The 112566-nt window shown below is 54.2% G+C and overlaps 2 protein-coding genes across 2 annotated transcripts; one reads left to right on the top strand and one right to left on the bottom strand.

Moving 5' to 3' along the window:
* Positions 1 to 514: 514 nt before the first annotated feature.
* On the bottom strand, positions 515 to 49765 carry WNT3 (Wnt family member 3). Its single transcript, XM_032616971.1, has 5 exons — positions 49597 to 49765; positions 11006 to 11247; positions 7279 to 7544; positions 6198 to 6685; positions 515 to 2649 (listed from the first exon to the last, which is right to left on the bottom strand). Exons 1-4 carry the CDS (start codon positions 49674 to 49676, stop codon positions 6206 to 6208), a joined length of 1068 nt encoding a protein of 355 aa, XP_032472862.1. The 5' UTR covers positions 49677 to 49765; the 3' UTR covers positions 515 to 2649; positions 6198 to 6205.
* A 2659-nt stretch (positions 49766 to 52424) lies between these two features.
* Positions 52425 to 100247, top strand: WNT9B (Wnt family member 9B). The gene is made up of 8 exons (XM_032617492.1): positions 52425 to 52484; positions 52950 to 53219; positions 75279 to 75330; positions 75525 to 75683; positions 75892 to 76219; positions 92976 to 93232; positions 95282 to 95547; positions 96422 to 100247. Exons 1-8 carry the CDS (start codon positions 52425 to 52427, stop codon positions 96893 to 96895), a joined length of 1866 nt encoding a protein of 621 aa, XP_032473383.1. The 3' UTR covers positions 96896 to 100247.
* The last annotated feature ends 12319 nt before the right edge of the window (positions 100248 to 112566 follow it).

Below are 112566 nucleotides of genomic sequence, written 5' to 3'. Positions count from 1 at the left end.
TTCTTCTTTCCTGCCAACCTACCCTTTCCGAAGCTTAGCTCTCAAGTGGAACTAGCAGGGGAGAGCCATGTCCACTCAAGTTTCATTTTCAGTAAAGCAAATCCTATTTTCCCAATAAATGGAGTTGAAAACATGGGTTAGAAAGGGATTAAGTCGGTGGCCAACCCCATGGTCTGTGGGCCTCGAGCCGTATCTCAGTGTTTGTGACATTAATTTGTGCATTGGAAGTGCTGGGGTGTATGAGGTGAATTACTGCCCCAATTGCTGACTTCTAAAACTGGAAATTCTTTGTTAGAAGCTGATTTAGAACAAAGTAAGCCTGCAAGAAAGTCCTTTAGTAGATCAGACTTACTGTCCACGACATCTCAGATGATCTTGCTTAGAAAACAAAGGAAATTACCTTAATTTGGGCCACTATTTTCAGAGTGAAAGTGTAGGCAACCACATTCAGAGTCTCATTTCTTGACCTCCTAAGCATTAATCTGGAAACTCCACACATTGTACAATGTATCCGTTTTAAGTTTGTTTACCTTCTCTTTAATGACTTAACAGAAAAAAACTGCATGATGAAATATATTTTCTCCAAATATATATATATTTATATAATATATAATCTTAGTTAACTCAAAGGTATATACATTGTATAATAAATAATATTTATAAAAAGAGACTTTTTGAATATAAAATCAAAAAGATCAACAACTTCTACAACTTTTTACAAAACTTTGGATACAGCAGGTTGGTAGGAAATTTCTGTTGGATACTATTACCTGACTATGGCGAGAATAATTACAATGCACTCGATGTACTATTATTAAATAATTACTTGTCAGCTACTTGAATACGCCCCAGAAACATGACTTTATCACTTTTAATATAGAATACATAGATATGAAAAGACTGTTTTGAAAATTTGTATCCATTCTGCTGAAAGAATTCTCACATAAAGCAAGCATTATCTGGTTGACATGATTTAACTTCAGTCTGAGATGGGGAGGGGCATTTCAGACTCTCTAGAGGGGATGGGATGTGTATCTTTTTAGCAGGGCTCACTGCCAGCAGATTCAAGAGTGCAGGCACGGCTTCTAGACAATCGTCTTGGCGAACCTGCCTGAGCACATAGGAAGATGGCTTGACCCGGTACCTTAGGTCAGTGTTAGGCAAAGAGAGAAGGGGGAAGAGGAAGAAGTCACTGTGTTCTGTACTGTGCCCCTGCTGCATCTCTTCTTTCTGACTCTTAAGGCAGAGCCGTTGCACTGACTCGTACCATCAGACCCGTTTGCCTCCACTGTGCTCGCTTCCTCTAGGACACTCCAGAGGACCCGTGTGGATCGAGGAGAACTCAGCTGTGAGACGCTTTCCCCAAGGGAGCAAGTGACGGCTTGCCCCACTTTGAACACCTAATGCTGATCCTTGGTGTCTGCACGGATTGATGCTGTCAGCATACAGGTGAGGCCGGAAGACCTGTGTGAAGGGACTCTGCATTTCTGTTTCCTCACGCAGGCCAACGAAAGACAAGGATGCAGGACGATGTGTCCTTATAGGAGAGGAAACGAAGGAATCATCGGTATCCTCCCCATCTACTAGCCACAACATTGGAACTTCAGGAATATATTGCTACTCTCCCTCTGACCCTTTGTCTAATTTATACTAAGGTGACCTACAGTCCAACTGCTCAACCTGGAGTTTGTTTTTATGGAGAATCTGCAGGTGAGCAGGGCTGGGAGGGACAGAATGGCCCCTTTAAAGATACCACTTTCTTCAGGAAGCCATTGGAGCTAGAGGAGGCTTGCCCCACACACATAACCTATTTACAACGTTCACTACAGAAGAAAAAAAAAAAAAAGTACTGCGTTAATGGTGGAAACTGCAGAATGGTAGAAAAAGATTTTTGAGATCTGACTGCAGTTCCCAAGAGCCTCTCGTGCAGAACAGGGTTACAGAGAAAATGGGACTGAGAAGAACATACTGCTGCTCTTCAAACAGCTTTACCAGGCCGCCTGGAACTCCCGGTTCTTCAAACTCAAAACCTGACTCTAACGATTGCCTTGGGCCTCCCTACCACTTGATCCCAGCTAAACCTATGGCTTTTATCAGAATGTGAAAGTCTATCAGATTTGAATGGGAGTAGACAGAGAAAAGGAGACTGCAGGGCTTTGTCCTACTTCCTAACTCTCACCTCGCAGGCATCTTGGAATGTCACCAGAAGAAGCAGCTGGGAAACAGAATCTTGCCCACGTTGATGTCTTTACCACCAGGCAGAGCGCTCACATGGGCCCAGCCTGTTCTGTTGGAGTAGAAGTGGTTTTCTGTGGGGGTTTATTTTTTTCCATTTTTATTTTCTTTAACATGTGCAAAGATAAGCCTCGGGTCTGTTCCTATCAGACCCTAGAGAACTAAAAAGAAAGCCCCTTCTTTAAAAACCACACACCATCCAGAGTAGGGTGAGAAACTTAAGATGAGAGAGAAGGGAGGGAGGCCTCCCAGGCAGCGGGCGGGTTGGATCCAGGTAATTTACCACACGTGCATCTGGCAACAGTCCGGATTCCTTGCTGTCTGATGCTGAGGGCTGAGCCCGGCTCTGGGTCCCGCTTCCCATAGGACTTCGGTGAATCTGCCCAGCCACACACTTCACCCGTTCCCAGTGCCCTTTGGAAAGTAAAGAGGAAGAATTAGGAACATGATTATTTTCCCAGAGAGACCACCCACAGGGTGCAAAGCTCAGAGGCTGCTGATCAGGTGTCTCAGCATTTCTCTTGAACTTGGAGGTAACAGGAGACTCCAGTGGCTGTTCCATGCTCCCTCCGCTACCTGGGGTCTACCACTGAGGAAGGGCGTGTGAGCTACAGAACAGTAGAGCTTCAGCATCTACACGCTGGGATCCACATCCTACCTCCCCACCCTCTAGCTGGGGCTTGGGCAACAGGAAGCCCAGTAGCAGGTAACTAGAATGATATAGGAACCTGTCTTACATAGAGACTGGGAGAAACCTTGCAGATCTAGGGCCCAATTCCCAACTTCATAGACTTCTGTACACTGTGTTTCTGTATCAAGCTCTCCAAACAGAAGGCAGTCTATTACATTATGAATAATTCCTTCTCATAGGAGCACCGATGTGTACATTTTCTTCATTTGTATTTGTATTTATATGTCACAAAGGATTTAAGCCCAAAGGACTCTGACGGGTGTTCCCAATCAACCCCCAACTCCTTGGCCAGCAGACTTTTACATGGAGAGAAACAGACTCAGCAAGATTAAAAGGACACGTCCAAAGTCTCACAGCAAGACAGTGACAGACCCAGGACTTGGGGTCAGCCAGGCCACCTGACTCTCACGCAGAGCCCTTTCCAGCTTACTGTGCTCACAGAATCTGAATAACAAGGAATAAGCCTGGAACTCGTAAGGTAGGAAATCAGTGGTTAGCCTAAGACACTGGACAAAATCTACAAGCAATGGAAAGAGGTTTCCCCACAAGGAAAGCCCAGGACTCTGGCCTTCCTGTGGCATAAAGCATCTTGACTGGGGCTCCTCCCCGAGAGTGTGGAGGGTACACGTCCTGCTCTGGGGCGCCCTTCTCTCTCCCACCTGCCCTGGAGACAGTGCAGCCAAGAGAAAGGCTGCAGGCTCTGTTCCCTGAAGTCCCTGCCAGCCTGTCTCGAAAGTTCTCATCTTGCCTGCAGAGTGTCGGTGTGGATGAAAGGACAGGAAAGGTAACTGGTCTCAGCCTGTGGCTCCAGACCAGCAGAAGGCCTGGGGGAAAGTCGCCCTTGGAGGTCAGCTCCACTCAGCCTTGGAATCTTTTGCTGCTTCCTTGGACCCTGTGCCAGGGCTGTTTGTATGGATGACCTCTAGTCCACAGGTGAGGGAACTGGGGCTCGGAGGCAAAACAACTTGCCCCAAATCACTCACCAAACTGAGTGTTTGTCAGAAAGGCACTACATTGGGGGACAAGGACTCCAGAGTATCCATATATGAGGGCCCGGGGGGCCACCATCTACCTGGGTGTGGCACGTTGAAACCACATCCACGTAGTACTTTCCTAAGGCTGGGGGCAATGCCATTCTGTCTCAGAAACGGGAAACAGAAGGCTGATGGAGTGTTGACTCTTCTTACGATCAGTATCAGATCGCAGGCGGGGGATTTTTATGGACACTGAGGGCAAACCCAGCATCCCCTTCCCACTTGGCAGACGGCTTCTCTCGGCTGCTCACTGAGGGGAGGGGAGGGGAGGGGAGGGGAAGGGAGGTGCTGGAACAGAGCTGTGACACCCTGGAGCCCCGTAGAGCCACTGCCGGGGCCTGGGCTGCTGCCGCTGTGGCCTCTGCAGGACCCACATATGGGGCCTTTCTGGAGGCAGAGCCCCTGGGCTCAGTGTCCTTATCTGTGCAATGGGCAGGCTAGACAAACGGCCCTCTGTGCCCCCTCCAGGGCTAGTGTTCTGAAATTCCGATTTCCCCCCAGCCTCCTCTCAGAATGGCCAGAGAGCCGCGTCCTGCTTGACAGCGGGGACACTGTTGCCTCTGGCCAGAGTGGACATCAGAGGAAGGAAGCACTGCAGGTTTCAAACATTCCTTCCACCTAACAAGCCACAGGGAGCCTGGGCGTTCTCTCTTATTCACTGACTTCTCTTCCATCGTTTTGAAAAGCAGTAGATGAAAGTGCCCAAGTGATGACACCGTTTCCTTGCACGATGACTGCCCTCACGTCCTGGCTCTCATGGCATTTATCACTTTCTATTAGCACCCTATTCAGACGAGCATTCACATCTGCTGGCTTGCTTGAACCGCAGGAAAATTCTGCTAGGCCCACATCATCACCACTGCTGTACAGATGAGGAAACTGGACTTCCAGCTGGGAAGTGGTGGAGGTAGAACCGCCTCTGTCCTCTTTCCACTCCCCACACTGCTTTTATTCAGACACCAAGAAAAGTGGTGCCTCCTGCTGTCTTCCCAGACTCTGCCCCTGCCAGGACGGAACTTGAGCTACACAGAGGGGCTTCCCAGACTGGCTGAGCCACCCCTCCAGCAGAGCTCTCCCCAGCACATGAGGTCCCTCCATGCAGCACAGAAGTCCGACCCCTCCCCCAGTCCCGCCCTATGTGGGACCGCATCGCCCAGTGGGGTGCCCTCGCTGACACAGCCCCAGGCAGCGATGACCCAGGCAGGGGGGTCCTTCACAACAGTTCAAGCACTGTCTCCAGTGTCCTTCACTTTGTTCCTCACAGCACCTCTGGGGAGGATGACAGATGAGGAGATGGTCTTGTTTGGGTCACAAGGTGGGCGAGTGGTGGAAGCTGGACCAGGGCTCGGACCCCTGTAGATTAGGCCCCTTCTCAGGGCAGAGAAAGGGGAGAAACCCTCCCCCTTGGGCCTTAGAGACCCTCCAAGACCAGGACCACCACATGCCAATCTTGACCTGTCCTGGGGACCTATGGACCCGAGGGCTGGGCAAGAGTGTCTCCCACGCAGGCCACCTCTGGGAAGCGTGGGAGCCTAATCCACCAGCCTTTGATCCCTTGATTACTCACCACCATCACTCTGAGCTTGACTCCTTCCTCCTCCCCATCACCGTCCACCCAAGCTTCAGATCTGCCGGGATATGGGCTTATACACCGCTTCCTCCCGCCCACCTCCTTGAGGGTGGTAGGAGTTAACGCTTGCACAAAAACCTGCCCTCTAAGTTCAAGGTGGATGCAAAACGACTCTGCCTCAGGGGTACAAGAGACTTCTTGGCCTGCTATTTCAAGTATTTTAACCCCCTCACTTTACAGTAAGAAACCTGAGGCCCAAAGAAGTGAAAGAACAGGAAGTTAGGAGCACAGTCAAGACCAGAAGTCGGGCGTCCCAGCCTCCAGCCCCACAGTCCCTCCTCTGGCTCCACAGATGTTCAATAATGATAGCTAGTGGCTGTGTGAAAAATTGACCTGGCTCCTAATTTACTTACTAACTTGTACACAAATTTAATCAATTGCAGCCTCCTGTGTACACACTTGGTTATTATCTGTGCTTTGTGTAATCCACCAAGACACTGCCCAAGGACCGTTCCCACTGAAGCTTGGGAAATCCTGGCTTCCTACCTTGGCTTTGGAAATGTGTCCTGGACCGCCCAGAAACAGAACAGGGTTGCCAAGAAGAGGAGACAGCCAAACCCAGGGCCCTGCACCAAGGCACCCCAGCCTCCCCACCGGGCCACCCTACCTGGCTCCCTACTTGCAGGTGTGCACATCGTAGATGCGGATACACTCCTGGCAGCTCACGTAGCAGCACCAGTGGAAGATGCAGTGGCATTTCTCCTTCCGCTTCTCCGTCCTTGTGTTGTGGCCACGGCCGCAGCAGAGCAGGTCGCAGCCATCGATGCCGTGGGAGGTGACATTGCAAGTCCGGTCCCTGGTGCCGAAGGAGCCCGTCTCGGGGTTGGGCTCGCAAAAGTTGGGGGAGTTCTCGTAGTAGACCAGGTCCCTCTCAGTGGGCGGCTTGAAGAGCGCGTACTTGGCGCGGAGGGTCTCCACCCAGCCACGGGACTCCCGGTGCTTCTCCACCACCATCTCCGAGGCGCTGTCGTACTTGTCCTTGAGGAAGTCCCCGATGGCACGGAAGTCAGGCTGGGCCCACCAGCAGGTCTTCACCTCACAGCTGCCCGACAGCCCGTGGCACTTGCACTTGAGGTGCATGTGGTCCAGGATGGTCTAGAAAGGGTACGAGTAGCAGCTGGTCCCCAGACTGACCCCACCTGGGAGCACACCCAGGCCCTCCCACTCTGACCCACCCACCCCCATCGCTGAAGCCTTCTCTCTTCCTACACTATGCCAGGGTGAGAACTGACTGGGGACTGAGGCTCAGACCTAAAGAATGATGACCTTGTTTCCCTCCCCTTCACACCCCAAGCACTGGCAGAAATCACATCCACTTCTCAAAGCCCTAGGAAAGGATTGTTATTCCCGTGTAACAGATAGGGAAACTGGCTGGGAGCTTAAGTGACTAGCCCTAGGTCAAGCAACCATAAGAAAGGATGGAGGCTGAATTCAAAGCCAGGTCCATGGGTCTCACAGCCCTACACAGGCAGCTGAAGTGCACCGGATGGGCTGGCTGGTACCTGCGCTCGCGGGCTGCCGCATCCCCAGGGTGGGGTGGGGGTGGGGACCCGGAGCAGTCCGAGGAGAAAGGAGGGGGAAAGAGGAGAGCAGGGAGCCAGGAATGCACAAGGGCCACAGGGAGGGGCAGGGACAGGTCCGGAAAAGGGGTCTTGCGCAGGGCTGGGGTGAGGGCGGCCAGGGCTCACCGTGCGGCCAGCCTCGTTGTTGTGCTTGTTCATGGCCGAGCGCGCGTCCGGCCTGTTCTCACGTGCGTCCGCGAACTCCCGGGACACAAGCACCCCGAAGTCGGCGTCTTCGCTGCAGCCTCCCCACTTCCAGCCTTCCCCGGGCGGTCCTTTATGATGCGAGTCGCAGCCACAGATGGTGGAGGTGCCCTCAGCACAGGAGCGTGTGACGGCGAAGGCCACGCCGGCTGAGGCGATGGCGTGCACGAAGGCCGATTCGCGGGTGGCTGTGGGGAAGGCATTGGGAGGCGCTGCTCAGGCCGGGCCCTGGGACGCGGCTGCCCTGCCCTGACCTCCCCAGCTGCGAAAAGGGGCTCTGCAGCCCCAAGGAAGAAGAAGTGCCTTTTCCTCTTTGGTTGGCCTAGCCCTAGTGGGTGTCCCCAGTTTACAGATGAACTGAGGCCCAGAGCTGCTAACTGATTAACCCAGGGCTTTAAGAGCTGGCAGAGTGGAGCCTGTTAGAAACAGGGGTGCAAAGACAACTCTGGCAGGTGGGTACAACTTCCCTCTGCCACCAGAGTTCCTGACCAGGAGTGCAGTGGTCAGCATGTCAGCTTCCCCCTTCCATTCTCCTGTCCTCCACCCAGACAAAGCCAAGGTTTTGGACTGAGAAGGCCAAGCCCCTCCCGGGAGGATGGAGGGACACAGGGCACTTCCCTGCTTCTGCCCCAGGGTCCAGCAAAGAGAAAGAAGAGATTCTCGGGGTGCCCCCCACCCCGCCGACATCATTATAATGATAACTACCTTTGAGTGCTGGGTTTGCACCAGATTCTGCCCTTCGTGTGCTTTACCCCATTTAATCCTCTCACCCCTGTGAGGCAGAAAATCTTATTACAGGCCCATTTAGCAGATACAGACATTGACAACTAGGGAGGCAAAGACCTGAAACACCTGCAGTCCAACCATCTCTCTCCTTACTGGTGAGGAACCCAGAGCAGGGAGGTGACCTGCCCAAGGCCAGGCAGGTTGCAAAACGCCGGGCTGCTGGCCTGGATGCCTCCTTTCCTGGGCTGTGGCTCTGGTTGTGAGCTCTGAGGGCAGCTCGGCGGACGAGGGAGCCTGGTAACCCCTCGTAGCCACTGCCATCTCTTCAGAGGCCCCGGGGCCCTCGTGGGCCACCTGCAGAGGAGGGTGCGTCCCCCTTCCCGAGCAGGCCGGCGGGGAGTGGGAGCGGTCCCCGCCTGGGCAGTGGACCCGCGCAGCCAGCGCCGACTGCGACACGGCGCGGCCCCGGCCCCGGCTGCCCACCCCTCAGCGACCCGGGGGCCGGGGGCGCCGAGGGCGAGCGCCGCGCTTCCGGCCGGCCCGCGGCCTCTCGCGGCGGCGGCGGCGGCGGCGGCGCCCGGGCCCCGGGCCGCGCTCGGTTCCCAGCCCCGGGGACGCGGGGGCGGCGGGGGCGGGGCGGGGATTAGCCTGGGAGCGGCGCTGACAGCCCTGCTGTGCTGGTCCCCGTCCGGCGGGGCCCGCTGGGCCGCTCAATCCGCCTTTGTTCGCGCGGTGTCACACCGCATTACCCGCATAATGCGGCCGCCGGGCCCGGGCCGCCGGGCCGGCCGCCACCGCGTAGCAACGGGCGGCTCCCGCGGCCGGGCCGTGCCCCCGGCCCCGGCGCCGGCCCGCGAAATCCCCATTGAAGCGGCGCCCCCCGCCCCCGCGCCGCGCCGAATGGCCAGAGGGCGTGTGAATGGCTCGGCGGCCGCAGCGGGCGCGGGGATGGGCCGCGCGGTGGGGGGCGGCTCTCGGGCCCCTTTTCAAGCCGCTTAAGCCCCTCCGGGCCGCCCGCCCCGCCCGGGGACCGCGATCCCCCGCCGCCCGCACCCCGCCGTCGCAGCCTCGCGCCTTCCGGCCGCTGACCCCTGCGCCCCCCGCGCCCGGGTGCAGCCCCGCCCCGGCCTCCGCTCCGGGCGGGCCAGCCCCGGGGAGTCGGTCCCCGGCGTCCGCGGAAGATGCGCGCCCCGGAGCAGACCGCCTCCCTGCCACCCTGGGTCTCAAAGCCGTGGGCAGAGGTCTACCCTGGCGGCCCACACGGCAGGGGTGCGGGACTCGCCAGAAGCGGGGCCCGAGCGTGGAGCCTAGAGCTGCGTTCGAACCCGTTCCCGCCGGGCTCTGGGCGCTGGGGCGTGCGTGCATGCGGGGGCCTTCCTCCCGGAGACCGCAGAGCTTCCCTCAGACTCCCAGTGTCTCTGACACCTTCCCTCCCTCCCCCCACACAAAACTGCCCTCTTGCAATTTCGAGATGTAGGCAAGCCCTAGAACCTACAACGGTGATTTAAAACGTTAAACACAGACGTGAAGGGATAATAAGCTCAGAGACCCGGTTTTCACAGGCTAACGTCCCGCGCGGGGAAGAGCAATCAGAAGGTGAGTCTTGCTTTGGGGAGCGCGTCTAGACGCCAGTCTGTTTGATTAAGCACTGCCTGGCCCGAGGTGGGGCACCGGAAGGCGAGGAGACTGACACGCCGGCAAGATCAGGTTTGAAATGCAAACCACCGCCACTTGGCCCCAATCGGAGGCCAAACCTTTTATGTAAACAAGGAATAATTAGCTTTGGTAATAGAAGCGTAAGCAGAATCATCATCCATTGATTCGCTAATTGCCCTTCTGTCCCATGACAATAGCCTGTAGGTCGGACTTACAAGGTGCACCTGAGACACAGGTAAAGGGGGACGCCACTCTAAAAAGGGGGGTCGGCTTCGCCCCACTCATTCCCTGCCACTCCCCCGCAACCCTTCCCCAGGTCCAGCTGGTTCTCAGATCCCTTTTCTTTCTGGCTGTAAATGCAATTCTTCTAAAAGGAGGGAGGGCCCGGTTCACCTGTTTGGGTGCCAAAGCCCTGGTGGTGGCCGGAGGAGGGTTCAAGTTGCTGAGGAAAAGGAATGGTAGCTCCCGGGAGGCCAGCTGGGTCATTACATTCCTAGACACTGCGATTGCTCAAAGAGTAGCCCAACTTCAGCCCAGAACTCACCAGCCCCAAAATCCCCTTCTTGGGAGCAGTTGTGCCTCTCATGCCTCTCTCCCAGTGCCTTCATGTTCAAAGTCAAGTAATGTGAATCCCATTCATTTGCGACACAGCCAATGAGACTCCCAGGTTGCAAGATGCAAGTTACCCAAAAGCCAGCACACCCTCTAGCCCCACCACAATCCGTGGGCATATCCAGCTATCAGGGGCATGGGGACCAGCTGAAGCTTCCACGGAAGCACCTGGGGGCAATGCAGTGCCACCAGCACGAGGCAGCTTCCTCAACTCCAGAATTTTCTACATGGGAGGGACCTAAGGGGGACAATGCTCTCACCCCACCCCAAAACTAGATTTACATAGCACTTAACACAGCATTGGGAAAACGTCACAAAAGTCCACATCAAAGCCTGGGGCCACCCACTGTGCCGGCCAGGAGGAAAGGAAGGCTGCAGCCTCCTAGCCTACCCTAGGATCTCGGGATGGGATCTCAAGGCTGCCCAGCCCCCAGCAGCACCTGGGAAGGTGTGGCAACCACCGACAACAGCCTGGGTCAGGCCAGAGAGGGACCTGGCCCACTTTCTGTGGAGGCCGCGGGTCGTGACCAGCTTTATCGCCCTCCCCTGGTGACCCTGGGCTCAGAGCTGAGACGCCCTGATGTGGAAGAGTGACTGTGCCCTGATGCCCTCCCCCCACCTCCTCGCGTACCTCCTACCCACCCAGAGACGGTACCTTTGTCGAGGACGGGCCCGAAGATGGCCAGGCTGTCGTCGATGGTGGTGCAGTTCCAGCGGCGGCCCCGGAACTGGTGCTGGCACTCCTGGATGCCCAGCTTCACGCCCTCGGCCACGCTGGGCATGATTTCGATGTAATTGCGGCAGAAGCGCAGTTGCTTGGGGACCAGGCCTGGGATGGAGCCGCAGAGCAGGGGCTGTGAGCCCAGGGATGTGTACTGCTGGCCCAGGGCCAGGGACCTGCAGGCAGACAGAAGGCAGTGGCACTGCAGGCACAAAGCACGCGGCCCACTGTGGGCATCGTTTCTTCTCCGTGAGTACTCAGGGTAGGTGGAGCCATGGAGGGCCTGTGAGCCTGAAGCCATGGCCCTGAGAAACCTGGCATCTGAATGCACTACCTTCGACCTGGTGTGTATACTGTCCCTTGAAGAGCAGAGCTCTGATCCAGGGAGTCGGCCCTCTGCCATGGGCATTTCCAGTTTGCAGGGGCACCCGGGAGCAATGCAATTCTATGAAAAGAACCCTGGATGGAAAGATGGTATTAGAGGCCCAGGTCAAGTCCCTCCCAGGCTCTGGGCCAGTTTCCCTGATGGGGAGAGGTCAGGTTGGGAGTTTCAGTTTCTAGGGCCACATGGAGACTTTCAATGATCCATCAGAAGGAAACAAAATCTATGGAGACGAAGATGGCAGGAGCTGGCTTGACCCCCATCACATCTCAGAGAAAGCAGGAAGTAGAGAAGCCTCAGTCCTAGCAGGGAGCTTGCACGTGTGCAAGCTTGCACTCATACATACACATACACACATACCACCTGTGGCAATACCTCTCAGCCTCTTCCCTGGGACAATGCCTGCCCAGCCCAGAGCCTCCCAGTGTCTCTCCCCAGGTCTTTGTCCGCCAGGGCCTCTGTGACCATCTTTGCAGCTCCCTAGAAGTTTCTGGAGCACCATCTCTTTTCTGACCAGAGATTGGAGCTTGGCTTTGTTTCATGAAAGTCTAGCTCAGGGTCAGGAGGGAGAAGACCTCAGATCGTACTCCCCCCATCCATTTCAAGTGACCTTGATCAAATCACGTCACGTCACTCTAATGTCCCTCATTTTTCAGTCAGTAGTCTGTCAGTCTAGGTGGGGCTAACCACGGACCACCCTGCCTTCTGCGGTGCCTGCCTGGGTCCTGAGGGGTGGGAGTGACTGCAGGCCTGGCCCGTCTGCACCCTGGGCCTTAAGACTGGACCTGAGTGATACAGCAGGTCAGCCCAGAGCCCCCTGATGCACACCAAGACACACACAGCATCTGACAGGGCTTTGCAGGTTGCAGTTATAAACTGGTTATTGTGATAATAATGATAATCAAACACCTATCATTTATTGTGTGCTGGACCGGTTCTGAGTGCTCATGTCTTACCTGATGGAAACCTCACAGCAAGTCTGTGACGTAGGAACTTCCTTATCATCGTCAACACCCCATTTCATAGACAAGGAAACTGAGGCCAGGGAGCTTAGTAAACTGCCCAAGTCTGCAGGACTGTGCAGCGGCAGAGTTGAGCCTCCCGCCCCAGCTCAGGCTGCCTCTCCACGTGCTCTGAACCAGCACATCCAGGCCTGCCCTGCAGCTGCCCCAGTGGCACTGCAACCACCGGATAGAGAAACCGAGCCAGGGTTCAGCGCAGATGACTCAGCATTGGGCCATCATGGGAGGAAGGGAAGAAGGCCATGCCTTTCCCACTCCCTCCTCTGACGTTTAGGCCCCAAAGCCCTATATGCAGACAGCTGGAGAGGGGAGCTGGGGCCAGATGGAGGTCGCTGCTACCCCCATGGCCTCACCTGGGTTTGGTTCTGAGCGTGGGCCTTGAGGACCCCTCTAAAGGAATATGGCGATTCTTTGCCACCTCCTCATACCCGGCCTGGTCCCTGAGTGTCCCAGAGCATCATGGGGAGACCTGGCACCAACTGCCCAGCCTCCGTGTCCCTCCCCTTCGGCCAGAGCCCTCCCCGGTCTCCCCCCAAAAGGCAGCTCCATCCATGCCTGTCCCTAGAGGGATGGACTGGCCTTGAGGAGCCCACGCGCTCCTTCAACCTGGCCTCCTGGACCCACTGCAAACTCCAACCTGGTCAGGCCTGTGTCACGATCACCTCTGGCACCAGGGGGCTCTGTCCCATGTCGTCCCCCATTTACTGGTCTGCTTACCAACCACACCGGGGCCCCAGGGCTCCTTCCTTTACTCCTTCCACATCCTCTGTCCCTCTCCTCCTTCCTTGCCCTCTAGTGGCCTTTGCCCTACACCCGTTGGCACTTCAGCAGGCCTGGGCACCCTAAGCTGGATCAGAATAAGAACCTACAAGAGATGCCTTTAGAGAGCACAAAGCCCATTATACAGATGAGAAAGCAGAGGCCCACAGAGGGAAGCAGCTTGCTCAAGGCCACACAGCCAGATGCACGGAGCCAGGTGCGGCTGGTGCCGCTGCAGGGGTGGGGGGGGGGGGGGGGTGCTGGGCTGTGGGGAATCCCCGGCTGGCTCTTCATTTCCACTCAGTGAGGCTGCCCCTGATCCCAGCCCTCCAAGCGGCTCCCTGCTCCCTCATTTCACCAGCATCCCCACCCCAGTGGGTCCCAGGTGGGGCTACCCAGCCCAGCAAAATGCCCACGCCCTACACACTGGCCGGCAGGGCTTGGTTGGCTGCAAAGGCCAGAGCTGTCCCCCAAACATCTCCCAGTAGGGAGCTGCCACGGTCCCCTGCGCTCTCCTCCGGGGCACCAAGCCCTTGACTGTGAATCCTTCCTCCTGGACAGTTGCAATCTCTCCTCTGACCAAGCAGATTTCCTTTCCTCTGCAGTCGCATTCAACACTAGCAATCATCACGACAACCACTTATTTAGCACTTATATGCCAGGCACTTCACAGGTACCACGTCACTCAATCCTCAACAAGAGCTCTATGACGTGGGTACTGTCATCTCGGTTGTACAGATGAGGAAACTGAGGCAGAGAAGTTGGGCAACCATAGGTTTGTCTGACTCCAGGGATGCTATCCTCCAGGAATAACTCCCAGCCTCAGAGACGATGAGTTCTTTTCCCTCCTCCCAGCAAACCCTGTCTCCTTCCTGCTGTCCAGGTCCATCGTGCACCCGGAGCCAGGCTGCCTGCATTCAAATCCAGCTCTGCTGTTTCCGAGCTGCTGATCTCAAGCAGTTTACTTAACCCCTCGTGCCTCAGTTTCTTCACCTATTAAATAGACATAACGGGAGGGATAAAGGATAGAAAGCTCCTGGCACAGAGGAAGCCCTCAAGTCACGGTGGTCATGGTGGTTACCATGTGTTTAGGGGCTGTCCCCAGCACTTTGTCCCCTGCTACGTCATCAACCTCATTTCTCAGCCCTCCCATCCCTGACTTGACAGAACACATCAGAATTTTCAGAGCCCCTTCCCATCCATCACTGGGAAGGATGCAAAGCTGGCCCCTTTCCCGGAAGCTCAGTCCTAACCAGGGTGGCTGAAAAGACATCTGTGATCTGGCCGAGTGTTAAAGTTAACCCAAAGGGCAAGGGCATAGGGACCTTTCCAGGATGCTCCGTTCAAGGATTTCAGCTCAGATCTGGACATCCTGCCGGTGATGAGCAAGGGCCTCTAGGGATGGGGGTTTAGCTCTGAGGGCTGGTGCTGGGGCTAACGGGGCTGTGGCCAGGGGATAGATTTCTGCAGGAGAGCTGCCCTCCCCCAAATACGCCCTGCCACCCGACCCATGAGCCTCCTACCCACACATGCGCATGTCTGAGATTCCACCACCACGGATGCGTTAACTTGACTCACAGCTCCTTTTGTCCCCACCAGCGAAGTGCATGTTCCCCTGGAGGAGGCCACACAGCGAGCCTCACGCCCCTCAGTTCTTCGCACCCAAGTGTGAGCGGCCTGCTGGCTGATGAGCAGCCCGCCATCGCCTCTCCGCTGCCCAAGTCCCCGGCAAACATCTTACCCATCCTTCAACCTCCAGTTCCTGGGTCGCCTCCATTCTGAAGGATTTCGTGGGCCCTCAGACAGAAGTAACCTCTCCTCCCTCTGTTTCTCCTCTACTTCACTCAGACCTTATCTCAAAGGGCTGAACTGACTTGTTTCCAATTCCATCTGGCCGTGCTAGTGTGAGTTCCCTGAGGATAGAGGTTGTGTTGCATCTCCTCCCATCCCCCACCAACACCTCTCACCATACCAGACACACACACACACACACACACACACACACACACACACACACACACACATACACACAAGCACCCACACAAGCACACTTGGCCGACCAAAGGGCCAGGCCCATGCCAGGTACTCGCTGATTCTCCAGGGGAGGAATGAAAGAACGACTCCTTCCCAAAAGGCCGGTCTGATCCACCCCCAGTCTTGCAGCCCCTCAGCCAAACTCCCCAGGCCTCCAGGCCTCCGGAGGTTCCACCTACACACAGGACAAGATTCCTCAGTTCCGCTGAGGAAGTTCCTACGTTTAGGACCCGAGACAGTGGCTGGGCTCCCAAGGGAGGTGGGGACCTGCCTGGCGCTGGCAGCTGGTGAGGGGGAGGGGGGAGGGCACCGCCAAGCCTATTTATACCCAGCTCCTGGCCCTGCCCGGCCCAAGGGCCCTGCCACCCTCCCCTAAGGACAGTTCATCCTCCGCCCAACCACCCACTGCCCAGCTGGGCTGAGGACAGACACAGGCAGCCAGGCGGATGGGTGGCAGGTGCCAGCCAGCGACAGGCTGCTCCAGAGGCCTCGATGTTGACCTCTGAGGATGAAACCCCTTCTCCAAACAGGCCAGGCTTAAATGCCATGCACGGTCTAATCAGCCTCCCAGCCCCACCAAGCCATTCACCGCCCCGCTCGGTGCCTTCGGCCTCCAGAAGCTGGAGGTGGGCCTGCATGGTGAGCACAGGCCACCTCAGTGCTGAGCCAGCCTAGGCACACAGCATATAGTGAGAGGCCTACAAGGGTCCCACACGGCGCAGCCTGTTCGGTGACCGTGGCACCGTGGACCCACAGACTCCGCTGTCCACCCAGCAATGACCTGCCGGCGGGGACTATGTGCTGTCCCTGCCCTGCTCCCCTTAACGAGCCACGTGGGTTGGAGCCCTACACCCAACCAGGTGCCCTCCCCTGCACTCCAACTTTCCTACATTTTTGACCTTCGACTCTTCCAACATTATAGTATCTGAGAGATTGGAGGGGCCTCAGGAGTCATCTAGTTTAGGGTGTTTCTTATTTGTTAGCCATTTTTTCCTAATATACATCCTCCCCCCACCCTCCCTGGTACATAAAACAGATAAAAAGAGGGACTCTTCGTCAAAAAGCTAAAGATAGAATCATCATATGACCCAGCAATTCCACTCCTAGGTATAGATCCTGGAGAATTGAAAGCAGGGATTCAAGCGATACTTGCACACCAGTGTTCATGGCAGCACTATTCACAACAGCCAAAAGGTGGAAACAACCTGAGTGTCCATCAGCAGATGAATGGATAACAAAACATGGTGAATCCGTACCGGGGAATATTATTCAGCCACAAAAAAGAATGATGCTCTGATACATGCTACAACATGGATGAACCCTGACAACATTATACCAAGTGAAATAAGCCAGACACAGAAGGACAGATACAGTATGATTCCACTTACATGAGGTACCAAGAATAGGCAAATGCATAGTGACCAAGAGTAGGTTAGAGGTAGCTGGAGGCTGGGAGGGGAAGTTACAGCTTAATGCGTATGAGTTTCTGTTTGGGACGATGAAAAGTTCTGGAAACAGTGGTGATGGTTGGACAACACTGCAAACCTACTTGATGCCACTGATTTGTACACTTAAAAATGGTTAAATTGAAGGAAAAAAAAAAAAAGAAGGGCAGGGGCCCAGAGACCTATCCCTTGACCTTCCCCCTTGCTCAGTCTGAGACCCACTGGTCTTATCTAATCCCTTCCTCCCCTGGATGGGAAGACTGAGACCCAGAGAGAGTTTGTTATTTTCCCAGGTCACACAGTCACATATGGGCGGGGCTGTGGAAGGTGGATCCAAGGGTGCAGCCCAGGGAAAGGCTCCAGGGTCCCCACCTCTGCTCTCCAGTCTCAGCGTGAGCTCCGTGGCCAAGCCTCCCCTGGTCACGCCTTCATTGGAGTCATGGTCCTCTCGGCCTCACCTTTTCCAACGGCGAGGACTGACCATCTCTGCTAGACCCAGACAGGCCACCTGAAGATGCTGACCCAAAGAACCGGTGCCTCCGAAGCTGACTGCCATGAGTTCAGGAGGACGGGAAGGAGATGGAAAAAGGGAGGAATCAGAACCACCTCCTTTGTGGTCCTTTGTCTCTTTCCTCCAGAGTGACCACCGTGTTTCTGGAAACAATAGCCCAGTGCTTGGTGCTCTACCAGCTGGCTCCTGGACAGTACTGGACAGATGGCCTTCCTGTTCCTGGGTCCAGAGGGACCCAACCCTGGCCTGGGGCAAGATGGAAACTTCCAGAACGGGAAAGAAAATCTTGAAAATGGGCAGAAAGTAAAGATCCAGCATTGGCCTTGGAACTCAAGGTTACTACCTTTCTACTTAGCTCAAGAGGCCACTCAGGGCTGGTGGACATCATGAGGGGAGCCTGACCGGTTCAGAGGCACATGTACCCAGTGTGGTAGGGGAGGGCAGGGCCTAGCGGGCCCTGATGCACCAACTCCTGGAACTTCCAAAGAGCTTAAACACGAGTGGCAAGGGCCACTCACCCTGGTGCTTTGGCAGGGAGCTTGTGACAAAGCAAGAGGAGGGCCTTAGGGCAAGAGTCCCAAGCTCCCACTTTTTCCTACCCATCCGCTTATCCTCCCTGGAGCACATGTGGGCCCCACGGGTGCTAAGCACAGCTCTACACCGTCCCAACCCAACCCTGAACCCATCTCAGTACGAGCCAAGGGGAGGGAGTTGCTTCTGAGTCCAAAGGGCTCACGTGGTCCCGTAGTCCTCAGAGCAGGCCTAGATACCCCAGCAGGTGCCTTTCATCAACATCTCCCTGGACCTTTCTGGTCAGCAGCTGGTCCATTCACTCAGTAGGCATGGATGGGTCCTCTGGTTCTCATGTGTCCCAAGAAGAGCTACAGGGCCACCCTTGTTTATACACAGGAAGGGAAGGGTGAGGGTAGAAAGCATCCACACACTGAACTGGGACCCAAGGTCCAGAGAGGAGTCACTGAAGAAGCAACTGCAAGAACCTGACCCCAAGAGCAGTAAACACGTGGCGCGCATAGAGGTGCCTGCCCTTAGCAGAGCAGGTTAAAGCCTTCCCTTGGTAAACAAATTCATTCCCCACCTATTCACTCAACACACATTTAAGTGACCACTGAATGGGGCCGAGTGCCAAGCACTGGAAACATGGAGATGAACTGAGCCACACCCATGGGGCACCCAGACCAGGAGGCATCTGTCAATTACAGACCAACAAGCGTTTTTCCAGCACCTACTAGGTCTGGGTGCCATGTGTGCCATGAGTGACAAAGGGTCCCCAGGCACCTGTAGCTTGGCACCCAAGTAACCCTCATGCCAGAAAGCACATGGTAAGAGCGGGGGCATCCTGGAAGAGGGGCGAGCGAGTCCCAGGCAGTGGTGACCATGAAGCACGCTGGCTGGCAGGCACTGAGCTGGCGAAGGATGGCTGGGGCTCCCTCAGGGGGAGCTGGGGTGCCCGGGAAGAGCCCCAGGCAAGAGGTGGGAGAGAACAGCGGTGGGCCCACCCCATCTGGAGTCCAGGGACCTTACGAAGGAGCAGAGGAGGGGAAGGGGGCCCCGAGAGCCAAGTTTTACTCTGGCGGCATGTGCAGCCATTGAAGTTTCCTGAGCTGGGCTTTGGAATATTAACCTATTAGACGTCTAACTGCAGAATGGGGCCAGGGGGTAGGCACTAAGAGACCCAAGGCTGGGAAAGGAGTGGGGGTGAGGTGGCCGGGGTGACACTCTATGCTAAGGAGAGTCTCAGGCCTGTCTGCGTATTACAGTCCCCCAGGGGGACAGGTTTCAGGGGTCAGGGGTGAACCTCTTTGGCCTGGGGCCCGAGCCCCTCCCATTTAGTTTAGCAGGGCCTGTGGCTCTGGGTCTCAGGACAGTGGCCTTAGAAGCAGAGAGGAAGGGACTTCCCTGGTGGTCCAGTGGTTAAGAATCCGCCTTCCAATGCAAGAGACGTGGGTTCGATCCCAACCTAAGATCCCACATGCTGCGGGGCAACTAAGACCTGCATACCACACCTACTGAGCTCGCAGGCCACACTCTACAGAGCCCATGCGCTCTGGAGCCCGTGCACCCCACTAAGACCCGACACAGCCCAAAAAATATATTAAATAAATTAAAAACAAAACAGAAGCAGTGAGTAAGGATGGGTCACATGGAAACAACAGGAAGGAGGAAAGGATGACCAAGATTTTGAACGAGGATGACCAGAAAGATGGAGATGCCGTCAACAGAGAAAGGGGACGTAGGAGGCAAAGCAGTTTGGGGAAAAAAGAGGAAGTTTGTGGGGCTGGTGAGACCTGCAGGCAGCCAGGTCCAGACAGCACCGGGGGTGCAGAGCTGGAGCCCAAGGGAAAGAGCAAGGCTAGAAGTTCAGATCTGGGAATCTGTCCCGGAGCTAACAGTTGAATAGTACTCGAGGCCTTGTCTCCCCCAGGGGGCCCCAGGAAAAAGGGTGAGACAATCAGGGAGCCTCATGGTGGCGGTGGTGGATGCCATGTGCCAAGGGAGGGAGGGAGGAGGCACGAGGGTAGAGACAGGGCCCTCACACCACGGGGGCTAGAACTTCAGGCCAAGAGGTGGGGAGGGCTTTTCAAAACCCGGCAGGAGGCAGGTTGGTCGGGCTGGGCTCTGCCAACACGGGCACCAAGCACCCGGGTCTGTTTTCTTGCAGGTATTCCTGATCAGGAGACGTGCAGCCAATAGCCTTGGACAGAGCGAGTCACCACGCCCTTCCTTCCTCCCTTTCCTCTGCTCCTTCCCTCTTCCACTTTTGTCCCCACCCTCCTCCCTGGGTGATGCACCCTAAGCCTTCAGTTCACAGCCCTGTCCTCCTGCGGGGTGGGGTGGAGGCACCTCTCTGTGCTCACAGTGGGACCTCCCAGTCTGCCCCACCCCCACCCCAGGGAGCTCGTCCCGCTCGCCCTGGGACCCAGGATCTGGGTCGCTCCCTCAGGTTGTTTTGGCTGAAATCTGGCCCTTTGGACTTCGGTCAGCACTTCCTGGATCTGTACTGGTGTGAATGTGGGGGAAAGGGGGTATTCCAGGCCAGCAGTCCACATCGCCATGGGTGACAAAACCCACACATCCCCCCCAAATGGAACCAAAGTAAAAAGCCGTTCCCTCCCATTGGCAGCAGCCCCTGAGGACTGGCCACGGTGCCCTAAACTCTCCAGCACAACTCAGGGCCCTACTGGCCAAGTGGCCACTTGTGCACTCTGTGAGTGGCTATGACAACTCCCCTCTGCTGCCCAACTTCTAGAAGCCACCTTTCAGGACCGAGTGGGCACCTCAGACCACCTGAGAGCTCAGAGGGGCCACAGCCGTGGAAGCGAGAGAAGCGAGTGGGGGGACACCCAAAGCCAAGGTCTTGAGGAGTTCCCAGTAAGAGGGAGGGGCAGGCCCTGCGGGACGTTTCTTTGGGGAGAAGAAGGTGGGGAGGGGGGAGGGAAGAGAGGGGTGCAGAGGGTGGGGCAGGGCCTCGGCTGGAATGTTACAGCTTCTGTTCTCCAAAGCGGCTCCCAGAGTGCCTGGCCTGAGGCTCCTGGCTGATCTGATAAGATGTGACAAGGCGGCCTGAAAAATGTTGAAACCTGTAAAATGTTGAAACCTGTTTTTTGTTGTGTTGTGAGCGTTAGGGTTTTTTTTTGCCTTCTCAATTTCATAGGAAAGTGGAGTTGATCAGAGTGGAGAAGGGGAGGAGGTAAGAGAGAGGGATCGACCCCTTCAGGCAAATTGCAGGGGGAGGGGGGTGGCACAGGGCAGGATGGTCAGACCTGGGGAGGAGGAAGAGAGGGTGAGAACTGAGAGGAAGCAGGGGGACAGAGGCCTTGGAGAAGGGGGAGGGGCTCCTGCCTCTCTGGCCCGTCAGCGGCTCCAGCTTGGGTCCTCAGGGCTGTGTCCTCCTCGCACCGAGAGGACACACGAGCTCTCGGCCTCTTCCTTCAGGCAGGTGTTAGCCTGGGAAGACTGGGCCTGAGCCCAGGTGGGTGTCCAGAGAGAAGCGAAAGGGGGCCCAGGGCCTCACTCCTCAGACCCCCAAAGGGTCTCCCGAGGGGCACCAAGACCCCTGGCGGACAATGTTTCCAGGTGACACAGAGGGACGCACTCCCAAGTGCACCGGCTTCGTCGAGCACTTCGGAACTCACAGGCGAGCCCTTTAAACCACGTCACGGGCTTCCCTGGTGGCGCAGTGGTTAAGAATCCGCCTGCCCATGCAGGGGACACGGGTTCAAGTCCTGGTCCGGGAAGATCCCACATGCCGCAGAGCAACTAAGCCCATGTGCCACAACTACTGAGCCCGCACGCCTAGAGCCCGTGCTCCACAACAAGAGAAGCCACCGCAATGAGAAGCCCGTGCACCACAACGAAGAGTAGCCCCTACTCACTGCAACAAGAGAAAGCCCGCACACAGCAACGAAGACCCAACACAGCCAAAAATAAATAAATAAAATAATTTAAAAACAAAAAAACACGTCACACTTGTTGAGTCCTGACCCTACAGAGCTGGAAGCTGCGGCCCAGCCTCTGCCCTCTGCCCCCAGACCCGCACAGGTGGTTATGCTGTTTCACAGCGGAGGCAGCTGGGGCCTGAAGACGTTAAATGACTGGCTTGGGGTTCAGGATACTTCTGCCAAATGGCTTCTCTCCAAACGAGTCCAGCCTTAGCAACTTGAGAGGCGCTGAGCGTTCTAGAAACCACGGTGGGACCAGGTCTCTGGGGTGCTCACTGGGTACAAAGGTAGATGCTTGATAAAAGCCTGGGGAACGAAAGTGTCAGCCTGAGAAGGTTCCCCTGCCGTCTCTTGCTAGTTGGAGGAGGCGGGGCGGGGGAGGGACATGAGATGCCCTAGAGAGGCTTTATAAAGCCTTCTGTGAGCGGCCACAGGCCTTAGTTACTCTATCACAGTACCAGGCCGCACAGTGTCCAGGTTGGTGGGACCCTGGCCGCTATCTGGTCCAGTTCCGGCTGAAGCCCAGACTTGCCCAGGGTACCTCCAGGCTTGAGACAGTGCAGGGAGCACAGCCCAGGTCTGAGATGCCCCCAGCCACAACTCTGCTTCCCTTCCACCAAGCAGTTCCTTCTTTTCATTTTTGATAAATTTATCTATTTTTATTTATTTTTGGCTGCGTTGAGTCCTCGTTGCTGCGTGCGGGCTTTCTCTAGTTGCAGCAAGTGGGGGCTACTCTTCGTTGCAGTGCATGGGCTTCTCTTGTTGCCAAGCACAGGCTCTAGAGCGCGTGGGCTTCAGCAGATGTGGCGCATGGGCTCAGTAGTTGTGGCACATGGGCTTAGTTGCTCCGCGGCATGTGGGATCCTCCCGGACCAGGGCTCGAACCCATGTCCCCTGCATTGGCAGGCAGATTCTTAACCACTGCGCCACCAGGGAAGCCCATCAGCCCTCTTATTTACTTTGGGCTCCTATTCATCCATCAAGATCCAATTTTAAAAGCCCCTCTTAATGTGTCCAGTTTAAACTGTTCCCTCTGGGTATTTCCCAGTTCTTATATATACTTCAGAGGGAAACTCAGACACTTTCCATTGAATTGTCCATTGACGCTGTGTTTTTCCACTAAAACAGTTTTTTGAGAGGAGGAACCATTTCTTTCATTTTTGTAGGCTGGGCGGGCAGAGTGCTTGGTTCACCAACAGGCCCAGCACACCTCCTCCTTCTGCCACACTGAGCGGCTCCACCGGATTACCCCAACCTCCTCACCTCCCCCAAATCCCACAGGCTGCCACCAGGACAAGCTGAGGGCAGGTGATGGCCACACTGGTCCTCTGGGCCTTATCACACAGCCTCTGCTTCCACTGTCTGGAAATCCTTTATCTGAATCTTAGGAAGAAGCCCAGGAGGGAACTTGGAAATCAGAGCTGCTTGGCTGGGAGTTCACTCTCACAGTGGCTCCCTAGGGCTCCTCTGAAAGCCCTATGTCTTCAACTCAACAAATATTCATGGTAGGTCAGGCCCTATGGTGCCTGGGGCACCCCTGCTGTTGCATGAGCTCCCAGCTGAGCCTGGGCACTGCCCCAGGTAGCCCGCACTCCTCCCTGACCGGGGCCGGTGTGCCCACCCACCCTGCCTCACACCCAGACAGCAAGGACCACCTGCCCTGGTGAGGGCTGGGGCCCTGAGGACTTCACCTGCCTCGACCATCCCACCCACACTCCCTCACGCCACGCCTTTTGGAGGACCAAGAACATGATTTTACCAGCTGGCTGCTATTCAGGGGTGCGGGCCATGGCACTATGGGACTCAGATCACTTGCAGTGGTTTTGAAAAATACAGACAGCTGAGCTCCAAAGCCAGCCCTGCTGAATCAGACTCTCAGGGGAGGAGTCCAGGAAGCTGGATCGTTAAAAACCTCCTCCAGAGTGTGACAACAGCACAGTATAAGATGATGCAATGCGAAGTATCCAGCATACCCTAGAAAGTTCTCTGGCCAAAGATGTTTAACCTGAATCTCCACAAGCCTTTAGAAGTAACTTCCAGCTATCAGGAAACACGAGGGATAGAAGAACAAACCAAATGACACTATGGGGAAGCGACCAGACAAATTCACAAGGCTACAGGCCTGAACTCTCCAAAGTCCAAGTCACTTTTAAAAAATGTGTGTGTGTGTGTGCGTGTGTGTGTGTTGGGGGAAGGAGGGGAGGGATGTTTTCGATTAAAATAAACTTATGAGGGCTTCCCTGGTGGCGCAGTGGTTGGGAGTCCGCCTGCCGATGCAGAGGACGTGGGTTCGTGCCCCGGTCTGGGAAGATCCCACATGCCACGGAGCGGCTGGGCCCGTGAGCCATGGCCGCTGGGCCTGCGCGTCGGGAGCCTGTGCTCCGCAACGGGAGAGGCCACGGCAGTGAGAGGCCCGCGTAACACACACACAAAAAAATAATAATAATAATAAACTTATGAGACAGAACAATCAAATAAATGGAAACTGGTTTGAAAATCCTAGCCATGAAGGCATTTTGAGGATAATCGGGGAAATATGAATCATTAATAATTGGGTTAAGTGTGATAATGGTATGTGGTCATAGGTGTCATCCTTACATTGTAAAATACAGAGGTGAAAAGTCATGATGACTATAACTTACTTTGAAATGGTTCAGCAAACCACTGTGTAGGGGATGGGGGGCGAGGAGGGAGGAGAGAAAGGGGAGTGGGGAGCAATTACGGCAAAATGAAAAGCACTTGAACTAGGAGGTGTGTACGTGGGTGCTCCTGGAATTATTTTTTTCTGTTTTCCTGATTAACAATTTTCATAATAAAAGTTAGAAGGAACATAAACTCCAACTAATTCGTGGGGACTTCTGGACACGACTCGCGCGGGGCTCGCACCTGGCCCGCCCCGAGCACGGAGGGTGGCCGAGTCTCCGGACCCGCCGTGGCCCCTGCGGCAGCAGGTGCACCCAACGGGGCGGGTGGGCGGGGTGGGGGTGCGCTGCGCCATCGCTGGGCGCTCGAGGCGCCGTCCGCTCCCCGCCTTTCAGGGCGGGTACTTCCACCGCGTTCCCAGGAGCGCTTCCTTGAGCCTGGTCCCCCCAGGGCGCTGAGCACGCGCAGGTGGGAAACAGCCCTGCCCGGCACCTGGACTCCCACCCCCCCCCACCCCCCCACCCCCCCGCTCTGTTTAGGGAGGCTCCACGCAAGTTCAAAGCGGTGGCTGCCCTCCCTCCCGGCCCCATCCCCATCCTCAGGTGAGGCAGCCCGAGCGAGCCTCAACATCTTCCCCGGCGCCCCTCCAAATTCATCAGTCCCGGAGTCCCGCCGCCAATTCCTCTGCAGTGTCGTTGCACTCACTCCCCCTGTCCTTTCTTCTCAAGGGCCCCCTCGCCACAGGCGCCTGAGTTTTGCAAGCATCTACTCAGCACCTATTAGGAGTCATATTCGGGTCTACCGCAGACCCATGCAGGACCTTTAAATGTTCCAGCACGCAGAGGGGTGGGTCACCGGCTCTCAACCCTGGCTGCATGTCACATGGCCCCGGGGGAGTTTAAAACTACTGATGCTGGGGCCCCATCCCCAGAGAAAGGGATTCAATTGGTCTGGGTGCCCACTCCTCTCTGTGGTAGCCTCCCTTCCTCCATTATAAGAGGAGGACACAAGGAACCTCCCTGGTGGTCCAGTGTTTAAGACTCCACGCTTCCGCGGCAGGGGGCACCGGTTGGATCCCAGGTCGGGGACCAAAAAAATAAAAGAGGAGGCAAGATGGAGGAGAAACACTGTCCTCGGTCACAGACAAGGCTCAGAACCTGCCAGTGGTCACCGGGGGTCGGGCGGGGGCATAGCTGGGCCTCCTCAGCCCTCTGCCATCCATCCCCAGGGGTCCTACCTCCTCCTGCGCCAGCACTAACCCATCCTTTACAACCACGGTTTTGTCCACATCCTCTCATGAAGCAGCTCTCCCTCATCGTGTCTCTCCTGGCCTCCCAACAAATCTCCATCTTTATGGGAACGGAAGCAAAACTTTTTGATCCAGCAACACATCAGTAAAAAGCGTTTGGGCACGCCCCTCCATTTACATTAGGTCTAAATCACACGCCAGCCTGCCACCATGCTCACCTTTCAGGTGCATTACAAAACACACGCTAACATGCACTGGAAAAAGACAAGATAGCAAGCATATTTCAAAAGAATCATTTCCTCCTACAGCCTCATCTAGTGACCTCCCACCCAAGCCTTCAATCCTGTGTCCTTTTCTTAGCCTTGCAGTGGTGGGGTATATGTCTGTTAAGTGGAAATTCTCTCTGCAGAAATGCAGGACGCCACCAAACACTCTTGGGGTTCAAGGTACCAAGGCCTTTCTCCTCCTTTCTTCCCCATCTTTCTTGGTTCTTGCCCACAGCTACTTTGTTTTTGTCTAGGATTTCAAGTTCCCCACTCATCTCTCACCGGCAGTGCTTTCTCTCCACACATCCATGGTGGAGCCCTCCTGTCCACCCGCCTCCTCTCGGTCTGTCCTCACTTTCCCCTCCCTCACCTCTGCTCACTGCATACACCGTTGTCCCACCAGACCAGCTGCATCCCTGCACGAGTGCTGGTACCACAGGCAATTTCCATATTTTCAGTCCTGTGTTCCTAGTCACATTTGTTACAAAAGTATTTCTTCCAGGGGAAATACACTTTGGACAGAAAGGATAAAATCAGTCTCTCTCTCTCTCTCTCTCTCTTTCACAAACACACACACACACACACACACACACACACACAGAGCAGGCATTTAAAGTAAAAAAAATTTTTTAATTAATTACCAATTTCTCTACTAATAGGATGTGTGTTCAACATGAGGGGAAAAATATCATAGCAATTAGCTCCAGTTAAGGGTCCTTCATAAATCACCTGGGCTAAGAGAAGGCCTGAGTACCACAGATAGGAGAAGGTAGCCACAAAACACAGAGCGATGTAATGGGGACATGCAGAGCTGTAAATAAAATAAAGCGGAAGGCCTTTACAGGTGCACACCCAGCGGTGCATAAGATAACGTGAGTGCATTTATGTGGGTAGAGAGTGGTTAATAAGGTCATGAGGAAATAATTTACTGAACTGTGTAAGGTAGTGAGGGGACCAATTTACTGGGGCACTCAGAATGGTCATTATTATTACTAATAATAGCTAACATTTATTGAGCCCTGACTAGTGCCAGGAGCCACGTAAAGCACTTAACATAGAACATATATTTTAATTTGCCAAAGAACCCTATGAGGTTATTATTATCCCCATCTGACATGGGTTCAGAGAGGCTAAGTAACTTGTCTGTGGTCACACAGCTAGGATATGGTGGTGCTGAGTTGGCCACTACAGCAATGAGGTGAGACATTAGGACAAGAGGTCTGTATGGAGTGTGTTGGTGGAAGGCTGAGGGGGAGGGGGCTACTCAGGCTGCTCCCTGGATTAACAGCCCTATAAATTCAAATGTTGGGTCCCCTGCCTATTGATCTTTCTTCCTTTGAATGTTGTCATGGATCTTCCACACTCGAGGTTTACTTCTCTGTATCTCAGACAAGGCCAGACCCACACTCAAGGCTTCCCCGGGGAGAGGAGACCGCCATCTGAGGGCTGAAGAGGTTTGTGTGTGAGACAGGACACAAGAATTCAGGACCTCTTCCAAGAGAGGTCAGGGTAGATGATACATGTTCTAGCACCTTCCAGTTTGCAAAGCATCAATGGCATCTCAGTGAATCCTCACAACAGCCCTGGGAGGTAAATACTGTCTCTTTACAAATGAGGAAACTGAGGTTCAGACAGGGCAGCATAAGCCAGTAAGTGGCGGTGGGGTTTGACCCTTGTCTGTCTGACCCCAAATCCTGTACTGTTGCTACTTTGCTCCACTGTGGAGATTCCACCCACTGGTGATGACCAGTTCATTCAAGCAGAACGCATTGATTCAGCACCCACTGTGTGCTCGGTACGGAACTGGGCACAGGACAGTGTCACGTCCTTGACCTGGAGGAGGGTAAAACGGGACGGGCAGGCCACGTGCACAGAAGCAGAGGACCAGCCAGCACACAGACCGTCCTGGTGGAGATGGAAGGAACACGCAGAGCGGGATGGGTGCGGATAATCCACAAGACCTCAAAGGGCTGTGCTCTGGAGTAGATCTTTATGAGAGAAAAGGAAGAGGAAGGGCACTTCTGAGACAGTGATGTGACTCAAAACACTGAAACCTGAGGAGCAAAGAGGGAGGAGGCCAGGGCTTGGGGTCCCAGCTGATGAGTTTAGATCCCATAGTCAGGGAAGTGGGGACCACCCATGGACCTGAAAGAGCCGGGCCGTACACAGGGCTGGACCCCTGGAAAGGGGTCCCTCAGAGCTGGAAGGAACGCTGGGGGAAGCTGGAACAAAACAAAGGCCCCCAAGAGGCTCCATGGACCAGATGGGGGAGTTCACTTGGGGTCCCAGAAGCTGAGGTGCTGGGCAACACAGCCAACTGGGGGAAGGGGGTGCTTCCAAGCCTTCAGGGAATTCAGATTCTCCTTTGTTCACAGAACAAACACACTGCACCATGTGGAGAGGATAAAAATCTAAAAGCTGACACCTTACCAGACTCAAGCTTTTGCTAGCCCAATCAGTAGAGGGATTCCTGGGAATTCCCTCTTCTTTCCAGGCCAGGAAGATCTCAGCACCCCCTTCTCTCACTCCCTCTGCCAGATACACTGGCTGCTTCCATTTGGGGGTGCCTTTGCCTCATGACAGCTGGTGGGAGATCTTCCCCGCTCGCCGCACCGCCAGCCCTCCGGCCGCCATTTGGGCCCCCGTGACCTGTGCTCAGGTGTTGAGGCAGCAGCCGCTCACCTGCCTGGAATGAAGTCCCCCAACCTTCCCTGCTCCAAGAGAAACAGCCTCTGGCATGTGCATCTTTTTTTTTTTTTTTTTGGCGGTACGCGGGCCTCTCACTGCCGCGGCCTCTCCCGCGGCGGAGCACAGGCTCCGGACGCGCAGGCCCAGCGGCCATGGCTCACGGGCCCAGCCGCTCCGCGGCATGTGGGATCCTCCCGTACCGGGGCACGAACCCCTGCATCGGCAGGCGGACCCCCAACCACTGCGCCACCAGGGAAGCCCTGGCATGTGCATCTTAAATCTCCTGGTTCGCATAACCAGCTTCAGCCCCTCTCCCAAGGCCCCCACTTCTCACTTCTGTTGTGCGGCCAGACCAGGGAAGGTGCTAGAATAAAGCCCTGGCCAGTTCGGAAAGAGGAGGACGGTCAACCCCGTGACCGCTGGGGAAGAATGGAGTCCGCCTCCGGGGTCTGAGAAGCCCAGCTGCCACGTGCGGAAGGGGACTCCAGGTTGCTCATTTCAGAAGCCGGGGAGATGCGCCCCCTCCCCCGCAAATCCGGGTGCCCCTTTATAACCCTCAGGAATCTTTCCATCTTTCACCAGGATAACCAAACTGGGTAAACGCTACCACAGGCGTCCTGCCTGCGAACATTTCCCAGGCTCACCCGGGGCCCGCGGCGAGGTGCTGGCGGCAGTGATACCAAGCAATTCCAGGACCTCTGTGCCTTTTCGGCAGCATTGCTGACTCACGGGTGACTTTCTGCTGTGTCGTCTCAAAGTCCTGCCTCAGTATCTTGGTCTTCCTGGGTCAGCCACGAAGGTGCTGGCAACAACCGCGGCCTTTCTCGTTCTCGCGCGAATGTGCTCTCTGTTATGCGCATGCGTACACGTAAAACCCAACCCTGCGATGGATTTCCGTCTTATTGGGAAGGCTAGAGGACAAGTCAGGTTCTCATTAGGGTTAATTATAGGTTAAAAGAGGTAGAGGAGACGCCCAATCCCTGAGTGGAGAGCAGCACCGCCTACTACGGGCCGATCTGGCTGACCTGAGTCCTGGTCCCTTTGCTACCACCAGTTCATGAGGTGGAGAATTGTAAACATCACCTACTTCAAAGAGACTGGAGGGAGGAGTCATCGAAAGGATGTAGGTAAAGCCCTTATCACGATCCCTGGCACAATGGATGGTAGTTGCTATTGTTATAAGTGCTAACACAGACCAATGCCATCTCTATGCCGGGTACTACTTCATGTGCTTTACCCGTATTAACTCATTTAATCCTCCCAACGACCCTGTGAGGAGGGTACTGTTATCATCACCCTCAGGGGGGGAGGGAAATTGAACTGCAGAGATTACGTAGTTTGCTGGAGGTTACCCAGGTAGTCTGGAGCGCATCCAGCCTGACTCCGGAGCCTTCAGCCTTAACCACAGTGCTCTACCGGCTCTCTGGAAGAAGTCGGTGGAGAGCTTCATTACTCACTCAGCAGGTGGGGACCGAGCACCCGTTCATGGGAATACAGAGAGGTGAGTGTGACATGGTCCTTGCCCTGCAGAGGCTCCCAGATTCATAGGGAGACAGATGCCTAAAACGAAAACGATAGGAGACCTAATGCAAGAGATGCATTCTACCGGGGTGATGGGGTTAGGCTTTGTAGAAACACTGTGGGAAGGGTCTGACACTGGCCAGAGAGACCCATGTCCCCAGGGTACGGAGATCAGCTGGGCCTGGTTTCTGCCAGCCTCACAGGAAAGGGGATTCAGCTAAATTGACCAGTTGATTAGCTGATTGCTTCATTCATCCATTCATGCATTCATTCAACTCAAGACTCTCTGGGATGGGTGCTCTGGACTGAACTAGTTCACACAGAATGATTTTTAAAAGTCAGAGGAATCATAGCCCAATTGCTGAGATGAATAAGACCACAAGGACAAACTGACACTAAAAGGGACAGGAGAATCTCCTAGATCACATTTTCCAAACAGGTAATAAGTTGTTACTTGAGAGAGTAAATATTTTTGGAAAACAGACTAAACAAATGAAAACAAGGATCATGCCCGCAGGCCTCTCTGTGTTGCTAATACAAGATGCTAATATGCTAATGAGCACCACAAACACCTAGAGGCTGGAAGGAGCAGGTGGCACCTCCCAAACTTATTTGTCGCCAAAAGCCCTCCTCAGCAGGATTATGTGGGACTGGTGTAAGAAACACAGTTTGCAACTTCCTGCTCTGACCCAAAAGGTGTGCAGAAGACCTGGGAGAGAGGGTGGAAGTTAGACTGGGAAGATTCCCAGGAAGGTGACAGCTCTGAACGGGATTTTGAAAAATTCCAGGAAGGTCATGGCCAGATGGAGGAGTGATGGAAAAGAATGTTTTGGTCAGGAAAGGGGTCCTAAGACCACTTTATCTTTATAATGGAGGCCCGAGGAAGTAGCATTTTGCTCCAGGGCAGGAAGGGAGGATGAATAAGGACCAAACAGTGAGGACAGAGATGCCAGTAGGTGATGGCAGCCGCATCTGGTTTCTGATGTGTACTGAAGAGCTCATGGCTTTTCTTTCAGAAGGAGGGAGTCCCAGCGCTTGGATGAAGGCTTGGGGGAAGAAGGTCACCTGCTGGTATTCCCTGAAAAGGCACCTGAGGGAATGCCCTGGCAGTCCAGTAGTTAGGACTCCACGCTTGGAACTAAGATCCCGCAAGTTGCACAGCACAGCCAAAAGAAAACAATGGCATAGGGCTTCCCTGGTGGCGCAGTGGTTGAGAGTCCGCCTGCCGATGCAGGGGACGCAGGTTCGTGCCCCGGTCCGGGAAGATCCCACATGCCGCGGAGAGGCTGGGCCCGTGAGCCATGGCCACTGAGCCTGAACGTCCAGAGCCTGTGCTCTGCAACGGGAGAGGACACAGCAGTGAGAGGCCCACGTACCCCAAAAAAAAAAAAAAAAAAAAAAGCATAAACTGGCACCTGAGAGATGCTATTTCTGTAACTCAGGCAGGGTGGCCCATTGGGACAGAAGGGCAGAGAGGTGGCCAGGAGGAAAATGTGCCCTGGCTCTGGGATGGGGACTCCTGGGAAGAGTGGCCTTATCTCTGAATACTGGGCAGGGCATTCACAGCCAGTGAGGGTACGAAGGGGAAGATGGTGGGGGGAAGAGGTGAGCCAGGGAAGTGAAGGCTGGAGCTCCGTTAGCTACTTTTGCCCCTGCCACCAAATGGCCAGTGGCGCCCTCTGGCCCTTTGGGCCGACAACGTGAGGCGCTGGCGGTCGGGGAGGATGTCCACCAGACACACCAGACGTGGCCATATGTTCTTCCAAATGCACATTTCTTTTTTGGCTGCACTGTGCGGCTTATGGGATCTTAGTTCCCTGATCAGAGATTGAACCCGGGCCCTGGCAGTGAAAGCATTAGAGTCCTAACCACTGGACCACCAGGGAATTCCCCCAAATGCACGTTTTTATGTGTTGACATGAACCCCAGGGTCCCAGCCCTGCCTCTGCTTCTCCCAACTCTGGGACCTTAAAGCAGTCCCACCTCTGCCAATGAAGACCACAGACCACATTCTACAGCTGCCAGACTGACAAGAGCGAACTCACTCGAGTTCAAGTGTCGGTGAAAATGTAGAGCAAAGATGAGAGTGCAGATGGGCACAACTTCTTTGGAAAACAGTTTAGCATCAACTTGCAAAGTAGAACTTTCACACGTCCTGCAGCCCCAAAGTTCCACTCCTGGGTAGGTACCCCTCCCAGAGAGCTACTCTCCCTCATGTGCACCTCAAGACACTCGCCCACTGACAGGAGATGGAACAGACAAACATCTTCTGATAAAAACCCTAACGAACTTTTTGGCCAACTCAATATATACACACATATATATATATATATATATATATATATATATATATAACTGAATCACTTTGCTGCACACCTGAAACTAACACAACATTGTAAATCAACTATACTTCAATTTAAAAAATTTTCATAAAATAAAATAAACAAAAAATATATATTGTCTAGGCATTCCTAGCTGGGAGAACTATTATTTTAAAGTGATAGAATAGTGACTTCCCTGGTGGCGCAGTGGTTAAGAATCTGCCTGCCGATGCAGGGGACACTGGTTCCAGCCCTGGTCTGGGAAGATCCCACGTGCTGCAGAGCCACTAAGCCTGTGAGCCACGACTACAGAGCCTGTGCTCTGGAGCCCGCAAACCACAACTACTGAGCCCACGTGCCAAAACTACTGATGCCCGCGCTCCACAACTACTGAATCCCGTGCACCTAGAGCCCATGCTCCACAACAAGAGAAGCCACCACAGTGAGAAGCCCGTGCACCATAGCAAAGAGTAGCCCCTGCTCGCCGCAACTAGAGAAAGTCCACATGCAGCAACGAAGACCCAACGCAGCCATAAATAAATAAATAAATAAAAATTTAAAAAATAATAAAGTGATGGAATAAATATACAAAATTCAGAATGTGATCATGCCTGGAGGGAGATACGGGGATAGGACGGGGAGAACCCCACAGATAGATGCAATGACCTTGATTATATTCTGGTTCTTCAGGGGTGTGGTAAGGCCCAGGTTGTTTTTATCTTGTTATTATATCCTGTATTTATGGTATGTTTACTCTGTCATGTGCATCAAGCGTCACATCATAAAAAAACATTTGGTATCAGTCTGCAATCAAAAATGTTTTTAAGAACGGAAAGCGTTATGTGGCCTCTCTGTGCTTCGGTTTCCTCACCTTCCTTCCTATGGTCCAGCAGGCTCTTCTCCCCTAAAGGTTGGAAGTGTACAGTGACTGCCATCCCTGGGTCAGCCTGCATCCCACCCAGGCCGCCTGGTACCCCAGTCAAACTTTCTCACTGTGCTTAGCAGGGCTGAAATGGCCAGTGTCTAGCCATTAACTAGGGCCATGTTAAACCTACACAGACCAGTCCTAGGAAACCCCCCCAAAAAACTCCAACAGCCACGAAGTGTAGAGCTTTCCCTGAGTATGGCCTTTCCTGTTTTGGAAGGAATTCAGATCTTCCTATTCCAAAGAAGCCTGGTCTGGGATAGAATATCTTATGACCCTTGATACATTGGAATGACTTCAGAACATCCTTAATTCATTTAATACTTCTTTATCTTTAACTCAGTTCCTGAGTACTATTTCATTTCCTCCTCACAACTGCCCTGAGATCGGAATCTTTGCTCCCATTTTACAGATGAACAAATTGAGGTTCACTTTTTTTTTTAACAGCCCTAAGTTCCAGAGCTATTAAGTAGCACTTCTGAGATTCACATCAAGGCCGGTTTGACTCCTCTTCCTGGAACAACATGCTGCCTTCCAGCACAGAGGCTAGAAGCTCAGAGCTGGGAAATCACAGAGTGAGGGGAAAACTGTCCCAGAGAGTGGGAACCAGCTGGGCCTGGACTCAAGCTTGCCTGGGAAGGAGCCCGGAGCATTAGCCAACAACCAATACTATTACCAGCTGTGCTCCTGCAATATTCAGGATGACGTGTGGGGCTCACTTGGGATATGAAGAAATACAAAGCAGAATCATGCCCTCAAGGGGCTGACCCTCTAGTTGGGAAGACAAGCCAGATGCACGTGAAGAGGTAACTAGTGACAAGGGCCCCAGGTCTTCCTAGGAGGGCCTCACAGAGGCAATGGGAATCTAGCTGGGGCTGCAGACTGAGCCTGCAACTGGCAGGTGACTCTCAATGGTGTCCCTTCATCCTACCACCCATCATAGAGGATGCAATGTGTGCCCTGCGTTATCCTTGTGATGTGGGCGCAGAGGTGATGGAGACCCGGTCCTGCCTGTGGGGCGCTCACAGTCTAATCAATGAAACGGATACACCCGGAAGGGGCTGAGCTGGGGCCAGGTGTGAAAGAAGGAAGCACAGAGAAGGTGGTGCCTGGACTGTGCTTTGAAGAACGAAGGGGAGTTCACAGAAGTCATTCCAAAGAAGGTGGGGCAAACGCAAAGGCCTGGAGATGGGAGGTAGTGTAAGAACACCCAAATGATAAAGAAACATTGATGGCAAAGGGTGGACACCAGACACTATACTAAGTCTCTCATGTGTTACCTCATCCTTTACTCCTCGTTTTACAGAAAGAAAGCTGAGGCTCAGACAGGTTCAGGTCACCAAGATATTAAAGGCAGAACGATCTAGAGCCCAGGACTGCTGTCACCCAACGTCCAGGCTCTCGCCTGTGCAGGTGAAAGTAGGTCATAGGGTGAGGATGTGGTGGTGGGAGGTGAGTTAGGGTGGAGAGTCAGGAAGGGGCGAGATCATTCCGGGTTTCACAGGCCATGCTAAAGAGGGTGGAACACCACCTGAAACTAACACAACATTGTAAATCAACTATATTTCTTTTTTTTTCTTTTCTTTTTTTTTTTTTGCGTTACGCGGGCCTCTCACTGTTGTGGCCTCTCCCGTTGTGGAGCACAGGCTCCGGACGCGCAGGCTCAGCAGCCATGGCTCACGGGCCCAGCCGCTCCGCGGCATGTGGGATCTTCCCGGACCTGAGCATGAACCCGTGTCCCCTGCATCGGCAGGCGGACTCTCAACCACTGCGCCACCAGGGAAGCCCTCAACTATATTTCAATAAAAATTTTTTTTAAAAGAAATAAAAAATTTTAATTAAAAAAGAAAAAAAAAAAGAGGGTGGAACATCACAGTCAGACCTGCTGGTTGAATGCTCTTCTGTTGGGCCATTTAAAAATGACAAAACTGGGAGCTTCCCTGGTGGTGCAGTGGTTAAGAATCTGCCTGACAATGCAGGGGACACGGGTTCGAGCCCTGGTCTGGGAAGATCCCACATGCCGCGGAGCAACAAAGCCCATGTGCCACAACTACTGAGCCCAAGTGCCACAACTACTGAGCCCAAGTGCCACAACTACTGAAGCCCACACGCCTAGAGCCCGTGCTCTGCAACAGGGAAGCCACCACAGTGAGAAGCCCATGTATCTCAATGAAGAGTAGCCCCTGCTCGCCACAACTAGAGAAAAGCCTGTGCACAGCAACGAAGACCCAATGCAGCCAAAATAAATTTAAAAAAAAAAAAAAAAAGACAAAACTGGGACTTCTCTGGTGGTCCAGTGGTAAAGAATCCACCTTCCAATGCAGGTGACGCAGGTTCAATCCCTGGCCAGGGAACTAAGATCCTACATGCCACAGGGCAGTTAAGCCTGCGCACACCACAACTACTGAGCCCGCATGCCTCAACTAGAGAGACCACATGTCTCAAACTACAGAGCCCACACACTCTGGAGCCCGCGTGCCACAACTAGAGAGAAGCCCACTCCGCAGTGAAAGATCCCGCATGCCTCAGCGAAGATCCCACATGCCGCAACTAAGACCCGACACAGACAAAAAAAAAAAAAAGAAAGAAAATAAATAAAGTAAATAAGTAAATATTTTTTAAAAAATCAGAAAGAGAAAAAATGAATATAATCCAGCCTGGATTATATGTCTTTATTAAACAGATAAATAAAGAAAGAAGACAAAACTGACCGACTATGAAGGAAAATCCTTTGAGGCCAAGACTGTGTAAGACAAGGTCCCAGTTTATCAAAAGGGACTTGAAGCTAAGAGGTGACCACAGACTGCAAGGGAGGTAGAAGTGTTGTTGATGTAGAAGGAAGTCAGCCTACTAAGGTAGGAAGATGATGCAGAAATGGAGAAAGATGATAAGATGATGCAGAGATGGAGAAAGCAGGGCTTCTTCCAGCTTCTGTGCTAGTCAGACCCCGGGGAACCCCGTTTCCTGTCCAAGTCCCCAGGTCTGGATGGAACACTTACAGGACCTGGGGTGAGAGTACTAAAGGAAGCCTCATCCACCAGGCGCCCAATATTTAAAAATTTCATGTCAGGTTAAAATACTGTTAAATAAAATATCTTTTCTATATATAAAATAGGTAAACAACAGGGACCTACTGTATAGCACAGGGAATTATACTCAATATCTTTTCATAATCTATAATGGAAAAGAATCTGAAAAGAATATATATATATATGTATAACTGAATCACTTTGTGGTATACTTGAAACGAACACAACATTGTAAATTAATTATACTTCAATTAAAAATATATATTCTATCCAACTCGATGAGCTGTACACTTATAATTCATGTACTTTTATTTAGGTATTCTTCAATAATAAGCTAAAAAAATTCTATTGTCTTATTCACCACCTGGAAGGCTAGGTTCTCCATGGCGTTCTGAGCTAGAAAGTGACATGGAGAGAACCAGCCCCCAGGTCACAGCCAGCAGCCCCCTCATCCCTGCTTCATCCACACTGGTCACCCCGACTGAACCGCCAGGCTCCGTTCACAGGCCCTGCAAACAGTCTCTCCTTTACCACTCTCATCCCTAGGGGCACACACACCAGCAGCATAGCCTGACCTGATAGGATGAACCCCAGGCAGAGGTCCGCCCAGCCCAGAAGTAGACTCACAGCCACTGAAGCTAGGCTCTTCAGGGTGCCTTGCAGATACTTCTGAGCACCCAGAGCATGGCTGGGGGTGAGGTGTTGTGGGTATGACCCCTTGGGCCCCAGATTCCTTGCCCTGCGGGGAGGGGTGCAGCCTTAGGACACCAGAGTGGAGCCCTCTAAATTGAAGGGCCTGGCAGGACCCCTTTGCCCTCTTCTAACAGCTGTGCTATGAGTCACAGCACTGGCAAAAGGACGTAGAGAAGCTGGAGAGAGATCAGAAGGAGAATAAGATGGTTAAAGGTGTGCAGGAGACTGGGTCATCTGGGAGGGATTGTTCTGGAAAAAGGAAGACTCAGTGAGCAATGCATCCTGGTCCTTGAGTCAAGCTGAAAATCTACTATGAAGCTCATGACCCCAAGAGACCAAATGAGAGAATCTGGGCTTGGACTAAGTCAGGAAAGACTGCAGTCAGACCTAAGGAGGAACTTCCTGACTGTTGAGATGTGATGTCACAGGCTGTGAAGCCTGGCGAGCTCGGCTCCAGGCAGTTTGTGTCATGGTTGGAGCTCTGGGGTTTGCCAGCTGTGGAGCCTTGGGCAATGGAGTGGATTCCTCAGGACCTCAGTTTCCTCATCTGTAGAATGGGGATAGCGAGAGTATCTGCCTCCCGAGGGTGTTGGGAGGATGAGTTCAAGTGTGTGCTGTGTTCCCTCAGCACACACCATACACAATGAATTATCAGCTGGACGTTAAATCCTGCCTCCCCACTTGCTTCCCAGCTCCTTGCTTGGGCTCTGAGAGTCTCCATTTTCTCACAGATTAAATGGGGATGAAGATGCCAATCTCATGGGGCTCTTTTAGCTTCAAGGACAGTGCCAAGGTCATAGACTCCTTCCTTACTGATAGCTGAGGAAGGCTGCAGAGTCTCTCCTGCAGAAGCTTCAGTTAGGATGGAGGACCACCCGGCCTGTGGTTCGGCATTCTCCTTCCTGAAGTCTAGGGGCTGAGGAGGGTGGTCCCAGAGGTGCAGAAGCAGAGAGGAGGTGAGAGGCTAAGAGGACACCTTGCTGGCGGATGGGTGAGGCCAGCCTGGCCCCCCTTCGCCAGCCATTCTCTGTCCCTCCTTGAGGCTCCCCTCACTGATGGGGGCTTAGCACCTCCCAGGTCAAGCCAGTGCCCCACTAGGGTTTTGCTAATGGGAAGGGCCTGGCTGGCAGCGAGGGCTGTGTGCGATGTTTGCCCGGGGCCTCCCTCTTCCTTCCCACCTGTGCCCACAGTGACAGCAGTTCTCAAGATGGTTGGGGGGGCGGGAGGTGGGAGCAGCCCAGCTGGAGAGACAGGGTGGATGCTACCAGGGCATCCCGTCACCTGCAGAATGGCCTCAATAGCACTGGCTGCCTTCCAGGGCAAAGGAAGGTGGGAGGAACCAGGGGTGAAGGGAGACAGGGAAAGAGGAAAGCACAACCATTGGCCAGAAATAAGAGAGCTTCCCAAGAGGAAAATTATGTATCAGCTTCAAGTTTAGAATGAAGAAGATCATGGAGAAAAGAAAAGATGGTGACTTCCCCAAAGAAAAAGCTTCTGTAGACTTGGAGGACACTCTGACGATAAAGAAACAGAAAGAAACTGATCAGAATTCCTGCAACCCAAAACAATCCAGTGAGGGCCAGCTCTCTGATATAGCAATATTTTAAATTTATGTATGCCTTGCCTCTTTCCAGAAGGATTTGAAGTGCCTGAGGCAACAAATTCCAAAGGCAACAAATATTTATTGAGCAACTACTATGTACTTGCCAGTCACAGAGAAGACAGCGGTGTGGAGACAGTGCCTGCCCTCAAGGAATTTATAACACAAAGCACATGGGATTGGGGGCTTCCCTGGTGGCGCAGTGGTTGAGAGTCTGCCTGCCGATGCAGGGGACACGGGTTCGTGCCCCGGTCTGGGAAGATCCCACATGCCGCGGAGCGGCTGGGCCCGTGAGCCATGGCCGCTGAGCCTGCGTGTCCGGAGCTTGTGCTCCACAACGGGAGAGCCCACAACAGCGAGAGGCCTGCGTACCGCAAAAACAAAAAACAAAAAACAAAAAAAACACATGGGATTGAATAACAAAATGAAAATAGAAAATCAGGATTAAGGTGAAGAAGATGACAAATACACCAAGTCAAGGTCAATACAGGTGCAAGGACTGAGCTCACGTTTGACTTAGTTTTCTCACAGTCAGGACAGAAAGGGAAACATACTTTAACTGCAAGGAGGAATCATCCTAGCTCCTCAGAGAGAGATCAAGGTGAATATTGAAGTATAAAGGTCAAGTAAAAAATCATCTATATCAGGGATACTAACACAAGAATTGTTTTGGGCAAGAAAGAGGATTCTGTCCTATTGTTTTCTGGTATGTGTGATGGGGGCTGGATGCAAAGGAGCATAAGGGATTAAGTAGAAGGAGAAATCTTACAGCTGGAAGTAATGTGAGGGGTGAGAGGTCATGACTCTACCTTCTTCCTATTTCACAGGTGAGAAAACAAAGGCCCGGGAAGTAGTGACTTGCCCAAGGCCACCCTCCCTCCACTCCCACCCAGGCAACAAAACAGTCACAGGGCCACTACTGCCAGTTTCGTAGATGTGGAAAGCTTGCCAGTGACTTGCACATGTCCCCAAATAAGAGACCTCCCAGAGGTTCAGAAATAGTATCAACAAACACAAAGCAGCAGCTTTCAAGTTGAAGGTCAGATGTAATCTTGACTCAAAGCCATCCTTTGAGGACCGACATAGAATATGAATAAGTAAATTCCTGCCGCATGTAAGAAGTCCACTTTTTTTTTTTTTTTTTGGCCATGCCGGATTGCAGGATCTTAATTCCCCAACCAGGGCTCGAATCCGGGTCCCCTGCAGTGGAAGCGTGGAATCCTAACCACTGGACTGCCGGGGAATTCCCAAGAAATCCACCTTTGAGTCTGAATGGTGGTAGAAGGAAAAAGCTTTGGGCCCAACAGAGCCTGGGTTCAGAGCACAGGCTTTGTGACCTGAGTCCTCATCTGTAAAACGGGCAGGGTTTCGTTCTAAATCATGATGGGTGTATAGGGACCGGTACACACACACCATTAACAAACATACTGACCCACGCCTGGATAGGGAAACAAGTCCCACCGAATGGGATTTTTAAGCTAAAGACTCAGACACCTAAGCATCGTGTGAGCTGTGAGGGAGAAATATGACACGGATAGGAAACATTTGCAAATGGAGCTGGGATGGAAAAAATAATCCCAGGGGAACTGAGCCCACGGAGACAAGGTGCACCTCAGCTTTTGGGACGGCAGCCTACTCAGATCAGGGTCCCATCCTCTTGGGTGCCCTCTGAACCTAGGGGCTGCTAGCCACGTGGGGCCTGAGCTGAGCAATGGGAATCAGTTTCAGCTGCCTTTCAAAGTCAGTAGAAACACTGTGCTCTGAGCCCTGAATCCCGGGTCACACCCAGGGACGAGGTTTTAATTCATTCTGCTCCTCCAGTCCGCTCACGGCACTGTCGTGATTCACCGTGTGCAGCTGGCTCTCTTCAGAACCTCTTTTGCCCGCTTGCCTTTACACGCAGCACAGAGCTGTGTTTTTGTTTACTGACCCCCACCATATGCTCGGCACTGGGGGAGGAGACCACGAGGCGGCTAAAAGGTATCTGTAGTCTGGTAGAGGAGCAGAAGACGCCCACAGCCCGTGGGAGAAGGTGGTGGGAATACATGGCATGGCTGGGGGGAGGTGGGGAGGGAAGGGAGTGATGACATATTCCCTGCTTGCAGGGCAATGGTTCGGGAATCTAGGAGGGCTTCCCAAAGGAAGAGGATTTTGGTCTGGGTCTAGAAAGCAAAATGGAATTTCAGCAGTTGCGTGTGGGGAGGGGAGAGAGGAGGTGGCGAAGTATTTCCATGAACAGGCACAGAGGGATGTTGGGAGGCTCGTGGGGGATTATGAAAAGTACAGCTGATATGGGTGGAGGCCAAGCCTAGGGAGCCTCGGTGCCCGACAAGAAGTGGGGAACCATGGGAGGTTTTAGAGCAGGGGAGAGACAGCCTCAGAAAGCCAGGTTAGGGAGATACGTGGTGAGCCGGACAGGATGTAGGAGGCTGGCTCACTCCCGCTGCCGCAGCCCCTATTTGCATTCCCAATGGGCCCTGCGAGGAGAGATTGGTTTTCCTCGGTTTTCCTCGCTGGCCCAGCTGGCTCTGGCAGATAAGTGGGACTCTGTGCCCAGGGGCAGGGCGTTTGGTCCTGTTGCTCCCATCCCCCTCACCGAGAGAGAGAGTGAGAGAGAGAGAGAGAGAGAGAGAGAGAGAGAGGGAGGGAGGGAGGGAGGGAGACACACACACAAACACACACACACACACACACACACACACACACACACACACACACACACACACACACACACACGGTCCTTCCTGTTTTTCCAGCCTAGCTTGAGTGAATGGTTTCCCAGTTTGCTGGTGCCCATCCAGGTGATTGGATTTCCTGACGGCCACAGACCTCAGAAGAGCCCCTTCCAGCTCCTGGCCCTCTCCCCTTACTCCTCCTAACCTCTACTCCCATCTCCCACCACTGTGCCCCTGCTTAGAAATCCTACACCTGGCTAAGCCCAGGTCAGGCCTGTGATCTCTGCACTAGTTCGGGTGAACCTGGGCATGCCCTGTGGCCACTTGACCTCCGACCTCTGCTCTCTTCCCTCGGTGTTCCCCACTGAACCTCAAGACCCCCTCAGGAAGGAGCTGAGAACTCCCCTGTCCGGCTCCCATTCCTTCCTCCTCTGCTGGAAATACCAAATCTCAAGCTCAAAGACTCAGAGAGTCCTGCCAGGTCCATCCTTAGCACCCTTTGACTAGGGGCTGGCTCCTACTCCCCTTTTCTGGTAGGACCAGCAATGACAGAGAGCTTCTCTGGAAAGAACTTCATGTTTCTCCAGGGCTTTCATAAAGAGTATTCCTCTGAAGCTCTTAACAGCCTTATCATGGCCCATTTTGCAGATGAGAAAACCGAGGCCTGGGGAGGTTAGAGACTCATCCATGATCTCACAGCTGTTTGAGTATAAAGTTTTGGGCTCAGTCCTCCCCACACTGCCCTGAGGTCAGCTCTCAAGTGACTGCCCCCACCCACGTACCAGACACAGATAATCCGAATAGCTGGAAGTCCAAGGCCAGCAGCTTGTTCAACTCCCCTATTTACTGAGTCAAGAACAGTGAAGGGACTTGCCTAATGTCACACTGCAACCAGTGGCAGAGCCGGGTCTCAGGTCTCCTAACTCCCTGCCCAGAAACCTCCCACCGCCCCACACTGCCCCCTCTTGTCTCCCAACATACTTCCCCTAGATGTATGGGTGTGCCTGACATTTCTGGAATTCACTCCACACACATAATGAGGCCATTTTGAGAAGGCTCGCCTCAGGGGGAACCAGAGAGCTGTCTAGTGTCCCCATCCTGACCCCTGCCAACTCCTCCCGGCTGTGCGCGCTAAACAGACGCCATCGGCCTGGGCTTCCCTACCCCCTGCCCCCCACACACCTTGCTGGCCTCAAGAACTAGAGGCGGAGTTTGGGGGTTTCAAAGCTGTGATGGAGGCTGCATGGGAACTAAGGAACAGTGGAGAGATGTCAGGCTGGTTGCCGCACGGGTCAGTGTTCATAGAGGGAACCCAGACATCACCACAGCCAGTGACCGACAGAACGGGGACTGCTTGTTAGCAGCACAGAAGTGATTTTAGCTTTAGCCGTTGAATTGTGGCAACTCCCTGAGACATTAGTTTAATGTGAGGATAAGAAAGTTTCTCTCCCTCCGATGCAAGGCTGACCCTGCCTGGAGAACCTTCTGGATCTAAGGCGGCCACTGTGCCACGTACCACAGGTTGCCTAACGCCGAAGAACTGGGTTTCCGTCTCTGAGCACAGAGCCAGATCCCCAGCCCCCAGCCCACTGAGAACCAAGCAACAGAAATGGAGCCAACTTGAAGGAAGAACCCTGAAGCAGCTGTAGGATAGGCCACTGGGGGGAAGGTATGGGGTTGCACCCTCAGGAAGATTCTAGAAGCCCTCTGCCCAGGTGGGTTAGCTATTCACCTGCCCAGGAGCAGGGAGGAGACCAAGTGATCTCCAGCCCCCTCTGCATCCCAGACTCCCCTGCAGGAGTCCAGGAGCTGGGACTCCGGCCTCTTCCCTTTTTCTCCACCCGCTTGACCCCCAGAAGCTCTTCCTGCCCCCCGGCCTAGTCTCTCATTGAGAACAGGGAATTCCCTCTCTAGCAGCATGAGACCAAGGGACCCTGCTTGGAGTTGGGGCAGCTACAGGGACAAGATCTGGAGGGGGAGGGGGTAGAAGATGCTTCCCGCTGCTGCCCCACTCATACCTCCACCCGCCAAAGAATGTAATTAAGCAGCAGGCCTCTGCCAGGAGCCAAGCTTTCTGCCTTCCGTCTATAAATCACCTTCTGAATCATCTCTCAGCTCCTGGAGGAGTAACTTCTGCTCGGGCTGCTCCAGGCGGCCCCAGTGCCACTCCCCCCCTCCCAACCCCCCTGCCGTGAACCTGCCTCCCCTACCCCTCCCTGGCCTAGCCCAAGGTGGCTCAGCTGGAAATGGCAGTGGCTGCAAGAGTCCAGCAAACTAAACTGTAGGATGGGAGGAGGGTTAGGGGAGACTACAGTGCCCTCTCTACCCACCCCTTTCCTGGGCAGGCAAACAGCTGAGCTTAGGTTAGCCCAGCCTAACTTCCTCAGGTTAAGTATAAAGCCACAGGCTCACGGTCACCAGTACCAAGTATAACAGGGCAAGCTGGCTCTGAGGATAAGGAGAAAACAGAGCCATGTGGGGCCAACCTGGGAGGACTTCTTGGAAGAGGCAAGTTTAGATCCAGGAGTCAAAATAGCTTGCGCACAGGGGGTGAAAATAATATGTATATAGTACTTCCGGTATGCCAGGCATTATTTAGGGAGCTTTACGTGTACTCACTCATTTAATCTTCACAACAACCCTGTGAGGTAGAAACAGTCACTGTTCTCATTTTACAGATGGGGAAACTGAGGCTCGGAGAGGTGAACTTGCCCTAGGTTACCCAGCGTGTGAACGTGAATGTAGGCAGCCTGGCTCCAGAGGAACTGAGTGTTTGGGGAAAATGAGGTTTGGGGGTGCAAGCAGGCAGGCTTGGCAGTAGTGGGGCAGCCAGCTTTGGGATGTAGGTCAGATGGGGCTGCAGAATGAAAGGGCTGGGCTGCTTAAGGCAGGCTCTGACTGTCTGAATGGCGAGGGAGGGCCGGGGGAGATAGGCTCCTGGGGGTAGTGGCACTGGGGCCACCTGGAGCTCCCTGCTTCACAGCCGTGAATCAGCTCCCTGTCATAGCCCTGTAGACTTCAAGAGGCAGAAGGCGTCCCTCAGGCTGCTCAAGAAAAATGAAGCCCAGAGGGAGGACAGGGCTTAAAGCACAGAAGAGGAAAGGGACTCTTCCTGGGTCACACAGCCAGTCACTGGTAAACTCCACACCCAGACACAGGTCCCTCCATTCAAGCTCTACCCACTTCCTGGCACCCAAGTAACACGAATGTGTAGATGTAGCATCAGGATGGCACTAACCTTTGAGGAAGGGGTTAGGCTAACCTCCTCCCCCAACTAGGGATAGGGAGTAGAGAATGTCCTTTCCCTCCTTGGTGGCTTTAGAAGGATTCTGTGGCTCATGGCAGGGTGGGCAGAAAAGGCTAGAAGACCAAGTCCTCCTCAACCCCTGGGCTGACCACATTCTGAAGCCAGAAAGGTCTTGGTTTTTCCCACGCTCCCTGGAAGGGTCCGATAGCTACATCCTCTGAGAAGAGTCACCTCTCCTGCCCCAACCCCAAGCTCCTTGTTTCCTGCCCAGACCCAGGAGAGAGCTATTCAAAGTCTAGAGAAAACCCCAAGCTCATAGCTCCCTTCGCCCACTTGGTGTCCATAACACCTTCTCCATCCTACATCTGCCTGAGTACCATTCAGGTTTGTGAGCATTAAGTTCTGTAGTGGGAAGGATGGGAGATACCTGCGTGGCTGAGTCTATTCTTTGGGGATTTCTACCTAGGGCCCTCTCTGTCTGCCTCAGTTTCTCCACCTGCACCAGTGATTGAGCAAGCACCCAGATGCCACAGGGTGTGGGTGCTGGCAGGGCCTGGCCGGGTTTGCCACTGGGAAAGCTGCAGGAAGGGAGGGGAGCGTGCCCACTAAAGGACTTGGCACTGCAGTCCAGCTCCTGCCTCTTTTGACCTCCCCGCAAAAGTTCTTTCCACCAGGCAGCTGTCCCAGGCCCTCCCCAGACCAGAGGCCCTCAGGATACCTGGGGTGAGGGAGATGCTCAAGGCCCAGATACTACCCATCCCTCACCTCATGGCCACAGAGCTGTTGATAAAATGCTCTGAGATTCTGGGAGAATTTTCCCCGACTGCTACCCCTTCCCACCCCCCATACCTTCCCCCCCACATATTAAAGCAGGTTCTTCCAAGAACATAACTCAGCTCCAGGCTCCTGGTATTAGAGTAACATTTGACCTGTGTTTTGTCGTTGTTGCTTTGTTTGTTTGGTTTGTTTTTGTTTTTGTTTTTTAGGGAAAACGTGGTCCCATCAGAAGACAAACAGATCAGTAACTGATTTTGCTCCCTTTGGACAGCAAGCCCCGCCCACAGTGGGGGGTGGGGCGGGCAGGAGGGCTGTTAACTCACTTCCAAGAGACCTGGATTAATTTCCCCACCACATCCCCCCAGGGTAAGGCCTGCCCTGGAAGGGAGAGACCACCCGGTTAAAGCCTGGCCATCCTATCTGGTATCTGCCCATCTGTCTGTCTGTCTGTCTGTGGGATCAACAGCCTCCAGCCAGCTCAGCTCCTGCCAGCCCCAGCCCCAGCCAGCTGTAATTCCTGCCTGTTACAAGTGTTAACACCTGGCCTGGGGCCTTCCTCCCCCGCAGTCTCCAGGTGCCTCCCTGGGCCCAGCCCACTGACCCCCACGGGGTTTGACTGAACATGTTCACAAGCCTCTGAAAGGCCGGTGGAGGTGGGAGTGGGTGGGGGAGGCAGCGGGACATCGGACAGATGGGGAAACTGAGGCAGGGCTTAGGGCAAGTGCTCGAGTGGGGAAATGGCTCCCAGGATGGTGGAGAGAGAACTCAGCTGTTATTGCCCAGCTCACTGCCCTTGACTTCTGCGGAGCCCTTTCACCCAAGCTGTGAAGCAGGGGCAGGCTGGTGATTCCTGAGGAAGGAAACAGAGACCCAGAGGGATGTGTCCCACAGAGGTGGGCTCCCGACCCCCAGCACAGGCCCCTTCCATCAGGGCCTCTGCCTCCGGAATGCAGCAGGCACTAGGCTGGGCCCTAATAAGATCGTTCATTTTTCCCCCAGGAAGGAGAAGAAAGACAAGTTCCTCTACCAGGCGCTAACTGGGACTGACAAGAGGAATTATAGAAATCAGTGCTGCTGCCACTGCTTCCTGTCCCAGCTCCGCCACTACCTGGCTGCGAGGCCCTGGAACGTGTCTCTTCCTTCCATGAGCCTCTGTCTGAGGCCCCTTGTAGCTCAGGCTTCTGGTCTACCTTCTCTCAGGGCCGGGGCCTGAGCAGCGCAGAACGCTTGGGATGGGGGTGCCCTCCTTGAGGGGTGATAGGGGCAGAAATCCCAGCTGAACTATTTCCCCCTAAAGTCTCTCCTAGGGAATGTGTGAGCTGGGAGGGCCAAAGAGGGCAGGCCGTGATGGGCTAAAGAACTGGTATCTGGCTGCCCTGGGGGCAGAGCAGGAATAGGAATCTGAGGCCCCTCTACTCTACTGTCACTGTCCCAGCCCTGGCCCCCTGCCCCGGCCCCGAGAACATGACACCCACCACCCTAGCTCCAAGCCCAAAGACAAACGGTGTAAGAGGGGAGGGCTGGTGACCGTAGTCCTCAGACAGACAGGATGAGCTCGTGCCAAAGAAGGCTCTGCGCCGTCCCCCTTCCCCATGCTGCCCAGCCCCGGATCCCAGGTCACTGTGGCCCTTGCAGCTTCCTCTTTAGACCCTTGTCTGTGTCTGCTGGACTGTCCCTCCAGGACCATGGACGCCCACCAAGCACCCAAGTTTGGGATGTCATTCACACTTACAGGTCATATGTCTGCAAACCTATCCATAGCCGTGGGCCCAGCCATGGTCACTAGCACTCAAGGACAGGGTCACAGGCAAACTCAGACATAGCCCTCACCACACTCATACAATCAGCTCATGGCCATGAGCACTGATATCCACGCACAAAGACATCTGTGGAGCTTTCCCCTCATACAATCATGAAGACACATGCACGCACGCAGACGCGCACACACACCGCTCACATGCCTGGTCATGAACATAGTCATGTGGTGTCATAAGCAGACACAGGTGCTGACCTTTACATGGGCATAGGCACTTGTAGACTTTCTCTGTCTCACACACATACGCACACGCTCACATAGATTCAACCACTTGCTGACACTCGTGTGCCCATACACGGTACACCCTGTCACGGGCCATGGAACCCTCAGGCACATCTCACACAAGTTCACGTCCACAGTCATCCAGTTGCAGGTACAGGCACTCCTTCACACAGAGGCACACTAGTGTACAGATGACACTCCTTAGGGTCATAGGCCTACACACACACACACACACACACACACTGCTCAGACAAAGCAGCATCCCTGTCCCCGCCAACCCCAAACAAGCCATGTGTCCAGCGTTATGTTAGGGCCAATGTCCCGGCTTTCCAGGTTTTTCCGACATCTTCCTATTGGGTGGTCCCTATCGGGATGCTCCCCAATACACCATTACACAGCAGACCCCCCAGCCACCAGCATTGACCCCGGAAGTGCTCTTGTCCAGTTCATAGGATAGGGGAAGCTGGTCTTCCCCCCTTGGTTCCTGCAGCCTATGGGGCCCCAAGCCCTCTCTTCCCACCCTCCCCGCCCACCCCCAAGGTCCCTGTGAAAGAAGAGAACGGCATGGCCTTGGGCAGGGGATGGGAAGAGGGTCGGGAAGGGCCAGTGGGGCAGGATTGGTTTCTGCAGCAGCCTTCCTCGCAACTGGGAAAGTCCCCAACCTGGCATCCCTGGCTGCCCCGGCCACCCTGGGGACTTCTTTATGTACAGGAGGCCTCAGGCCAGCCCATCGCCACGGGGAAGGAAGGGCTGGGCGGAAGAAAGACCTCCCCTTGGATGTCTGTCCTGGGAGCAACTCTCAGTACCCTCTAAATGGAGACCCTTGGCCATACACTGCTCTTATTCCCATCCTGACCCCCCCAAACACCCAGACACAAATGCTGCCACCCCCAAACAGCTGCAGGCAGACTCGGGGTGTGGCCCCAAATCTCCTTGCTCTGCTCCCCCTATCCCAAGCTGGGCAAAGGGTGGTTAAGGGAAAGGGAGACACGCAGGTGGCACTCCTCTCTGACTTTCATTCCAGGGCCACAGTCCCTCTGCTAACTCACAGATCCCAAATTCTTCCTCCTCACCTTCCACCCCCCCACCCCACCCCCTGGCCGAACCTCTCCTACATCCAGGAGGGGAAGATTCTTTAATTAAAGTTTTCCGGAATGCAGGGGGCTGGAGACTGAGGAGAGGCGGGGTGTAATTTAGAGAACTGGTTTCAGTGTGTCTTTCCCCTCCGGCCTCTGGGACCTGCTGGGTGTCGATGAGGCCGCTTGGAAAACAAGGGGACTCCCTGGAACTGGGGCTCCCAAAGGGCTGTTTACTCCACGGCCAGTTCCCCCATACACGCACAACCCCCCACCCGGCCCCCGCCAAAACACCGCGCCTGGTTTCCCAGCCTTATTTACTAAAAATGTCTTTTGTATCCACATTTCTCGGGGACCGGGATCCTCCTCTCCCTCTCTCCCTTTCTCCTCGGTCCTCGGGTTTTTCCAAAAGGAACGAATTTGACATGGAGAATTGGGTTTTTGGTCAAAGAACAAACCCACCCCCTCCCAAACAACTACATTTTCAAGAAGCCCCGCTTTTGCCAGGATGGACAAGCAAGAAATGAATTAAATCTGAATTCAATGGCATCTCGGATCAGCAAATACCATATTCACTTCTGAGGCTCCAGATTAATCTAGAGCAGAGTGGGGAGAATCTGATGAAATCCACCCCCCACCCCCCTGCCCTGGGGGATCCCTGGGGTCTAAAATCTGAAGGCACAGGGGGGTTATTGTGGGGAAATCTCCTGATGGAGGCGCCGGAGGAGGTGAGGGTGGCAATGAAGGAACAGGATGATTTTGCCCATGAAGACCCCAAAATGGAGAAGAGGAGTGGCTGGGCCCCAGGGACATCGCTGGATTTCCAGAAAGCCAACTGCAAGCAAATGGAGGGTCTTCGGGGCCCCCAGACTGGGACGGGTGGAGGGTTAGGATCTAAGAATAAGAGACATTCTGAGACGGGGAAAGTCCTCCAGCCTCTGCAGCGAGTAGCAGGGAAAATGGTGATTATCAGAGAAACCAGGAGTTGGATTCTGAAGGCGACACCAGCAGAAAATCCAGGGAGGTGGGCGAGTCGGGGTGCTGGAGGAAGGTAAGAAGAAAGGAGCCCCAGCCCTGCCGCAGCCCACCCCCAGCTAGCGCCCCCCACCTCCCTGGGGCTCCGCGGAGAAATCTGGCCGCGGGCAGATAAGAGGCGAGTCTTACCACCAAATTGGGTAGCCGGCGAGGACCCTGGTGCCACAGAGCAGGAGGCCGAGGAGCAGCCCGAGCAGGTGGGGCTCCATTAGAAGCGGCGCCGAGGAGGAAGTTTGCCCGCGACCATGAAGAGGGGGAGCGACGCCCCCAATAGTTGGAACAAAGTCCACTTGAGATTGGAAATGACTTTCGGGCTTGTCAGAAGCGCACCTCCACCCGCAGCTGCCCCCCTCCCGAGCCCAGCGCGGAGCAGCCGGGTTTGAGGATGTCAGCGAGCAGCCAATCAGCGCCCGCGGCCTAAGGTAAGAGATGAGTCTGTAGTTCAGCCTGTCAATCACGCGCCCCTCCCGCCCGGCCCACGAGTCGGGCTCCGGGAAGGGCATCGCCCAGCAAACTTGGGCAAAGCCCGCACCCCGGACACAGTGGGAACTTGGGGGGACATGGCACGTTGGACCCTCTGCTGGCGCGGGACCGCCGCGGCCCCCCGCCAGCCAGGTTTAGGGAGCCGGGGCTGTGACTGGGGCGTTCACGTGGTGCCAGGTTGGCGTGGGTATTGATGGGTGGCTCCTTTTCTCTCGGGAGACCGTGACCTCTTGGGACTTGGGCCTATGAGGAATCGAGAGTAGAAAGCACAGGGATGTTTCCAGAAGCTTCGCTCGGGCAGGACAGGATCCGAGGGTCTCGGAGGGGGTTGGAAAATGCAACCCCTCCCAGCCTTCCGAGCCCGCGAGCGGGCCGGCCACGCGACCCAGCCGCGGGAGGTCGCTTCCCGGGCATCCGAGAGGCGCGCAGAAGGGTCCGCGGAGGCTCGAAGGTCTGGCTGCGGGCGGCGCCGGGGGACAGAGCCGAGTGTCATTTGAGTCTTTTGTCAGGGATCAGATCGGTATCGGGACCTCCTGCTGCCTTTGCATTTCCTGCAACTGACACCAGCGGCCAGTTGCATTTCCTGCGCGGGGAGCCGGGTCACTTTCTCCTCCTAGAGGGGTTCAGGCCCGGCCTCAGGCTCAGGTCAGAAGGACGACCCGCGGTCCCATTTGGATCTTGTGGATGAACAGTTTGGGGCGCGTGAAACGCAGTAGCCCCAATAGGGAGCAGCTGGGGTCCTCGGAGGACCTCCTTGCCATTGAGACCCCCTTCCCTGCCCAACTCTCCTGCCTGAGGCCCTGGGCTCCAACCTGGGGTTTGGTGATAACGTCCCCCTTTCCTGTGTGGACACCAAATGTATCCCAATACCCCACCCCTCGCCATAGGAAGAAAGTCCTTCCAAGGACTCCGTGGGTTCTTTCTCTCTTCTCCCTCTCCAGAGTCAAGGAATTAGGTCTGCCTTAAGTGGTGCTGAGACTGAAGCCAGATTTGGGGGGCCTTGACCTCTGTCACCTGGGCACCTGCCCCGCAACCCTGCTCCCAGGCCACTCAAGGCCCCCAGAGGCACCCCAGGCGAGGGATGGGTGCTGGAGCATCATCCCTGGGCCTGGGGCAAAGAAAGCAAGGGCAGTAAGAGGGATTGAGGACAGTGACTCCCAGAACTGTGGCAGAAGGGGCAGCAAATGAGCTGACCCCCAGTGCTGCAAGGCTGGGAGTGGCAGGCCCTCTGCCAGATGGGGGCATGGCTGGAGGAAGTCCATGCCAGGGCCAGACATTCCAAGCCTTGGATCTGGGCCACCCGTGCCCATAGCTTGAACCCACTGCCCCTGCCCATCCCGAGAGCCCTCTCCGCACAAGGCTGTGATGGGCGCGGGGAGCTTGGAAAACTGGCCCGGGGGCATCAAGGGTCGGGAGAGCCGCCTGGGCTTGTCACAGCTTCTGCCGCGTTCCTAGCCCGGTGTTCGACTGGAGGGGGGGTGGGGGGGAGATGAAAGAGAGGAGGGGAGGGAAGGGGAGAAAAGGGAGAGACAGAGTAGTGAAAAAAGAGAGAGAGCACAAGCAAGGGCCTGAGAGAGAAAGAGAGAGAGAGAGGAGAGGGAGGGGAGACTAGCAGAGGGAGCCCACGGAGAAAGAAGGGGAAGAAGAGGGGAGGGAGAGGCAGAGATGGGGAAGGATGAACAAGGCGAAGAGAAAACCCCAACCTGCCCTGGACAGTGGACGGGGTGGAGGCTGCAGAGATGGGGACCTTCAGAGATGGCCCCGTGGCGGGCTGATTCTGGTGTGCCGTATTTCTGATTCACCTGGAAAGGGGGTTGCGGAGGATTTGCCATTTTCCCTGACTGCGGAGCCTCAGGGCCCCGACTCTAGGGGTAGAGAGCCCTCCACACACACCCTAAGTCCTACCTGGAGCTCTGTCCTCCCCAAAGGGGGTTCTCAGCTGGTTTTCTGATCAGATGTGCCCGCTGGAACTCCAATCCTGCCTGTCAGTTTGGGGGGCTCTGGAGCCCCACAGTCGTCTTTCTGAGAGCTGAGGAGGGCTACCTTTCCCTGGCCACCAAGACACCACTGCAGATTCAGGGTGGCCAGGAGGCAGGTGGGGAATGGACTAGATGATCTCTTCGGGGTCATTTCTGGGTCCCCAAATTCCATAGGTGCCAGCCTGGGAGGTGGGGGCAGGAGATGCCCGAGGCTGCAGGTGGGGTGGGGGTTGGCTCGCCTGGCCAGTGGCCCTGGGCTGTGTAGGCAAGGCTGGCCTTTCCCTGAAGGGATGCGTGTATCCTGATGCCTTCTCCAGGCAGCCTGGGAGCACCCGGAGATCCCGATCCTGAGCATGGGGCAGAGAATGGAAGAGAGACAGGGACACAAGTGGGTGGTAGGGTGGAGTCCCAGACTTTTGCTAGCCTCACACTGAGAAAGTGAAGAAGGAGAGGACTGGATAGGGCGATGTGGGAACCTGCTAGCGGCCAGACTGGATGGGGCGATGTGGGAACCTGCTAGCGGTCGGGCAAGGCGCCCTGGAGAATGGAAACTGTGTGGGGGTTTCCCCCCATTTGAAAGCTCCCCAGAAGAGGGGATTCCTGAGCCCTTTCCCTCCCCTGCCAGGTGTCCTTCCTTCAACACAGGCTTAATTTCCTTCCTCCTGCCGGCCCAACGCTGCCAGTGGGAACACAGGAATGGTCCCTGCCCAGGAGGGGGAGGGCACCCCAGAGCCAAGTGTCACGAACGGAAACGCCCTCTCTCATGGGCACCCGAACCGCACGAAGGGTTGCACGCGGTGGGGAAAGGGTTAAATTCACTCCAAGGCCAGCCAGGGCGGGTGAGGTGTAGGCTCCCGGGCGTTGGACCCCGAGGCCTCCGCCTGAGTGGGAGGGTGGCCTATTGAAAGGGACCTGGGGGCTGAGGGGTGGCACGTGGGAAGCACTCTGTGTTGTGTGAGTGTCCGGGACCTCAGACCGACCGAGTGACCGCCCATCTCCATCCCACCTCCACCTCTCTAGCTGCCCCGAGGTTCCCTTTTACGTGCGCTCCCCCGGGGCAAGCAGTCGGCCGCTGTGTATTCAGCGCCGCTCAACCGGGCCCCCTGCGGAGGCACCGCCGAGACAAAGGACGGGGCAGCCTTGTCCCCGCCCGCAGCGGGCTACCCGTCTATCGCGGGGAGGGAGGAGGAGGACATCTTCGATCCAGCGCTGTGCGCTTCACTTTTGCTCGAAACTTGCCCGAAGGCTGCTGGGGCCCAGGAACCAGGAGCCCAGACCAGCCTGGGGAGGGTGAGGGGAGAGGGCAAAGCTGCTGCGGACGGGGGAAACAGCAAGTGCGGAAGGTCTGCAACCTCGCGACTCCCGCGGGGAACAGCATGAAGGGGGCGCGTGGGAGCTCCCTCCACGGACTCCGACCGAGAGAGGGGCTTTTAACTTTACCCCAAGAGCTTCAGGAGCCGCGGAACGGTTTCAAGCGAGGTTCTCCTTGGAGGCCACTAGAAAGAAAGCTAGACAACCGGAGAGGGCAACCAGGAGGCAGGTGGTCCACAGCGTGGGTGGTGGCGCAGGAATTAATCAAACGAGATTTCTTTAAACCGCCCAGTGTAGAGGCAGCGTCCTGGAAATGCCGGAAGCGTGCACTGGGTAAGCACACAGGTGAGCAACAAACGCCAACCGAACGCACAAAGGCGACCCGGAGCCCACTAGCCTCTCGGTCTCCCGGCCCCGGCGCGCCCCCTGGCGGCGGTGCTGATAATAAGGCAGGAAGTCTGCAGGCGAGGAAGGTGGCTCCGCCCCGCCCCCGACCCCGCGGGCTGGGAGCCGGAGCCTTTGTCGGTGAGCAGCCCGGATCTTTGGGGATCCCGGTTAAGCAGGCATCCTCGTGAGTGAATGCCTTTAATCTACTTCGCAATCCCCGAGCTTAGCTGGGGATAAGGTGTGCGTGGCTTCAGGCTCCCCTCTCCTCCCCACCCAGGTGGCTCCCCTGGGAGAGTGGGCCGCGCCACAGACGCAGGACGTCCGAGATGCAGGACGCGGGCGCGGGCGGGGTGATGTGAGGCCCCGGGCTCCCACTCCTGGGCGTCAGGCGGGTTCCGTGCAGCTGCCTCAACCTTGTGTCGAGACACGGAAGGCTGCAAACGGCAGGGTGATGTCACTGAGTCCTTCCTGGCCTGGCCCACCAGCACCCCAAGATCACAGGTGCCACCTGTGGGGGTGGTAAGGGGTTTTCCCTGTCCCAGTAGTTCCTCCTGTCTTAGTCATCTCTAGTTCCCCAAGGGCATTTTGGAAAGGGATTTGGGGTCAAAGTCCTTTAGAAGGGAGGGGACAACAGAAAAATGGGCTGGGGGCACCCCTGGCCAGCTGCCTGTTATCTCTGAGCCTCCTCTGTGCCATCCGAGGTGAAGACAATACTTTATATCTCATAGGGAGTTGTCAGCGTTAAATGAGAACCGTGCTGACAGAACGCCAGACCGAGGATGGCGAATAATAAATACTGGGTTTCTTTCTTCTCTTAGGGGCTGAGGAGTGAGTGGCTGTCTTGGGGTGCTTTTTCTGCTCCTGTCAGCCTCAGCTAAGCAGCTCCGCAGGCGCCCAGGAGCCTCTGCCAGAAGGATTTGTTCAGGAAAATCTTGTTTGACACCCCAACTTGAGACCCACCTCAAAATCTCCTTTTCGGCGAGACCCTCAGCCCCATCCTCCTAGCTGCTCCCCCACCTTGTCCCTCTGGGCCTCTTACTCCACTTTATTTTTCTGCATAGCCCTAAACACTGACCTTGTATTTCATATATTCCATATTGAATGTGTCTGTTAAGTTGCCCATTTAATGTTGTCTCTTTCCTACTCGAAAATCTCAGTTCTGCTGAAGGCCCAACATCCACAGCAGAATCTGGCACAGGCCCTTATAAACGCCGCCGATGACTGGCTGAGGGAGTAAGGGGGGAGGCAGAGGCTGAGGCCTCAGATGGGGGACCACTGTCTGAGGTCCTTATGGCCCTTTGGGGTCCCCATCTTGAGATCTTGGCACCTAGAGTTCGCCACTCCCCCCTAGCTACCCTACTCTGAGTTTGGCACCTGCTTCCCCCTCAGATGACACCTGCACTGCCCCAAGCGGGCTGAGATCAGGGGTTGGCAGCCTGTCGGGAAGTTACCACAACACGGGACCCCTGGGGCTTGGTGGGCCTCGTGCTGCCAGCCCCCATCTCTGCCCCTCTTTTCCTCCCCCACTTTCCGTTTCTTCCAACTCTTAGGTCTTTTTCCATCCTTCTTTATTCTGCCTTTGCCTCCAAGCCCTGAGCCCACACCCAGACATGACGGGCCTGCCTGAGGCCTTGGGGCTCTAACCCAAGGTCCGTTCCTGCCCGGGGAAGTGCTCCTTCCTTGAAGAAGTCGAGCCAGACCTCTGCGTGGCTGTCTGTGCGTGGCTGACGTAGTTTCTCTTGGTCCCAGTGTTCTTTCCATTCCCCAGTGGGTGGGACATAACCAGGAAGGGGAGCCCCAGATGCAACCCAGGAACCATCTTTGCTTTCTTCTGTCTCCAACCTCAGCCAAGCTGTGGCCCCCTTTCACCTGGGCTTCAGGGCAGGAAAGTGTTTCTGTTTTTCCCATCACCCACAAACACATACTTTGCGCCTGCTGTGGGCAAAGCCTGAGGCCAAGCTCTGGGGGAGGAATGGTCCATCCTCAAGGGGACCCCAGGAGCACAGTAGGTGCTCTATGTGCACAGGGTGGGGGGATGGCTCATTCATTCAACACATTTTCATAGAGCACAGGGTAAGCGCTGATGACCAAAAACTGTCCAGGCCTTGCCATCTGTGGGAGAGACAGTCTTCCAACAGAAGATCAAATAAATATTTCCTTTAAACCAAGGTAAGAGCTGTGAAGATTCTTTTCATCTCAGGCGTCTTCGTGGGGAGACTTTTGTGGGGGCCCATTAGGGAGATGGGATAGAGCAAGCCTAATGTTATCCTTGGAGATGACACAGAAATTTCTGGTCAAATCCTGGTTTGCACACTCCAGAGTTCTGCCAGCTAATTATCTTCCCCACAGAACAATGCAGCCAGTAGCAGCCATTGCTGGAAACTCACATGGGCCCAACCATTGGCTCTGGGTCCAGGGAGCCTGGACATATGGATGTGGATCCAGTGGGCTTGCAATGGGGTCAGAGCTGCCTCACCAGCAGGTACCCAGGAACAGGTAGCTGTGGCTGGCACAGGTGTAGGCGAGTCCTTGGGCAGACCAGGGGCACCTGTCTGGCATTGTTCCACACCTGGCATAGCCCACCTCCTCTGCTCAGTTGCCTTGGCTTCCAGGTAAGGCCTGAATGGAGTTTCCTATATCTGTCTGGAGAGACCCTCTGTCTGAGTGGTGGTCTTAGAGCCCAGATCTCATGGCACCACCACAACCCCAATGAATCCCAGTGCTGCCTCTCAACTGTGTGACACTGAGCACATTACCTACCCTCTCTGAGCCTGTTTCCTCACCTACAAAATGGGTATAATAACAGCTGCTTCAAAGGGCTGTTGCTTGTTCAGTGGAGTGATTCCTGCAGTGTCAGAAATGGCACCTGGGACATGTTAAGTGATGGGTAAGTGCCCCTTCCATTTCTCTGTGACAGTCAGCTGCTCTTTCTTGAGCCTCTCAAAGGCAAAGACTTCTATTTAGGCTGTAGTGTAGCCCACACTGCTGGTGGCCTCTTGCTCCAGGCTGGCAAGGGTCTCCAGTTTGTTCTGGCTCCCCAACCTGGCTCAGTGGTTAAATTCTGATTCATCTAAGCCAATCATGGACACCCATTCCCCTTGCCAGGGATTTGGGGCCCGGTTTAGGCTAATGAGACATGAGGGGAGGTCTGCTGGAGGGTACAAAAACTTTTCTGCCCTAAGTTTTCTGGGGCTCTTAAAATGATACTAAGACATGTCCCTTTTTCCTGTTTTTGGACATTATTGTGTCTGGGTGTGATGCCTGGAGCTGCAGCAGCCATTCTGTGCCATGAGGGAAGCTGCCTGAGGATGAGGCTGACTAGCAGAGGAAGAAAAGAAGAAAAATAGAGAAAGAAGCTGGGTCTCTGACACCATTGCTGACATATTAGCTGACCCCAGGGGAGTCCTGCCTCGGAAATTCTTGTTATGTGAAATAACATATTTTCCTTGTTGTTTAGGCTACTTCAGGCTGTTACTTGCACCCGAAGTCCTTCTAACTGAATTCTGTATCCTCCTGCCCATAGTGTCTGGCATAGGGCAGTTAGGTAAAGTGTTGTTAATTGACTTACAAATTGAGTTGCTTTAATTTAAGGACTGGTTGGTTTTCTTTTTCTTGGTTTGGGGGTTTAGTCTGGTTGGGAATGAGGTTGCAGTTGGAGCCTGGAGCTGGGAGACTCACTCTGAGATGGCTTGGAGGAAGAAGGAAACAACAAAAGGGAGGGTGTGTAGGGTTGAGGTGGGGCTTAAAACTAATCCGGAATAGCGTTCCATCTGGTGTTGCCTTTTCCTTTTCCTTAAGAAACTGCAGCATGGCTGCTAATGGGTATAGAGTATCTTTTAGAGGTGATGAAATGTTTTGGAATTAGATAATGGTGATGTTTGCACAACTTACTGAATCTACCAAAAGCCACTGAATGGTATACTGTAAACGGGTGGATTTCACGGTGTGCGAATTATATCTTCATTTTTTTTAAAAAAGATAAACAAGCTGCAGCAACTCCCCTGCCTTCCTTCCACACTCTCTCCTCCACCTGTGATCTCGGCCCTACAGTCGCTGGCCTCCTCAGGCTCCCCCCTCCCACACATCCATGCACCACTTTCTGAGGCTGCTCGGAGGGGCTGGCGGAAGACTCATCTGTGAACAGAGAGCTGAGTTCTACTTTCTACGCACCGTTTTCAGGCCTCTGCGCATCAGCCTCACCCCTTTATCTGAGGGGCCGGGATCTCCTCGGGTCTGTCCGCACTGGCCAGATGGTCTCGGGTTTGGGGAGAGGGTGTCAGAATAATACTGCGGGGATGCATGGGCTCTGTGATCAGACAAGGGCAATTTCCAACCCTGACTCTACTGCTTAGCTGTGACTTTGGGCAAGTTATTTAGACTTCCGTGTGCCTGTTTCCTTATCTGGCAAATGGGTACATGTACTAATACCACAGCTCACAGGGTCAAATGGCATAATTTACCCCAAGAGCTGGGGGCATACAGTTGACCGCAAATGCTGGTTCCCCAAAGCTTGTTATTAACTTGTGACCAAACAAATGGCAAAATCTTGACCAGACCGTCTCCTGATTCAAGGCTGATGGTGACCACGATGATGTTCCCAGCTTCCCTGCTTTGCGTGGTCCGAAAGGCTGCCTTCCACTCGTCCTCCTTACCTACCCCGAGTTTGACCGTCTCCCCTCTGCCTTTTGTTCTACATATTTAAGAGGGTAGTGCTAAGAGGAAAAATCATTTTCTGAAACCCAAATCAGAGAACGTGGCATAACCAAAATATTTTTCTTTTACTTTCTTTTCTCTTATCTTTTTTTCTTTTCTTTTTTTTTTTTTCTGCTCCAGAATTTAAGAAAGTCTGAAATACAGTTTGGCCAAAGGCTAGAATTTCAAGAGCATTTTTATGGCTAATGGTAATGTTTCTCAGAGGCCGGAGAGGACCATGGATGCCCCACGAGATGAAGCGTGGTGTTAAATCACGTGGAGTCACACGTGAGAAATCTCATTTAGTCACATTTCCTATCCCTGTTCCCTTCACTCCTCCTGATTATTGTCGAGGGAGGAGAGAGTCTGTCTGGTACTAAAGCAACGCTTACTAAGGTCCCTTTGTAATAAAGAGAGAAGGTCACACATTCAGTCTTTGGAGGGGCGTAGCCTCTGGTTAGAAAGAAATTGTTGAAAATCATAATGATCTAAAGTTTCCTCTGTAATTGAAGTTATTAAAAGGAAAGCAAATGAATTTAAAGAAAAGTGGTAATAGCAGAACACCCGTGAAGTGAAGGCGGCATGGAAATGCCTGCAGTCTGGAAAACACTGGATCGTGGGGACAACAGAGCTGAGCGCTTGCACTCAGGGTGCCCTGCAAGTCCCACTGTGTGGTCAGGGCACCTTAGGGGCCGGCACCTGACGATTGGCCAGGGCCCCGGGGGGTGACCTAGCTCCAGAAGCTGGCAGAATGGGAGGGCACTGGAGTCGTAAGTGGCAGCTACCCCTGCTGTGAGCTGAGAATCACCCCACCAGCATCGTCCCTGCCTTGAGGTATCAGATAGGAGCCTTGGGGCCAGCCATCCAGCCTTACGAATGTGTTGGATGACAGGGTGGCCCAGCACCAGGCCTTGGTGACCCAGATACTCCCATCAGGGGAGGGGTGGAGGGGGAAGCCGAGTCTCCAGTCCAGGCCTGACAGAGGCTCTCTGTATGCGGGAGCCAGAAGGACTTGAGGAGGCAGATCAAGCCCCAGACGGTGCATCGGCCTCAGAGAGCCACCTGTTTCCCTCCTGTAAGGGGTGTAAAGAGCCACAGAAGAGGGAGACCAGAAACCAGGGCTGCAGCCTCAGCTTTCTCCCAACTGGCTATGTGTCCTTGGCAAGGCACTTACCCTCCCTGGGTCCCGGTGTCTCTCTAGATTACAGTGGCCAAGTGAGGAGTCCTTCTGGTCCTGACATCATGGACTGGATGGCCCCCTTCCCCATGATTCCCGCGACCGCCACCCTTTGTGTTCCTGCCCCTTTCAGGGCAGACTAGGACACTGGCCAGCGCTGGCTGCAGGCCTGTGGCTGGGACTGTCCTTCTAGGTGAGGGGTTGTTGGTGTCCAGCCCGGTGAGGCTCTAGCAGGGCTGGGCAGTGCCCAGGGGCCCTATTGGCAGGCTTAAGGCACTAACGGGAGAGACAGAACCCTGGGAGGGAAGGAGGGAGGAGAGGAGAGAAGGGAGAGGTGCCTGGGTGGAGGCAGTTCTAGTGGCTGCTCTCGTGAACATGCCGAAGGTTGCCAAATTGAGTTTAAGCCTTGGTTCCAGAACACAAAGGCTCTTCTCTGGGGGCTTGACCCCTCAGGTCCCCCACCCCCAGGGCCCGGCTGGCTGAGCTGCCCCAAGGGAACTGGCCCCAGAAGGGCCTGGTTGTTGGCTGCGAAGTGGCTGGGAGGGAAGTTTTAATGATACACAACACAAGACACAGGGGGGAAAGAAAGGGGTGGGGGGTGGAGGAGAGAAGGGAGGTGGGGGGGTGGAGAAAGAAAGACCTCCTGCCAGGCCTGTTGCCAGGAGACGGCTAGGCAGCTAGAATCAGCCCTGCTCTTTTCACAGTTGCCTTTAAGCAAGGAGAGAAAGCCCTGTCCATAAAGGGGGACATGTGTTGCTGGGTGTGTAAGGCTAGCCTCTGCAGTTAGGGGAGCCCCCGGCCCCGCCCCCGCTGCTGCCTGGAGAGAGCCCCTGTGGCCCCCAGCCCTGCCACCCGCTCCTGAGGGTTATGGATGAACGAGATTGGGCTACAGAGCAACGGAAAAGGACTCGGGAAGGCGGTGGCCCTGGCCACCAAAATGCCACAGCCACCTCTGGGGTGAAACTCACCAGCCAGGGTCCCCAGGAAGCTGGCAGGGCCGGCGGCATCGGGATGGGGTTACTGGGGGAATCCGACAAGGCAGGTCACAGTATTCTGTGGGCTCAGGATGGGCCATTAGCGCCTGGGGGTGTCCAGGTGTCTGGGAATCCTCAACCGGGGACTTAGAAGGGCAGGCTGGGGGGCTGACAAGTCCCCCTGCCTGCACTCTGGCCCTTTGGTCCTTGTCACAGATCCCATGTGGGAACAGGCTGCCCTAGGCTGTGCCTTGGCACCTAGGGACAGTATCTTTGCAGCCTGGTCAGTTGGTGACTGCGTCTATTTCCATGAGGAGTCTGCCACACAGCCACGGGGGTAGATGGAGGGTGAGGGCCGCTGGCAACACGAGGACTCCGGTGTCCCAGGCCCCGGCTGTCAATCGATGGATGTCAACCGTGAGGGCTGTGCATGGTGCGCTCAGCCCAGGGGCTGTCAGTAAATGAGACCAGGGCATCCTCTGCTAGGTGCGCCTGGCAGCTCATCTGGAGGCCCGACCGGTCGTAATGGACTTGAGTGTGAGCTCCGTGGTATAAGGGTTCCTTCAGCATTGTGTTCTTGTGCCCCCCTGAAAACAGGTTGCCATATCTGTTGCTTCGTGTAGCAGTCAAATTAGAGGAGGAGGGGTTTCTTCTGCTCTCCCGCAAGCCGCTAAGGTCTGAGTTCTAGTCCTGTGAGCCTTCCCAACCCCCTTCAAAGCATCGAAGTGTTAGTGCTGGAAAGACACAGCTAGCCAGCCCGCCCCAACTTCCCAGCTGGTCGTCTGGGAAGTTCTGTTTGAATTTCAGGGGCACTGCCGGAGGCTTGCCTGGGCTCCAACACCTGTTTCCTGCCCCGGGCAGTGGGCAGCCCTGCATCCCCTGCTGCCCCTCGGAGTTGGCCCCCGGGGAGTGAGTGAGGGAGAGAAATAGCTCAGCAGAGGCCAGTTCTGCACAAAATGGAGTGCATCTTCAAAGAAATCTCTTACTCTGCACGTATGTCTGCATTGAGATGCTTTCCATGCGAGGCAGTGTCCAGGAAAACAGGACTCCTGGAGAGAGCAGGCGGGTGAGACTGCCCACTAGAAGCTGTCTGTCTGCGGCTCCTGGTGCGAAGGCTTACTCTTCCTCCAACTTCTTTTGCATCTTGTTCCTGCTGAAGCGTGTGTTTTTCCTGGTTCTCTTCTTTCCTGTCCTCATCCACCCGGGGCCAGGCCCCACCCCAGGTGTCAAGACTTGTTTCCAGAAGGGCCAAATCTCCATGAGGTGATAACCAAAAGGGCAAACTTGCAAACTCTCAGAGGGGGAATGGGGTGTGGGTGTAGGGGGTTGGTGGTGTCCTGCTCGGTGGCTAGAGGGGTGGGTGGTGACTAGTACTGATTGCCTGAGGCTCTCTGGGGGAGGGCAGGCTGGCTGGGCAGAAGGGTTAGGGTTAGGGGTGGAGAGATGGGCCATTAGGGGACCGGGAAGTTCTGCTGGGCCCTCTGAGGTCTGGTTGGGTTTCTTTTGTAAATATTTATTTATTTACTTATTTATTTACTTGCTTGTTTATTTACTGTTGGCTGTGTTGGGTCTTCGTTGCTGCGCGCAGGCTTTCTCTACTTGCGGCGCGTGGGGGCTACTCTTCGTTACCGCGCGCGGACTTCTCATTGCGGTGGCTTCTCTTGTTGCGGAGCACAGGCTCTAGGCGCGCGGGCTGCAGTAGTTGTGGTGCACGGGCTCAGTAGTTGTGGCTCGTGGGCTCTAGAGCGCAGGCTCAGTAGCTGTGACACACGGGCTTAGTTGCTCCGCGGCATGTGGGGTCTTCCTGGACCAGGGCTCGAACCCGTGTCCCCTGCATTGGCAGACGGATTCTTAACCACTGCGCCACCAGGGAAGTCCTCTGGTTGGGTTTTACAACCGGAGGTGTTGAGAGTCTTTCGTGGAAAAGCCCATCTCCCTGGCTTGTCACTGACTTTCTATTCCAAGAAAGGCCAAGGGCTCAAGGACGCAAACACCCCTGGTGGCTCAGCGCTGTTCTGAAGGCTAGGCACGGGGTTTAGTCCTTCCTCCCTGCCGCCTCCCACTCCATGGGCTGTCACACCCCTCCCCCATTCAGAGGACCCAGTTTTAGCCTGGAAGGAAGGTCTCTCTCTCTCCACTTTCACAGCTCAGCGTCCTGTTTTCCCCTTATAACTCCTGCCCAGCTTCTCCCATACCCTCACACCCTCTTATTCTGTGGCTCCTGCTTCTCTGACTTGTGGGGGGAGAGAAGCCCACCCTGACCCCAGAAACATCTCCCCAAATGGCCATTGATGAACTCACCCATTGGCATTTCTCCCCCAAGACAGTACTGAATCCCCCAGATTGGCCCCTCATCTCCCTTGTTCTCAATGTGGGGCAGAGCCATGAATTAATCTCTTGGGTCCACACTCACCTCCTCCAGGAAGCCTCCCTGACCTACAGCCCTCTTTGTGCCTTCTAGCTCCTCATCAATATAGTGATCCTGAGGGGCCCTCAGCAGTCACCAAGATTAGTCCCCAAAGCTTGGGGCTGGTGGTCAGGGGGGTTGAAGTGGGGAGGGGGCTTGGTGGGGGGGACACTCTCCTAACGCAATGGAAGAAGATATCCCGCTGGGTTGGAGGGGAGGGAGGAGGGTCTAGATCCCCTCTGCGCCCTTCACTCTCCACCCTCTGCACCCTCAGCCCCTTGACCATGAGGTTGAACCTTCACTGAACCACAGCCATTCCCTAAAATGGTCCTGGAAAAGAGTGAAGCAGAGACAGGGCCCTTCTCTCTGGGACAAGACCCTCCCTGTGGGACTCCTTAGTGGTGAGGTCCCACCTCTGAGAGTCCCCCAGGCCACAAACGTGTTACGTGCACCGACCCAGAACTGGAGCCTGTGAGGATGGCCGGGGTCACAGTGACACCTGCTGGGGCTTCTAGGAACAGCAGCTGGGGAGGCACAGACAATGAGTGTTGCCGGGTGTGGGGCGGTGGTTAGGGGCAGTTGGTGTAACATCTCACCACAGATCCTGAAATTCGCCTCAGCTATTAAACCCTCATCCCCTTTCCAGGAGGGAAGCACAAGAAGATGCACAGGGAACAGGGCGTGGGGAATTCCACCTGGGGCTCCCAGGGACATGAGCTGCATTCCTTGGAACCAGTGGTAGTTTTTGAACTTCATTCAGAGTCTGTTTTCTAGGGATGTACCCAGAGGAAGTCTGAGGTTGTTCTCTGCATTTCTATGAAGTTTTAAGGGCAAAGAACAAGGACACGTTTTGTATATCTTTGTGTTTTATCTCCTTCATGAGAGGAAGAGAAGTATGTAATACTGCAAATGTCAATGATTAAAAACAGTTCTGGGCTTCCCTGGTGGCACAGTGGTTGGGAATCTGCCTGCTAATGCAGGGGACATGGCTTCGAGCCCTGGTGTGGGAAGATCCCACATGCCGTGGAGCAACTAGGCCTGTGTGCCACAACTACTGAGCCTGCGCGTCTGGAGCCTGTGCTCCGCAACAAGAGAGGCCGCGATAGTGAGAGGCCCGCGCACCGCGATGAAGCGTGGCCCCCGCTTGCCGCAACTAGAGAAAGCCCTCGCACAGAAATGAGGACCCAACACAGCCATAAATAAATAAATAAATAAATTTTTAAAAAGCCAAGCATTTGAAGCCCTTTAAAACAAACAAACAAACAAACAAAAACAGTTCAGGTGATCGCTGTAAAGTCAATTTCTGAAGAAACTAGGAGGAATAAATAAGATAGTGAAGTGAATTAGCACAGTGCCTGACACCTGATAAATACTCAATATGTTAGGGCAATTCCTCCACGGTGGAAGGTGATCGGCCTCCCTGGTGAGCCAGGCTGGAGGGGAGCAGAGGTGCCCAGGGCCACAGGTTGGTTGATGTCTTGGTTGGAAGCCACCCGCTGAGCTGTGTCCTTCTAACGTGGAGGTGTGCTGCTTAGTAACTCCCTGGGATAAATAGAGTCAGATGTGCGAATACAGAAATTCAGGGGTAAGGATTTCAGTTTGCCAAATAACCCTTCACTTCGGGAAGAACCCAGTCTAGGATTCTTGCAAGTATTTCACATATCATCTGTTTTGCTCTTACACCCCTTAACTTGGATAATCGAACTCCACCAGCAACGACAGGGCTACAGAGATAACCTACCCATTTAGCCAGATACTGATGCTCTTCCTTGGCCAGAGTTTGAAGTGTAAATGGGAGAATTTGGGGAGCGGGATTAATGTTGGGGACTCAGCAGGCGCCAGGCCCTGGTCTTGGTGGGTTTCATTTGCTTTCCCATCTAATCCTCAATAAAGCCCCACATGAGACCTGGCACCACTCTCACTTCACAAATAAGGGACTTGTGGGAGTTCCCTGGTGGTCCAGGGATTAGAACTCTGTGGTTTCACTACTGGGCCCAGGTTTGATCACTGGTCGGGGAACTAAGATCCCACAAGCCACACAGCATGGCCAAAACAACCACAACAACAAATAAGGGACTTGTGGCCCAGGGAGGCTGTGTGACCTAGCCAAGGTCACAGTCCTAGTAAGTGCTGCAACGGGGACGTGCATCCAGGTCCACCTCAGTCTGAAGCCAGGGAGTGAGGGGTGACTCCAAAGGGCTGGGGCTGGGTACACAGAAAGGTGGTGGTGACCCCGCTCGGAATGGGTATGGAGGAATGTTTGGGGGGATAGACAGCCAATGGTCAGCAAGGCCCAGTTTCCCACTCATGGGGCAGAAGACGATCGGGTATACACCGTTAGGACTGCCATGTACAACTGCTCAGGTTGTGCACTGCAAAAGGGTACCCCACGTAGGAGGGCGCCATCCGCATCACAGGCATATCTGCAGTGACTATTTCTGACAGTTGGAAATAAAACGCCTGGAGGAGGAAATAGCTGTTTCTAAATCATTCGGGGGGACTTCATGGTGGCTGGGCAGTGTCCTGCCAGCCTTTCCCACACGTACATCACATCTTCCTTGAGACCTCCGCCCAAGGGAGTGAGCAGGTGTTGGAAGTGGAGGAACATTTTCTGCCCCATCTCATTGCTCCCAGCACTCATCAGAGGGGCAACAGGGAGTGAAAGCCCTCACTGTCCCCCTGTCCTGCTGTCTCCTCTCAGAGATTCCTGGCTGAAGGTTCAGGCTTTTGCTCTGCTTGCTGGGGCAGGACCTCATAACTGGGGAGGAGGGAGGGAAGGGAAGGAGGGAGAGGAAAGGAAGGGTCTGGAGCTCCTTGGGTGAGCCCAAGGGAAGATGTAGAGCAGGGGCTGCCTTTTTTTTTTTTCACATCACAAATTCATTTTTAAAATAACATCAAAGATCATTTGGGGAAAGGGGAAAGTCCTCTCAATAGCCTCGGTCAAGTTTGGGGACCCTGGGACTGTTTCCTGGAGCAGTATTTGTTGTAACAAGCATATGAGTAGATCAAGCTTCAAGCAGATACAGTCCATAAAATCTGGGTGTACAGAACAGATAATATGGCATGAGGTCTGTGCAGGTAGAGGGAATTATTCACCACATAGAACAGCTCACAAGAGGTTGTTTCCTTTACTAATGAATTTCCATGAGTTTCTATTATTATTGTTGTTATTATTAATAATAACAGTGTCTATTGAATATTTATTCTATTAGACATGCAACTATGTTGGTGGCCATGCTTGCAGCAGATACCCTGTCCCCACGACCACAGCCAACTGGACCAGGTGTGGCTGCCTGACCCTTGGGCAGCCAGTTCACAACTGGCCACAGCCTTTGACAGATCCCGGAAGTGCCAGTGTGGGGTCCCCCTTTTCCCGTCAGACATGTGTTAGGATACATGGCAGATGCCACTGGGCCCCAGAGCTGAATGGCCGTGGCACCATGGGGGTGTCACAGCAGCCATGATGAGCCACGTGCCGGCTGTAAGTTCTGAGAGAAACAGGAAAGAAACAGGAACGAGGAGTTAATAGAAGCAGAAGCAGAAAGACCTGTTTAGAAAGAGTGTAGGGGGAGGAAGCCAGCACAAAGAGGGGAGCGAGAGAGGCAGACCCAGGTACCTGAGAGCCTTGTTAGTAAAAGCATCAGCCTGGCAGTGTGACTTGACTACTCCCCACTGTGTAGCCTTTTCTGTCTTCCAACAGCATCCTCCTTTCCTATGATCCTTACATAGCCACCGTGTGTCCCCTTCCCTGATGCCGCTTACAACAGCGGACAGGAGGTGGGGAGCTTAGGGTTGGAAGGTTCACATCTAGGAAAGAGGATTCCAGCTAGAAGAAGGATGAGGCCAGAGAGACCAACCTAAGGCTCCTTGGAAGCCTGACGGATCAACCTTGCCGATTATTGAGCACCTACAATGTTCCAGGCACACTGTACACGTTACCTCATTTAATCCTCACAACCAGCCCAAAGAATAGCTTTATCCCTGCCTGATTTTACAGTCGGGAAAACCAGGGCTCTGAGAGATTTCAAGTGACTTGCCCAAGGTCACCGGCTCAGAAGGAGAGCCCCAATGCCAGCACAGGCATCCTGGCTGTCCAGGGCTACAGATACTGCTGGGCTGCTTTGCAGTGGGAAGAAGAAAAAGACGTTCCTCAACATTCATCACCCAGTGAGTTCAGCCCTATACCAGGCACTTCTGCGTGGGGAGAGGCTGGCGGGGAGGTGAGTAGAGAATTCCAAAGAAAGAGGCCTCATTTATGGTTCCCGAGACCGTGCCAACTGCCTGACAAAGCCATGTCTCCGAATTGAAAGTCATCGCGGCCCCTGGAGGCAATAGGGCTTCGGAGAAGGGAGAGTTCTGGGGCTGCAGTGCCGGAGGGTTCCTGGAGGAGATGGGCTTGTGGGGCGGGTAGGGACTGGAGAGGAGGAATGGGTGGGGGTGGGGGGGCTGGCCAGGCGCAGTGCATGGAGGGAGGCGCCCTCTGGGCTCAGGAACTCGGAGTAGGAGGGGAGGGGAGATGGGCTCTGCGGTGTCAGGCAGGACATCTGAGAGACCCGCCTCCTGCTGGCTCGCTGAGAGCCCTTGAGCAAGTCACTTCCTCCTCCGAGCTTCGCGTGCCATGTGCAAAGTGAAGAGGTTGGGGCGACTCCTCTGGGTCCTCCCTGCTCTCTACTCTGGGGGCGTCTCGGCTCGCCTAGAGAACAGCCCTTCCAGCGCGGAGCATCGTCCTCCACCGGCTGCCTCCGCAATGGGCGGCACCGCTGAGCAGCAGGGGGCGCTCCTGCAGAAGGCTGGCCGCCGCGGCCGCCCTCGGCTCCGTCTGCCTGGCCAGGGGGTCAGAACAGGAAGATCCTCCCTTCTCCGTCCCTCCCAGCCCTCTCGGGTCACTCGTCTTCCCGCACTGCTCCTTCCCACCCCACTTTCTGGGATTAGCTGGCAGGGAGGTTCCTGGAATCCAGGTTTGGGGGCCGGTCACTTCCCTTTTCTGTGCCTCTGTTTTCTGGGTTATGGGAAGAAGAGACGAGTTATTGGGTGGGAAAGACTTCCAACCACAGTAGGTGTCCAGGACAAGTAGATGTCCTGACATTTCACACTCCATGATCTCACCAGGACGGGGGATGCTGCTTTTACTGCCCACCAGAGCCTCCCCCTCGCCGTCAGGATTACAGTTTGCTTTAAACTTTTACTCGAAGTACTTTTTTTTTTTTTTGCGGTACGCGGGCCTCTCACTGTTGTGGCCTCTCCCGTTGCGGAGCACAGGCTCCGGACGCGCAGGCTCAGCGGCCATGGCTCACGGGCCCAGCCGCTCCGCGGCATGTGGGATCTTCCCGGATCGGGGCACGAACCCGTGTCTCCTGCATCGGCAGGCGGACTCTCAACCACTGCGCCACCAGGGAAGTCCTCGAAGTCCTTTTATGCAAAGGTAGAAATGACGTCTGGATTCTGTATGGCGCTGGCACAATGAGTAATGCTGAACAGATAGTTGCGGAATGACTGGGTTTTTGAAATCATCTAGACTGGAGCTGTGAGAAAGTCAGACAGGAGCTGCCTCTTCTGAGTGACACTGCAAGGTGTCCACGTTCATCCTCACACTTCTCACCACTGTTGTGTGAGGGAGACAGACAGGGAGTGTTATATCCATTTGATGGATGAGGAAACCGAGGTCACAGGACAAAGTTAAGTTAGGACCCAGGGTTCTCTCTGCTCAACTGCAGGTGTCCATCCCGTTGTGGTCAGCGACCCCTATTGGAGACTCGTTGTATTACATCCAGGTCATAGCGGACACAATGCCTGGTCATGAGGAGACATGTAGGCACAACCTGGGTGCAAAATCCAGAGAAGGAGAGACTGGAGGACACTTTGACACTGGAGCTGGGGGCTAAAAATGAGATTCCAGAGTCAATAACACAGAGCGACAAGGTTCAGCAAGTCTCAAAGGCATTTCCTATTCTAAAGTCCCCAACACCCTTTCAATCTACTTCTCACTCCAAAGGTGAACTCAGAATAGCAAAGGGATTCTCCACAGGATCATCTCTTAGAATTATAATGACAACCAGTGGTAAAACCTGATTCCTTCTCAAACATTTGTGTGGCAAATTAGGATGGATTGTACCATTTGGCAAAGTGAAGAAACATGGACTGAAGAAAAGTCACTCTGCAAGATCCTGCCCAAATATCACTACATGTCAGTATTGTCCCAGGCATATCTTCCCTGGAACAATGAATGGCTCGTCCTCTTGCCTGGTTCCCATCTCATTTGGCAGTTCCTTCTCTTTGCTGCAGTTCAGTGGTGAAACATACCGGCTCCCTGGTTTCTAATCCCAAGCTTACTAGCTGGGCAGTTACTTAACCTCCCTGTGCCTCAGTTTCTTCATCCGTAAAATGTTCTGGGGATAAAATGAGTTAATATTCCTATAGGATTTATAACAATGCTTGGCACGTAGTAAGTACTCAATAACGGCTTATACTGATATAGAAATGTCAAAATGCTATATGTACTTATGGACACGTCTTTCCCAACAAACTCTGTGCTCCTCAAGGACAGGACCTGGTTCATCATCTCTTACTCCCAGGGCTTAATATCAGATGGTCAAAGTTTGTTAAATTGAATAGTATATAATCATACTTTCTATGAAAAGGAAATTTTGTAGTAAAATGGAGTTAGTCACTGTGTGTGTGTGTGTGTGTGTGTGCACTTATGTGTGAGGAGTTAAGCCTGAGCTTACTGTTTCCCAGAGATAAATTAAGATTTGAGCCCCTCTCCCCAGTTTCAAGGAAGACCTCTGGCTGGGCCATTGAACGCCCACATTGAGTTTAGGAAAACATGCTGTGGTCCAACTGTCTACTAGTAAGACTTTGTTAGTGAGCACTTCCTGCAAACTCATGTGTACCTGTGGTTGTGCAAATGTGACCTGGAGAAGGTGGTCTGTGATGGACACCTTCTAGAACTAATGCAACGGATTGCATTCCTCCAGGCACCAGCTGAACATTCTGAACAAGATGGGAACGCTTTCCTCTCACCCTTCCCTTTCAGAAGCAAGAAGTTACTCAGGTGAAAACATACTATACAAAAAGAATACGTGAAAAAAAAAAAAAAAAAGAATACGTGAAGTGTGCCTCTGTTCAGAGTCGAATCTTCAGAATATTATCGATAGTAAATTCTGGATGATTTCTATTTCCTTAGAAAGTTGTTTTTCTTGTCCTCCTCGTACCCTTCCTTCCTTCCTTGTTTTCTTCCTTTTGAGCCGTGCTAGTAGCCCTGGCTTGTCCGGAACACCTTTCTGTTATAAAACACCCAAAAGTAGAGTCTTTCATTAGCGCTTTGCCAGTGGGATAGCTCTGGAGTGGATTCTCAGTAGTCGAAGGCAGAAAGCATGCTGCTCGGTGCTGCTTGCCCGGTCATCTCACTGTGTTCTAATGCTTCTGGAAGTGGGAACCCAGGGGGTGGGTATGTATATTCATGGTGAGCCCAGTACCCAGGCAGAGCACAGGCATATATGTCACCTGACGGTTCTGAGTTCACTTTTGGGGGACAATGGAGCAGGCTGTTTGAAATTGGGGTTGTCCATCCAGATTGCCATTTCTCTACCTACCTCTGCATTCAGTCTTCCTTGGTCAAGCTCAAAGATGCTGTTGTGGGACTTCCCTGGTGGTCCAGTGGTTAAGACTCCACGCTCCCAATGCAGGGGGCACGGGTTCTATCCTTGGTCGGGGAACTAAAATCCTGCAAGCTGTACGGTGTGGCCAAAAACAAAGATGCTGTTGAATCGAGGCTGGAGAAAGGCCTGAAGCAGGGGCAGAGGCGCAAGGAAGTGTCATACCACATTCCATACAACACAACCTCCACTCAGAGCAAAGAAGGCTAGGAAGGGAGGAAGGAACAGAGGTAAGAAGGGCTCGAATTGGAATTGCCACGGGTGAGGTGTGCCCTGCCAGCTATAGCACAAGCTCCCCAAGACAGGACAGGAGCCCTTCCTATAGAAGACTAGGTAGATAGATGCCATAGGAGAATGTCCAGGAATACCTTCCCGGTTCCCCTCCCAAATATTTTTCCTGCCAATGCTTAAAGTTCTACCATTAGAGGGACTTCCCTGGCAGTCCAGTGGTTGAGACTCTGTGCTTCCAATGCAGGGGGCCCAGGTTCGATCCCTGGTTGGGGAGCGAAGATCCCACATGCCTCATGGTGTGGCCAAAAAATGGGGGGAAAAAAAAGTTCTACCATTAGAGATTTATTCTTGTGCCTTTGTTCCCTCCCACATTTAAGGGAAAAAAATTTCATTATAAATGTTAAATATGCTTGCGATAGAGAATTGGAAAATACAAAGAGGATAAAAACATTTTTAACACACACTCGCAACCTCCAAGGCACCCACAAAAAAGTAATATCTTCGTATCCTTCTCTCCCATCTTTTTGGCTGTTTTCAAGCATAGTTGTGTCTCCCACGTGTGGAATTCTGTGGCCCACTTTCCCCACTTAGTTTCAGTCCTATTTCAGTCTGATGTTCTGGAAAGATCAAGTACCCAGCCACCAAGTGCCGATCAGTTCCATAATGCTGAGGAAGTTACTTACCTTTCTGAACTCCAGTGTCCTATCTGTAAAGGGGGGACAGTGATGCCCCATGTGATACCTCATGGCCCCCTGGAACCAAATCAGAGAGAGAGTGAGAGTTAAGGCCAGTTCAAATGTGCTGGGGTAGGACGGATGGGAGTGGTCAGAACAGAACTGGTTACAATGAGGCCATAGCACAGAAAGCTAGGTCGCAGGGAGTGGGGGAGCCCAGGCAGAGGGACAAGTGAGCGCACCCACACCTGTCCGGTTGGGTCCTCCCCAGGACCAGCTCCCCTGAGCAGCCATGCCTCGGGCTTGGCTTGGGTGCTGGTGCCTTCCCTCCGAGCCACTGGGTATCACTTGCCCCACTTCCTGTTGGGTCGAGTCCATTTCCGGTGCAGCCCTGAGGGTGGTTAGAGAGAGATAGCCAGCCTGGAATCCCTCGTTTCCACTTGCTCACAGCCTGGTGGTGAGCACAGGGGATTGTGTGAGTGCCGGGCTCTGCCTGGGGCCTGGGCTTGACTTTGGAGCTCTGGGGGACCTGGGGTCAGACAAGGATGAATGGCTCCTGGGGGTTTGCTTCAGGCAGGGTGGCCTGGTCTGGGGGCAGGTTTGCGGGGAGGATGAAGAGGCCTGAAGCTGGATTTGATACAGCCTACACAAGCCTTTCAGATCACTCATTTGTGACCTCCATGGTGTGTGTGTATGTGCGCTTGCGCGCACAGGGGGCCAGGAGAACTCCATCCCCAAGCTGTGGCTGCCTTGGGCTGGTTCTTGGAGACAGGTAGCTGCATGTGGATGTCTAAGAATGCTTCTCTTGCATACCTGTGTGAACGTGTAGGTCCGGGAGCAGCTGTGGGTCTGCCTAGGAATTTAGACAGCCACGGGGGAGGTATGGGGGAGTCTGTGTGTCACTGAATGCCTGGACTTGTGTTGTAGAGTGTCAAGGTGTGTGTGTGTGTGTGTGTGTGTGTGTGTGTGTGTGTGTGTGATGGAGCACGTGTCTGGGCACGGGAGGGGGTGTTTCTGTGAGCAGGCATTGTGTCAGAATAACACTTTCTATCTCTGCAGCCCCATAAAAAGGCCTTAGACCTAAGTTACAAGCTGACGACAACACACATTACCTGAGTACATACTAAGGGCTAGGCCCTGTGTCAGGCCCTGGAGATACAGAAAGAAGTAAAACTCACCCTCCCCCCCTCCCCCCCCACCCCCCATTGAGGAGCTCACGGGGCAGAGCGGGAGGTGTGAGGAACAAATCATTATGGCCCAGGCTTTAAGTCCTGAGGGCTGATCCTTGTGTCTTTCCTCAGGGGTCCCACAATATCACAACTGTGGAGATAATCTGTTTTCACCATCATCTCCTCCTCCAGACTAGAGCCCCTTAATGATGATTGGCACTTAGGAGGTACATGATGCTCTGTAAGGATGAATTATGCAAAAGGCCACTGTGAGTCAGGCTATGCCTGGGTGGCCCTCAGCCAGCCGTGGCCAATCATGAGTGACAAGCAGTGTGACCGACCCACTGGGGCTGGGCTTAACTCTTGCTTCCACTACTTACAGCTGGGTCACAAGCACCAGCTACTTAATCTTCCTGAGCTTCACTTAACTCATCTGTGCAATGGGAATAATGATTGCCCTAACCTCTCAGGAGGCTTGAGGCTTCAGTGAGACATGCTGGACCCAAGGGTGGGGTTCACACCATTGGCTGGTGGAGGCTCAAGAACTTCCTTCTGAGTTTGGGATGAGCAGATGCAGACTATTACATATAGAATGGATAAACAATAAGGTCCTATTGTATAGCATGGGGAACTATTTCAATATCCTGTGATAAACCATAATGGAAAAGAATATGCAAAAGAATGTATATATACGTATAACTGAATCACTTTGCTGTACAGTAGAAATTAATACAACATTGTAAATCAACTATACTTAAAATAAAATTTTTTTAAAAAGAACTTCCTTCTGGATATTTCCATGTGTATCTCACCATCCAACCACTAATGTTCCCAGTGAATCTTTGGTGTTTTCTCCAATTTCCCTGCATCACAGCTTTAACTGTCAGATGTCAACATGTAACTTTTATGAAACGTTGAAAATGTGTCACTTTGGGAGAATGTGCTTCCCCCTCCTCGCCCCCCCCTCCAGGCATGTGGATGCTTGTGTGTACTTGTATGTATGGTGGGTGCCCATGGGCATGAGGGGCAGCTGGGGCAGCTCCCTCCTCACCTGCCCGAACTCAGGTGCCCATTGGGGTGGCTGGCGCCTGGTGGGGGCTCTTTTTCCTCTCTGACTCACACTGGTCCAGCTTGGCCTCCCCTCCTCTGAGCCTCGTTGAGCCTGGTTCAAGGTCTTACTAGTTGTGTGCTGGAGCTGGTTTGGACTGGCTTGTGGAGCCACCTGTGCAAATCTCTTCCTAACTCCTTAGATCAAGGATGATGCCACATTGGTAGCTTGAAATCAGCCACGGTGGCAACATTTGCAGCACGGGCATCTGCAAATGATATAAATCAGACTCCCACCCACCCCGCCATGCAGCACACCACTGGTCATACCTGCAGTTATAACAACCCCTGATACTGAGTGCCAGCACCTGCTAGGCATTTGGCATCACTCTTTTTTTTTGGCCGTACCACGCTGCTTGCAGGATTTTAGTTCCCCGACCAGGGATTGAACCTGTGCCCTTGGCAGTGAAAGCATGGAGTCCTAACCACTGGACCTCCAGGGAACTCCCATGGCATGCACTCTTATTTGCACAAAAATCCTGTGAGATATTTATCGTCATCCCCATTTCATATCTGAGGTTCATAATTTACGTGATTTGAATTCATGTCTCTGGCCACCACACTGGACCGTGTGCCTCAATAAACAGAGCCATGAGATGCGATATCGCTGTCAGAGTTGTTAAAGATCATGCATTAGCTAATCACTCCCCTCATTGGACAGGGGAACTGAGCCCAGAGAGGTTCACTATGGCTGGGGGCTTCCTCTTAATATTGCGGCTCCCATCTTCCCACCAGTCTCCCAGCGCCTTTGTGTTCACAAAGCCAAGGTCACTGTCACCTGATGTTCCGCATGCATGGTTGATTTTTTGGAAACTTTACATGCAGATCTTGACATTCAGTGCAAGTTCTATTTTGTTTTGCTTGATTTGACCCAGTGTTCAAGACTCTCAAAAACATATTAAATCTTGCTTGGGCCATTTGTTGTATGCCTCCCTCTTAGATGGGTGCCACACACTGCCTTGATCACTGCACCTTCGCTGCAGGAATTGGGGTTAAACTTTAAAAAAGAATAAGCAAGACAGAGCTTTATGGCCCAACACTGGACACCTCCACCCTGTCTGACAGAAGTTCTGGCGTCTACACTCTTTGGAAGAAAGCAGGTTCCTCTCCCACCCCCATCCTGGCTCTGCCTGCCCTCACTGACCAAAGGATCTGCATTTTTGTTCCATGAACATCAGCAAATGCTCACTGAGACGTCCTTCCTGACAGTCTCCTGTTTAGAAACTGGGCTCCCTTCTCCCCACTCCGCTCTGACCAAGGGACCCCCACCCCGGCCCCAACCAGGACTCCCTTTGCCGTTAGACGTGCATTTCTCCTGCTCTGGAAGAGCGGCTCTGCATCCACAGCCGGCCCTGCCTTCGGAGTCGTGGAGCCTGGGCAGAGGGACCCGCACCGGCCCGTCTAGAGAGCGGACGAGACACTACTTCTGCTCAGACTCCAGGCGCCTCCCTCCTTCTACGCCCCCTTGTCCTTTGGGGGAAGGTATCCTGCGTGTGCCTCCACCCCGCCCGGAGGGGCAAAAACTCCCTGGTCCCCGGCTCATACCCCCATCTTCGCCTCTCCAGGCGCGGGACCTTCACGTTCAGCCGCCGCGTCTCCAGGCCCGCACCGCGTCAGGTGAGCTCTCACCTGGGGAGGGTGGGCGCGGGAGCTGGGGGCGGGGCGGGGGCGGACCCGGGGCGGTGGCCCCACCCGCGACGGGGCGGGGCAAGCCGGCGGGGCCAATGAGGCGGGGGGCTCGCCGCCTGCGGGGGTGCGCAGCCAGCGCCGCTCCTGTCCGCCCGCCCGCTCCGCCCCTCCGGGGTTTAAAGCCCCGCGGGCGGCTGGTGGCGGCGCTGCTAGCGCTGAGCGGCGCGAGGAGATGCGACAGGTCGCCGCGCCGCCGGCATCATGCGCCCCCCGCCCGCGCTGGCCCTCGCCGCGCTCTGCCTGCTGGCGCTGCCCGCCGCCGCCGCCGCCGCCTACTTCGGGTCAGTGCCCGCCGCGCCCCGGCCCGCCTGCCTTCCCCTCCTCCCGCTGCAGCAAGGCCAACTTTTCCCTTCCGCTGGCCCTGGCCCCGGCGGGATCTCGAACTCAGACCTTAGCCCCGGTGATACCCAGCCCCATCTCGGGGTCGGAGTTCGCGCCCAGAACGCCTTCTCTGGCTTCCCCGACTCAGACCCGGATCCCACCTTCTAGCGTCCGGGCTCTGGTCCCCTTCACCGCCGCTCTTCTCACCCCGTCCTATCCGAGACCTCATCCCGCCCCCTCGGCCGGGTCTCAGACCCCCACCCAAGCTCCCGGACTCTGCAGGCGTTTCGGACCTTGTCCCCGTCCTCCCCGGGGCTCCCTGTCCCTGCCTGTCCAAGGCGTCCCTCCCGCGCTCGGATGCCCTCTCGGATCCTCACTCGGTGCCCTGTCCGCCCCCGTCCTGGGCTCTGTCCAGCCACCCGTCCTTGCCTGGGGCTCCCTCCCGACCCTCTGCCTTCGCCCCGCAGAGCGGAGACCCGGAGGGCTGGCTGGATGGGTGGGGTGGGTTGTTACCGAGGCCGGGGGAGGGGATCGCGCTGATCCAAGAGGGATGGGGGAACCTGCGGACCGTGGGGAGTGTCAGCTGGAGAGCGGGAGGGAACCGTCTGTGGGCGAAACCCAACCAAATCTCAGACCTGGCGTCGGGTGACTTCTCAGGAGAATGACGAAGAGAGTAAGAGAGGAGGCGGTATACATGATTGGAAAAGGAGGGTCAGAGTTGGGGGTGACAATTGGGGAGAGAATGGGTGGGAGTGGGCAGTGTTTGGAGAGCACGTTACAGGGCAATTGTCCCTCCTTCTCTGACCCTGAATTGCAGGGACTTGGGGTGGGAGATGGGGTCGTGGGTGTGAAGGGACTTTCCTGACCTCCACCCAAAGCCTGTTCTAAATATATACAGTCTCTTACTTTAAATCATGGCACTTTTTGTGATCCTCACCCCAAATCAAGGTGAGGTTTACAGTCTGACCCCAGCAAAGGCAAAAACAAACAAACAAAAACCAAAAAACATAAACCACGAAGCAAGTGACCTGCCAGAGACTGCTCTTAAGGACCTGGCAGGGAGGGGGCGAATAAGGGTCTGAGAGGGTCTGAGAGGTCCCGCACAGGCTGGAATAAGGGCTGTGGGCTAATTTCCAGGTCATGACCCCTGGTTAAAACATGCCTTGGCTGTGGGCAGTGGCCGCTCCTGAAATATATAGCGGGTGGCATCAGCCCAGACCCTAGCTCAGGGCTCAGCTTGCTGGTGACTTGGGAAGATCACTTAGTCTCTGGCCTCACTGTTCCCTTTTGTACAGAGAAGGGGCTAAACTTGATATGACTGAGCCTCTCTATCCACTTCAAGAGCACTGTGCATTCATGTTCGTTTCCCAATGATTTCAGTCTTGAAAAGGCACTGCTCCTGCCTCAGCAGACAGGATAAAATGGTTATAGGGCACAGACTCTGGGCTCAATCCCCAATCCATCTGGTTGCTAGCTGTGTGCTCTTGGCCAAGTCACTTAACCTTTCTGTACCTCAGTTTCTTATCCTTAAAATGAGAATAATAGTGCTTATTTCATATGAGGATCGTGTGAGTTAGTGCATGTAAAGCACTTAAAACAGGGTCTGGCACATAGTAAATACTCAACTAATGTTACAAATTATTAAGGAGATACAGTGTCTTGATATTCCAGCCCCAGCAGGGGTTTCTGAGCTGGAATGGAAAGTGGGGGCAGGAGAGGGGTGTGGACAAATGGTGCCTGCATCCTCTTGGATATCAGCTCATTTTCACAATCCTTGTGTTTGCTTGGGTTTGGAGGTTGAGGATGGGGCAAGGGCCAGATGAGATGGGAGGAGAGGGGCTCCAGGAAGCTGGAACCACCCAGGATGGTGTGGTTGGAAGGGAAAGGAGTTTGTGGCAGTGCACGGGTTTAGAATTTGAGGGCCGTGAGCAAGGGGGCAGTCTTGGAAATGAAAAGGGAGATGGTGGATCAGGCATGGGTTGGGGCTGAGAGGGAACCTCTTCCAAGTCATGAGCCCCCCTGGACAGAGCTGGCAATATACACTCAAGCCACCACCACCCCAGTCTGGGGAGGAGGAAAAATGTTCAGAGAATAAGCTAAAACTGGGGTTTTGTGCTGTTCTGTGTTTGGTCTCAGAGAACAGACAGGATGCAGCCCGAATTCTCACTGAGGAAGCCCTTTCATGACTCAGTTAGGCCAGGTTCTCCATCGTACTATCCGAATTCGCTCTCTGGAAGGAATCTATAACACTGTAGTGAGAATGGGAGGCAATGTGCTTCTCCCCCCTCTAGGTCATTTGCATCTGAAGTCTCATTTCTGATTATAAGATCAAGTGTTTTGGCATCCTGATAAAAGAAAATTCAGACATCAGGAGAGCAGGTGAGGCCAATCTTCTTGGGGTTTTTAAGATCATAGAATCAGGCTTTAGAGCTGGAAGTGACCCCCAAAGTTTCTCTGGTCTAACTCCCTGCTTCAAGCAGGTCATGTATTATTATTCCTATTTTTCAGATGAAGGAACCATCATCCCCAAATCAGTGAGCCAGCAACTGCTTCTGGTGCTTTTACTTGAGCCTAGTACCTAATTCTGGTGATGCCGATAATAACGTAACTAGTATTGCAGTTTACAAATAATTTTCTTGTTCAGCCCCTCTGCCATCTGATCCTCAGACCCATTCCTGAGGTATACAGGATGGGTGTAAATAGTTCCCAAAAGGAAACTGAGGGTGAGAAAGTTTCAGTGACTCACGCTATGTCACACAGCAAGCTAGCGGGAGAGGCAGGATAGAAACCAGGTCCTGCCGCCAATCTGGACTCTTTGTTCTACAGAGAGTATTAGCCACTAGAGCTAATACTGTGTGGTCACCGAGGAGAGCTGCAGCTGCAAAGGAGCTGCAGAGGGTGAGGAGGTAGAGGGTTGCCCCCTCCCCTACTTGGTTAAATCTGTCAGATTCTTGGCTGTAGCGGGATGGGTGAGGTCACAGCATTCTCCTCTGTCCTCAGCAGTGAGATAGGATGCACTGAGTCCTGCTCGGGTATCAGGTGGGCTCCCAGAGGATGGCACGATGACAGTGGGATGGAAGGTGGACCAGGTTTGTCCTGGCTCTGGACCACTCTCAGTGTTGTCCACGATCGAGTCACTTGCCTTCAAGGTCTTTAGCATCTGGAGGTCCTAATGTTCCCTAACCAGCTGGTCCTGGCTTGGAAGTCTAGCATTACTCACGAGCTCATGTTTTGGCTCAGATGGCTTGGGAATTCTGCAAATCTTAAGTTCTGTGGTGTTTTATAAATGAACACTCACTGTATTATGTGATGAGCTGGGTATACGTTAGGCCTTGTCAAAAGTCATCTCAGTGAATTTTGTATCTAGAAATAGTTCCTGCGGATGCAGCTTTTAAAATCGTAGTTGACTTTGGTGGTGCTCTTTAAATGTGTGACCTCTGCCCTGTTTGGGTTTCTTTCCTATCTAGGGATGGTACAGATCCGTTTATGAAAGCACAGGCTTTTGAGTGGTCTAGAACTTAGTTTGAATCCTGGTTTTGCCTCTTGCTAGCTGTGTGACTCCAGGCACATGTCTTAACCTGTCTGAGCTTTGGGTGATGATAATACCCATCCTAAAGGCTGATGTGAGGCTTAATTCAGACAACGGATGAAAGGGCCTGGTAGGGTGCCTGGCACATACTAAGTGCTCAGTACAGGCTCACTCTTGGTGGTTGCTAGGGTTCTAACCATCCCCTTGGGTTGTGGAAGTGTCATCATTGTGAAGACGCAAAACACAACCTTAATTTTTTTTCCAAATCAACATTACATGCAATAAAATGCATGTATTCTAAGTGCACGGTTTGGGTTTTTTTTTTCTTTTCTTTTCTTTTGTGGTACGCGGGCCTCTCACTGTTGCGGCCTCTCCCGTTGCGGAGCACAGGCTCTGGACGCGCAGGCTCAGGGGCCATGGCTCACGGGCCCAGCCGCTCCACGGCATGTGGGATCCTCCCGGACCGGGGCACAAACCCGTGTCCCCTGCGTCGGCAGGCGGACTCTCAACCACTGCACCACCAGGGAAGCCCCCATGGTTTAGGTTTTAACAAATGTATACCCTGTGTAACCACCACCACAATTGCTATATGGAACAGTGCCATCATCCCAAAGGATCTTTGGTGCTCCTTTGCAGTCAACACGCTCCCACCAGCACCCCCTTCACCACTTCCCTGCTTTCTGTCACTTTAGTTTTGCCCATTGTAGAATTTCATATAAATGGAATCATATGGTATATAGCCTTTTGTGTATGAATTCTTTTGCTCAAAATAATTTTTTTTTTCAAATTAACTTTTTGAGATTCATCCATGTTGTTGCATGTATCAGGAGCACATTCCTTTTTTCCTGCTGAGTAGTATTCCACCGTATGGATGTACTGCAATTTGTTTATTCATTCACCAGTTGATGGACATTTGGATCGTTTCCAGTTTGGGGCTATTCCAAATAAAGCTGCTATGAACATTCATGTACATCCCTTTTTGTGGACATATGTTTTTATTTCTCTTGAATACATATCTAGGACTGGTTATTTGGATCATATGGTCATTTGAATGTCTTTTTCTTTGGGTTATTTGTCTTATTGAGTTGTAAGAGTTCTTTACATATTTTGGATATAAGTCCTTTGTCAGAAGGTATTGGCAATATTTTTCCCCTGTCTGTAGCTTGCCTTTTCATTTTCTTATTGTTATCTTATGAAGAACAGAAGATTTTAATTGTGATGAAGTACAACTTTTGAACTTTTTCTTGTATGGTTTGTGCTTTTTGTGTGTCTCATCCAAGAAATCTCTGCCTCTTAGAGGCTGCAAAGATTTCCTCCTATGTTTTCTTCTAGAAACTTCATAGTTTTAGCTTTTACACTCGGGTCTATGATTCTTTTGGGGTTAATTTGTGTGGATGGTGTGAGGTAAGCGTTGAAGTTTATTGTCTTCCATGTAGATATCCACTTGTTCCAGCACCATTTGTCAAAAAGATGATCCTTTTTTCATCGTCATCTTTGTTGCAAATTAATTGACCCAATATATGAGGGCTTATTTCTGGACTCTCTATTCTATTCCATAAGCGTATCTTTAGGCCAATACCACAGTCTTGATTACTGTAGCTGTATGGTAAGTCTTGAAACCAAGTACTATAAGTTCTGTCCTTCTTTTTCAAAATTGTTTTGGCTACTCTAGATCCTTTGTATTTCCACATAAATTTTAGTATCAACTTGTCAATATCTGCAGGAAGGACTGCTGGGATTTTGACTGGGATTGCATTGCATCTATAAATCAACTTACAGATGATTGGCATTCTAACCAATTGAGTCTTCAGGTTTATAAACCGCCCATATCTCTCTTTTGGGGGCTTTTAAGATTTCTTTCAGCAGTGTCTTGTAATTTTCAGTGTATAGGTCTTGCCAACATTTAAAAAATTATTCCTAAGTGTTTTATGTATTTGGATGTTTTTTTTAAAACAGTTTTAGGAATTGACTGGGTCCTGAGAAAAACACGGTTGGAGGGAAGAAAGGGTAAAAGAAATTTTACTGCTTTGGGGTGGTGGATTGCAAGCCAAACATCGCTGATAAGAATCATTGCATTGGGGGAAGGAATTTAGGCTAGCTTGTCTCTGGGCTCAGCTGTAACCCGTGAGGAGCTGGGCTCTAGAGCTGGGGTCAAACCAGCCTCCTCAGTGGACGGTGGTGGAGTTTCTGAGGCTGAGTGGGGAGGAAACAGAAGAGAGAGAAGCAAGGGGTCCGGGGGACACCTGGGCTGGAATCTCCTAAGGAAGAGAGGTTCTGGTGCCTTTAGGCTTGTGTGCTCAGGTAGAAGTTGGGCTCAGGAGGAGGTGGGCCAGGTGCTGTGAGGGAGACCCTCACCCTGGCATCAGCCTGAGCAGGATGGGAGCCAGCCTAATGCCCTGCTATAGTGTAAGGAGCGCTGGACTTGGAATCACACAGATCGAGTTCAAATCCTCCAGCCAACCACTTACTAGTTGTGACCCAGAGCAAGTCAGTTAACTGCTCTGACCTCAGTTTCCCCATCTATAAAATGGGCTTATCCTTACCTTGTAGGGTCGTTATGAGGGTTTTATGTATATAAAAGTGCTGAAATGCTCTCCACATGTATGGAGTCCAGGAAACCTAGTGGCCCGTCTTAGAGCATCCCAGGTTAAGGAGTATCTTTTTGACATCTGTTCCTTCCTCTCTTCGTCTTTATCCAGTCGTTATATAATTTGAATCCTTCCTATACTCAGCCCTTTACGTGCATAATCTCATTTAACCATTGTGACATCCCAGGAGGTAAATGCTTGTGGAATTATCCTCATTTACAGGTGAGTGGGGGCGTGGGGGGAAGCTCAGAGAGGCCAAGTGCCTTGCCCACAGTCACAGAGCCAGTGGCGGGCAGCACCTAGATTTGAATTCTAGTCTGTCAGAACCCGGAGCCAACCTCTTCAACCCTGCCTCCTGCGCCTGTTGACTACCAGCTGAGGCCTGCCTTCCCCTGGGCAGCTCTGACCCTCTGAGCCCTCCACCCCATAGCCTACATCTCTCACTTGGCATGTGTCGTAGGTATCTCTCGCACTGCATGTCTTCAGCTCTTGCTTTGTTACCTAATTTTTTATGTGCTCACGTCTCCGATTCGTGCATAGTGCCCTTTAAGCGGAAGTCTTGGGGCCCTGTTGTTGGTTGACTCCACCCACGGTCCCTAGCATTGCTTCCTGGTCCACAGTGAGTGTCGGAGTGGGCAGTCCCCTCTCCCTTTTGCTGACCCTTCCTCGCCCCCAGAACCTCCCTCTCTGCCCCATCATGTTTGCTCTTTCTGCATGGCCCTCTCAGGCACATGCTGCTTGGCCATGACCTGGCCTCTGTCAGCAAAGGAATGGGAAGCAAAGCAGAGAGCAGGCACTAGCCCCCATCAGACTCCGGAGGTCAACCACACCTGGCCTTCCATGGGAATCCTGGGGGCAGCAGAGATGAGCTGGGGGTGGGGCAGACACCTCAAGCCCAGACCCTCTCACTGGAGAGGCTGAAGAGAGAGGGTGAAGGGTCTCAAAGAGTCAAGAGAAAATCAAACCACCATGTTCAGTCTGTCTTGGAAATTCCAAAGAGACTAGTTTTAGGGCAAGAGCAGAGAAGGTCTGCTTTCCCCATAGTGACAATCCCTTTGAGGCCAGATGTGTTTCAGATTTCAGGAGTTTTCAAATTTTAGCAAGATAATATAATACTCATACCACGTATAACATCATATCCCTAGCAAGGTATAGGGCAGCCCCCAGTAATCGGACACGATTATTTTTGCAGAAAAACATCTACATGCTGGGATAAATATAGACCATAAATATTCTCACTTTGGCTCAGGCCAAGTCTTGCTGCCATATGAGTTCGCCACAACTGTACCCCAAAATTGTAGTTGTCGGAGATTTCTGGAGTCCGGAGTCTTGGATAAAATTTTGTGAACCTGTCACGTGTCATCACGAGAGGTTGGGTACATTGAGTTTTAAAGAAAGACCTGGGCTGAGTTCTCACTGTGTATCAAAGGGAGGCTCTGGCTGCCCAAGCACAGCTTGTCCCCAGAAACTGGGGTTCAGAGGAAGGCAGCCTAGCTCTCCCTGTCCCCATAGGGGCTGAGCTGGTTGGAGGAGTCAGGGTCTGACTGACTGAGGCCAGACTGCCCTGAGATCTGGGTCGGTCCAGATCCCAGTTTGAGGGCTGGGGCAGGCATGGCCACAGGGAAGCTTCTCCAGAGCCACACCCCTCCAGAGCCACGCCCTTCCAGAGCCTTAGAGGCTTGAGCTTGGGAAGGTCTGGTGGTGAGGATGGGGGATATTAGGTAACCCCTGCAACCTGGGAGTGAGACAGTAGGGAGGCCGGTGGTTGGACCTGGGAGTGGAGGGGACTGAGGGAGAGCCTGGAGCTATACTCTGCCTGGCAGTTAACACCTGAGGGATGTATGCAGTCAGCAGGTGCCTGGGTTGGGGATGGGGGTGCCTCAGGGGATGAGAAACCAGGACCTCTGCTAAGGGGGTTACAGCCTACTTGGAGAGACTGTCTATACAGCCCTGAGGAGGAAGAAAATAAGTGAGCCGTGCAGAACTAATGGTACTACATCCGAACAACTGGGAGAAGACAAAGAAGTTGGATGGTTAGAGTGGGATGGGGCTGGCAAGTAAGGAGGACTTCCTGGAAGAGGCAGACAAGCATCTTAGGCTACTAGAGCTGGATAGGGCCTCAGGATCACCTTTCCCATTCCCTGCATTTTTGAGTCAAGTGTTGAAAAAGGCTGTGGTTATAAGAGTCCAGAGGATCCACGAGGGCTTTTAGACTGGGAAAGGCAACCCAGGTAGCAATTACAGCATGAAGAAAGGCATGGAGGTTGGACTGAGTTAGCCATGGCAGGAAGACAAGGAAGAGCATGGCCTGGCGTGAGGGGAGGGGCCCTTTGTTACAACCCTGGTTGGCTCTGCATCCAGGAGATTCCGAGGTGGGAAGTTGTCCTGGTCCTGCTCTGGAGGACCCTGCTGTATTCTCAGGGAAGCCATTTATAACTCCATCCATACCCTGGGGCTGTCCTGACCACTCGGGCCCTCACTAGGCATACTCAGGGAGCAGCTCCTTGACCAGGCTGGAGGTTCCTGCTATCCTTAGGGCTGAGGGGAGGGGTGTGGAGGGGCATGAGCCATCCCTGGGACCTGCAGGAGGACAAGTGGAATCTGCAGCGTGGAACCTCTCCTCCGAGAGCATACGTAAACTGTGGAATTGTCCACATCACAGGGCATTCACCAGGGGCCAGGCCCTCCCAGGGCCCACAGCCCAGCCTGAGCCTGCCTGTCCACAGGGATAAGGGTGACCATCCAAGAGCCTGCCAAGCTGGTTAGTTGGTCAACTTACTATGGTTAAAAAAACTTGGCCAGGGCTTCCCTGGTGGCACAGTGGTTGAGAGTCCACCTGCCGAGGCAGGGGACACGGGTTCATGCCCTGGTCCGGGAAGATCCCACATGCCGCGGAGCGGCTGGGCCCGTGAGCCATGGCCGCTGAGCCTGCGCGTCCAGAGCCTGTGCTCCGCAACGGGAGAGGCCACAACAGTAAGAGGCCCGCGTACCGCAAAAAAAAAAAAAAAAAAAAACTTGGCCAAAGTTGGCCAGCCCATGAGCCAGGATCCCATGGTCGGGGCAGAGCTGGGTGTGGGTGTTGGCTGCCCCAAGATGATACAGCATCAGCGACTACTTGCCTTTCCCTGTCATCCCCATGCTGTGTCCCCTAAACGACTCCTCCCCTGGGTCAGGGCTGGGCCTGTGAACCCAAGAAGCTGGGGAAGCTTATCTTAAGGCTTCCAGCCCCCCTTCTCTCCTCCCCTTCCTTTCCTCACCCCAGACTTCCCCTTTCTCTCTTCTCTTCATGATCCCAGGCTCTCTCCTTTGAGCTTCCTCTGTCTAGCAAAGTATGTTCTCAGGTACTGGCATTATTATATCAGACTCTCACACTTCAATATGAATTGGCAGGCCACTGCTCCAAGCTTTATTTCTGACTCTTGGCTGAAAAGAAACTGAGTTTTAGACTAGGGCCCTCTCTCCTTTCAGCTGCTCAGGGGGCCAGAGGAGTCCTGACCAGTCTTCCTTCCCTTCAATCCTACCAGCCTTGCGTTCCGATCACCGTAGACATTTACTATGGTGAAGGCTGCTTTTGCTTCCCTGAAGTGTTACATTAAAACTGAAAGCAGAGCTTCCCTGGTGGCGCAGTGGTTGAGAGTCCGCCTGCCGATGCAGGGGACACGGGTTCGTGCCTCGGTCCGCGGAGCGGCTGGGCCCGTGAGCCATGGCCGCTGAGCCTGCGCGTCCGGAGCCTGTGCTCCGCAAGGGGAGAGGCCACAACAGTGAGAGGCCCGCGTACCGCAAAAAAAAGAAAAAAACTGAAAGCAGAGACCGTCAGTCTTGATGGAAACAATCAGGAGACCCAGGGTGCAGTCCCAGCCCTGCCACCAGCTCAGTGGATCATCTTGGACAAAAATCTTACATGAACTTCCAGGGCACCAGACAGATCAAAGCAGAGACTTGCATACTTGGCAAACCTCTTGCCTTCCTGCCTGCACTGCAGAAGCCTCTGGGGTACCTCCCAGAAGCCATCAGGGCAAAACATCTGGACTGGGTGATCCTGAAGGGTTTCCCCAGCCCTAGAATATAATGATTCAAGTGGCGTACATTTGGACCCAGCCAGGGAAGGGGGGGAGATGCTCATCATCCCAGACTCGTGAAGGGGAGGGATTCCTTTGCACAGGAGTGATTTTGGTACCCTCCATGGCCACTGTGCCACCCGATCCATCCATGCCAGGGACAAAGACTTCCCCTCCTCAGCTTCAGCCTGAGCCTGAGCGGAGTGGCAGGGAGACAGGAGGAAGGGGGAAGCATTTCCTCCACAGATGTTGCACCAGCCAGGCTCTAAATACCCGAGATCGTTGGGCGGCCTGCTTGCTGCCCACTTAGCTCCTGCACACTGGTCTCCACGATGCCATCCTCAGCAGGCAGCCCAGTCGGGTGGCTGCAAAACAGGAAGTGGAGCTGTTCTGGGAGAGATAAAGCCCACAGCTGGGCCAGTCTCTTTTCTCTCTGAACCAGGGGTGGGCTGGTGGGGGCGGGGAGGTGTGCTGATTCAGTCCTCAAGGTGGCTTCTGAGGCTAAGAGGTGGGGAGGAAAGGAAGGCTGAGACCCAGACAGGGATGTAGTGAGCAGTCTGGTTTGTTTTGCTCTTCTGTGGCCTGAAGCTGATGCTCAATATTGATATTTAAATAAAAGAGTGAGTGAAGGGATGGGGGAGGGGGAGTTGGAGGAAAAGTGGGAAACGGCACCTGCCAAATCTGCCATTAAGGCTGCTCAGTAAGGACATCCTCATGGAGGACGTATGAGGTGACGGTGAGTCTTGTCAAGGAGAGAGGAGTCTGAAGGATGGAGAGAGGGATGTGCTTCTCAGCAGAGTAAACCTCGGGGCCCCTCAGATGGCGGGAGGAGAGGAGAGGAGCCAGGGGTGTGGAGGGGGCCCCTCTCTGAAGAAGGACTGCCCGGAGCCATGTGCCCTCTTTTCCTGGGCCAGACACTGTCCTCACTAACTCTCCCCTGCTGGGAAAAGGTGGGGACTGGAGAGGGCAGGTGGGGGTGGGGAGTGTAAGTGTCAGTGTGAGTGTGTGTGTGTGTGTGTGTGTGTGTGTGTGTGTGTAGGGGGATTTAGTGAGGGCGGGAGAGGTGGGCTGAGATATTTGAGATGAAAGCACAAAAGGTGCACTTACCATGCAAATGGCCCTGCAGCGGAGGAAGCCTGTTATCAGAGCATCTAATAGGGTTTTGCGGGGCCAAGGCCAATGCTCCAGGCAGGGCAAGGCTTTCCTGGTTCCCAGGTAGCTGCCTGCAGTTGGCACCAGCCCTGGTGCCAGGAACAGCTCCTGGTCCCTCCAGCTAAGTGTCCAGACAGGCTGGCATTACCTGGTGTCCTGGGAACCGCCAGTCTTGTCCTGTGCCACCCACCTGCTCACCCACCCACATCCCAGAGGCGGTCTCCTCTGGAACCATCAGACCCTCTCAAGCAGAAACAGGGATGGGGGTGGGGGTGGGAGAACAGAGCCTGGGCACCCCCAGGTGATGGGAAGTGCTCTACACCTGCCGAGCCTTCTCCAGAGAGCTCCCAAGAGCTTCCTTCAGCCACCTCTCCACCCCGGGCCTCCCACTACAGGCAGGAGGGGACTGGCTGAGGTCAGGGTCTTACCCAGATGGTGTTAGGAGATCTGATCCAGGCCCCCGAGCAGCTATTGTTCCTCTTGGACTTGGGCTGGTTCAGAGCCTTCTCCTTCCCTGTCCCCTGGGGTCTGGGGAGAGTTTGCAGTGCTCTGAATCCAGCCAAGTTCCCTCCAGACTGTGAGCTCCTTGAGGTTATGAGTGTGTGTCCCAGCACCCAGCACAGCACCTGGCACGTAGTAGATGCTTAAGAATGACGCTTACCGTGTGCCAGATACTGTTCTAAGAGCTCTACAGATGTTAATTCATTTAATCCTCACAATAACCATGTGAAATAGGTCCTGTGATTATCTGCATTTCACAGATCAAGCACAGAGAGGTGAAGTGCCTTGCCCAAGGTAGAACAGCTAGTAAGAGGCGGAGGTGGGATTTGAACTGAGGCTCCAGTCATGCTCTCCCACTAGTCAAGGTGTATTTGTTAGATAGAATGAGCTCAGGGGGTGAGTGGACATCCCTGGGGTCACCAGTGAGTGAGGGCAGACCTGGGACCAGACTACCCAGGCCAGAACAGCTTTGGGGGCCTGAGGTCCTTTGGTCCCCACACTCTAGCAAGTGGCGGGTGATCATTCCAGGGTGAACTCTAGTTCTGCTCAGGGGTTCGCTGGTCCCTGGTGTCCTGTTGACCATAGACCAAAGCAGTCTCCTGGGAGGCTTCCCCAAAGCCTGGGAGAACCTACTTTTGCTTCCTTCAAGGTCATCCCAGATGGGGCGGCTTTAGCCAAAACTGGATGGTGTGAGCCTTGTGCAGGGTGAAAGAAGGCATGGGCGGGAAAGACCAGGCATGGACAGAGGGGGTCTGGGGGCGCGGGATGTGAGATGAAGTCCGGAGGGGCACCCTTGACTTCTCCCACTTTGGAGGGAGATGTGGTGGCCTGGAAAGTGTCTGGGGAGGCTCTGGGGTCAAAGCCAAAGGCATCTCATTGTGTGAGGGTGGGGGCTTCCAGTCTTATCGACCTGACCACCAAGGGCCATGGGCTGAGGGTGCAAAGGACAGAGGGGGCACAGGCTGGGGGCAAAGAAGGGAGGCGAACGGAGCCGGTCACGTGGGGTGGTTGCTTTCCTAATGGGACAAAAGACGCTGGAAGTCAACCTGGGAGAGCCCGACAGGAAACAGGAATGGGGGAGACAGACCAGCTGGGCCAAAGCAGAAGCAACTGATGGGGAAGGGTTGGTCCCAGGTGGCTCAGGGGCACTTGAGTCAGGCAGGAGCCTGAAGGTGCTCTTATCCCTCAGCCCAGAAGGGTAATCAGCAAGTTTACAGGTTATTTGTCCTCTGCTCTTCAGTCCAGAACACCGCTCGCTTGCTTGACTGATAGCGTCCCACCTGACCATGGGGAGGTGTCTTCATTAAAACCCCAGATTTTGTCTGGACTCCTTAGACTCAACAAAGCTCACTCGATCTTCTCTGGTTGTACATCTTACCCTCAAGATGCAACTAACATGTAGAGATTTTTGCAGAAGGGCTTGGGGGGTGGGGTTCTCAGGCTTGGAGTGCCAGATAGAATGGTTTCTTCAATGGGAACGGATCATGCCCACGGACCCCGGAATAGATTGGAACCTGCAACACCTAGAATTCTTCTGAGGTCCAAGAAGAAACCGTCTCTAGCAGATGCCCTGGCATCCACAGGGCCTGTGTCAGAGCATTTACTAGCACTGTTTAAGGAAATCAGTTGAGGTATCTTCTAAGTTTGATGTCCTGCCACTATTTCTTCAAAGAAAAAATGGTCCCAAAGTGCAACATAGAAAACAAATGAAAGGCAAACTGGGTCCTGGTATGTCTCTCGGCTGTCTTCCTAGGTCCTATGGGGGCCCCTGAGGCAGTGTGAGGGGGCCTTTTTGGAGAGCAGCCCTGGGCAGACCAGGGCCCAGTACGGCCTGAAGCTCCTGTGCGGTTGGCTGCCTTTCCTGACCATTAATCGCTACTAAGTGTCATTACTGCTAATAAAATTAACCGACTTTATACTGGACTCCTGGGGCCATCAATCACAGGGTCTATTACACGAAATTAAAGAAACAGTGGCCTGTTGATGGGAGGAAAATGTGTTTGCCGAGCCTGGCTCACAAGTGCAGGGTAGGGTGTGCTGGTACTGCACAGCTGTCAGAAGATGGTGATCAGGGACGGCACCCTTAATTAGACAGACTGACTCTCAGCCTTGACATTGTTCTACAGATAGGAGTGTCTCAAGTAAGAACAGAGATGACCACAGGGAGACTCTGGGGCCAGGCGCTGAAAAGCTCCCCAAATTCTCCCTCCCGTTTTCACCTCTGTTCCTCTCTATGGCTTTGGTTCATTCTTTTTCTCTCTCTTTGGACCAGCTTTCTATCTCTTGAGTTACGAGCCCAAAGAAAGAGAAAACAACTGTGTGCTCTCTTAAGTCAAAGAAAGAGAGAAAGCAAATGTATGCTCTCTTAAGTCAAATTCCAAATTCCCAGAGAAAGAACTGATTGGCCCAGCCTGGGTCATGTGATCCTCAGTAGTCCAATCAGCAGGCCAGAGCAGCAAGATCATATGGTATAAAATGGCTGACAGGGTGACCATGTAGATAGAAGGAACAGGTAGGCAGCCAACCCAACAAGTGTCTGAAAGAGTAATTTAAAGGGCTTAGTAATAAGCACTCAAAATGTGGTAGATAAGGGAATTCCCTGATGGTCCAGTGGTTAAGACTTGGCACTTTCACTGTTGGGCCTGGGTTCAATCTCTGGTCAGGGGGTTAAGACCCCACAAGCCACATGGCATGGCCAAAAAAAACCCTGTGGTAGATAATATTATATAATAGAATATAAATTATACATTATATATTATTTAATATAGCTATAATGATATAAAAATAATAGCTATTGTTCTTATAATGGAATTTGATCCTTGAAGGATCTGCTGTCCTATTGGCCAAAATTCCCATCATTCCCTGCTCATTCTCTCATCTGTTAATCACTACTACAAGGGAGATCCCAACTTCTGAAACACAAGAACTGCGTGAACAGAAGTTGCCCCTCACACCAGTCCCTGGTGTGGGGAGGAAGACACTTGAGGGGCTAGATGGCTGCTGCACCCTTTGCTCCTGCAGCCCCCAAGCTGCCCTCCACACCGGAAGTCAGTCAGGGTGGGGTCTCCTGGGCTGGAGTTGACATTGGGCTCTGCTCTGGACCTGCCAAGGGTCAAGCTCTAAGGGTTTCCTGCCAGACTGCAGGGAGGGGTTTGGGTGTAGACCTGGTGGACTGGAAATTTACCCATTTGCCCCCAGATTAATGATTAACGGGTCCCTGCCCTCACCCTGTCTGGGAGGGGAGCCCAGGGCCAGGCTGGGCCAGGAGGAGCCCGATAGCATCTGTCTCTCCTCGGGGGTTTCCGAGATTTGATCCACACTGGGTTGGCTGCACCTGATGGATTTGGGATCTACGGGCACTTTCTGGGGGCAGCTGGGACCCGGCCAGGACCCACACCCTCCCTGGGGTAAACGGGGAAGGTTTACCAGATGTCCTGGCTGGGGCAGGTGGCTCCAAACAGGAGAGCCGTGCCCTTGGCTCTGTGGGATGTGCGCCTCTCTGACCACTCAGGGCTTGGCCACAGGGCTTGCCTTGGCTGGGGGCACTTGAGCACTATGGGGTGCAGCCCAGACCTGGCCACACAAGTGACAAGTGCCACATCCAAGCAGGAGCTTTAAGAGCCAACGCTTGGTTCCACCTTTGATCTTTTACCACGGCCACAAGGCCAGCAAATTCCAGAAAGGGGCTGCTTCCTCCAGCCTGGGTGCCAGAATGATGTATATTTCACCCACTCCGAGGGCCACCAGGGTACAGGACAGCATATATATATATATATTTTTTAAACATCAGCCTTTGGATGAGTGGAACCACCTTCCCAAGGCAGTTAGGTTTCTTAGTCTTAAACCACTGCTCAACCCAACCCCATCCTAGGTGCTGCATCATCCATCTGCAGGATTCTTTTTTTGTTTTGCGGTACGCGGGCCTCTCACTGTTGTGGCCTCTCCCGTTGCGGAGCACAGGCTCCGGATGCGCAGGCTCAGCGGCCATGGCCCACGGGCCCAGCCGCTCCGCGGCATGTGGGATCTTCCCGGACCAGGGCACGAACCCGTGTCCCCTGCATCGGCAGGCGGACTCTCAACCACTGCGCCACCAGGGAAGCCCCAGGACAGCATTTATTTTGAACTGGGAGAAACATCTCATGGACCGCTTCTGGGCGGAGGGAGGGTGAGCTCTATTTGTAGTCCAGAGGGCATGGGTTCGATCCCTGGTGGGGGAAATAAGATGCCGCGGGGCACAGCCAAAAAAAAAAAAAAATCACTGTAGTCCCCACCTTGCTGCTGATCTGCTGTAAGACTCGTTAGTCACTGCCTCTTTGTAAAACCTTTGTTTCCTTATCTGTACAAAGGGAAGACTCTGCCCAGGTTAGAGAGTAAAACATCTTGCAAGAGGAAAGAGTTTTGAGAAACTCCAGCTAGCAGGAAAGTGAAACAGCAAGTCCCAGGCCCTGTGGTTAGTAACTTTTCAAATAATCCTCCCAGCAGCCCCAGGAGGTAGCGAGGATCACACTTTCCATTTTCCAGAGGAGAAAATCAGTGCTTCTCGGTTACACAGCTAGGAAGTGACGGGCTACTGGAACGTGGCAGCCTGACGTCAGCATCCATGGACTTCAGATATAGTAGAGCAAAGAGTCTGGAGCTGGTGGCCTGATACAAATATACTTCCTTCATGTTCATCCACCTGTCAGTCCATCCACCCATCCTTCCTTCCTCCCTTCACCTCTCCATCCTTCCACCTTTCCATCCATTCAGGTATTCCCTAAGTATCTTTTTGTAACAGGCATGGAGTGGCCAGATGATTAAAGATCTCTCTGGGGATTATGGAAACAAGTTAGGTTGGCATGGCATTACTTGGGCAGCAACCTAATGTAAGCGAGAGAGGGATACCAGGGAAACTGGCTGGACGTCTTCTTCCTGTTGACATCCCTCTGCCTGCCTCTCTTAGGAACATACAAGCCAGGCAGCAGCCTATGCTATGTGCAATGTTTCCCAAACTGCCCTGATCCCCAAAGCTGCCCAGGGAATGTGGAAAATATACAGATTCCCAGGTCCTGTTCCAGACCAAGAGAAGCAGAATTGCTAAGTATAGATCCTGGGCATCTGTATTTTTAATAAGCACCTCAGACGATTTTTCTGATTGGGCAAGTTTGGGGAATAAAGTGGGTAAGAAGAGCAGAGACTTTGGCTTCTGGAAAACTTGGGTTTGAGATCTTTCACTAGCTCTTGTTATAAGCACCTTGGTTTCCTGCTCTGTAAAATGGGGGCATGACCCCATGGGGCCAGCCTCCCTCCTAGAAGGGCGAATAGTACAGCCCCCAGGAAGGCCCTTCCACTCACCTGCCCCACATTCTTAGGGATTGTCATCCTTCCTCCTCCCCTGTCACGACCCAAGGGTCACTGGTCTCCCTTCTTTCTTGCCCCCTCTAGCCTAACCGGGCGGGAGGTCCTGACACCCTTCCCGGGTCTGGGCACCGCCCCTGCCCCAGCACAGGGTGGGGCCCACCTGAAGCAGTGTGACCTCCTGAAGCTGTCCCGCCGGCAGAAGCAGCTCTGCCGGCGGGAGCCAGGCCTGGCTGAGACCCTGCAGGATGCCGCACACCTCAGCCTGCTCGAGTGCCAGTTTCAGTTCCGGCATGAGCGCTGGAACTGCAGCCTAGAGGGGAGGACGGGGCTGCTCAAGAGAGGTAGGGAGGCAGGCTGGGAGGAGGAGGGCTGGGGGGAGGACTGAGAGGAGGAAGGCTGGGGGGAGGAGGGCTGGGAGGGAGGAGGGCTGGGGGGAGGAGGGCTGGGAGGGAGGAGGGCTGGGGGGAGGAGGGCTGGGGGGAGGAGGGATGGGAGGGAGTAGGGCTGGGGGGAGTAGGGCTGGGAGGGAGTAGGGCTGGGAGGAGGAGGGCTGGGGGGAGGAGGGCCGGGAGGGAGGAGGGCCGGGGGGGAGGAGGGCCGGGAGGGAGGAGGGCTGGGGGGAGGAGGGCTGGGAGGGAGGAGGGCTGGGGGAGGAGGGCTGGGAGGGAGGAGGGCTGGGGGGAGGAGGGCTGGGGGGAGGAGGGCTGGGAGGGAGGAGGGCTGGGGGGAGGAGGGCTGGGGGGAGGAGGGCTGGGAGGGAGGAGGGCTGGGAGGGAGGAGGGCTGGGGGGAGGAGGGCTGGGAGGAGGAGGGCTGGGGGGAGGAGGGATGGGGGGAGGAGGGATGGGAGGGAGTAGGGCTGGGGGGAGTAGGGCTGGGAGGGAGTAGGGCTGGGAGGAGGAGGGCTGGGGGGAGGAGGACCGGGAGGGAGTAGGGCCGGGGGGGAGGAGGGCTGGGGGGAGGAGGGCTGGGAGGGAGGAGGGCTGGGGGGAGGAGGGCTGGGAGGGAGGAGGGCTGGGGGGAGGAGGGCTGGGAGGGAGGAGGGCTGGGGGGAGGAGGCTGCCTTTCCCACTCCAACGTTCCCAAGACCACATTGCCCTTACGAGCCCAGCGCAGTCCTGAGTAAGAAGCGTCCTGGAGCTAATGAGGCCTAGCTTTTCCCTGTTTGGCGGGGGCAGGGGAGCAAGGAGGACACAAGAGAGGAGAGGAGGAGCACAACCCATTCCTGGAAGAGCCCACAGATGAGATGGGTGGTCCCCCAGTCCCTTCCCTCAGCCTCCATACACACACACACACACACACACACACACTCACACTCACACATTCACACACACTCACACTCACAAAGGTATGAGAGCAGTTAAGGAGGGATGGCAGTTAATAGCTGGCCAAGTGACATGATACAGGCCAACAACAGACTTCATTTGTTCATTGACTCACCTGCTTCTTTGTTGGTCATAAGCATCAGTCTATCCCTCCCTCCCTCCCTTCCATTCCCACGCTCCCTCCCTCCCTCCCTTGCATTCCCACGCTCCCTCCCTCCCTCCCTTCCATTCCCACACTCCCTCCCTCCCTCCCTGCCTGCCCCGTGTCTCCACTTGGCCATCACTTCACTAAGCATCTGGTGAGGCTCTCCATGAGCCAGGCACTGTGCTGGATGCTGGAGATATGGAGCCAAACAAGACCCCATCTTCCCTCAGAAAGCATTCAGCTCAAGTGGGGGAAAAGCTCATCCTGGGACTATCACCAAGCATCAATGGGTCTTTGACAAAAAAGGGAGCGATGGTGGATCAGAGCAGCCCACCCCCTTTTAGGCAACTGTTCCCCGTGGCTGGGAGCGTCTGAGCAGAGCTGATGCCCCCCCCCACACACCTCAGCGTCACAAGCACCCCAGGTATATCAGAGAGCAGGTAGAAGGTAGCGAGCTCACAGGGGAGGCCAGCTCTGGGCTGCACCCCATAGTGCAAGCGTTGTGATTGTTTTCAGAGGATCAGGGGCTCAGAAACGGGTTGGTCCAACTTGCTCACACATCAGCTTGGAGTCAAGATCAATGGTTTAACCCAGCTTCGCCACTCGCCAGATGCCCATGTCACTTCTCTCTGCATCTGTGTTCTCACCTGTTTAGTAGAAGGAGAAGCCCCTGTCCTGCTGCCCTTAGAACCTGGGCACACACTCCCCTGGGAATTGGAAGTTCCATTTAAACAGCAACTTGCATGCTGAGTTTAAAAGGCAGGTGACAGGGAGGCTGCCCTGAGCTGTGCCCTCAGGTTCACAGGCCCTTCATCCTGCTCGCCACAGTGGCCCCACCACCCACTCTATCCTCAGAGGGCAGCAGACAGCCCCTGAGCCCACTCTCCTCCTCCCTCCCGATCCCCCCGGGGCCCGGCCCAGGTTTCAAGGAGACGGCTTTCCTGTACGCGGTGTCCTCGGCCGCCCTCACGCACACTCTGGCCCGGGCCTGCAGCGCCGGGCGCATGGAGCGTTGCACCTGTGATGACTCTCCAGGCCTGGAGAGCCGGCAGGCCTGGCAGTGGGGCGTGTGCGGCGACAACCTCAAGTACAGCACCAAGTTCCTGAACAACTTCCTGGGGCCCAAGAGAGGAAACAAAGACCTGCGGGCACGGGTAGACGCCCACAACACCCACGTGGGCATCAAGGTGAGCACGTTCCCGGGTGACCCAAGCCCTTCCCAGCCAGAGTGCAGGGCTGGGGAGCGAGGTCTCTAGGCCATTATCCGCCCTGCCCCCTAGCACACCCATAGAGCCGGCCCAGGATGAACCGCATCCTTGCAACCAACATTCCTTGGGCATCCATTCTGGACCATTACCAGGTACCGGGAAGTAGAGAAGGATCCTGGGCATCACTGTCGGCTGGGCAGCAGGTGGGAGCTTGGCTCAGATGGGGCCTTGGTGAGGCAGAAACGTGTTTGGAGAAGGGTCTCCATTCCAAGCACTGGCCTGCCTGGAGGTCCTAGAAGCCGAGGTAGTTTGAAAACTGATCTGGTACAACCCCTGTCCCTTCTCCATTTTACAGATGGGAAGACAGAGGAGGCCCAGAGAGGGGAAGGAACTTGGCTGAGGTCACACAGTAGTGGGAGGGCGGGAGGGTAAAAAGTATCTAGGTCTACTCGGACCAGAAAGCTGGGAGAGGCTAGGCCTCCATTTCTTTAAGAAATTGAGTTCTGTGTTCTGTTTCCTTATCACTGAATTTGTGTAAACCAGGGCTGCTGTGCTCAGTTGTGCAAGCTGTCTGCTCCACAAGGACTTTGGGCCAGGGGAGGAGCTGGGGCTAACATCCGGCCCACACTGCTCTCACCAAGATGTGAGGACCGTCTCTGCCCAGAGGAAGGGGCGCCTAGAGCTAGTTTGCACTAAGGTGCCACGTGGGCCAGCTAGAGTCTTATCTGCACCCCCCATGGGGACCTTCCCCTGTCTCTTTCCCATCCTCCTGTTGTTCCCCAGCCAGGGTTGGTGCTCTAGGGTCTGTGGGCCCGGGTCTCTGACCACGCCTCCCTTCTGCCTCTCCTCGCAGGCCGTGAAGAGTGGCCTCAGGACCACGTGTAAGTGCCACGGCGTGTCGGGCTCCTGCGCCGTGCGCACCTGCTGGAAGCAGCTCTCCCCATTCCGCGAGACAGGCCAGGTGTTAAAGCTGCGCCACGACTCAGCCGTCAAGGTGTCCAGCGCCACCAACGAGGCCTTGGGCCGCCTGGAGCTGTGGGCACCAGCCAGAGCAGGCAGCTCCACCAAGGGCCCGGCCCCACGGCCTGGGGACCTGGTCTACATGGAGGACTCACCCAGTTTCTGCCGGCCCAGCAAGTACTCACCCGGCACAGCGGGCAGGGTGTGCTCCCGGGAGGCCAGCTGCAGCAGCCTATGCTGTGGGCGGGGCTACGACACCCAGAGCCGCCTGGTGGCCTTCTCCTGCCACTGCCAGGTGCAGTGGTGTTGCTACGTGGAGTGCCAGCAGTGCGTGCAGGAGGAGCTTGTGTACACCTGTAAGCATTAGGCCCCCTGCCCAGTGTGCCAGCTGGACTCTGCCAGGACCTCGCATGGCACCGGGCCACCTCGACGCCACCCAGATGTCCAGCCAGCCCCCCGGGCAGGTGCACGCAGCGTGTATGCACTCACCCACGTGCATGCCAGTGCACATGTGTTCCTCTCCCCACTGGGTCCCATCAGCCTTCCCCTCCCTCAACTCAAAAGGTGGGAGCCCCACCCCTGAACCCAAGGGTCCCCAGCCTTGTTGAGGACTTGGAGTGGGAGGGCAGAGTGGGAAGGATGTGGAGGGAAATAAGGGAGGCCAAGAGAAGGGCAGGACTGAGGTTTCGGAGAGGAGACGGGGTGCATCCCGCCATCTCGATTCCTGGGATTAGTGGCCTAAAGCCAGCAAGATGTTGGGAGGTGAGCTTCTGGGCCAGGAAGGCTCAGGGAGGCAGGGTCAGTCAGAAGCAAAGGCCGGAGTCTGCCTGGGATGGGTCAGTCCAGCTGTAAGTGTGACCGGGGGTCCACTTGTGCTGTGAGGCCCCAGTGCAGCTGGCATTCGTGATACACAAGACTTGGTTTATGAGTTCTGATTCGGTTACGTTTGTACACTCACAGCTACTCATCTAATTAAGATTTTTACCGGGGCTAGCATTATAGGTGTGGGAAAGTCTTTGCTAAGCCTGGCGCCTTGGGGGACCCCTTCATTTACTAATGGTCCGTCACTTTGGCTCTTACCTGAGGAAGAGAAGTGACTGCTAATTCCCTCTGATCCTGTGGACCTTTCCATTGCTGCCTACTGAGGCCCTGAGAGGGAGGAGAGAGAAGATGGTACATACACACGGGTGCACACAGGCACCCCCCCACACACATGCATGCACACCCCTTGGACCTGCCAGGCTGAGGGCTCTCATTCAGTGACACACACCTCTCTGGTTCAGGATCAAGACCTTGCAGGTGTCACTTTGCTGGAAGCTGTGTGCTTTCCCAGAGCAGAGCCCGATGCCAGCCGGGAGGAAGTGACCTCCTTCGGGACGCCCTTGGCTGCTTTGCTGGCCCTGCCGCGCCCTCTGTCAGCTTCCTTTCTCCCGGAACCCAGAGTTGCTGACCCTTTGCTGAGACAGGAAACTCTTCAGAATCAGCCGAATGCTGAGAAACCATCTGTGCAGGCCCAGGAAGAAGCCCCCGGGGCTCCCTGTGATCTCCAAGGGTGAGGAGAAGCTGCCCCGTCTTCGGTGGATCAGGCAGCCTCCAGAGGGATGCTGGAAGGATCTTTGGCAGCAGAGGCTCTGATGAGAAGCCAAATTGACCTGAGGCCCCTCCCGAGAGTGACTTTGCTGACCCAAGCAGCTGGCCCACATCTTGGCAGGAAGAGAAAAAGGACAGAGGGCTGTTTCCCTAGTTTCTTCCACTCCCCAACCGCAAGGAGACTTTCTCTCTGCCAGCCCGCTCTATCCTCCTCCTCTGAGACCCCAACCCTGCCTCCACCCTGGCTCAGCCCTAGGCATAAGGCAGCAGGAAGAGGGCGCCCAGTCCACCAACATGCCATCTGCATCCAAGTCCGTGGCTGGCAGTGCCGGGGTGGCAGGAAGATAAAGGGTAGCCTCTGAGGGACTGTGGCCACAGTCGGCCACTAACACTGACCAGGCCAAGGGCACGGGTCAGGCTCTGAGGGCCCCTCGGCCTGTGAGGTCTTCCCTGTGCAGCCATCTCCCCTCTTCTACTTCCCTGTTCCCACCCCTTTCTCTTCCAATTGCCCCCAAAGGTCCACCTCAGCCCCGCTGGGGCCCCTGGGACCAGTGACCACGGACCTCTCCTTCTACAGCTTTAAGGGAAACACTCACAGGGTATTTTTTTTGTCTACCTCGCATATATAGTTTTTAGGGCAAAAGAGAATAATTTATATAGCTAAGATATATGAGAAAATATTTATGTTATTTATATAGTTTCTATATTTTATGGGCAGCTGCTCTGGGGCTTGTGTATTCTGCTGGAAGCCGTCTATCTGGGGAGATGCAGCTGCACTGACTGGGGCGCCCACCCAGCTGGACACCAGGTGGCCGGGGAGAAGGTCTTGTGGGCTCCGTGTCCCTTGACGCGGTCTGTCCCAGAGCTCGTGAGCAGCATCCCTTCTGCACAAGAGCTCTGATGGGCTTGATCCGGATCCTCCTTGTAAAGTCGTTGTAAATTCTCTGCTCTTCTGGGTCCCAGGCCCCCTCTTCTGCTCTGGCCAAACTTGTCTTGCTCATGGTAATAATGATGACAAGGACGACCACACTTTGCATTTGTAAAGCACTTTTGATCTTTGGAAACACTTTTGTCCCTTTAATCTCACTTGATTTCCCCATTATCCCTGTGAGGTAGGGGCGGCTACATAACTGTGCCCATTTTACAAGATGCGGCCCAGAGATGGAGGTCTGTGTTCAAAGTCACACTGAAGAGGTTCTTTCAGTGAATATTTATTGAACTTTAACCTGGGCCAGATTATGGGTGCTGACTTACCCAGAGCCTGGGAGCCCCAAGTCTGGATCCACCCTGAGTCCAAGAACCCAGGGATGCGGCTGCTTCCCTGGCTGTGTGCGACCCTGCCTTTTGGATCTCGGCAGCATGTCAGCATTTCCTGTGTCTCAGGGGCTGGGACTGCCTGAGAGGCCTGGAGAAATGAGGACCCCGTAGACGCCACTCCAGGGGCCCCACCACTGGGCCCTCCCTCCTTCTGCCCACACTGCCTGAGAGGGTTGGGATACGACAGCCAGCCCACAGATGGGCTTTGTTTGCTCTCATCTGTGTTTTTCTTTTAAAAATGATCTGTCTTCAATTGGCTTTCTGGCTTCTCTTGTAAAATCAGCTGCACTGGCAAATTGGTCCTGCATTCCCACCTTGGCCGCACTCAGCTGGAAAGAGGGACCCCTATCAGACAGGATGCACGGGGGCTCCCCAGTTTGCGAAGTACCTCCCACCTCACTTGTGCATGCTGCCGCCTGGCTCTTGTGGGCACATCATGTCTTCCCCTGGTCCAGATAAGCCCAGCTTCCCTGGTGTCCTCCACTGGCTGACAGAGCGACAGAGACACCCATGCCAACCCTGAAGATTATTTCTTACTTTCCAGAATTTCCTTTCTCAACAACCATGAACTTCAAAAGCTTTTGTCTCAGCACATTTTAGAATCACAACCAGACCTATCGTATATCGAGCACCTGTTCTGTTCATCCATTCAGTCAGCGATGGTTTAGGGAGCTCCTACTGAGGGCCAGCCACCACCCCGGGTGCTGGGGTGCAGCAGTGAAGGAGACCAAGTCCCTGCCTCGTGGGGCTGCCACTCTAGCGGGAGAGAGAGAGAGACAATAAACCAATAAACCACGTGTCAGCTATTTGTACCTATTTTGTCTCGCTTTATTGCAATAACTCTGCGTATTGGACACGACCACGCCCATCTCATGGTCAAGGAAACGGAGGCTATGAGGTGTGAAGGCTCCCGAATGCCACTGGCAAGCTTTGGTCTCAGGATTAGAACACAGAGCTGCTGGCCTCCGAAGTATGAGTTCTTGCCTCCCCTCAGAAGTATGTAGCACGGGGATGGGTCATCCCATTCTATGGATTCTGGGGAAGCTGAGGCCCAGAGGAAAGAGGTGACCCATCCAAGGTTATATACCTGGTTGGACCAGGCCAGAGCCAGGGTCCCTTCCTGGAGATGACAAGTATTTTTAGTGCCCGCATCCTATGGCCAGCCATGCAGGTTGGGGTGGGGCAAGTTAAGGCAGAGCAGGAGCCTTCAGGGACTTACGGTTCCGTAGGAGAAATGAGACACACGGCCGTGCCTTTTTCATGCCTGAGCTCATACCCACTGCCTTCTAGAATCTTCTCCAATTCCTGGGTTTCTTCTCTGATGACTTAGCTCTGAGCAGGGGGGAGAAGCCATGCCTTCTCCTGATGGAATTCCTGTAGCAGGTGGGGAAGGCGTTTAGAGTAGAACTCGCGGGGGGTCAGGAAGGGAGATTTCCATTCTTGCAATCATGAGACAGCCTTGCTCCAGCCTCCCTGACCCGCCTTCCACCTTAGAGGCTCAGCAGTGCCTCAGCCTCCGTCTTTGCTGCCCCTGTGGGCCTGCCAGCCCCTGCTCTGTCCTTGCTGGGTTCCCGGAGCTGTGGAACATGACTGTGGTGACCCCAAGTCCTGCAGCTCCTCAGATGGGCCCAAGGTTGATGACTGCCCAATGACTCCTAAAGACACGTGGAATGATCCCCTACATCCGATTTCCTTTGGGGAGATATGGTCACCGTCTGGCCAGCAAGCATGTCCTGCCTAAGCTCTGCTCTAGAAGAAAGGCCAGAGGGATGACCTGTGATCGGAGTGGGGACATTCTGGAGGGACAGTGGCAGTGGGGTCCCCTGCCTACCCCAACCCTCCCCTTTCACTTATTTTATTTTTAAAAAAGTTTATTTACTTTATTTTTGACTGCATTGGGTCTTTGTTGCTGCACGCGGGCTTTCTCTAGTTGTGGCGAGTAGGGGCTACTCTTCGTTGCGGTGCGCGGGCTTCTCATCGCAGAGGCTTCTCTTGCTGTGGGGCACGGGCTCTAGGCGCGTGGGCTTCAGAAGTTGTGGCTCGCGGGCCCTAGAGTGCAGGCTCAGTAGTTGTGGCGCACGGGCTTAGCTGCTCCGTGGCATGTGGGAATCTTCCCGATGAGGGATCGAACCTGTGTTCCCTGCATTTGCAGGCGGACTGTTAACCACTGCGCCACCAGGGAAGCCCCAACCCTCCCCCTTTCATTTCCCACTCTTTACTTACACATCTCACACCTGGTCCCTTCGTGGAAATGCTCACTCAGAGAACACTGACTGGCCACCTAAAGAGTGTGCCAGGAACGTGCCGGGGTGCCGTGGTGACAAGACTTAGGCCCGGCCTTCACGGAGTCACAGACAAAGAGACAGACAAGGAGTGAGATCCCTAGTGGTTAAGCACTGTGACAGGCGCCCGACTACACCGAAACCCTTGCGCCATCTCCATGTATTATCTCATTTAACTGATATGGCAACCCTAGGGGTACATACAACCGCGACCCCATTTTATAGAGGAGGAAACTAAAGCTCAGAGAGGCTCCCTGCCATGCCCAAAGCCCTACAATAAATAGCAGGGCTGAAAATTAAACGGCCTCTTCATGCGTCTTCTCCCACAGTGCAGAGCACAGTTTGCGTTAAGGCCTGGACACCAGGGAGCAGGCGGCATGGGGGAATTGCAAGGATTCAGCCCGGCCGGTGGCATCTTCCTGCCTCTCCCTCGGGCCGCCTACTTCTCATCTTCCTCTCCTTCCCTCTCCCTCTCTCTCCTCCCCGCATACCTGCAGAGCTGAGGCTGACAGCCTCTTGGGTGTCTTATCCCCTCTACTCCCATCCGTCCTCGAGTCCCCAGGGGCTGTGGGGCCCACATTCCTCCCTGGCTCCCTCAGGCCCATTAGAGTGTTTACGCTGGAGCCATCCCAGGGGAGCAGAGCCCGGGCACTCCCACCCCGCCCCCCACCACGGAGAGCAGACAGTTGCGAGGCGGTGGCTGGTCAGAGCCGCAGGAGAACCTGACCCAGTGTCCGAATTCCTGCCGCCCCTGTCCGAACAAATCCCGGGCGGCCAACGGTAGCCCCTGGGGTCCCCGCACCCCTTCCCGCACAGCCCCTCCCCTGGCTGACAGGCCCTAATCTCAGCTGTCTTCCTGCAGCCAGCCCTCCAAGCCTGGGGTCACCTGACGCCGACACATTTTAATTCAGAAGCTGATTTCTGCTTGTTGGCAACATGTCATTTCTGAAATTGCTTTCTCTGCCCAGAGGCAGGAGATGTCAGAGCCGTGCAGGTGTTACAGTGGTACCGCCCCCCACCCCGCACCCAACCCCCCCAAGTTCAGGAAGGATTAAGGGGCGTGGGGGGCACACATTAGATCCTCAAGCTCTGCTTCTCATATTTCCCCAAGGGCCAGGGGGGCCAGGGATGGGGGATGATGGGAACAGCCTCTGCTTTCCTCTCCGCCCAAAGACAGAGGCCCAGACTTGGGGGAATGAAGTTGCTGCCGCTGCTGATACTGACAATATCAACAGCAGATCATTCTGAGCATGTGCTATACGGGGGCCAGGCACCCTTCAAAGTGCCTCTCACGCACTGTCACATTTGAATCTCATGACTACCCTCCAAGTCGGCGGCGTCCCTACTTTACAGCTGAGAAAATGGAGGCCCAGAGAGGTTAGATCACTTCCCTGAGGTCACACAACAAGCACGTAGCAGAGCTCAGACTCAAACCCAGTGAGGGCAACAGCTGGACTGGGATTTGGAGGTCTGGGAAGAGCTGGGCCACAGAGCCGGGGAGGACTTGGGGCCTGATTTCCCCTTTGCTTGCTTCATGGCTTGACCTAAATATCTTCAGTGAAATCTGCCTGCTCCCCTAACTTTCCCACTCCTGCAACCCCCGAAAGAGTTATTTGCTCCTTCTTTAAATTTTCGTAGCATTTTGCATATACCTGTACCTTGATTAGCAATTATCACAACACTGGCATCCTTCGTTTTATTGGATGAATGAAGGAAAAGATGAACAAATGAATTTATGACTCTTGCTCTCTGTCCTGTTGCCCCTTCTCCATTTCCCTCCCCAGCAGCACCTTACCATAACAGGCTTCCTGGAACCGTGTCCCTCCCTGACACACTGACTCCTCTCTAGCCACGCTCCCTGCTCTTTTCTCTTCTCCCTTTCCTTCCCCTCACTCCCTCTTTCCTCCCCTACCCAATCCCCAGAATCCCTGGCTGCCTCAACCACCAGGAACAAGGCCCTGCAGAAGCCTGAACCTGGAGTTTCCACAAGATGCGGGCTGCTTGCTGAATCCCCAGGCAGGGGATGAGCTAATCTAGCTGGAAAGCAGCCCACTGATCCCCTGGTAAAGATGGTGCATGGGCCAACCCACCTTCCCCAACGTGGTCCTCACCACTCAGCTCTACCTGCTTCCCCAGGATGAATTTCTCCCTCCTGCCTCTCCCTCCAGCTCTTCAGAGGAACTATGGCTGTGTGTGCTTGACCCTTGACCGGGGCCAGAGCTAGGAATATGGCCAGATTGGCTGACGAGGAGAAAACTGTCCTGACCCACATCAAGCATTTGTTGCCTTGGTATCAAATATTAGCTTTAATCAAAAGACTTTCACAGCTATCATTTCATTTAGTGCTGGCATAAAACAGCATCAGGTGGAAGGGGTAAAGACAGAGAAGACGTAAAAGATCCGTAGAACTTCAGACCTAATGGGTCCCTTCCCATTTTACAGAAGAGGAGACTGAGGCCCAAGGTAAGCAGTCACGGCAGCAATAACATCTGGGGCTACAACACTGGGGCCGGGATCGGGCAGGACCAGGGAGACTTCTGGAATATGATGATGCCCTGTTTCCTGAACCATGGCTCTTTGTTCTGTGATAACCTATCAAGGGGTACTATTTCTGTTCCAATTAAAAAATTGAACTTAAAAAATGAAATCATTTCACAGGACGGTCAAAAGTCCAAGAAGGGACAGGTGGCCTCCAAAAGTCAGATAAACAGGGAATTCCCTGGAGGTCCAGTGGTTAGGGACTCCGTGCTCTCACTGCCGAGACCCCGGCTTCAATCCCTGGTCTGGGAACCAAAATCCCATAAGTCGCACGGCGAGGCCCAAAAACAAAAGTCAGATAAACAGAATCCCTGGGTGAGCACTGTCTTGGGAGTTAGAGCCAAGCAGCCAAGTTAACTTTCTTCTCTGAGCCTCATTCGTGAAAACAAAGCAAAACAACAAAAAAGTCTGTATAGATATCTCTCAGAGAGAAAGAGCGATTATATACATAGAACTTCTACTATATGCCAGGCACTGTGCCGGGCCCTGGGAACGAAGCAGTTAACAAGACAGGCCTAGTCCCTGGTCCTAAAGGACAGAAGACAGATAAACAAGTCATCACTGTTTGGTGTGATGAAACTGACAGCCCTGGGCCTCAGGCGGCTGAACTCAGTGGCTGGGGAACAGGAGTAGGAGAGCAGGACGACTTTCCACGGTATCCCTTGTTGTGGCTTTTGGATTTCGAATCATGTGAATGCATTGCTTACCCCCAAATAAATAAAACTAAAAACGGAATAAAGATAAAGTGTAATGAGGGTTAACAAAGGGTAAGAACAGGCTGCTGATGGGACCCCTGAGTCGGGGTTGTGAGCAGACCTGGCCAAGGGGAAGTGAGACAAGGCTTCCCAAAGGAGTGATAGCTCAGCTCCAGCCTGAAGCTTAATGGGGTCTTGGCCAGGTGAGGAGTTTGAGAGGGAGGGGGATGCAGGTGTCAGCGGGAAGGTTACGGCAAGGGGTGATAAAAACAAACTTGCAGGGTCATTAGAGGGCGTCTCTAGAAAGTGACTGGCACGCAGGACGTGCTTAATGCATGGTAGCCACTGCTATTATTATTCCCCAATTATAGTTGCTACCGTTGGCAGGGGCTAGGGAGAGGGGCCCTCATGCTGCCGCTGGCTCTGACATATTCCTGGGCATCTAGGGGTCCCATGGTGGCAGGAACTCCTGGCACTGCTGCAGTATGTTACGGTTTACATGCACCCAGCCCTGGGGCAGGAAGGCAGAGAGAAGGCCTAAACTCAGGGCACATGGTGCAGGGGGAGGCCTTGGAGCTTCTGGAATCCGCCCCGCCTAAGACACAGCACCCAAACAAGCCCAGACTGTCTGACGCAGGGGACAGCTGCCCAGGTTGTTTCATTTCACGTCACAGACCAAGAAACCTCCCCAGGCTGGGAAGAGAAGGGACGGAATCCCCTCCCAGCCTCAGGCTCGAGGCGGTACATAGCATAGCAAATGAGAACCAGTGCTATGAGCACGGATAACGCGCTAACAACCATCCTCCCAGGAGCGAGGTACTAAGATTACTACCCCCATTTTCCAGATAAGGACGCTGAGGCGTGCAAGGGTTAAGGAGCCTTCATGAGGTCACGTGATCAGGCTTTGACCCCGCCCCCCCCAGGCGGCCTCTTAGCCCCTCACAGGCCCTGAAGCAGAGCTCCCATATCTCAAATGTTCTCTGCTTGTCTGCTTAGCGCGTCCCTGCAGCAGGAGAAGACCATTTCCTCCAACTCAGAGAGCCCACTAAGCATAACTGAAACCTTCTTTGTGTCCTGGTTGTAGAACCCATGATGACAGCAATAAAATTGTGAACATCTGATTCCCAGGGAGGCCAGAGGGTCAGGAGCCGACTCCATCTAGATGCAGGATGGCGGGGGTGGGGGTGGGGGGTGGTATGCTGCTCATTTAGAGGTGTTCCCTTCCGAATCAGGCCCCGTGGGGCAGGATGGCCTCAGCCCAACAGGAAGTGTGTCCCTCAGGAGGGGGCTCAGCATGTCTGCCCCGGTGGCTGGGGGCCAGAGAGGAAGAGCCTTGACCCCAGGAAAGCCATGCAGGTGACCATGTCCCCTCTCTCCACGGTAGAAAGTGGGAGTCACATCTTGACCCACCGCTTCGACATGGCCTTGTCAGAGTTCAGCCAACCGTCACTGGTCATGGCCTCCAGCCCCTGATTGGCTACATGGACCTCTGACCTCTGACTCCTAAGGGCTAATGAAGACCTCTGACCTCTGTGTTCCTGGTCCCTCCTCTCCCTGGCACTCACTTGGCCCGCATCATTCAGGCCTGGGTGGTGGTTATGAGTGCGTGTCCTTTCTTCTGTTCCAGACCCTGGACAGAAGGGTCCCACACAGCTAGCATCTCACTGACTCCTGAGCTCGGCCTTTGACATTTGACCTTTAGACAGAAGAAGAAGGCCTCTGTGAGCAGCCAGACGCCGGCCTTGCGATTAGGATGGGTGTTCTTTATTGATGATGGACCTCTCTGTTCCATCATTTTTACACTGTCAAAACAGTACAGTAATACTAACACCTACATCGTGAGGGTTACATGCGTTGATATGAGAGCTTGGAACGGAATCTGGCTCATTGCAGCTCTAAAGAAGCAATAGCTGCTATTATTATTATTATCATCATCATCACCATTGCTATTGCTATAAGACTGTGCCCCAGTCTCCTGGGCAGCCCCTCTCACACCTCCTCAGCCCCACCGGAGTCTCCATCCCTGCGGTCCTGCCTGTGTCTGCTGTCTGTCTTTTGTCCCCGTTCCTCCTCTCTCTCCCCTCCCCTCGCTGCTATCCCGCTGCTCCCGCAGCCCTTGGCTGGCTAATAACACTACTGTCAACTCAGATTAGAGCCCGTTACGTCCCTTCATCTCGGCTTAACATTTTTGTGGTTTCCCAGCTCTGCCTAAAGTGCTCCACGAGAGGCAAGGGCTGCCCAGCTGGAGGAAGCTTCGGGAGGAAGAATGCAGGTCTGTGAGTTGCCCAGGTGGCTTTCCCGGATTCCTGCCCATCAGAGATGCGGCTGGAGTTGGCAGGGGTTGGGGGTGGGGTGCCCAGGAGGAGCGACTCCTCTGTGGGCTGCGCTCAGGACACCAGGGAACTGGATGTCTTAGAATCTTGGCCCCATTGCCCTGGGGTAGACTCCCAGCCCAGTGTCCCGTGACAGACAGAACCACACTGAGGACTGTGTCTTGGTCACTCAGTCTGAGAAGTGTCCCAGAGTTGCGAAATTCTGCACCTGGGAGGTTCCCAGCAAAACCACTGGGCCCGGCCCTCACTCTGGGGTCCAGCTCCTTCGGCCACTGGTGTGGCTTCTCCACTCAGACCTTCTCAGACCTCACCACTGCCTTCCTCAGGCCCAAGCTCCAGGGATCTGACCGGCCACAGGGAACACTAGGGAGGCTCCCAGGAAGTGACAAAAGTGGGCACAGAGGAATGGGAGGGGGCTGAGCATGACGAGGAGGATAAGAGGACAAACAACCACTCTGGTGAGTGCTTTCAGAGCCTGCAGTCTGGCCACGGCCCTTAATTCCCACAACCGCCCCCTGGGGTAGACACTCCTGTCACAGCTCTACAGGTGAGGAAACCGAGGCACAGAGATAGGAAGTGCCTTGCCCAAGGTCACACAGCTGGAAGGGGAAAAGCAGAATGGGAACTCAGGTTGGTCGGTCTCCATTGCAGAGCATCTGACGACGAGAGACAGAAGGAGGACCCCCAGTGGAGTCCGGGGCTCTCTCTGGCTAGGCCCAGCCCCTAGCAGATCTGGGTGCAGAGCCCTGACCTTCCATGTCTGGGTTGTCCCTGCTCTGTGACTCAGGTGTGACACGTTCACGATCACAGCTGGCTTTTGTGTAGGGCGTTCCCACTTACAAAGCATCTCCCATGGCTCTTCTTCCTTTGTTGACCCCGCCCCCCCCAACCGTAGTTCACAGGGTAGATAGAGACTTATCATCCCCTTTTCCAGATGAGGAAACCAAGGCTCAGAGAGGTGAAGACCACCTTGCCAAGGTCACAGGTGGAAGGTGACTGAACCAGAACTCAATCCAATGTGCAGAGTGGAGACACTGCACTCTGATTTCCCCACCCTCTGCAGAGTTCCCAGCTGTGCTGCCCCGAGAGCTGAGAGGCTTCCCGTGGGTACCCGAGCAAGGGTGGGATCTCATCTGGGGCCCTCAAACCTTCTCCTGTCCCAGTCCATCAGTTCAGTCGGGAGGACCTCAGCTTGCCTGTAGAGAACACCAGGGGGAAAATTGCCAGGAAATATCTCCCATTCCACTCATCCCAACAGCCTTCCCACTGGAAACGTCCTCACAGGTGGCCCCATCTCGCCCTGCCACCAGGTCCCAGTCCTTCTTTGTGCTCTGCTCCCATGGGCCAGAGGGCCGCTCTCTGCAGCGGCTTCAGGGACCCCAGAGCTTTCTTGGCTCTAAATGAAATGGTCTCTGTTTTTAGTGAAGGTTCATTCCAGTCCTCAGGGTTTCTTGGTGGGTGGACATTTCACACCCTTGCTTGAAAACCTTGGCTGTTTATCTCCAGGCGAGCACCTCAGCCCTTCCCCGCCCTCCCGGTCCAGGCCTCTGGGCCCTGCTCAAAGTGCCCCACACCCCATTCAGCTGAGCCACTTCACCTCTCCCTGAATGTGGCCCATTTTCCCACCTCTGTTCCTCTGCCATCCAGTCCTGCTGAGAATGACTCTGCTACCTGTGTCCACCTGACTCAGTCCTGCTCAGCCCTAAAGACTCAATTATAAACTTCCAACGCTCCCCAGAGTGAATCACTCTCTCCTCTTAGCCCCGCCCCCACCATCAGACTGCTTTTTCTTTTCCATTTGCACCAATCACCCTTCACTGTGGGCAACTGTGTGTCCACCTCTCTCTTTCTCTCCCCCACTGGACTGTGAGCTCCTTGTAAACAAGGCCTGACTCTCATCCATCTCAATTCCTGAAAAAGTTCTTCCCTTTCTTCCTTCCTTCTTCTCTCCCTCTCTCTTCCCCTCTGTCCTTCGATACATATTTTTCAGTCTTGCAATGTGCCAAGCCGGGTGCTGGGGGTTCAGAGGTGAACAAAAAGACACAGTCCTAGTAGTCATGGAGTTTACAGTTTAGTGGAGGCTGTAGATAGATAATCAAATACGCATACAATTAATCAAAAGATTGATTAGCACTGTGGTAAGTGGTCTGCTGAAGACGCATGCAGGGTTATATGGGCCAGGACTACCTGAGCTTTCTTAAGAAGCACCTGATGGTGAAGAGCAGGTTGCCACCTTCAAATCTTTCCTAGCACTCCAGCATCCTGTTGGTTTGACTCAGAACATCCGTGTGGCTGGTGTAGTTTCAGCTTGTGGTCCTTTATGAACCCCAGATCCTTTCTATTTATTCTTGCTCAGACTCATTCATTCCCCTCACCTGGCATTTCTAGGGGATCTACTAGCCCGGTCTAGACTAGCTCAGTGGGACAGTGTATGGGAAATTCTGGGAAGGCCAGGGCCTCTTTGACTTGGACCAGTCTTGACCTACACATCATTTGTGGGATTTGCTCACCATGCGTAGAGGTGAGAACAGCATCAAATTTGAAGTTGAGGTTAGAAGCCTGAAGAAATCAAACTGGAGATGCTCTGGCTTCTAGAGGCTGGGAAAAGAGAAAGAAGCAAGGAGGCTAATTCATTCTCCTGGGCAAGGGCATCTCCTCAGAGCCCAGTTGGCCACACAGGGCTGTGGATCCCTAGTGGAGCCAGATAATGGACGTCATGCTTCCAGGGTCTCCGTGGGGGCGGAGATGGCTTAGTGGACATCTTTGTCGAGACACACATAGTGAAGACTAGCACAGCTGGATTGGCACAGCTGGCTGCCTCGACACCACCTGCCTATAGTCCGTCTGCCTGTGGCACTCAGCAACCCACTCCCCACTCGTGCCTTGGTTTGTCCTGGTGACTCCAGACCATGGTTCTCACCTACATCCATTCTTCGTGGCCAGTGAATTGGCTCCGAAGATTTGCAGATTGCTCCAAATGATCATTATGCTTCTTAGGTGCAAACTTTTTATCATCCACACAAGAAACAAATGCTCACTGAACACCCATGCTGTTCAAAACACTGTCGGGTTCAGTGGCATAATGAAGTCACCCTGGCCTTGATTCCTCTAAGCTAATAACCCCAGTTCCCTTAGCCTCAATACTTTAGGTATAAAGAGGAGAATTAAAGATGTAGCCCCCATCCTCAAGGGACTTACAACCCCATGGGACTAACCACATGGCGGCCTGATTGCTGAGTCCCTTTACTTCTCTGGGCCTTGGGTTCCTGCTCTGTAATAACGAGGAGGGTCAGACTTCCTGACCCTGAGTCCTTGCCAGGCTCATATAATTCCAATGTAGGTTCTACACTTAAGGTCACTGGGTGATGTGCAGGAATCATTTAAGTTCCCCTAAGACAGGGGCCAGGAAACCTACCAATTGGATAATTAGGCTTGCCCCGACCCCTCATCCCTTGAGGAAGCAGATGTGGACCTCAGCTGCACTCCCCGCAGGGGCGGAAGCGCCGGGCGCCGCGGGGGTCCCCTGGTGGAATGTGGCCATGGTGGGCGCTGGGACGGAGGGCTCGGCTGACAGATCTAAGGCTGCCGCCTGCCACCAGGTCTCCATAGGGCGGCCTCCCTCCTGTGGAATGACGAGCCCCACTCCCCCCTACCTGGCGTTTAATCTTTAATGCAGCCCCAGCTGCCCTGGGGCAGGACCCATCAACCCACCCGCTCTGATAAAAGCGATAATTAGCTCTTTTTCAAGTTTTCACTTCTCCCCCACCTTCCACTCTGATGTGTGAGCATTGGGAGAATTCCAGCTAATGGGCCTGCCCTCAGCCAATTCTCGGGCCCATGCAGGCCGGAATGCGCGGGGTCATTAGCCGGGCCTCCCGGGCAGGGGCCTGAGCTCGGACGTGCTTGCCTGCCCGCTCTGGGGCGTCCCAGCCACCCGGGAGAGGGCCCGGCCTCGGCAGAACAGACCTGCCCAGACCTGCTGGATCCCACCTTCCTCAGCAGCAGCCCCTTCCTGTACCTCGACAGAGCCCACTGGGAGGTAGCCTCAGGCTCCCACGGGGCCAGGCCGAGAGGACACGGGACCATCCGTCCCCAGGCATTGCCCTGCTTCCAGGGCAGGGAGCCCAGCCTGGGTTCAGCTGCCGGTCAGTGCGGAGACTGCTGGTTGGGATCCCCCCGGCTCCGCCCCGTCAGTGGCTTATAATAACTAACTTGTGCGCGGGGCCTGTCCCTTACGAAGTGCTTCCAGATCGCTCAGCTCAGAAGCAGCCGCGGCCGGCCGAGGGCTTAACCATGCAGGCTCAGGAGCTGCACCCCAGGAGCATGGGGCGATTCTGGCCAAGCTCCTTTTCTCTTCTTCTCCGACCAGCCCAGGTTAATGCCCACAGACTCATTGGTCACCTAGTGCCAGAGGCTGCCAGCACCTAGAGCCACGGGGCCTCCACCACTAATGCCACAGGGTCACCAGCACCCAGATTGCCCATGGCTACCAACATCTAGAGCCACCACCTCCTAGGGTCATAAACAGGGCCACCTTCACCTGGAAACCCAGGGCTAACTTTGCCTGGTGCTGCTAACACCTGGAGCCACTTAGACCCACAGGACACAGGCACCTGGAGCCCCAGAAGGGCTCACCCAGGGCGGCCGTAAACTAGACCTTTCGAGTCACCATGTTGAGTCACCAATGTGTCGCGCATCCTTGGACACATACTGGACCGAGGAGCTTCGTAGTAAGCTCCTGATGGCACTTAGTGAACGGTTTTCCTCAGATGGGCTCTGGGAATATTTCCCTTCACTGACTCTGCTCGGCAATGAAATATCCCAGACACTCCTGGGCCACTTCTTCCACTGCCTGAACCGAAGGGCTCCTCGCCTACTTGGGTCCTGGATTCTCACTGTGAACTTTGCAGAGGGAAAAAAGAGGTAGCATGTGTCACATAGGTGGATCCTGCACACCCAGTGTCCATCCCTGAGTGGGGCCTGTTCAGCAAGGGAGAGAGTGCATGGCCTCCTAACGTGGTCCCCTCTTTTTCCAGAAAGTTCTTTGGGGAGTAGGATCAAAGGACTTCCTGGAGGAGGCAGCATTAATGCCCCAGGGACAGAGCAGAACATTATCGGGGACTGGTCACTGGGACCAGGACCTCTCTAAATCATACCCTCTCCATCCCACCCACCCCAGGGCCAGCCCTTCTCCACACTTTTCAGCCCTGGACAGTGCTGTGACCTTGCTGAGATACCCCAGGGAAGATGTGGGAAAGGACTTTTCTCTTTCCACCTCCCCAC

Source organism: Phocoena sinus, chromosome 20 (genome assembly GCF_008692025.1).
Source record: "Phocoena sinus isolate mPhoSin1 chromosome 20, mPhoSin1.pri, whole genome shotgun sequence".
NCBI classification, from domain to species: domain Eukaryota; kingdom Metazoa; phylum Chordata; class Mammalia; order Artiodactyla; family Phocoenidae; genus Phocoena; species Phocoena sinus.
This window is presented reverse-complemented; position numbering and strand designations above follow the sequence as displayed.

Excerpts from the sequence above, each read along its gene's own strand:
- WNT9B (XM_032617492.1), top strand. The coding sequence starts at position 52,425 with ATGGGGCGATGTGGGAACCTGCTAGCGGTCGGGCAAGGCGCCCTGGAG. Across the intron at positions 52,485-52,949 it reads CCCTGGAGAATGGAAACTGT|CTGCCCCGAGGTTCCCTTTT; the intron begins GTGGGGGTTTCC and ends CCACCTCTCTAG. Across the intron at positions 53,220-75,278 it reads CCCAGACCAGCCTGGGGAGG|GCGCGGGACCTTCACGTTCA; the intron begins GTGAGGGGAGAG and ends TCGCCTCTCCAG.
- WNT3 (XM_032616971.1), bottom strand. The coding sequence starts at position 49,676 with ATGGAGCCCCACCTGCTCGGGCTGCTCCTCGGCCTCCTGCTCTGTGGC. Across the intron at positions 11,248-49,596 it reads GCCGGCTACCCAATTTGGTG|GTCCCTGGCCCTGGGCCAGC; the intron begins GTAAGACTCGCC and ends GTCTGCCTGCAG. Across the intron at positions 7,545-11,005 it reads CGGGCCCGTCCTCGACAAAG|CCACCCGCGAATCGGCCTTC; the intron begins GTACCGTCTCTG and ends CCTTCCCCACAG.